Genomic DNA, 117,520 nt, shown 5'->3' with positions numbered 1-117,520 from the left:
TTACCAGGGCGTCTGGGTAACTTGACCATCTTAGTTTGCTTATACTGCATCTTTCTTGCAATGACTTGAAATGCCTCCCCAAACCTGCAATAGTACACTAACCAGCTCAACATATTGAACTGGAAATGTAGGGAAGGAATCATGCATTGATCTTTCCCAATAACCATTTCATCACAGTAGAGAACACGTGGACGAAAATCAAAGGAACATCAAAGTAAAAACAATAAGGTCACTTTTTCCATTTTCTTTTATTAAGGCTAATACAGCAGGCAATGCCTACAAATATAATGTTGCTGCATTGAATCTGTTACATTTTAAAAGTTATAGAAAACATATGGGTATGGTACAGTATATATTTCAGACTCTAGGCAGAAAAAAAGCAATGTTGTACTAAACATCATGGACACCTAACTAGTTATCAGATTAAGCATGAGACTTATCTTTTATCTATTGATCTATAATGCATCTCTCTGGATTTCAAATGAGTGCTCTATTAGAATAAGGCTTTACTTTCTAATTAAAAGTCACTCCTTTACAGCCTCCAGTCAGACAGTTACTGCAAAGCCTGTTATCCCTTCCATCCTATCTAACTGATGGATTAAAATACTTTGGCATAGCTTTGGCGTTCATGCAAGACAAGATGTAAAATTATATTCAAGCAATACTATTACAAGTTGTTGAACATCATCAATACATTCAGATTCTTGACTTTTAAACCGTGTATATGCCACTATAACTTATACTTTAATAACTTAATAATTATTGATTTGATTTGTTTTAAGGCTTCTTCTGTTGTCTAGTCCAATATCAGTGCTGAAACATGCTGAAATGTTTTTTCCGAGCCAAAAGCCACCAAAGAGATGGAAATATATGAAGTTTAAATGACGTTTAAATCCAGGACTATAGCAAAAATTAGAGTATTTTTTCTGGGAAGAATTTCCAATAGAATACAATCCAGACGGCCGTGGTGTGCATGAGGGATATTGACATGACTCCCATGATTCACTCTCTATGTTACCCCCGCTCCGCTTCCCAGCCACGCGAGCTCCTTCGAGGGAGGCCAGGAGTGGTTCACTTGGTCGTCATGGACACCCCTTTCCTGACCCACGCGCTGCTGTTGAGCAGCGAGAGCATGAATCGGGCGACGTCCGCCCGGGAGATGGAGGTTTCCAGTTTGCCCTCACTGGGGTACGGTACGAAGTATCCTTCGTGCGTCAGGAACTCCTTTTCTGGAAGGTCATAAGGGACGTGTCACAGTGAGCAAGCCACCAAAAATGTTTATAACCTGCAGGCCTTCACTAGTGGGTACCTCTTGTGCACTAAGGATGACTGATATTAACTGATATAAACTACAGAGAAGACTACAAGGGCAACCAAATCAAGCAGTCAATCCTTTTGGGCATTATAAAGCTACATTAATTAAAACAATTCCAAAGCATGCGTTTTGATTAACTCATACTTACCGTAACTCATATCTCTTTCAGCATAGGCGATTAATGCGCGAACATGAAAGCTCAGCTGTCTCACCTGTAGCTGGCTCATTCGTCAAGCCCGAAGGTCTCACCACAGTCCAGTTGATATCCTCCGTCTTGGACAGAACCGTTTCCATCTCGTACATATTGTTCATCAAGCTGCGGATCATCGGCAGGATAAGATAGCGCACCATGTAGCCTGCGTTTGTGCTAGAGTTAGCTACAACAAATAAAACAAATCCAGTGTAGAGTGAATACAGAGCCTTTAGCTGGACAACAGCGCAAAGTGGAATAAGTCTGGGTTTCTCATAACTAGGCTGGTTCGTAGCATACTCAACAAGGTCAAAACAGTAGATACTGCTGTTACAGGGACTGAGTGTCACAGATGCACTTACGCTCAGAGAACCAAGACGACATTGCAATTATTCGGTTAACTTTTGCCTGCTTCATGGCATTCACTATAGCTTTCATAGAATCCGAAAATCCAGAAACAGAAGAGAAGACTGAGAGACGAAAGCCAAGGCAGGAAATGACAGCATCCTGCCCCTTGAAGTGAGGAGAGAGACTGTCCTCTGAGAAGATATTTCCCTCGACGACCTGAAACAAAATAGACACATTGGAAACAGGGAAAAACTTGGGAGCGAGGAGAATGCCTCCACCAGATCGGAAACAACCGGGCTCTGTTTCTTAACACTGAGGCAAATTTTCATTGGTTCCAAAAGAAAATCTGTTTTGCAAAGTATAAGATGCGGTCCAATTAACAGAAATGCAATTAAAAAGACGCACTCTGTTGGCATGTCACAAGGTGTAAAGGGCTCTTTTCAGCAGGGAATAAACCTATTACTTGTTCCACTAAGACACTTCTTTGTGATTTAATTTCTACTGTATTTATCCACAAATGCTCAGACTCCTCAACAGCACTGTTTTGACCTTATCTTGTGCGAATCACTCACACATGCTTTAATATTCAGATCACAATGCAGACACAACAAACCACCCTATTAGCTTTAGCAATAAGGAACTGTTTAAAATACAAAGGTTCATAAGTATGTAAAACATTTCATATTTAAGGATGTGTTAGGCATACCGCCTGTCTTGCTAGATAATATCCTCAAGTGTACGAAATAACAAGATAGTTTCCGTGATCCAGCTATTTAACATACAGTATATAACATACTGTACGTTCGGACTCAAACTTCAGTACCGGCATTTTTAGTTTGAAACAATGCTTTTACTGATTCATATAGTGTAGCAAACCTTTAATTACATTCTACTCATCCTTACAAGGAAAAGTGCAGCAGTGCTTACAGGTGACACAACAGAATTCCGTTGTAGAGTTCTACTGTGGATGTAAGTACTGTATAGCTACCCGCTGTCCGATTAATTAGCTAACTGACTAATTAAGCGTTAATTCTCCTATGTCTTACTGGGTTACCTTCAGGTTCTGGTGTTCCACTGTGAGCTTGCTCGGTTTCCTGACAACAGCAGTGACTGTATGGCCCTGCTGCAGAGCCTGTTTCACCACCTGCTGCCCAGTTTGTCCTGTGGCGCCCAGAACAACCAACCTCATCTTTGATGTCCAAGCTGGAGAAAGTGAATAGTGATTTGTTTTTCAAGCAGTCTTAAACTCACTGGTTATCTTTTTTTTTAAAACAAAAAACATCTACAGCCCCTTCCTATTTCATTGTTGACTTTTGAATACATTCTCAGTAGATGCATCATAATGCCATGCTGCTCTCAAGCTGAAACAAATTTCATTTTAACCAGAGACAAAAACTCTTATTCAAACTACAGACTTCATACAACGCTAACCTAGGAAAAGATGCAGAGATAGAAGAAAGGGTACATATAGAATTTAGGGCACAAAGCATCTAAATACTTACGCCCGTTGGATGTTGAAACAGGTAGTGTTGATGTGTCCACCTTTTGTCAACACAACCAATTTTAAAGCGTGATTAAATACTTATATCACTTATTTAGAACATTAGCTGTCGTTCTTTTTGGAGTTTATCTAAAAAATGGATTAAATCTTTCTCTGCATAAATTTCTCATTACAAATGTCAGTAGTTATAGATTTAGAAGCTGGTGTTTGGTAACGAAAAAGACTTTCAGATCTCTTCACTTCCGTTTTCGTTTCAGCGATGTTTGCTTGCTGGTAAAGAGAGGTAGCTACAAATATTTCTGACTTGACAGCATCGTATTCATTTCAGTATCGCCCTCGTATTCCGTACCAACAACATTTTTTAAACGTTTTAGGTTTTGTATTTGATTAATTTACCCATTCACAAGAGAAGTGTCACTGCAACTGACAATGATAATGATGCAACTGAATACATGTCATATTGTAGATTCAAGCAATACAAAACAAAGGAGTGGCTTGGAAAAAATGTTTTAAATTTTAAGAGCTGAATCGACATTTCAAACATGATATTTAAACCATTTTTCACATATAGCTACAAGTAAGCAAATACACATGCGATCTTCTGACATGTCAATTGGCTTTATGTAACGTGGGTGAATAATGTAACTTTGCGTACAGTACGTCTCCCAGCTACTGTAGGTACAAAAATGCCCTCCGTATAAAACCGTAAACCGATTGCAAAAGCGAGGGGTACTTACAGTACTGTAAATTCTGCGATTGAAAAGAGCACCACAGCTGCTCAGCAACCTCAAGGACACAAATATGCAGCGCGTTGAAGAGCACTTATGAAAGGATGTTTGGAAGATGCGCTGTACAGCTTAAGTTCTCCAGACACTGCCCACTTCATTTGCCTAAGACATTTGCAAAATGAAAATCTATGTAATGTCTGAAAGCCCCTGGTCATGTTTTGTGTAACACGTTTATGAAAAGTACATAACTAGTAGCAAACAAATTGGGGTACACAGCGCTTCGATGAAAAATTACAAGTGTATTGCTACACGACAGAGGGCACCCCGAGAGAAATGATATTGTAACACTACAGGGTTCACATGGGCACCCTCACCTGCTGCCACATCAGATCAGCCCCCCAACCACCAGGGACTTGAACCCAGGCCTCTAGCATTACACAACAGGGACCCAGCCTCTTGAGCCAAAGGGAGATCTCTCTTTAGCTCAAGCGGCTGGGTCCCTGTTGAGGGGTCCCTGTTGAGGTCACTGCTGGGTCCCCCTGTCTAAATCTTCCCTGAATTTCCTTTGTTGTTTGTCCAGTGTTTACTATGCCACCTATGTTGGTATTACCTGCAAATGTGACTCACAACACTAGGGTCCAAAACATGGATATCTCAAAGGGCAGTGGTCCTAACAGAGATCTCTGTGGGAGCCTACTAATTATATCACCCCAGTTTGAGCCTTGGCCCTTTATCGGCTCTCTTTAATTTCTATTTTTAGAGAATTCCCAATTTCAATAATAATAATAATTCACTACACTTATATAGTGCTTTTCTGGACACTCCACCTAAAGCAGTTTACAGGTAATGGGGACTCACTTCCACCAATGTGCAGCCCCACCTGGATTATGCGATGGCAGCCATAGTGCACTCACCACATATCAGCTAACAGTGGGGAGGAGAACAGAGTGATGAAGCCAGTTCATGGATGGGTATTAGGAGGCCATGAGTGATAAAGGCCAGGGGGAAATGTGGCCAGGATGCTGGGGTAACACCCCTACTCTTTTCGAGAAACACCCTGGAACTTTTAATGACCACAGTCAGGACCTTGCAAAGGATGGCACCTTTTTTACAGTATAGTGTCCCCATCACTCCACTGGGACATGAGGACCCACACAAACAGCAGGGTGAGCGCCCCCTACTGGCCCCACTAACAGGTACTAATCCAGGTACTGCCCCGGCTCACACCTACTGAGCTTCACTGGGTTGCCAGTTGTGAGTTGCAAGGTGACATATTGTGGCTGGTGGCCATTTTCAATCCAAGCGCACATATTACTATGAATGCCTAAATCTTGCAAATAGAGAATTAATATTTGATGAGGAACTTTTATGAGGACCTACCTTTTCGAAGACCCTGGTCTTATTTCTATAAGGACGATCCTCTGGTGGGCCGCACAATGTGGCATCGCTTGGGCCCTGGGTTCAGTTCCTTTCTGCATGTTCTCCTTGTGCTTGTGTGGGTTTCCTCAGGTGCTCCATTTTCTCCCCACAGTCCAGAGACACACTGGTAGGCAAGTTGGCTTCTGGTAAAATGTGGCCTGCTGTGAGTGGGTGCCCCGTGATGGATAGGCTCTGGGAACCCCCCGTATTAGATAAAGCCGTCAGAAAAATGGATGGGTGATCCTCTAGTTTAGTTCCAATATTGTTTCCAAGACCTACAAAAGTAACAGGAATCAGACCTACAGGGCTGTAATTACTTGATTCTTTTTTCAGCTCTCTTGTGGATTAGTGCCAGTGCCTGTATCTCGAAGACGTATCGAAAGAGCTGGGTATATGGCCTGTGATTGTCACCTCTTGTTTCATTGGGTACAATTGGTAGAATACCACCAGCCCTTGGAGATGTACCTGTTGCATTTCTGCCTCTTCTGTGCTAATATAATTTAATAAAGAACTTTTGCCCTTTTACAGCCTGAAGCATGCTGTTCTAATTCTTTCTTACGGAAATATCCATCCATTTTCTAACCGCTTAATCTTAATCTCATAAACATTGCTCTTCATCCTTTGCTGTCCTTTTGATGCTGTAATGCTGTACCTCTTATTATTAATTTTATCATTCATTGCAGTATTGTTTGAAAACTCTCTATTGGCTTTTCTAATATCAAAATGGTATTATATTCCATTTTATCCCATTCATTTTTTTAACTGGGTTGTTAAATAGTTTTTATTTATTCGTGGTGATTAACACAAAGTGCCTGGGAAAAATGTAAATATTAAGTAATGTGTACAAACAAAAAGCATTGTATAATAATAAGCAACTCACAAAGTTATGAATGTGGTTTAAAAATTAAAGTATTACAGTACTGTATTATATAAATTATAAATATAAAAGGAAACAGATATGAACATAATAATACTCACAAGAGCAAGTTAATCAGTCACGGTAACTAGATATTTAATATATATTTCTGAGTTATCAGCATTAATATTTTAATTAATTCACGTTATTGGAAAACAGAATAATCATTTTTAGTGTTTCTATCGCTTATATTTTTATATCCGTAAAACCACGTTTTGCTCGTGTAAGCAAGGATGTTGTACTGTACCTCTCTTTGTAATTTTTAAACGCATTTGTCACCGTCCGTACTGTTCGGTACTCCTCTCTTCCCGTAGCACGGGATTAAACGTAGCAAAATGGCGAGTTACTTGTAAAGCACGTTGGAATAGTGAAAAAATAAACTTTCAAAAAACGTTTTCATTACAAGTAACAACTCAGTCGTAGTCATGTCGGGAAGGCATAACAACAAGTTGCCTACAAATCTTCCACAGTTGCAGAATTTAATCAAAAGAGATCCCCAGTCTTATACAGAAGAGGTAACATGTTTTCTTTTTTAATATATGACATCCTAAAGTTTATGCTTTCATCAACAAATCGGATTAGTCTCGGTATGCATTTAAACATAAGTTCATAATAAGTTAAATTAGACCTACGTTTAAAGCTTACTTTAAGGTTGTAGCTCAAGACTGTTTTTGCGTTCAATCTTCTAGTAGTGACCAGATGTTAAGGTACATATTCACTTACATGTTTTACTGGCTTACCTATTTTTCACCTGGACAACTGCTCTCCTATAGGGATTTAGACTTGGCTGTTCTGGTTCAAAGAATAACGTTCTTATTTATCTTGAAGAGTAATCATCGGTCGAGAAATAGTATTGATTCTTTTGGTTATGTCGAGACTGATAATTGTTACTGATTACATTATCTGTATTTTCTAATACACGTTTTTTGAATACTCGTTTAGAGACCTGTTTGTCTTTATGCTCCGTGTTTTAGAAGAAAATGTATATCTTTTATAGTATCACAGGTGCATAATTTCCTGTTTAAAACCTTATATCAAAAAAGGAAAAGAAGCATAGTTTTTTTCTGAAAATGTGTGCCTTTAAGGACGTTGCCTGTTATGTCTGAATTTGCAAATACGATATGTCAATATACTGACCAGATTTGATAGCTCAAATTAGCGATTAGCGATAATCTAATAGAAAACTGTCCAGCCCTTCAGTGAATGGCAGTTCATACGGAATCACGTGTTTGTTTTAAGTATACAGTATTTAGACACGTACGCGCATGAATTTGAAATTCGTTTCCTTTGGGCCTTTTCATTTCTTAGGAAAATTTAACCTTCTTACCTCCCTTCGGCACTGTTCCACGCCGCCACAAGTCATTTTACTCACTCATAATGAAATTTGTGCATTGGACCTTCAGTTGTAATTTGCAAACCAGTTACACATTCCTGAGTATGTCGCACCATTTAGCCTGAAGTATGATTTGCATTAAGTACTTGCAAGAGTAAGTGGAGTAAGATTGCAGAATTTCAAGATCTGTGCGCTCAGCCTTGTTCTTTAGATCCTGTTTGATATATCCTCATGGTTGTGCTCAGCTAACTAGTATAGAGTACTCTTTGGTTTGGAATTCTGCCTTGGATAGCAGCTGTTTTTTAGATCACCGTGAAGCCACAAAAAAAAAGAGGGAATTGTCATTTACACGTGACTTCCTTTGGTACATTTCTCAACATTGTTCCATAAGAATCCTAACAGTGCAAACTCAAGTATGGATGGGGGAATATATCCCATATTGTGACAGTTATTTGTCTTTGTTTAGAGAGCTAAAATAAGGTCACTTTATTAGCTATATACAATGTCTTGCATTAGAAATTCGTCTTTTCGCATACCCCAGCTTGCTCTCCATGAGACACTGGCACACAGACAGGGAGAGAAGCTTGGGGTCAGAGCGCAGGGTCAGCCATTGTACGGCGCCCCTGGAGCAGCTGGGGTTCAGGGCCTTGCTCAGGGGCCCAACAGAGTAGGATTCCTCTGCCGGCCGCAGGATTTAAACTGGCAACCTTCCAGCCACAGGCGCAGATCCTTAGCCACAGAGCCACCGCTCCACCCCAAGCATTTGTTTAATCACTACAATCACATATACATTTCTAGAAATCCAGTGCTGCCAGGTTAGTGTTTTTCTGTGATGTATAGAAGAAGGACAAAATAATATTAGAATTCTTTTCTTAAACATTCCGTGAACATCTAGATTCAGTTAATAACACAACTTTAGAAGAGTCTATGGCTCTTCTGGGGGTTTTATTCAGTCCAATATTGATATTATTAGAGGTCAGGTTGTGTTTTTTTTATACTTCTCTTGTTAACAGTGAAAGTACTCCTGAATTTCGCAGATCCTATTTCGTAGTGCTTAAGCTTTTTCCCACAACCAATTCAGAAATTGGTAATCAAAATGAAACATGTTACATGCTTGATAGTTCCTGTCCCCACTGCTTAGTCTAGTTAAAATCTTGTAGTTCTCTACCTGCCATAACTCACATGGTTAGTAATCAATGAGACCAAAGAGCTAGTACGTTGTCTGTATTTTTTTTCTCATCACCTCTAATGTTGACAGGTTTGTTTTAACAGTCGGTGACAGTGAAATGATCCTGGTGTCACCTCTGATCTTTACTGTGACCTTTGGTGTTCACAGTGCTGTGAAGATGTCTTGTTTCCCAGCTGTGTAGCTGATCATAGTTTATATAAAACATATCTTCATTTTAGGATGAGCCATTGACTGCATCTGTGACCTGTTGTCTCCTTAAACACCTCCAAGCTGTCGGAGTTCTCCAGATAAGGGATCCTGTACCCAATTCCTGTAGGGGCTGGTGTACTTTGTTTTTTTCCTTCCTCCCAGGCTGATTGACTAATTAGCTGCATAATAGCAGTACATCTAACCAGGCTGGTTTAGTCTGGTTAGATGTACTGCAAAACCAAGCTGTACACTGGCCCACGTCTTTAAACAATTCAGGGGACTGCATTCATTGTCGTTTAAACAAACAGACTTGCCTAAAAACACAGTATGACTGCTGACCTGGATTTCAGACTGAAAGGTGATGTCAGGATTGTTTTTTACGTTCAGCCAGTCTCGTTCTTTGTATCTTTCAGTTCCTGCAGCAGTATCGGCACTACCAGTCCAATGTTCAGATCTTCAAGCTTAAACCCAATAAGCCAAATAAGGAGTTGGCTGAACTGGTTATGTTCTTGGCCCAGGTAATGCATTTTAATATATCCTCCTAAAAGCTAAAGAGCCTTTAGTGACTGCCTTAAAGCCCACAGAAAGACCAGCTCCGGGGAATATGAGTACAGCCAATCGCTGTATTGAAATATTGATGACACTAACTGCTTCCATTTCTGCAAAGTTATCTTTTTATTTAATGATTGCAGTCCCACAGTCTGTAAGATTGTATGTGTTGCTTTGCATGACTGTGTAACTGAGAAGGCGTTGGATCCTTCTTCACGAATATTCCTCATATTTGTGGAGAAGGCTTCACAACAGAAATTGTGATTTTTTTTTCGTTCTTCCTACTGTGCAGTGTGGAATTAACCTTTACTCATTCCCTTGAAGCTCACATGTTAATGGGACTTCCTGCTCCAACCTCCTAAGTCTTAAGTGTTCAGTGTTCTCAGTGTAAAGCATGGTAGCTAATTGCTTGTTGTCAGGGGATATGGTTTAAGAAATTTAAACCGCTCATCCTTTGTTATGATTCCATTGTTTCTTCATGGCATAATTGAATATGCAGCGCAAATCTTTTTTTATCGGAAAGGAAAGCATTTGAAAGTCCAGATCTGTTAGGATGAAGCCGTCTGGAATACATTAAATTGGGTAATGTCTAGATTCTGTGCTCTTGTTTTACAGGTTGCACATTGCTATTCAGAGCAACTGGCCAATTTCCCCCAGGAATTAAAAGAACTGCTTCTGTGTCACCACACTGTCCTGGAGCATGACCTGAGAATGGTATGGAACCACAGGAGCCCTTGAGAGTTGAAAGAAATACCATCAATTGTATTTAAGTAATACTAAACTTTATTTTATATAGCACCTTTAAAGGTGGCTTCTCAAAGCGCTTTACAGAACGACAACAACAATAAAAAAAGATACATAAGACATACACAATGAGAGGAGACTGTAGATGGAGGTACTGAGTACAGCAGGAGCAGAGGGGTAAAGAACAGAGCCAGTTAAGTAAAGACTCTTCTAAGGAAGAACGTTTTGAGTTTTGAGGAGTTTAGAGAAGGTGACTCTCTGATATCCTTGGGGAAAGAGTTTCAGAGCTTTGGGGCATAACAGGAGAAGACCCTGTCACTCAGAGTGTAGACGGGCTTGGGGGACAGGTAGGAGACCACAATTAGAAGAGCGAAGGTTGTGAGGTGAGGAGTAGGGCTACAGTAGCTCCGACAGGTACTGAGGTGCCAAGCCATGCAGAGCCTTATTGGTGAGCATGAAGATTTTGAAGTCGACAGGAAGCCAGTGCAAGGACTCCAGGATTGGAGTAATGGGATCACTTGCGCTTGCAAGTAGGAGAATATCAGCTATAAGAGTTAGATTTTAGAAGAATGTCAGCTTTTTCTTTCAAAGCTTCTCAACATCATAATCAGGTCAGATGTTTTCAACTTATCATTTAAAGAAAAAAAAATTAAGCATGACCAATTTTAAAATTTGCAGGGAAAAAACACAGAAGCACTTAATGGGATGTGATGACAGTGTTAAAAACAAAATCAAGTGTTTTCTGGTTTCTGAAGTTTAAAAAAAGTCATGTTCTCTTTTATGCCACTGATTTTTTCAAGGCCAGTAGCTTGACATGTTGTGTGCTTGAATCCGTTTCTGTCTTCTTCCTTTTCTGCCTAGACCTTCTGCAAGGCCCTCATTCTACTGCGAAACAAAGACCTCATCAGCCCAACAGGTCTGCTTGAGCTCTTCTTTGAGCTTCTGCGATGCCACGACAAGCTCCTTCGCAAGGTGAGCTGAAGACCCCGTTCGCCCGCCAGCGACCTGGAGAGATGCCCCTGTAACCTCTCACCCCCGTTCTCCGCTTGTTCCTTGCAGACTCTGTACACCCACATTGTGACCGACATCAAGAATATCAACGCCAAGCATAAAAACAACAAAGTGAACACAGTGAGTGCCGTTCCGTATTTTTCCATGACTCTGCAGCATAGAAAGGGACCAAGGCCTGGATTAGCCTGCTGTAACCTTGAATTCTCTCTCCCAGACTTTGCAAAATTTCATGTACACGATGTTGAGAGACAGCAATGCTACAGCAGCCAAGATATCTCTGGATGTAATGATAGAGCTCTACAAGAGGAATATTTGGTAAGTCAGCCCCAGGGGTGTTCTTTACCATCTCAAAATATTTTCTTTTCAGTTGAAACACTGTACTGATAATTTACATGTTTTATAGCATTATTATAGTACGTATGTTGTGCATCATATATTTTAAGTGGTGTAAAATGGAATACAATAGATGACATTTGGCTGCCTTGATGTTGACAAATGTAGCAAGTCATAAAAATAAAACCCCAAAACGTGCCATACTGATTCGTACCTTCAGCTTTACACTGGAAATATAGTCTAAGGCAGAAAAAGGAATGAGTGCTGCCTACTGAGTGGCACTTTTACTGTGTACTTTTACACTGCTGGTTAAATGTGTGTCTACGTGATTGATTAATATGATTACAAATGGACTATGATAAAACTATAGAATGAGAAGCAGTGAGAGTTTTAAAAAAATCACAGTACTGTACATGAAACAAGAAAACATTATTTATGATCAGACACTTTTTTGGGGGGTAACTGACCTCTTAGAGCGGTGTTTGTTGAAATGCAACTGTATGTATATGATTATTTATCCATTATCCTGGAGTATACCTGGAGATAACCTCCGATTTGTTTTATTGCAGGAATGACGCTAAAACAGTCAATGTCATTACAACGGCATGCTTTTCCAAAGTGACAAAGGTGAGAACGTCTTGATTTCTTCCTGAGGTAGATGTAAAGCCTGCGACAGCTGGTGGGCTTTCTAATGCTGAATCTTTCCACCCATCAGTTTACTTTATTGAAGGCAAAACGACAGAAAAAGACAGAATGACAGAAAAGTCATTGTAGGACTTCACAAATACACAAGGAAATTACAGTATAGCTTGGATTACGCAGTGAGAGCTTTTTCTAAACTGTTTAATACCTTGCAGAGTTCTGAATTGTCTTAAAGGCCAAGTCTGATAAGCTAAAAGGAGTTAAGTTTTAGATGTAACTTGTAATGAACTTTGCTTTCCGTCTCCCTTTTTTCTTGTATAATATTTTAACATTGTTGTAAAATCCCGGTCAGAGTTTTGTTATTGTTTGTTCATATTAACATGGCAAAAAATCCACCGAGCCACATTTAATCCAATTTTTACATTTAATTCGCATTTAATCCAATTTGTGAGCCAGAAAATATCAGTTGTTTGAAAATGGCTGTATTATCTCCTTAGATTCTTGTGGCAGCTTTAAAATTCTTCTTGGGCAAAGATGAAGATGAGAAGAACAGTGATTCTGAGTCAGAGGCAAGTCTGAATTTCACATTTCACAGGAGAGGAATGTGGCGTTTTAGACCAAGTGTATGTACAGCTACAAAAATCAAATTACTTTTCTTTCTTTTCAGGATGATGGACCATCAGCAAAAGACCTCATTTTGAGGTACTCAACAGGAAAAAAGAGTTCAAAAAACAAGAAGAAAATGGAGAAGGCCTTGAACGTTCTCAAAGTAAGATTCTGATCAGTAAACCCGATTGTACATTTTGGAATGTTGGAATGTTGGAATGAAGCATTTGTGATCCAATTCGTCCCAAATGTAAAGTCCTGACCCACTTTGGGAGTATCGTTTCTAATGCTTAGCCTTTAAAATCTCTTGGACTGCAGGACTGATGGATCTTCAGTATGTGCTTTTATATTTTGTTTTCCAAGAATGTAATAAAAGTAAAATACTGTGACTTCAAAGATTGAAAGATTGTGCTACTCCGGTGTCTTAAGTTTTGCTTTTTATTTTACAGAAAAATAAGAAGAAAAAGCGTGCAGAAGTTTTCAATTTTTCTGCCATCCATCTGATTCACGATCCGCAGGGTAACATTTTAAATTAATAATCTGATCATTTAGTAGTGTTTGCAATCAGGCTGATTAATCTCATTTTGCTGTTCTGTTGAGTGGGAAGTGAGACTTCTCTCGCAGCCGTATTTTTCTTTAAACCAATTCATTTCAATGCAGTGTTAGTTACAATTCTTATTTTCAGTACCTTGTGAAAGGGTTTTGCTCGCTGCCAGTATTTTTTATTTAAAATAAATCATTTACATTTATTAGATTATTTTGAATATACTTGCCAAATCCACAACTAATTGAAATGAAAACACTGAAGTTAAGGATGCACTGTGGTTATACTCATACTAACATTTCTGCATTATTTCCAGATTTTGCTGAGAAACTTTTAAAACAGTTAGAAGATTCTAAAGAACGGTTTGAGGTGAAGATAATGATGATGGAGCTCATTTCAAGGCTAGTCGGAATTCATGAGGTAAATTATTTCATCACTAAGATATTGTTTTTGAGTTGAAATGTGCAGCCCTGGTGTGGGCATGTACCTTGAGTCTGGAGCTCTTACTTCTAGTTTCAGTTCAAGCTTTATTATCCTCTGCAGGAAATGTATTTCATGGTGCAGCCCAATACAACAAGGATAGCAAAATTTACCAACAGATGATTGTACAATAGCATTACTGTAGATGAGAGGGTTGCTTACCTTCAAGAAGACAATTTTCTTTTGAGTAAAATTGTATTTAAATGATAGTTTCTCTAAATGCATAGATTTGATGCTTCTTGGAACAGTATTGCTGCGACCGCTTTCTGGGTGTATTGTCTGTATGGGCACCTTTTTTGTAGTGAACGGAGAGTAACACCTGCTGAAACAGTTTCTGTTGATCAGAGAGTTTATTATAATGCTTTGGTTTATGTGATGCTTCCAGAAGTTGTCATGAATACTGAGAAATGTGTCTCTTCTGCAGCTTTTCCTTTTCAACTTCTATCCCTTTGTGCAACGTTTTCTACAACCGCACCAGAGAGGTAATATAGTCCTTTTCTGCAATCGGGTTCAAAGCATTAGAACAGTGAATAATTAAACAGTAGCTTGAGTGCTCCTAGTGTATATCCATCCTTACATCCTGCAAACACAAGTGTAGACCAAGACCAGTGTGCTGCTGACACAGTATGGGATTACCTATGTTATCTTGAATTGAAGTTTTAAAACGTCTGGATTGACTTGCACAGTAAACCAGTCTTCAGAAGGACCAACTGCATGCGCAGACACACTTATTGGCTGTTATTTGTCTACCCTTGCTTGAAAAAGAGAGAAATCATTGCATAAAGGCATTTCCATGAGTCAGTGGGGGTGGAATTCAACTTCCAGGTGCAACACTGCTGTTTTACCTTTAACTAAGGTGCTTTACTCGGCTTATTCCACTAAAACACCCTTCTGTATTAAAAAGTACACATGTAAGTTCCTTTGGATACAAGTGATGTCTTAATAAATTCATGATAATTATAGTCGTGTGTAATTGATTCCTGTGTCCTAAAAAGCATGCACACACTTGTACTGGATGTTGGTGATTGAACATTATTCCCCTCAGCAGCGAGGTAACTTTCAGATTAAGTTTTACAAAAAAGTTTTTTTTAAAGATGTCTTTTTTCTTTTTCCCCCCAAATATTTATTCACGCGCAGAGGTTACCAAGATTCTTCTGTGCGCTGCTCAAGCCTCTCATCAGCTGGTGCCTCCAGAGGTGGGTCAGCACGTCTTCTGATTCGGGATTGAACTACGAGGATGGAAGCAGCACATCTCTGCTGTTTCTGTGCCTCACAGCTTCGTTCGCATTTCAAGAGATGCCAGCTCATTGTACAAATTTTATTAATGAAACTGGGAAGCACAGTTTTTAATAATTACTTCAGTCCCTGGGCTATGCATTTTCCCCAAAATAAGGTATCAGATATAAACTGTCAGCTGTCATGTCCTGTCTTATTTACAGGAGTCTCTGTCTTGTATGGATGACACTCTCACTGCTACTTTCACTTTCACAGTTTTTATTATTTTTTTAAGGTTAAATAATATTGTAATAAGGTTCAGGAAGTTTGGCGGAAGACTTTGTTTTTCTGAAGTGCACATATCCCTTGTGCCTTTTGCAGACTATCCAGCCAGTGGTGATGACAATTGCAAACAACTTTGTCACAGACAGGAACTCGGGCGAAGTGATGACTGTGGGGTACGTGGAGATGCTTGCCGTTTCTTCTCTTTATCTAACCATTCCAGAGACACGAGGAAGAAAGACATCAAAATGTATGTGCTTATTATATGTACCATCCTGAGGTCTACAGATTTTTTTCCCCAGTCTTCCCACAGAATTATTGGTGTTCACTCATGATTCACATGATTTTAATCCATTCTGCATAGCAAACGTGTGACAGCTGAAGTGGTCATTTTATATTTAGCTGTGTTTACACTTTCATGCATAGACTAGAATTCCTTGGAACTGAGTTTTTAAAATTAGAATTCGTATTTAGTTCTGTGAAGTAATTGTTTTTGGAATGTTCTGGTCCGGTTTCGAGTTTCTCTGCTGTGTGCTGTAGATCACTTGTTTTTAAGTGATTTATTGGTGTTCCTCTGTGTTTCTTACTCAGTTCAGCGCCTAGGTTTTTGATCCTCTCTGTCAGGAATTTTTAATGACCATGGAGAATCAGGACCTCGTTTTCTGCCTCATCTGAAGCTGTGAGATGTCTGGCTAAGACACAATCCCGGTGTGACATGCAGTGGTTTTCCAGACAGAGCATTGTGAATCGGGGGGTGGGTGTGATAGAAGCTGGCTGTGGACACACTTAGTCTTGGGGGGCTGCTGTCTCTTCTGCTCTTCCTTCCACACGAGTACTTAACCCAGCGGCGCCAGTAATCTCCTAAAATGCTCAAAAGAGTTGGTTCCAGGTTTCAAGCGAGGAATGGTTTGCAGAGACTTAGGACACCCTCTAAGGCTGCTGCCCTCAGGCCCCGCGTGGCCAGCTAGGCCTGTAGACAATGCAGGAGCTGCAGTGTTGCCGTATCTTGAATACTGCTGTCGTTTTTCTACATCTCCTGGCAGCATCAATGCCATCAAAGAGGTGGTGGGCAGGTGCCCCCTTGCTATGACAGAGGACCTCCTCCAGGACCTTGCACAGTATAAAAGCCACAAAGACAAGAGTAAGTCCTTCCTCTGTGTCTGCTGCAGCAGAGCCTGTTCACTGCACTGCTGTTTTCTCTCAGTCAAACGTGTGCCGGTGCACCAGGTGATAGGAATACTGAACACGCACTTGTCCGATTTTCCGCAGTCAAATGCTGTGTTATTTAACGTTTCAGTCTTAAGGGGGGAGGTGGCTGTAGATATTTACTGGGAAGCAGGAGCATAGAGGAGCGGAGAGGGACAGTATTTTTACCTGTTGGAAGAATTTCAGTGCAGCCAGTCCCACAAAGTTAAAACCTCCGACTTGACCTGGGTGGGTTTAGACAATCGATTCGGCTCTGAGAAGGCGAGTCATGTCTCCAGCGTGTTATTGTGGTCTTTTCTATAAATTGAGTCTCCACCATTTTTCCTTTTCTTAGATGTCATGATGTCGGCAAGGGGGCTGATTCAACTTTTCAGGACTTTGAATCCCAACATGCTGCATAAACGGGACAGGGTGAGACCATGGATGGATTCCTGAATTACTGTATCAAATTCATTATCTTCGTTTTACCCATCACGTTTATGTATTGATTACAGATAAGAGTACAAGTAGTGTGAAAGCAGATTGTACGTACAGCCATTTTAATTATTTTCAGTGTCGTTCTGGGATAAAACCACGTTTTAGCCTTCTCTTTTTTTTTTAAGGCAAGTTCAGCGACTGAACGGTAGGATAACAACATGACGCGCCTTACCCTAAAAGTCCTTTATCTTAAAAACCATTGCCCCTGTTGCGTAAAATCTAGTCATTTGTTTTAAATTTGCATGACATTATAATTGCCTCCTTCGTGACCCTCTAGTAGTATTTTTCCTGGGAAATGAGTCATTCACAATGGGAAGTTAATAGATAGAAACAATACGAAAAGATGCAAACGAGTGGCGCCTTTTGGCCCAAATAGCTCATTTGGTAGGTTAATTTATTTTATCCAATCGGAGACCAGCTTTCCTTTGAGCTTGGGAATGTATGTGTGGTCACTCTCTTCTGGACTCTTTCTAAAGCTGCATCATCATTTTCTGTAACTTTGTGACCAAGATTGTCCCTGATATTCTAAACAAGGCCTTACTAGTGTACAGTACAATGTTATCCCTTGCTTGATTTGTGCCAGAACTCAGCTTGTACCTCTCAGTTAGAAACTAAACGTATTCCCCGGAACACTCAACACAGCTCTGGTTCAATATTTTACATGTCCATTTGCAATTTAAAGACGGTCACTCATTGACTGTTAAATTACATTTCTATGAAAAACACCTCTTTACCAACCCTGCTAACTGTTTCCCTGGTAAAACTAATCTGTGTCCTGACTGCTGAATGCTGTCTTCCTTCGGTGACAGGGCAAACCGACAGAGGCTTCTCTAAATGCCAAGATTCCTGAATACGGACAGCAGGAGGTGAAAGACCATATCCCTGGGGCAGAGGTCCTGGAAGAGGAGCAAGAAAAGGATGGTGATGAAGGTGAGGGATATAATTTTCTGACTCTTAAAAGGTCCAAGACCAGACAGATGTGCAGGCCAGAATTACCTCCAGCAGTGCTTAGATATTGCTTTGCAACAGATAATAATAATTCACTCATCACACACCAGGTATCAGTGGGGAGGAGAACAGAGTGATGAAGCTAGTTCATAGATGGGGATTATTTGGAGGCCATGATTGGTAAAAGCCAGGGGGAAATTTGGCCAGGACATCGGGGTAACACCTCTGCACTTTTCGAGAAACATCCTGGGATTTTTAATGACCACAGAGTTAGGACCTCAATTTTATGTCTCATCCGAAGGACGGTGCCTTTTTACAGTATAGTGTCCCCATTACTATACTGAGGCATAAGGACCCACACAGACTACAGGGTGAGCACCCCCTGGTTGGCCCACTAACACTTCTTCCAACAGCAACCTTAGTTTTTTCCCAGGAGGTCTCCCATCCAGGTACTCACACCTGCTGAGCTTCAGTGGGCTGCCACTGTGAGTTGCAGGGTGACATGGCTGCTGAGTAAGTGTTGATGAGCTCATCTGTATTTCCCACACAGAAGGATGGGAGAGCGCCAGCATTAGTGAAGAGGAAGATGAAGATGGAGAATGGATCGACGTACACCATTCATCTGATGAAGATCAGGAGGAAGTGGTTTGTGTCTGAATACATTTTGAAGGATTCAGTTTTTCTCATTTAATTTCTGGTGCTTTTAAAGCTGGTGCTGAATGAAATTTGATTAGAAATCACATACCCAAATATAAGGTTTTCCCTACTTAACAGCAATCTTTAACGGTAATCAGAATATAGCTAATTAAATATGGACTGCGATTGTAAGTATGCATTTTTTTTATTTTATTCATACCAAATTGGCATTGCAGAAAGTGTGCCTGCTATCATAGTGAGACATGAAGCAAAATTATTCAAACTACAGTTCTTTTACACTGAGCATTTAAATGCTAGATTTCACACTTGAACTACCAGCAGAACAGACTGTGGCATCTTTTGGTGTTTTGTGAAAAAATATATAAGTTGATAAAAAAAAGCACCTGTGACAAAAGGGTAAAATGCAACTGTAGGATTTAATGTAATGTTAGTTGTATTTCTGTATCCGATACAATTCACTCTTTCAAGTAAAGTTCTGTACACAACAGTAGTAATTAAAGGGGAACTGAATCGGCACTGATGAGCACATTTCAACCTGCAATGATAGCCAATAGCCAAACTTTCCAGGTATGTGCAGCGCAATATTCCGTGATTCAGAATGAGGTAACAAGACTTCTACCGATGTGAAGCGGCCTTATTACATCGTTAACAAGCAGGTTTGTGAATACACCTCTTTTAATCCAATAGAAATACTCGACTACGAAACGGTGTAGCAGACAAATGCAACTTATTTTTAACTCTGTATACAGATCTCATTGGAACATTCCTCCAGTGAAATGTCTGCGGTACAACCAGTACTTATTCACTCGTGCATTACATCAGTCATTACAGTGACTAGTGAGCAGGAAGGGCCGCCTCACGTCACAATCCTCTCAAACTCTCGCTCTCATCTTTGACGGGACCAGGGGTTTGCGACAACATGGCGACTGACAGTACTTTTACAAAGTTTACGATTTGGTGCTTGATTTGGAATTTGTCCAATTTTTGCGATAACGTCAATGAGTTTTAATTTGTTACTGAGATTTAACAACCGGTCTGAGAAATTGGGACTGCAGTTCCCCCTTGAAGATTGACTTTCCTTTAGTGTGAATGTTGTTCTCAGCTTGACGGCAGCGGTGGTAGCAATTCACAGTTCGGATTGTCAAGATTACAGCAGGCTTTGCCCTGAGATCATTTTACTGCCATTAATGTAACACATTGATGTTCCCCACCTGCACGTTTTTTCCCTGGTAAAGACTGAACATAAGAGACATTGCGGGTGAGCAAGCCAGTCCTCGTGTGCTTTCAGGCGGACAAGCTCCAGAGCATACCGGCCGAGGAGAGGAAGGCCAGGGCTGTGGCCATGAGCACGAGCCGCCTGCTGACTCAGGAGGACTTCCGGAAGATCCGCCTGGCCCAGCTGGCCAAGGAAGTCAGCTCCGCTCCCGGCAAGAATCAGAAGAGGAAGAGCGCGGACAGCGATGATGAAAGCAGGTGTGTTGTTTTTTTCAACGGCCTCAATCCCGTTTGAAACCTGGGTCTGAAACGCAGGGTGGGAGCGGTATTGGATACGTGCAAATTATTGGAGAAAACTTAATGTCCTCTCCTAACTTTGGAAGATTCATGCCATTCTCCTCTGTGCGTTGTTTTTTTTTACTACACATTGCTGTAAAGTACAAAGGTCTGCTTCTTCATCTAGAGGACAGGATGTGTAGGTTCAAATGTGTAGACGTAGCCTCGGCTTAGCCAAGCCGTTTATAAAGTCATGTATACAAAATTAACCGCACTCGCACTGAAATTAGAGAAAATCCCTAGCCTTTGCATGTGGTAACTGTTTATTTATATCGAAGTACAATAAACAGACAGACATCATTTTATTGTTTCAGAGGGGAGCTGCTTTCTTTGAGAAATATTGAACATCTGCATAAGAAACCGAAATCTGACAAGGAAACCCGGCTAGCAACAGCCATGGTAAGAAACGTATTCTTCAGCTTTGCAGTTTGCAGTAACATGTCAGTTACCCTCGTGCTGAGAAGATGTATTTAACACATCGGCATTATGACTGCTGGTGGTCTATTTCCCCGAACGTGGATCACTTTGTTTCTGCAGGAAAACGAAAGTAGTGCTTTTCGGCTATCCTTGCACCTGTAGCTTGCTGTTGCTGTTGCTGTTGCTGTTGTTGAAAGGCTCCCTATGCCAAATGGGCTGTTAAAGAACGGACTGAAAGACCGGTGTTTTTTCCCTAGGCTGGAAGAACTGACAGGAAAGAGTTTGTTAAAAAGAGAGCAAAGCTAAACCCGTTTGCCAGCACCACCAACAAAGAAAAGAAGAAGAAGAAGAACTTCATGATGATGAGATACAGCCAGAACATTCGGACGAAGGGCAAGCGCTCATTCAGGGAGAAGCAGGTAAACTTTTTTTAGGACCTAAAAGGCAGCATTTACTTGTCTGTTGGCCATCGTACCGCCTTTTCTGTTTTGTATGAAAGAATCTGGGGAAAACTGTTAATTAAGAGTCTGGAGGCGAAACACATCTCAGAGGACAAATTCGTTGGGTTTTTAATTCACTTTTTCCAAAGTATTCACAATCATTAAGAAATTCATTAACTGTAATCATAATTATTAGCCCAAACTTTGCAAATCATGTATTTTGGACATTTGTGTAAACTGGTGCTGGGTATGTGGTTATTAAGGATATATATTTGTAACAGTTTTGTAACGCTGTTATCTGACAGTACCACTGAACTTTGTTTTTCTGTAATTGAAAACACTTATAAGATCTGCTGGTCAATATACATCATTGGAATCCTCTCCCGACACACTGCTTCTTACAATGTCTGCTAACTCTTAGTAACTCTTTATTTTAAAAGCAAAACACTGAAGCCTGGTCTGTGAACAGGTGCTTAGAACACTTTTGCAATCATTAGCTGATAAGAAACCTACCAGGTACTAAAGAAACAGTTAATTGTACACTTTAAAGAAGTGAACCCCTTTGTCCTGGCTTATTCTTAGTTTAGGAAAAATCCTAGTTGTATCTTTTCCAAGTGTCTTTTTATGATTGTTTATATGGTTTTTGCATTTCTTTTTTTCAGATTGCTCTAAGGGAAGCCCTCTTAAAAAAGAAGAAACAGCACATGAAGTAGCTTCCACAACACCAGGCAACAGAACTGAAATAATCCTTCTGCACCACATGCAAATCTCGACGGACTGATGAAAACAGCCTGCACTCTGGAGTGTCTGTTCTTGTTTAAACTGTTTTTTTTTCTTTGTATTTCCATTATAAAATTAGCCAGTTTTGTACAAACCATTTTACAAGCAGGATTCTGTTATCTATTAAAAAAAAGTTGAATTTTTTTCTTGCGGTGCAAATGTATTTTATTTACCTGTACTTCAGGTAATCCTTTGGTAAAGAGGCTTGTAATTGTAAAACATGTCTTGGCTTTTAGTTCTGCACTTTCCCAGATGTACACCCCATACCTGCAGAAAAAAAAGGCGAATTACTTGGTCAGTATTGTAAAAAATGAGTGCAATGCTGTCTTTTTTCCAGAAGATATTTCATGGCTTGCATGCCTTGTTGGTGTTTTGTTAGCACATGTTTGTCATGGTATGATGAAAACCACAAGGAGGTGGAAGCAGAGCATTTCCAAGCTATACTGGTGAGCTAGCAAGTGACATTTCTAGTCCCTCTGGGAGAATCAGACAGGAAAAGAAACACTAGCTGTAATCATCGAGAAGGCTTTTATACCACACACCATGTACTTCTTTCTTCAGAAATGACAAATGCTGGGTCGCATCACACCAATCAGGATTACAGCTGAGAACTGTAAATAGCTAACAACCCAGGATGAACCTGGGTTCAATTCCTGGCATGCAATCTGAGTGGAGTTGGTATGTTCTCCCAGTGTTCACCTGGTTTCCTCTGGGTGCTCCAGATTCTTCCCACAGCCCAAAGATATAGTCGTAGGTTAATTGGCGTCTGGGAAAATTGGCACTCCTGTGAATGTGTGCATATCTATGTGTGTGCCCGTGTACTACTGGTGTCCCTTCCAGGGTGTGTCCTTCCTTTTGCCCGTTACTGTGAACCTGATTTGGAAGAAGCGGTTAGAAAATGGATGAATGGATGGATGGATGGATCGATCGATCACGAGTATATAGCCTCCTTTTCCCTCCAGGGGGCAGCAGCACATTTAATCACACGTGTGCGCTTATCTGTAGTCCTGGGTGTTTGTGTTGCTTCACTCTCCGACGCAGAATTTAAAGCTCGATTTCCACAGCCTGGAGGCGCACTGACGCCGGAGAGCTGCAGCTGGGCTTGAGGATGTTCGTAGCCTTGGTGGTCCTGCTCTGTCTAAGTGGGGTCTGTACAGGGGACGTTTCTGCTCCAGTCTTTAACCTGAGCTTGGATCTGCCGCCCGAGGAGAGATGGCTATCAATAGTCAATCATTATGATAAAGATTATTTCAGGAAAGCAGCAACGGCAATAATCGAGTAAGTTCGAATGACGGGTTAAGTTCATGTCATTATCAATAAAATCGCGAAGCTTGTTTTACTTTCACAGCACAACAACATATACTTTTTTCTTGACCCACTGTGCACTGTTATTGTTAGAATGTTCATTAATGTAGACTGAATCCTACTCATTGTGTTATGAATGGTATGGTATCTACTTCGCGTTACATTTTTGGGTTACATCTTGCAAAAATGTTAGTTTTATTTTAGAATGCGTTTCGACTTCTCTTAAAGCTGTCGCTTTCCTTTCAGGTATCTACGTTTACTTGCAGTTTAATACAAAACTTTTAGGGCTTACGATGTTAATTTAATAATCAACATCTTGACTTAACTCTAAATAGACTGTTTGGTAATCTAGTTTCTTCATCTCCCAGATTTACCCAGTTGGTTTGCCGGTAAATTCAGCTGCTGTTGCAATTCCTCTGTGCGGCTTTAGGATTTTACATGACAGTTAAGCGCTAGACTTCAGACCCCAGCCTTGTATAGATCTATGTAGTTAAAGTAGGGAGCTGAGGCAGCATGCGTAGGCCGCGAAGGAACAAAAGGCTTATTCCATGCCGAAAAGAGAAGAAAGGAAACGCAACGTTTCGGCTGTGGAGCCTTCTTCGGATGTGTGAAACGTTGTTTCCTTTCTTCTCTTTTCGGCATGGAATAAACCTTTTACTTGTTCCCTTATAGATTTATGGAGAACATGGTGTGTTTTATAGTTTTATTAACACTCGTTTGTCGCCTTATCAAAATTCGGGGGAAAAGTTTAAATTAAATTTTTTTATGTTAAACATTTTTATAATCCCGTACGGTGAAGCAGTTAGAAAAGAAATATCGTAATAAAGGGTTCGCATATATAATACATGCAGAAAGACGTATTAAAGGATTTGAAAACTGGCAGGATGGATATTTTATGTTGATCAGTTCACGCTGGCAGTGGCTTTGCGAATCGGATAAAAAGCTTTGCAAGGGACTGAAGGTGTTAAGAAGTTTGAGCTCCGGGAGGTGTCCGCAGGGAGTATTTGATGCTTGTCAATTGCAAACGAGCAAAAACAGGAGCTTCCTGCTTGTGCTAAGAAAATCCGCACAAAATAATTGGAATGAATAACCTCAGCATTTTCCCCTTGTGTTTCCCGAGGGAGAATATACCGTACACGAGGTAGCCACAGAGTCCTTGACATGAAACCGCTTCTGTCATTTACCTTGTTTTCTTTCAGGTCCACAGTTCCGAAATGGGTCCACCACGCTATAACTCCAGCAGTAGACGCTTTGGAGAAGTACATACCTCAGCCCTACGCGGGGGAGATTCGTGGGGTGTCCTCAGGCTTCGGGATGAGCCTGGCTGACGTCATCCTTCTGAACTTTGCCTACGAGATAACCGCGTACGTACTTTGCTAAGAAAATGAATGCTGATGTTTTTCATAGTGTTTATTGTTTAGGTTGAAGGGGACAGCTCCCGTTGTGTCATTAAGATGATTTTAAGGCGCCAACTAAAATGCGTTGATTTTTTTCGTAAGGTTCGTCTTTATCCATTCATGTTTAGCTGCTTTTTCCACAGTCTGTTCCCAGTCAGTTACCTTACCAGTATGTCTTTAGACTGGGTGAGAACATACAAACTCCAGGCCGATTGCATCTCAGATCTGGAACTGAACCCAGAGCCCGAGAGCCGTGAGGCAACGATGTTAGCCACTGTGCCATCCTATTCTTTTTCAGTATAAAAGAAACACGTTCTGTAATCAAGTGTTTCCTTATCCATCTTTTTTTATAGAGAAGATTTTGATTTTATAGAAAGAGAAAAACTTGTTCCTGCAACTTGTTTATTTTTACTTGATTGGAATGAACAAATGGTCTTTCTGCAGTTGTAATTTTCCAGTAAAAATACTTTGGGAAAGAGTGATTATGACCCTTTGATGTTGAATTGAACACACCTAGAGGTGCCGTTATTTGTCTCCTAGTACTTGTGCTTTTAATTGCATTTATTGGCTTATTTTGTATGTGAGATCTGGTTCTGGTTTGCAATATAAGTATTTTGTTTTTGTCTTAATTCATTGTAACAGTATATACAGCAACATATAAATATAAACTTTAGATATTTTTAAAAAACTCCTGTTGTTGCACAGCTCTGTTATTTTAAATATGATGTCAAAAATGTTCCATTTCCTGACATTGTAATAGCAGAGAATTAAAGGTCTGAAACTCTTAAATTAACCTTTGCAATAGGTAGCACAGTGCAGCACAGAAAGTCTAGTATTTTAATAAATGCCACTAACTGTACTTTACCATTGTACTCCAGATCTGTCTTCTTCAGTAAAAAGCTAAACCTAAAGTTTTCCTAAGGTGTAGATCTGAGATGAGCAAAATGCAGCCTTGAAAATCTTTTTCTGTTGTGTTTTTCCTAGGTTCTGCACCAGTGTTGTAGCTCAGGACACTAAAGGAAATATCTTCCATGGCAGGAATTTGGATTATCCATATGGGGACATTCTGAAGAATATTACAGTGGATATTCTCTATGTCAGGAATGAACAGGTATCCTGATTGATTTTGTCACCCACCCCTGTCTTCACCACGGGCGTGCACAGTATATTGTTGTTTTTGAAGGTGCGCATCATGTACAGTTGTTTCCTTCATCCAAGACTTTCAAAGCTGCTGCAGGTGTCGTAGTAAAAGACAGTGTGGGGATCCTGAGTGGCTCCTCCAGTACAGGTGCTTGTCTGGAGAGCAGGTTGGGTCCCGTGGTCCGGGCATGAACCTTTACTGCCATTTGGGTTCTGCAGTGGTGGGGTGGCTTGGGGTTCCTGTGTCACAGCCCAGCTGTGAGTCACCAGACTCGCCTGTGAGCTTGCAGTTTTTTCAGGAAGAGTGCATTCGCCCCTCCGGTGGGGAAAATGTGAAATGAGCATTTCTCAATCTGCACTTAGGTGGTGTACAGAGGAACCACCTTCACTGGTTATGTCGGCCTGTGGACGGGACAGAGTTCCAAAAAGTTCACTATATCCGGAGATAAACGCGGTAGGTTTTATCTGAGCCCCATTGTAAGATGCAGTTAAAACTCAGTCCTTACTGAGCCATTTCTTCACATTACATTAGAGCAGCTTGTTTCTGCAACACGTTGAGCAAACAGTCTCTGTGCGTTTATTCACAGCTCAGGGGTTTTGGTGGGAGAACTTCATCGCCGGATTCCTGATGAGATACTCTCCAGTCAGCTGGCTTGTGAGAAAAGTAGGTCAAATGGGATATTTTTGTCAAAAAGCACTCTTTCTTCATTTTTAACAGTATCCTGTTCTTTTTTTAAAAAAATCTGCTGTTTCTCCTACACACTGAGAAGAGTTTGATTCCCTGTAGACGCTTGAAGATGCTGAGGATTTTCAGGATGCGGTGCTCAGGCTGTCCAAGATCCCCATTATCGGCGACGTCTATTACATCGTGGCTGGGGTGCAGCCCGGAGAAGGGGTGGTTGTGACGAGGAACAGGAGGGGACCTGCAGACATCTGGCCTCTGGATCCCATCAATGGACAGTAAGCAAGAAAGGATTACAGTTAAAAAAATGATCCAACCTGCAGCAGAACTGTCCAACTGTCCCGAATAATAGTTCCCCCAAAGCAACCAAATTGATCTCGTCAGTCGTCATTAGTGGTGTTAGGACTGACGTCTAAAGGAAAACTGGCTGTAAAATAGTTGTTCCTGGTGTAACGTACAGAAGCATTCACCTTATTTTGTTTTCAGAAATGTAATGTCTCATACTTGGTACACAGTATGTTGGTTCTTTTCAATCCATCTGTAACTGTTTAGAGGAGGATATTTGTTTATTTAGCAGGATAAACTGTATGCATGGCACAATATTAATATTTACATGAAAATGTACTTCAAAATGGTTGTCATTTTACTAAGCAAGTCGCAGAGCAATGGGCAGGTGGGTAGCTGTGTTTTATCGTTCCGGACAGAAATGAAAGGGAAACTTCACTGTTAGAGAAGGGCAGGCAATCACAAGTGAAATATAAATAGCTGCATATTTGCCCTTTCTTGTACATTTAAAATCTGATCATTACCACCATTTTTCTTGAAAAAGGTAAGAAATAAGCTGTGCTTTTTTGCTATAGGTGGTACCGAGTGGAGACAAATTATGACCACTGGACCACTCCTCCTCCATCTGATGATCGAAGGTGTGTTTTCACCCTTTTCTACCTTTTTTCTAATCTAGCCTCACTCATAAAACTTTGAAAATATGTTGATCCACGAGTGCACAATTTGCTCCCCTTTTCCTCTCACACTATGGCCCATTGGAAATCCCACAGTTTTAAATGAAAGCCGTATAATTAATTTTTGTTTTTTGTTCTCCGCATCTTTTTTTTTGCCCTCGACTTCATGCGCATCTTCATACTTTTACAAAGACTTTCAGCAAATTAAGAGCAGACCCATCTCTGGAGTAAAAAAGGACTGAATGATGCCTTGGACCCGTATGCAGAGCTTTCATTGTTGACTTTGATGGGCGCAGGATTGATATTATTTTCTTCTAGAAATATAGCATGTCGGCTACTTCATGTAGAATATATGCAACAGCAATACAAGCCCTTGCAGATGAAGACCGTTCCCAACCCTGTCTGTCACAAATGTACTCAGTGTTTCTGAGCCCTGCCAACACACGGTTAGGAATCATCCTGTGACAGCACACTTTTGGGTATTTTGTGTTTGCTTTTAGTTGTGACTGGTGGGATTTTGCCTGAATCTTAACAACACCATCTCGGAGAGGATTCTTAAGTTACTATCTTGAGACGTGATGACATTTGTTCATGAGTCTAAGCGCATGCCAAGTAAAGTCTGTTACAAGGTCAGGTGGATGCCGAAATTCCTTCAGTAAGCACTTGCATGTGCTTATTTGCAGAACGTGTGCTTACAGAGTGAAGTAGGCTTGGATTACATTTTGCCAGAGCATAAACTGTCCCCCATCTTTCGGATTAGATATTAAACGGAGATCCTGACTCTCAGTGGTCATTAAAGATCCCCGGGCATTTCTCGATAAGAGTAGGGAGTTATCCTACTCCGGGCCAAATTTCCCACCTCGGCCTTTACTGTGGCCTCCAGATTGTCCCCATGTATGATTGGCTTGCACTTGCCCTGCGATGGACTGGCGTCCTGTCCAGGGTGTACCCTGCCTTGCTCTTGTTACTTGCCGGGTAGGCTCCGGCTTCCCACGACACCGTTTGGTATAAAGCGGTTTGGCAAAGGACAGGACATGACATAAACTGTCCCAGTGATCAGATGGTTTCTGTTATCTTAAAAACCTTTTCCTCTTTATTTCGTTCTTGGGGAAGCCCCCTTCTTTGATGTGTTTTGTATTTTGCTATTGTGGTCTTCTCTCAAAGTACGCCGTTGTCCCACAATGGTTTGGATACTGTTTGCAGAGCTCGTATGTTCTCCCCATGTTTACATGGGTTTCCTCCGGGTGCTCCAGTTACCTCCCACAGTTCAAAGACATGCCGGTTGATTAATTGGCTTCTGGGAAAACTGGCTGCAGTGTGTGTGTGTGTGTCCTGCCTTGCGCCTGTTGCTTGCTGGGATAGGCTCTGGATCCTCTTTGAAGCTGAATTGGATAAAACAGTTAGAAAATGTAGGTAGGTTAACCATATTTTAGTGCATGGTTTGTCTTTTTTTTTTTTCGGTCCACCTGAGCTCTGAAGGCTGATCTTTTAGCCTGCAGTGTAGCCAGTTTGAAATGGCCCACGGTAACTGACAGACTCACACATGGATCTTCTTTAAATTCCTCAGAACCCCAGCCATCGAAGCGCTGAATGCCACTGGACAAGCACATATAAATCTGGATACTCTTTATGAGGTAGGATAAAAAGTACATATTTTCATTAGTTTCAATCAGAATCCAATGATGTTTCTATGCAGAAGTAATTTTCTCGTGCTTGTCTTTTTCTATCTGTGCTCCAGTGAAGCAAGCCCATTATTCACAAATCGGACTTTTTTTGTTTTTCCTCCACCACACAGTTTCCCTTTATTGCCCAGGAGAAACCTTCAGAACCTCACACATTCAGTAAATCGTTCTGTCAATTGAATCAAGTGTCTTTTTGTTTTTTGCAGATTTTGTCACTAAAATCGATAAGCAGGTGAGTAAGCAGTTTCTGTAACCACTGGTTACCGGCAAATGTCAGTTGGTTGTTTTAAGTTATGTGCTGTATGGGTTATTGCAAAGTAAAGAGCCTAACTTAAATGTTGAGAAGGTATCTTATGTGCTAGAATACAATATAAAATATTTTAGCAGGATAAACTGTTTGTAGGGAGTAAATGATGAAGGAAGACATATTTTGTACTTCAGTACATATTTCTGCAGTATGACATTATCTTTAATTGAAAAAGAAACGCTGAGCTGATTAACATTTTTCCTCAGAAGAAACCTAAAGACCAATACTGCTGTATGACAAAAATAGAAATTACAACAAGCTTTAAGTAACGTTCTGAGTGGTTTTAAAGTTCTTGAGGTTTTCTGACCGAAATTAAATGGATAACTTCTGTGAAAGCATTCACCTGCTTTAGCTGCATCTACCATTTCAGGACATTAATGAAGAAGCACACAAATGAGTCTTGCACATATGCCTTGGTGGAAACACACACAGGTTTTAGGAGTTAGGGAGCCATAAATGGAAGCAGGTGTTTCTGTGAACTGTGAAATGTAAATCCTACATCTTAAGATCAGGCCAGGTATATTTCACGATAAAAAAGCCCAGTTCGTGAACAGTGCAAGCCAGACTCCCTGTTGTCAGCAGATCTGGTAAATGAGGATATGAGGATAAGACATCTCCCAACAAACATGAAATATACTGTATAACGGCATAACTTTTCCCAAAAATGCCATCCTTCGGATTTGTGTTCTCCATTGTCTCCTCAGGCTCCCTCCGCAAGGGCGTTTCTAAATACTGAAAAGGGCTCAGGCCTTCACCTGTACTTACTGCTTACATGGAAACATTTTATCAAATGATAACGTCATCGCAATAGCGTGATCAAATGATCATGGCTACAGGCTGGCAACTGATTTTGCGGTGTTTTACTACGAAACAGTATTCCAGTGTGGATTCCCATGTACATTTTGTTGGCGTTCACATATCCGTTTGGCCAGAGGATCCTTATGTATACAACTGCGAGAAACCATGTAAAATATGAACTCTCTTTGGATTTTCACAGAAAATATGGCAAGGCTCTGGTTTCGTGATGCAGGTGTTTCTGTGAACTGTGAAATGTAAATCCTACATCTTAAGATCAGGCCAGGTATATTTCACAATGGAAAAGCCCAGCTGATGACCTGAAAATCTCGTGCCTGTGCATCAAGTTTAAGTTGATTGTAAAAATGAAGTAATGGAGGTAAAATGTTGAAATTGATGTAGAGATTTGCAATTCCATGAATTAACTGATGGTTTTTTTTGTGCATGAATTTAAGAAGCCATCAAAACAAACTGTATATTTGTACCATCTCGGTTTTCGACAGAAAATCTCACACATTAAGGTCTTGAACCCTTGAGAGCTAGCTTAGTAATTGATGTCGAATTTTCCTCTCGGCTGGAACATTGTGTGGCAGACATACTGTAGAGTAGTTTTAATGAAAATACTATAGCAACTTGGTTTGCATGTCAATACAGCCATCTAGTCGGGCCTGGTGTTAACTTCCCTCACCCCCAAGGCTGTTTTTGTCTTGTGGAAAACGCTGTTTTATGAGAGCTGTGTGTAAGCTAATGGTATGACATTGGAAAAATAAAGCTCTTACCTTATTATTGCTTGTGGCATTGAGATGTTTCCTCTGTTTCTTTTCTAGGTTGACCATCTATACAACAGTGATGAGCGCAGCTTTTCCAGAAAAGTACCGAACAGTAGTCAGATAGGTACCACTGACAGTTCTTTTTTCCAGTTAATAAAAGAAGAGCACAGATATTTGTGAGAGGTCATTTTAGCTGTCTAGCTCATTGGGTGTTCAGTAGCTAATTGATCTGAGAATCTCTTATGTGTTTTGAAATGTTTTGCTTTCCACAACGTTTCGGTCTCTTTTGGCTGAAGTACAGGATCTTATGGTTGATTGTAAATACTCACCTTTCTCTTCAGAGTCAACAGTGAAACATGAACCAGAGGACACTAACGGAAGCTTCTAGTGCTTCTGATATGAACTGCACTGAAAACGGGAGGCTTTTCTTTACACAAGGGATTGTGGGAGTCTGGAACAAGCTACTCAGCCATGTTGTCAAAATCAACACCATTACTTCATTCACAAAATGGTTGGTTAAATTCCTCAGATAATGTAGCTGCTAACAACCTAATGAGCTAAATAGCCCCTCACATTTGCAGATTATATGTTCTTACGGTGACTGCAATGTTAAAGAAACTGCAGTCTTTGCTGAAATTCAGAAGTGGCCATCCCTGGTCATGATTCAACAGGCTTAATACAGCCATCTTAAATCAGCAGTGTGTAAAGAATTGGAGCATGTGACTTCTGGTGGATTAACATTAAGTCAATTACTCTGATTAAGTCATGAATGGCCAGCTGTCCTTAACAGCTACAGGTTGTTTTTTAATTGATTCCATAGAACAAATATTAAGTTTTTGTGGTTTGTTTTAAAATGTTCATTAATTGTACCAATACACAGTGCAGAAACAATATTATATACTCTTTATCCAATATCCAATATGATCAATCAGAATCTACTTTGTCTACAGTGAAAATTTTCCTTTGGCCTTAGATTTCAATAAAAATAGTCATTTCAGTTTAATTTATTGTAGTATCACAACATTTATAGAGTACCAACATTTTATTGACCAGAAAAACTTGCTTTTTGTCTTCCGTAGGTCTGCCTAGAAGCAAACAAACTCTGCAATGAGTAATCAAGTTCAGGTTCCTTTTGCAAACAGATCAGGACAGAATCTGTGGCTCTATCTACAGAAAAATAATGACTGCTTCTGTAAAAAAAATAAGATCTTGAAATGTTTTTAAATTATTTTGTTTTTAATTCAGATCTGTTTTTTGGTAGCAACAGTGCTGATAACTTCACTGACTTTTTGGTATGAAAGACTTAGAGTTTGATTTGTATGGTAAGATTATCCTTAAAAAACAGGTTGCGTTATGTGCCCTAGTTACAAAAGTCTAATGGACATGTATTGAAAAGCATGTGACAAAATTTACACACCACCTCTAATGTGTTTAAAATAGATACTTGTGTAATTGCACCTTTCACATCTTGTGCAAAGGTTAATTTGCACACTTTGGAACAGGGTTACATATTTATAAAGGATTGTCATCTTCTTCATCTATAAGGATCAATGTTATATGTGCTATATACTATATACAGTGCTTCAGTGTGACACCTGAAGAAGGCCGAAACGTTGTGTTCTCTTTCTTCTTTTTTTTCAGCATGGAATAAACCTATTACTTGTTCCTTATGGGGTAGGTGTCTACCAGCTTTGCACACTGATTAGGAGGAATTCTCGCCCATTCCTCTTGGCGGATTTGCTTCTAGGTTTCTGTGACAGTGCTTGTGGGCCGGAATTTTCAAACTGCCACAGATCCTCGACGGGGTTGAGGTCAGAACTTTGACCAGGACACTCAAGGACAAATTTAAATTTTTATTCTTGAGCCACCCCAGTGTTGCTTTGACCTTGTGGGAGGTTTTTAGTTCAAGTGTATTTGTCATTCCAGCCATATACAAGTATACAGAGAGGAGCGAGATATCGTTCTCCAGGTCTGCGGTGTGAATACAGACAAGACACTGACAAGACAATGCTATAGGCAATGTAGACATAGACATTTCTGACAGGGTACATAAAGGGCCATGTGCAATTTACTTTACAGGATTGTGCAAAGAATACATCAGACAGTATGACTGACATTTGGCAAAACAGAACTAGGTTTCCAGATTTGGAGTAGGTGCAGTAGGTACCCGGGTGTTGAGGAGCCAGAAAGCCTGTGGGGAAAAAGCTGTTACAGAGTCTGGTGGAGCTGGCCTGTGTACCACGATACCTTTTCCCAGCTGGTAGGAGGGCACAGAGGTTGCGGGAGGGGTGTGAGGGATTGTCCACAATACTGGAGGCTTTGTGTGTGCAGCGTGTGTGGTAGATGTCTGAATGGACGGACGGGAGGCTCCAATGGTTTTTCTGCTGTGTTGACAATAGACGAATGTAGGCTAAATTGTTCATGGTAGAATTAAACCAAAATGTCATGGCTTTTAAAGATTTTTTACGAAACCAATTACAAATGACTAGTGTGAAGTCCTTTCATCAAAAAAATGTATGACATTATAGTGTAGCAAGACGGGGTCGGTGAGGATGCAGATGGGAATTCAAGCTCTTTTTAAAAATCAAAATATACTTTATTTCCGCAACACCATGTCATGCACACTTTGCACGCAATAAAAACTTTCCAAACAGCAGTGACTGTCCATTATCAATCAGTGCAAGTGGACAATAGAGCCAGATTTGCACACTTAAAGAGTCCCTGCAAGCCCCTACCACTTGTTTTTGTCCATTAGTCCCTGTACAGGGCCCGAAGTCCAGCTCTGGAGACAAACAGGCTCTCCAGGCTATAACACACTAGGGTCAGTTGGGGTACAGGAACAAAGGTATAGAGTGGTTAAGTGGGTACAGGTATAAAAGGGTATAAACCTAGAATAACTCAACATAACAGCCCACAACAATGTCCAACCGCACCAGAAGGTCAAACCGCGCTGCCTAGTGGCCCTGTCCCCCCTGCGGCTCCTCCTCCCATCCTGACCCTCGCAGGGCGCTTTTCAGCCGCAACGCCAGGCGAGGGCGCCACAAGTTTAGCAATGCAAGAACCAAATGTCAGTTGTCTGAAAGGGTTGCTAAATACATGTTGAGCGTTGAAAGCTTTCAAGTATTAACAATGCAACATCTGAGTATAGTATGGGGATTCTAGAGGCATATCTCATTACGATAGTAAGTATATTAGCTTATTTATTACTATTTGCAATGTAGCTAAAGCGTAACGACTACATCTGTAGGTCCTGATATAGGTGTTTACCTCGTTACATTTCCATTACAGGACAGGTGATGGCTTTTTGCAATGTGCTTTCATTGACGTGTTACCCAAGCTGCGTCTGTACAATGTGCCAACTTTGGACGGATGCTGTCTGTCACCCAGTGGACAGATACTGTGGTCCTTCAAATTAGCGCCTCGTCTCCGCCTGAGTGTCAACACACGAAGCATGCGCCCTTGTTAAAAACTGACACCGCAATACTTAACGTAGTTCATCCTAATTTTGGATCCAACTCAGTGGTCTCTCAGAAAAAAACTGTTCGCGTTTTTATATAATTTCATATGGAGATGACTACATGAAAGTGGAAATGCGTAATTTAAGATAAGAAATGCATTATTTCTTTGTAGAAGCGAAGGGGAAGCCGACATGTTTGGTTCGTACAAGCAACTGTTGTTAAGTAGCAATAATTGTATCGGTGATTAATTTGCTGTGTTTTTTTTTTTGCTGGTATCTAGCAAACAGCGTTTGGCATTTTCGGAGTTAATTAAGTTCTGCTGGTGGACCCTATGGTATGTTAAAGTTAATGCGCTTTTTTTAAACAAAAATTGTAAATGGTGGCAAAGACCTACAAAAGGCTAATGAAAACTAACCTAGTGTTACACCTTGAATAAGATGTCCGTCCTGTACGAACTCGCGTACAAGAAGTGGAAGGAAAACAAAAGTGTATTGTGCGCATGAATGTTTTAAAGGTCAGATAAACAAATAAAACCTGAAACAGTTGAAAACTTTCAGTTTTTGTAGAAACGTTGTTCGAAATGCACAAAAAACGCACAGTATATTGTGCTGACACAGCCAATGTAGTAATTCAGTAAGCATTCATCTGTTGTGTTTCTGTACACCGAAATTTAAATTCGCTATTCCGATTATGAGAACGTTTCATAAACCAAACACGAGTAGATACCCTCTTCCTCCCTCCAGGGGGCAGCAGCACATTTAATCACACGTGTGCGCTTATCTGTAGTCCTGGGTGTTTGTGTTGCTTCACTCTCCGACGCAGAATTTAAAGCTCGATTTCCACAGCCTGGAGGCGCACTGACGCCGGAGAGCTGCAGCTGGGCTTGAGGATGTTTGTAGCCTTGGTAGTCCTGCTCTGTCTAAGTGGGGTCTGTACAGGGGATATTTCTGCTCCAGTCTTTAACCTGAGCTTGGATCTGCCGCCCGAGGAGAGATGGCTATCAATAGTCAATCATTATGATAAAGATTATTTCAGGAAAGCAGCAACGGCAATAATCGAGTAAGTACGAATGACGGGTTAAGTTCATGTCATTATCAATAAAATCGTGAAACTTTGTTCGTGAAACTTTCACAGCACAACTACATGTACTTTTTTTTAATCGCGCTGACACGGTGTACACGTTTTCTTAGAAGTACGTTTGAATCTTATTTTGCTTTATATTTCTATAAAACAATAAGAAGCCAACTTCAGCCTCGTGAAACAGTATTATTCGATAATGCTTTTGCTTAAACTACAAAATTCGTGGTTTCAGTGGTATGAAAATTAAAAAAACAACTATTAACGAATACCCAGCTCCTCATAAAGATGACTAATCATTTAGGGTTAGAATCCTCAAACATTTTATTTTTAGCTTTATTTTGGAAAACGTTTCGATTTCTCAAAAAAGCTTTCACTTTCTTTTTAGGTATCTACGTTTACCTACAATTTAAACCTTTGGGGCTCTAAGATCTTTCAATAAGTACGCGATATACTGTATTCACTATCCTATACTGAAATATCTAACTAGACGGGGTTTCCCTAACTTCGCTGATGCCTTCTCAGTAAACGCAGTTGCACGAAGTTGCTATGTACAGCTATAGAATAGGTTGTCACATGACGGGTTAAAGTGCTTCAGTATAGCGCTAGACTTCAAAACCTAGGTTTGGAGTCTGATTCATCGGGGACATGCTACGTTTTATAGTTTCATGAGCACTCTTTTGTCACGTCATCAAAACTCATGGGGGGGTGAAATGTTTTTTAACAGTTTTCCCATCCGGAATAGTGAAGCTCTTATGAAAGAAATATCTAATGAAGTACATCCATAATAAACACACGCAGGCCTCAAGCAATAAAACTGGCAGCCCATACTGAGTGTGGGTGAGCACAGTTGATGATGAAGACAGTCTCCTTAAAAATCCTTCTGCGTAGTAAGCAACTTGCCAACAAGTATTTTACACTAAAGTCTTAAAGTCATAAAGTCCCTTATTTTGGTTCCTTGTCGATGCTGGGGTATGTTTTGGATAAGGTTAGAGCATGGGGTTTAAACTGAGGGATGTACAACTTTAACATAACATAGTAGTAGTAAGGCCTTGTTTAAAATATTGTGAATCACTTTTGTCATTACATTACAGAAAAGATATTAATGATTTTGGAGTCCAGAGAAGAGGAACCAGATACATTGCAGGCCTTAGGAGATTTTATAACCTACACTGAAGGGCTGAAAGAACTAAATGTGTTTAGTCTTGAACAGAGGAGACTACAAGTATTCAAAACCTTCAGAGGCATTGGCAAGGTTAACCTGACAGACTTCTTAAGATTGCAAAGAGAAACACAAACCAGAGGATACAAGTGACGTTTGTGTGGCAGTTAATTAAAACGGAGAACAGGTAACACTTCTTTACCCAAAGAGAAGTGGGAGTGTGGTACAAACTTCCCAGCCTGTTGTTGAAGACGATACCCTGGTTTCTTTCATGAAATGGCCAGATGAGATCCGTGGATCAATGTGCTGCTAACTACCATACTGGCTAGATGGGCCAAATAGCCCTTTGTTATTCTTCTTATGATGTAAAGGAACAAGCAGAAGTTAGTTCCATAAAAGTATGAAATCCCCCCCTTTCACAATTGAGCGTGTTAAAAGTGAGGCAGGAGAAGTGAAAGAAAATGAAAGCATAGTACCTGGATTTATTTGCCCACTTGTTTCCATGTTTTGCTGCATACACCATGTCTTGCAAAGCCTGCAGAGTGTTGTGGATATTGTATGCCGATCTGTTTACACTGGCAGTGACCTTGTGAACTGGGTGAAAAACCGGAAAAAGGAGCTTGTGGCCACAAGGCAGTAAAGATGGAAGAGGTTCGAGCCCCGAGAGGATCCCCAGGGGGGATTTGAAGAGTAGCTTGACGATCGCAAACGAGCAAAATGGATGGTTTCGTGCCTGTGTTGAGAAAAAAATTTAAACCTCTGCATTTTCTCCCTGGGGGAAAAAAGAACTCGCGAGGTAACCACACAAACCTGTCTGACAAAATCCCATTTTGTATTTTTCTTTTCTTTCAGGTCCGTAATCCCGAAATGGGTCCACCACGCTATAACTCCAGCAGTAGACGCTTTGGAGAAGTATATACCTCAGCCCTTCGCGGGGGAGATTCGTGGGGTGTCCTCAGGCTTCGGGATCAGCCTGGCTGACGTTGTCCTTCTGAACTTTGCCTACGAGATAACCGCGTACGTATGTAGCAGAGGAAATAAACGCTGACCCTCCTAGAAGGTTTTTCAGTGTGAAGGAGGCTCCTGTTGTGTCATTCATTCTTGGGGTGAAGCAGGGGTGGTAAAGTGCAGAAGAGGAAGGCCCACGCGCTGGGAACTCGACTGGTCCTGATGGGCTGGCTGGCTTGGAAACGAATACCCCTGACTCACTGTGAGTCGCTGCCTCATGATTGGGAATAGGAAGAGGAAGACTCCCTTGTCTACCCTGTTCCTGATTTCCTCAAGGGAATGGAGAGAAAAGAGAAGAGACATAGACTCCCCTGACTCGCTTTGAATCGCTTTGAGTAGCACTGCCTCACGACTGCCCTGACTCTCTGAGAGGCACTGCCTCATGACGGGGCCAGGCCTTCAGGGGTAGAGACAGAAGAGAGAGGACTGCCCTGACTCTCTGAGAGGCACTGCCTCACGATGGGGCCAGGCCTTCAGGGGTAGAGACTGAAGAGAGAGGACTGCCCTGACTCTCTGAGAGGCACTGCCTCATGACAGGGCCAGGCCCTTATTGGTAGAGAATGAGAGAGAGGACTGCCCTGACTCTCTGAGAGGCACTGCCTCATGACTGCGCCAGGCCCTCAGGGGTAGAGAATGAGAGAGAGGACTGCCCTGACTCTCTGAGAGGCACTGCCTCACGATGGGGCCAGGCCCTCAGGGGTAGAGAATGAGAGAGAGGACTGCCCTGACTCTCTGAGAGGCACTGCCTCACGACTGCGCCAGGCCCTCAGGGGTAGAGACTGAAGAGAGAGGACTGCCCTGACTCTCTGAGAGGCACTGCCTCAAGATGGGGCCAGGCCTTCAGGGGTAGAGACTGAAGAGAGAGGACTGCCCTGACTCTCTGAGAGGCACTGCCTCAAGATGGGGCCAGGCCTTCAGGGGTAGAGACTGAAGAGAGAGGACTGCCCGGACTCCAGTGTTCCTTTAAGAGGCGCTGCCTCAGGACCTAGAACTGGGCCCTCAGGGGACAGAGAGGAGGAGAACAGTGTGGCTGGGGGTCCCCCCTGACTCCTGCTGTGCCAGCCTCCCCGTGGGCACTGCCAGCCTGAGGTCAAGGAAGTGAGCTTCGCTTTCCCCCAGAGGAAACTTGGACGCAAAGGCAACAGGAAAAAAGTGGAAGTGGAAAGAACACACACTTTAGATGTGAGTGTGTGTGGAGCTCCCACTTCTCACTTCTCTCCTCAGTCCCTCCCCCCAGATAGGATTCAGTGTGTGAGCCTGGATTGAGGTTTTCAAAACAAATGAGAACACCTTCCATATCAGAGTGACAAGTGACTTGTTTCAGCAGAGCTGCAGTAAAAGTGTGGTGACATCATCAGAATCACTTTAAATATCACAAGGAACTTGACTGTATGAGTAGGGTTTCATGTGAATTTTAAAGGTGATTAAATCTCTCCTTTTACTCTTGTTTGCCTGGGGTGAACAGACTTCATGGTTGTGTAATTCTAGTTTTCCAGTAAGACACACCATGGAGGAAGAACCGATTTGAACCCCTTGATGTTGTATTACACAGACCTAGAGGTCTCCTGATTTGCCCCAGAAGTACTTGCATTTTTCAAGCTATTTGCTTAGTTTTTTGCGAGAACTGATGAATGATTATTATGGTCTCAAAACATTAAAAGAGCAATTTAAAAATATACAGTGCCAATAGAAAGTGTACTCACCCTTTCCAAAGTAACACATTTTGTGGCCTAACAGTCTGAAATCAAGACACATTAAATTAAAATAAAGTTAAATCAAGAATTTTAATTTATTAAGACTTTGTACCACACAAATTTCTAGTGGAAAAACAAATGCGTAAACCTTCTGAAAAGACCTAGAAAAAACAGAAAGTTGGGTGTTTAGACTTTCTATAGGCTTTGTAATGTATAACAAGCTGTACCATCCAAAAACAATTAAGCCCTATTTATGGTCTGACAGTGAAGCAACAGTTAATTGAAATCAATAACCTTTGCATATTAATGGATTAAATCTATTAATTTGAAAAAGATATTGGTTATCCTTGTCACCACATTGGATCATCCCTATGTAAAGCTTTTGTACAAGGCAGACAAGCTTTTGCATAATGAGAATTTATTGTTCAATCTTTTACGGTAATTGTTTAAAAAAATATATGCTTTAGATTTCTTTTTCATATCACAAAGCTATCATTTTAAATGTGATTTGAAAAAATGTTCCATTGCTTAGCATTGTGATAGCAGAAAATCAGAGCTACAGTATGAAGCAAGCTGGAGTAAAGAAAGCCTAATATTGTAATTAAAACCAGAGATCATCCAAGATCTGTTTTGTGACAAAACTAAACATCTTGTTAGGGTGTGGATCTGAGCTGTACAAAGTGCAGCCTTGAAAATCTTTTTCTGTCGTGTTTTTCCTAGGTTCTGCACCAGTGTTGTAGCTCAGGACACTAAAGGAAACATCTTCCATGGCAGGAATTTGGATTACGCACATGGGGACATTCTGAAGAACATTACAGTGGATATTCTCTATGTCAGGAATGAACAGGTATCCTGATTGATTTTGTCACCCATCCCTGTCTTCACCACGGGCGTGCACAGTTGTTTCCTCTCTACAAGACCTTCAGAACTGCTGCAGGTGTCGTAGTAAAAGACAGTGTGGGGATCCTGAGTGGCTCCTCCAGTACAGGTGCTTGTCTGGAGAGCAGGTTGGGTCCTGTGGTCCGGGCATGAACCTTTACTGCCATTTGGGTTCTGCAGTGGTGGGGTGGCTTGGGGTTCCTGTGTCACAGCCCAGCTGTGAGTCACCAGACTCACCTGTGAGCTTGCAGTTTTTTCAGGAAGAGTGCATTCGACCCTCAGGCAGTGCTGACTCGGCTGTAAACGTTGTGGGGAAAATGTGAAATTAGCATTTCTCAATCTGCACTTAGGTGGTATACAGAGGAACCACCTTCACTGGTTATGTCGGCCTGTGGACAGGACAGAGTGCCAAAAAGTTCACTATTTCCGGAGATGAACGCGGTAGGTTTTATCTGAGCTCCATTGTAAGATGCAGTTAAAACTCAGTCCTTACTGAGCCATTTCTTCACATTATATTAGAGCAGCTTGTTTCTGCAACACGTTGAGCAAACAGTCTCTGTGCGTTTATTCACAGCTCAGGGGTTTTGGTGGGAGAACTTCATCGCCGCATTCCTGATGAGATACTCTCCAGTCAGCTGGCTCGTGAGAAAAGTAGGTCAAATGGGATGTTTTTGTCAAAAAGCACTCTTTCTTCATTTTTAACAGTATCCTGTTCTTTAAAAAAAAATCTGCTGTTTCTCCTACACACTGAGAAGACTTTGTTCCCCTGTAGACGCTTGAAGATGCTGAGGATTTCCAGGATGCGGTGATCAGGCTGTCCAAGATTCCCATTATCGGTGATGTCTATTACATCGTGGCTGGGGTGCAGCCCGGAGAAGGGGTGGTTGTGACGAGGAACAGGAGGGGACCTGCAGACATCTGGCCTCTGGATCCTATCAATGGACAGTAAGGGGCTAAGACCTAAAGTTAAAGTTAAAAAAAACATTTCAACCCTGCAGTAGAACTGTCCCATTGCAAATCTGGATAATAGCTCCTCTTATCGCAATACAGTTGATCTAGTTAATCATTAATAGTGGTTGGAAACTGTGTCTAGTACAGCCATTCTTCATTCTGTAAACAGAAGTGTCCACCTTTTTTATATTCAATAATGTAATTTCTCATAATTAGTACAATTCATGAGTTCTTTCCACTCCATCTGTAACTGCTTTCCATCTTGCAAACATTGATCTTTTTAGAAGAGGAGGGTATTTGTTTAATACATTAATCTTAAAATATGATTTACGTACAGTGAGTAAATTCAGATGTTACCGGATTGGATTAATGGGTTATAGTCAAGTAGAAAGCCTCAGGGTTAATGTTGAAAAGTTATCTAGCAGCTGTAAATAAAGAATCATAAAATCAATTTTGCAGTTTTAACTGTTTTCATGGCACAATATTAAATATGATATAAGTATAAAAACATAATTATGTTGTTTACAATTATTGTTTTACAAAGCTGCCAAATTTTTTTGTCTATGAATTTAAGACACAGGCAGGCAGGTAGGTGAGACTGTTTCGTCTTTATAGATGGCAATGAAAAAACTTCACTGTGAGAGAATCTTGTTAAGGACAGGCAGTATGAAATTATAGATTAATAGTAATGAAGAAATAGCATATTTGTTCATTTTCATATGCTTATGTAACCCTATCTTAAGGGGAGCCAGGTATAAAAAACTACTACTGCTCACACACATTTCGTTACCTAAGAACCTGTGCAAAGCACTATTCCCAACCCCTGTGCCCCAACCTCATCATCTGGTTACACATCTGGTTTTTTTCCTGTGGTAAGAAGAAAAAAAATGAACTGTTTTTCTGCTATAGGTGGTACCGAGTGGAGACAAATTATGACCATTGGACCACTCCTCCTCCGTTTGATGATCGAAGGTGTGATCTTACCTTTTCTACACTAATCTAGCCTCACTCATAAAACTTGTAAAGCATTTTGCTCTAAAGTTGCTCCCTTTCTCCTCTCTCACAATACGGTTCATTGTAAATCCTAAACTTATGTTTAAATGAAAACCTTATAATGTTTTTTTATTTTTTATTCTCCACAAGTTTTTTTTTGTGCTCGACTTGATGGGTATCTTCATACTTTTACAAGGATTTTCCACAAATTAAGAGCAGACCCATCTCTGGAGTGAAAAGGATTGAAAATGCCCTGGGCCTGTATATCTCTTCGACCCATTAACCACAGTGAAGGCAGGAAGAGGGGATCCCCAATGTGTTAAACAGGTTGAGGGCAGACTGTCCAGATTTCTGCTGGCTAAATCTCTTGGCAGCAGTACGGCTAAAGCACAACTATTAAGGGTTAACGTATCCTCAGTTAGTGAAAGTTCATAAGGAAACAAAACGGAAAGACTCAATGTATAAAGTCTGAGAACCTTATTCTTGCTGTATTGCCACGATTGTTTCTATATTGTACAGTTCAAAAAGGCTATAAAATAACTACAGCAACTGAGAGACTCACACATGGATTTTCTTTGAATTCCTCAGGACCCCAGCCATCAAAGCACTGAATGCCACTGGACAAGCACATATAAACCTGGATACTCTTTATGAGGTAGGATAAAATATATATACATTTCAGAATCCTATAACTTCTCTAGTGCAGAAGCAGCATTTGCTTTATTTTCTTGCTCATTATGTTCAGGAGGTCACAGGACTTTACAACGATCTTGGCATAGTCTGCCAGTTTCTTACTCCTAATTCCTGCACATTTGTACATTGGGGGGGAAAAAAGGCAACCAACAATGATACACAACTTCTCATCTTGAGGAGCTTCATTACAGGGAATTCACAAGCCCTGAAGAGCCTGAATTATATCCTGCAGATCCAGCTACAGGGTGCCCGTCACCACTCATGTGATCGTCTGCTTCTGTCTGAGCTCCAATGAAGCAAGCCGATTACCCACAAACTAGCCTCTTTTTGTATTTCCTCCACTACACACAGTGTGATGGAGCAAGCTCATGCTTCTCCTAGAGTGTAAATTGGACACCCCTGACCTGATTTGGGTCCTATGGGAGTGGAATTCCACAGGAGGGAAACACTCGTTTGGTTGGCCCCAGTGGTAATTGGACATTGCATTACAGGAGAAGCAATCAAGGTATATTAGAAACCAGGTGAACATGGGCAAGAGATCTGTTTCTAAGCTCCTGTAATTCAGGGAACGAGCAAGCAGCAGTAGTATGGCTATGGTGTTGATAATAGCGGGAAAGCCAGGTGTTAAGGGTTAAGCTGAGTAAGACGCACCAGAAGATCTCCGAGAAGACAAGGGACAAATTTCTTCCAGTTTAAGGGAAGACTGACTCTGGAAGAGTGGCCCTGGAGTGTGCCAGCGACTGCAGGGTTAAAAAGGACAAGTCTGTTTTAGGTAAAGAAGAGATCCAGTGTCCGTTTAGAGGAACACGGCACAGTGCCAAACCACCCAAACGCACATTTGCAATCCGGCAGTACGCTGACTCAGGGCCCCCTCACCACTCATGTGATCGTCTGCTTCTGTCTGCACTCCAGTGAAGCAAGCCGATTACCCACAAATGAGCCTTTTTTTTGTATTTCCTCCATCACAGTTTCCCTTTACTGCCCAAGAGAAGGCTTTGCAAACCTCACATATTCAATAAACCATTCTGTCATTTGAGTTCTGTCTCTTTTTTTGTGTGCAGGTTTTATCAGTAAAACCAGTATGCAACATGTAAGTAATCAGTTTCTGTAACCTTCTGTAGTCAGTTTGTTATTTTTATATCACTTTTAATGTTATGTACGGGTTATTCCACAATACATAGTAGAAAGCCTAATATTTAATGTTGAATAGGTATCCTAGGAATTGGAATACAAGAAAGTTGGATAAACTGTTCTCAAGGCATTAAATGCTTTTTGTGCTGTAATACATATTTTTGCAGTATGCCGTTATCAATTGAAAGAATTGTTATTTGATTGAAAAAGAAACACTGAGTTGATCAACATTATGCCGCAGAGGAAACGGAACATTAGCACTGTATGATACAACAGAGAAATTGCGACAGGCATTAAAACATTCTGAGTGGTGTAAGTTCTTGAGTTTCTCTCAGCCAGTTAAAGTAAATGAGTAACTCCGTGACTGTTCATCTATTTTAGCTGCATCTATCATTTCAGGACATTAATGAAGAAGCACACAAGTGAGTCTCACACATATGCCTTGGTGGAAACACACACAGGTTTTAGGAGTTAGGGAGCTATAAAAGGAAGCAGGTGTTTCTGTGAACTGTGAAATGTAAATCCTACATCTTAAGATCAGGCCAGATATATTTCACGATAAAAAAGCCCAGTTCGTGAACAGTGCAAGCCAGACTCCCTGTTGTCAGCAGATCTGGTAAATGAGGATATGAGGATAAGACATCTGCCAACAAACATGAAACATCACAGTATAATCTTTCCCAAAAATGCCATCCTTCGGATTTGTGTTCTCCGTTGTCTCCTCAAGCTCCCTCAGCAGGAGAGACGTAGTCTTTTGCGAGAGCTCCTAGTTTAAGCTAATCTTGCTGCACATGAAAAAATATTTTCTAACCTCAAAGTTTGTTGTGTTGTGATTTTCCCCTCATTTTCCTTTTTAGGTTGACCATCTATACAACAGTGATGAGTGCAGCCTTTCCAGAAAAGTACCGAACAGTCGTCAGACAGGTAACATTGATGACTGTTTTTCCCAGTAAATGAAAGAAGAGCACTGATATCTGTAAACGAGAGGTGGTCATTCATTTTTAGCATTTGATTGATCTTGGGGATCAGTTAATTTGATGAATCAAGGGTGACTACCTGGATTGCTGGCTGCTGCTGTATATTCCAGTTTCTGTTAGAGTGCAGTATGTCCAGTCCACCACAGGGTAGTGCCAAACTATTAATATAGTTGCTTGAAATAATAAATTACATTTGTTTTTTGTAATTGATTCAATTTCATGGAACAAATTAAAGGTTTGTGTTGTGATTCATTTTATGTTTTATGCTCAACAATTATATCAATACATGTGCAGACACGATATTAGATGCTCTTTATCCCATACAAAATTAAGAAATCAGAATCTACTTTATTAGCCACATACAGTTGAAATTTTCCTTTGACCTTAGATATCAATATAAAATAGCCTTTTCAATTCAACAGATTATTTTACTTTAGGATTGCAACCTTTATAGAGTACCAACATTTCTCCTTAACATTTTTAATAAATCTGTACAAAGACATTTTATTGACAAAATATCTTTTTGTCTTCCCTAGGTCTGCTCACAAGCAAACAATCAATGAGTAATCAAGTGCAAGTTCCTATTACAAACCGATCAGAACAGAATCTGTGGATTCTGCTTCTGTAAAAAATATTTTTTTAAAGAAAATGTTAGTGTTTTAACAAAATAAGTCTGTTTTTCATTCAGACCTGTATTGTTGGTTTTTTTACAAAATTGACCATTTCATTGACTTCTCAGTGTGAAAGACTATCTTTTAATCTGGTAAGAACATTTTGAAGAGACTAAGAAAGGAACATCACCTGAATTATTCTAGTAAGAAAGGGCAGCCTGAAAAATAGGTTGTACAATGCGTATACAGAAAGGAGTATGGTTTGTACAGTAAAATGATCCTTAAAAAAAGTGTCTTAAATACAAAATTCTAACAGGCATCTATTGCAAAGCGCATGAAGAAAATTAAACATCACCTCCATTAATGTGTTTAAATTTGTTAATAGATTTTTGCTTGATTGTGCCTTTCATATTTTGTGCGAAGAATATTCTACACTCTTAGGAACATATATATGTTCAAAGGTTTGTAAGCTTTTTCCATCTATGAATATCAGCTTTATGTGTACTATACATGTATATACATATACAGTATGGCTCATTGACATTTCACTTTATTGTTATTCTCATGTCTTCCTTCTGAATTTAGGAATGAAATTGGAATTATATAGAAATATGTTCTATCAAAGTAATTTTTTTAATGGAATTAATTGCAAATATGCCCTACAGTGAAGCTGCTAGATTTTTAACAAAGACTCTTACAAGCTTATTATTTTTGATCTTTAATAAACTCAAAATTTAAACCAATCCTTATCTGTATCTGTATCTATATTTAAATAGTCTGGTAGTTTTGCACATGCCGATCAGTATTTAATGTAGGCTAAACTGTACAAAGCAGAATGAAATCAAAATGTCATGATTTTTAAGGATCTCCATAACATAAATTGAATACCACATGACTGGTTTGAATACCTTTAAACGTTGTTAAAGGTATATTAAAACGTATGTCACGTCATAGTTTTGCAGTGCAAGACTTGAAGGTCAGTTGTCATGAAGGGTTGCTAAACAATGTGTCAAGCTATGAAGTGTTAAAAATGCAACATCAGAGTACAGTTTGAAGAATTCTAGAGGCATATATATATAATAGTACAATAGCTTATTGTACGACTATTTGCACATAACTGTTTAAAGTGCCTGAGACTATAACCGTAAATCAGCATTAAGGATTTTACCTCATTACATTCCACTACAGGATGACTGTTTTTTTCCCCAGTAAATGAAAGAAGAGCACAGATATCTGACATGGCAGTAGGCCGGTGTATTGTTTCTTTGTTAAAAGGTAGGGGCAGACCTCTTATGTTGCCCTGTCGGGGAAATTACTAATCAATTTCAATCTAAACTCCAACATAGATTGTTAATTTCAATCTAAACTCCAAGACGCAGTGATGGGCTCCCCGTCCACCCATAAAGTATGAGATAAACTATTTTAAGGCAGTTTCTTATTTGGACGTAAAGGGTTAAATAACAACAAGGCTTCAATGTTTAAATTTCAATCCCAATAAACGTTCATCTAGTTCAGTCTCCAGTGCCGCTGGCATTATTAACAGACTTTGCAGGAGAAAGAAATCCGTTCCAGGTGCCCCACGTTACGGCAACACTTCATTATTGCGCACCATACAGTAAATGATCAGCTCCGTGACGTTGGACCCCCTACAGACGGCACAAACGATGGAACCCACCTCATTAGTTAGTGCTACGTTTGTGCCGTTGAAAGTAGCGTTGGTGCTGCTTTCGTTCCCGAGATATAGCGCCTTGTTGTTCCGGTGATCAGGTGACCATGCAAGGTGACTTTGACCTCCAGTGACCCCGTCTGCCGAGCTCAAGAGTCTGTTACCGGTGCGAGAGGAACAGCTCTGCAATTGTGTTCCTCTGTTTGCCCGGGTGGGGGGGGGGAGGGGGTGTTGGTGGATTTTGCATTTAATATCAGTGTCTTCTGTGCGTTTGTGTGAGCAGGAAAATTAAATTTATCATGAATATCGCATACACTAATCAGAAGAGTTGCGGGTGTAGTCTCAAAAAGCGAACACTAGCAGCAAACAATTGCATGTTCTTACCAAGAGGCTTAAACGAGCACGTCTTAATACTTCGTAGCGGTGTGAGTTTTTTGAAATCCGAAGAAGTGATCAGTTTCTCACTGTCTCCTTCTTCAATAAACACGCGCACCGGGGGACGTGTGAAGATTCGACCCGTCAGTCGAGCCACGTGTTGAGAAAGGCTTGAACCTGCAACTTTACGAACAACAAGACAAGTATGGGAGCCTGTGTTAGATCCTCAGGTGAAGTCGAGTCTTCTGCAGTCCGCAATGTAATGACCCGGACGTGTCTGCTTGTCCTGCTCCATGAAGTTGCCCACCCGCCCATCGAACAGCACAAACGACGAAACTCATCGCAATCGTTTGTGCCGGTTTGTGCCACTGTAAGTAGCGTTTGTGCTGCTTTCGCTTCCGAGATATAGCGCCTTGTTTTTTCGGGTAATAACTACAAGGAAGTTTACAGGTACTAACAAACTCGGTACCTGAGCTCCTGATTGTGATAATAACAATGGGGGCAATTTGTTTTCCGAGTCCGTCTGGTGGGGTGGATGTTTCAATATATTTCAATATAGCGTCTTCTTTTCCTGGCTGTGACGTCACTCTGTGACGTACAAAACAGCAAAGGAACGACCACCAGATCTTTTGGTTGTGATTTTTTGATCAGTTCACCCTAGACTTTGCAGCCTTTAGGTGAATAAACACTTACATTTAGGGAGGAGTTACTATGTTAGTTCTTTGGGTTAGGTGTTTTCTTTTAATTTTTGACCATGTTCTCGAAAATGTATTGCTTGTGTACTCCTTTCATTGGTGAAGAAACACCAGTTTCCACATTACCGCTGGTACAACACGAGAACCCATATTCACATTTTTAGGTATTAGTTTCAAGATTTATATAATTTAACAATAAAAAAACAAAATTGAAAGCACGAGCATAATAATATAATGATCATAGACTTTACATGTATATTCATTTTTGAAGAACAAAGCAGAAGGTGTTTCCCCTACCTTAAATATACGATTGAAAGTGTTCAAATATTCATTACAGAAAACAGCGGAGGCAGTTATATTGCAAATAAAAAATGTATTTATTTCGAAGAGTATGGGACGTTGTAAATCAATAAAGACGTTAAAAAATAAGCCGATGTAGTTATTTTGCAAATAAGTAAAGCATTTTAAAACTAGATTCTCATTGACGGTAAACAAGCCGATCCCCCTGGCGCTGCTGGCTTGAACAGCTCTCAGACCCGTGATTGGCTAAACCCCCGAACAGCTCGGGCCACGATTGGGTGAAGAGTGAGAATCGACACTCTGATTGGGTAAAGCGCCACAGCGGAAGTTCCGAGAGCATGTAGATACACAGGTGATGGATGTTCTTCTTGCTCCAAATACTGTAGCCCCGGTTAACTGTGTGTGCTGTATGAGCACGCTGGATATACAGTAACACATCCATTGGTTTCCAATTACTAATCAATCTAAGAGAAGTCGCACTGAGGTCAAAACGGAATAGCAGACAAAGAATGTCATGGCATCCACAGCGCATTCACGACTCCGATAGCATGTCACAATAGGAGTGCGCGCATCACGATCACATCGCGATACCCATTGCCACGCATCACTGTCATGGCGCCAGTGTCGCGACTTTAAGTCCATATATCGTGATATGACATACCCCGACAAAAAAAGCCCACCCCCATGTCGCGACATGGAGTCCATATATCGTGACATAACAAAAATCTGTCATGCCTATGTCGCGACATGGAACCCACATATCGCGATATGGCATACCCCGGCAAAAAAAGCCCACCCCCATGTCGCGACATGGAGTCCATATATCGCGACATGACCAAATCTGTCACGCCTATGTCGCGACATGGAGCCTGCATATCGCGATATGGCATATCCCGGCAAAAATGCCCCGCCCCATATCGCGACATGAAAGTCCCTACATCGCGATATGACATGCGCAGCCAAAAACGCCCACCCCCCATTTCGCGACATGGTGTCCATATGTTGCAATAGGAACATATGTTCCTATTGTTGCAATAGGACATACCCTGACAGGATATGCTGACCCCATGTCGCAACACAAAGTCCATATATCTCGACACGTCCTGTCTGGGTATATCATTCTCATCCTCATCCGCCTCATCCAGATAACTTTCAAAGTCATGGGAGCGAAACAGCACCCCTCCCTGCAGACAATCTTTGAAAAAATCCCTAATCAAACAGGCAGGAAAAAATATATCAGATCCTTCCCACATCCTCAACTCTGAATATCAACTTCTTCCTTCTGGCGAACGTTTTAGGGTTCCAAAATGTAAGTCAGATACAAACATTCCTGTGTCCCACTATCCATTAGAGCTGTCAACGCAAATGTCAAGGATAAACACAATTTTGACTCTTACAACCCACTTGAGTGCAATGTTTTTGTGATGTGTTATAAATGTTACATGTTGTTATGTGTTATACTGTACATGTGTAATAGAATGATGTTCAAGGTTTTTCTTATTTTTTGTAATAGTAAAATGTGCAATGTTTTTTCTTATCTCTTTTTTTGCATTCTACTTATTTAAATGTACAAGAGTGCTGGGTGTCCATAAAACAAATTCCCTCAGGGGGCAATAAAATATCATGTCCTGATATGAGACCTTTGTTGCGACAGCGGTGCCAGGGTGGCACGGAAGCAAGGCGCCAGTCGTGATATACACTGCCGCGATATACAGTACATGCGATATACATGGGGTCCCTTATCATGACATGCTGCGGCGGTCTTGTCGCGATGGTATCCCACAGTTACGCGTTTGGTTATAGCGTGTCACGGTAGGGAAAGAAAAGGAAAACGTGCCTTAGAAAATAAAAACCACAGATCTTACAATCACGGTGATTTTACATACATTACAACCACAGGTTTATGTCATAGATGGTTAACTTGTTGGTATGCGTCATGTCTTAGTATTATTCACATCTAAGGAGGAACATATTTTCTATATGTTTATGGATATTGGTTGTCTTTAAAATGTTAAGGGTACGAGCTAAACTGTAACAGAGCGCTTGAACTCGGCAGACGGGGTCACTGGAGGTCAAAGGCACCGTGCATGGTCACCTGATCACCGGAACAACAAGGCGCTATATCTCGGGATCGAAAGCAGCACAAACGCTACTTTCGACGGCACAAACCGGCACAAACGCAGCACTAACGAATGGGACCGGTCCGGTTCCCCTACGACATTGTAGGGGGGCTGAGTGACGTCACGACTCCGAAAAAACAAGGCGCTATATCTCGGAAACGAAAGCAGCACAAACGTGAATTTCAACGGCACAAACCGGCACAAACGTAGCACTAACGAATGAGGTGGGTTTCATCTTTTGTGCCGTCTGTAGGGGGGGCAACTTCACGGAGCTTAAATGATCAACAGAACTGCCCATTCAGTGTTTCTCTGTCCTTTGTCATTGCGGTCAATATTGCTCATATAATGCTGCGTTAAGGGATTGTGGTCCATATTCACAAAATGTTCAGATTTAATTTCGCATATACAAATGAAAGTTCAAAGCGTATGCGGTCAATTTTAGAAATGCTGTGTATGTGTAAATCGTTCTTAAGACATACTATGAGTTTATGCGGACATATGTTTGAGAGAAATGCTTAAATTTAAGTAAACTCTAGGAACATCCCTTCTTTGTTCTCACAGAAAAAAAAAGGTTGGCGTCTTATAAATTTAAATCGAATTGAAATGCTTCAACAGGTCTCCTGGATAGATTATTTTGTGACAGTTTAGAACTCTGTAAAACTAATACTTTGTTATAGTTCTCTGTGAGTTTAAATACTCTTTAAGACCACCAGTCCTGTCAAATTGAGAACATTTAAGGCATTTTTGTACTCTAAGTTATGTCCTTAGCCTTTTAACAAGTTGTGTGTTCTGCACACAAAACCGTTTTTACTTTTCTGTTTGCGTATCACTGCCTTCTTAACAAAACGCGTTTGCCTTTCAATGACATAGTAACCATTTAATTTCGCCTTGGCACGGCGTACGTTTGGCATTTCTTGGGAGTGTAGTGAACTAACACTAACACCCATCTCAAACGTAGCTGAATCCATTATTAGCAATTTCAGCCTAATTTTTGACGTGGGATCTACGTATCTCTGGCGCAACCCTAAGTCCTTTAATGTCTTTCTTTAGCGTCTCTCAAGAGGACACCCAAGGTCAGTCCTTCCTGGGGTATTTGTGCTCTTACACTTACTCTGCAGTAGTCAATGAACACGTAAAAAACACTTTTTGTAAATAATGAAATGACAATTTCCACGGTACCCGATCGTGACTGTAAACGTGTATGTCGAATTGGTCGAGCTCAAATTTCAAAGTGAAATACTGTTTTGTGTGGGTTTTTTTAAATATAGATATCAGTCTATCTTTAGTTCATACAATTAATGTTTGACATAGAAGACTTTTCTAAATATGGCATCGTGGTGATTAAAATATCAGCTTCACCCAAAGAAAAACACGATGTACAAGCTGTGTTTCGATAGTTGATTGACTTGTTTCAGCGCTGGGGAAGCTGGAAAACCCCTCAGCTGCCGACCCTCCGCATGGAGCCTCAATTGAACAGTTTGCCAGTAAGAGTCTGGTCCGCAGTGACTTCGAGGCATTACAGAAGGTACAGTAGGTCTAGAAAGTTTAATTTTAAGTTTGTTTAATTGGGCTTTCAGGTGCCGAAATGATCTGAGATAAAGATCAGTTTATCTAGTGTACGAACAGTTATATGATAATGATCACATGTCACTGATGTTATTTCAGTTCTTCTATGGAGTAAAATTTTAAAAGTCCTGGTTCCCTCACTGCTCTAGCGCCAGGTGGAGTCCTGTTCCTTGAGTTACTGGTGGAGATTTATTCACAGAACTACGTCGGTGTTTATCATCACACAACAACCGTTAACAACTCAACAGCCGTATCATAAAATGTTGCTTCCATCGAATGTGTGATGCTAAACAATACGTTCAAAGAGCACATCCATTTTCAGCGTTGGAGGAAGTTTATTTTCAAAAGTAGCTTATCACATGTCTACGGAAGCGCCTTGCTGCCACCAAGGAAAAACAAAATTCGCCCCCCCCCCCCCATCTATTAATTACGAAATAGCAATAATTACTTCAGTGTATGTACATCCTGTTACGATGTGTATTGAACGCATGTTGAAGCTGGCGTGATCTTGGCTGGCACTTTCGGTTTAATGATCGTATCAATGCCCAGTTTGTACGGATTTACTTTCGACTGGGGATGCGTCGTAAGGAAATCTTGCAATTTTTAGCCAATATGAACAGAATCATTATAAGCACGAGGATCAGTTTTGTGGGATTTAGAGATCAAAGCAATGATGGTCCCGTTATGAACAGCTATACGTGCACACATCAGTTCCACTGCTTAAAACTAAGTCTGTATGTAGCGATATAATAGGTATTCAAAACAGTCGTGCGCCCCGGCTTCAGCTGCTGGACGGCAGCACAGACCAGGCTGCAGACGAGAGCCTTGGTTTCAAAAACAGGCGGTTCATTGCCGCCCTGTCGTTTACTAGTAACTACACCAAAAGCAGGAAACAACAAGACGTGGTGAAAGTGAAGAGGGGGGAACCCCCTTATATAGGGTAAAGCAGGAGGAGACTGACTAGTCAGGGTGTAAGTCGAGGAGGAAGTGGGACAGTCCGACACCACCCGGGTGGGGGAGGGTAACTCTACAGTATTATTTTACACGCATACTATACCGAGATTCGTAACTGATAGCTTTTAGAAGTTATTGCTTTTTTCAGACGTGTTGTGAAGTACTTCAATTGAAATTTTTGACATTTCAAAAAGTAATGTATCGGTCCACTTGACCCCCCCCCCCCCAGGACCTTGGATTATGCCGTTGCCCCCTGACCTTCTCCTTGGCAGCTTCCTTTCCCGCGCAGCCCTTGCTTTAAACCGCATGAGCTCCCCTCTTCTCTCTAACCCTGCGGTCTTGCATCCTCTGGTGATTAGCACGCTACTGTAATCCTAAGGGTAATAAACGGCCTGCCAAAAGAAGCTGCACGTCTTCGTCTTGCCTCGTCTGTGTCACGTTTGGAGCCGATTAGCTACAGTAACTTTCCCCATTGTAAATGAATTTGGGCTCGAAGATGATGGGCTGTTTTCCTTTACATGTGTTCACCGTAGGCACAATCCCTCTGAGCTCACCCAGTTCACACAATATTTCCTGACGAGGCTGAGGGCCAAGAACCACCGATCACCTGTCTTCCTAGAGCTGGATCTGTTCAATTCAGCCTCCCTGCAGCATGTAGACATCAAGGGTGCCTTCTCCATTCCCTCTTTAGAAGGTACTGTGAGTGACACGATGCATCTGAGCTGAAAACATCGACACTGCCTCAGAGATCCATCTTTGTGTGGTGATATTTGTGAAAAGGCAGGTGAACTGCCTTTTAACTAAGTATGGAAAGTGTAAATATTGTAACGCTTACGGCCGACAGGTACTGTGTAAGAGCCGGCGTACCAGAGCAGGTGACGTCACCGCCCTTCCCTGTGATAGCAGGACTACGGCTACTGGGCTGTAGAGAGATCTCTCTTTAGCTCACGGGGCTGGGTCGCTGCAGAGAGACGCGGAAGTCCCGGGTTCGAGCCACCTATACTTTGGGCTGACCTGATGCGGCAAGGGCGCCCGCCTGAGCCCCCGTTGCGTTACATTGGTGTCAGAAGCGGGATGGGATAGCCCTTCGCCGGGGACGGCGATTTAAGCGGGGGAGAGTGTAACGCTTACGGCCGACAGGTACTGTGTAAGAGCCGGCGTACCAGAGCAGGTGACGTCACCGCCCTTCCCTGTGATAGCAGGACTACGGCTACTGGGCTGGATAGAGAGATCTCTCTTTAGCTCACGGGGCTGGGTCGCTGCAGAGAGACGCGGAAGTCCCGGGTTCGAGCCACCTATACTTTGGGCCGACCTGATGCGGCAAGGGCGCCCGCCTGAGCCCCCGTTGCGTTACAATATTAACGTCAGAAACATGCCAAATGAAAATAATAACAATCACAGTAATAACAGAAGAAGGGATGGAAAACACCATAATTTAAAATCGAAAAATATGGATAATTGTTTGGTGCATGATTTAAAGAGCTCCGGACAGATTTCTTGTTGAATATCGAGGCTTTCTGACTGCAATTTGAAATTGCAGGCTGAAAATTCTCTACATTCAAAAAATAATAATTCATGTTTTTGTCCTGGTCTAGCTCTGAGGCAAGAGAAGCACAGAGAAGCAGTGAGACTGAAAAAACTGTCCGAAATTCCCAAATTCCATTTCGGATCACATCCAAAGGACAAAACCGGTTTCTCCAGGTTTCCAAGACTGGTCTCCGATGTACAAAAATAAAGATGATGCCTCTTGTGTGAATTACTACACGTGTTTAAGTATTTACTTTTTAAATATCTTATATAACATGAAAAGTCAAGACTTTAGACTTTCGATGAATTGAGAAAATCTGACTACATACAGTACATAGAACGAATAATTATCAGCTCTGTTCATTTTGTTTCTTACCATATTAGCAAAGTGCTCTTATGAAACCTTCATTACTAGATTTGTTCATAAACATTTAAACTTATAGGATACTTACTCATTAAGATGTGTGTTTTAGGTGTCATTCCATGTTAACTTTGCACTTAGTAATAAAGACTGTACTGAACGTGCCATTCAACTATGCAAAACAAAGCTCCATATTTAGCTGCCGAGTGTGCTAAACTAGTGCAAGACAGGCTGTAAATAATCATTAACGCAGCCTTACAAGATTCGTGTTAATGATTTTTAGCTTTTCGCAAATTAAAACAAGAATGAAGGTGTCAATGTTTTTCGGGTTATTGAGGTAGTGCTGTAAAGAAAAAAATCAAGACCCAGGACTTCCAAGCGCAAAAATGACAAACAAAAAGTTAGCTATGTGTCTTCTTTGGAGACTTTTGAAATATAATCCGTCTGATGTACAGCTCACCAGGTTATCTTTGGGCAACTGTTTTCACTGGGTCATAGCAACAAATATAATTATGAAAATATATTTTTAGATATGTTATATAAATATAATTTTTACAATTCGTATTTCTAAATCTGTTTAGAACAAAGGGAGAGTGAATCATTTAATGAAGGTACAACCAAAGCCTGAGGTTTAAACGATGTCTGAATATACAGCTGAACATCTTCATTCCACATGTGTATTCATATACTGTACCACCATATACTGTATGTTTACCCTATGATAGAAGCATAGAAACGTCTGCCTTATTTTTACTGAGGCTCTTTTTCAGACGACACGGTGGTGCAGCGGTTAGCATTGGTTCCTTGCTGGGCGGGGACCCCGAGTTCAGTTCCTGGGGTGCTCTCTGGGGGGAATGTGAATGTTCCCCCGAGCTCGCGTCAGTTTCCTCCGGGTGCTTTGCTTTTCTCCAGCAGTCCAAAGAAATACTTTGGTGGGCTAATTGGCTTGTGTTGAAATTGGCTCTGGCGTGAATGTTCGTGTGTGTGTGTGTCCGTCCTGTGATGGACTGGACTTGCGCCCTTGCTTGCCGGGAGAGGCTGTGGCTCCCCCGCGACCATGAACTCCAAGACGCGGTTAGAAGATGAATGAATGATATTTTATTTAATCAATGTGAATTGAATTGAACGGGTTATCCTGCCGTTTTTAATCCCGCGTGTAATCCTGCATTTGTAATTGCCTGCCTTCTAATACAGTATTAAAAAAGAGTTTACATTAGATACATTTCTTTAACCGAATTTAAAAACAAAACCCGTTGTTGATACTGCAGTACGAGTTGAGGTGATTTAAACTCCTGCATTCTTCTCGTTTCTTCCATAAACCAGAGAAAATAAGAAGATTACGCTTTGTGTTCAGTAGTAACAAGGAATTTCATTCACGAGCGCACGCCTTTTCTTGGTATTTAATCTGGGCTGTAAACGGTGCGGCCGGCGCAATCACACAGGGGACCCGTCTAAACACGGACCCTGACCTTGCGCTACTGCGCGTAATCCTCGCATGTTTCACCACATTTGCGTGGCGAAAAAGTTTTTTTTTTTTTGACAGTGGAATTCAATGAAAGCCAAAATCTAAAATTCTCAGTTGGGTGTACAGGTGTAAAATGTAATTAACATCTAAAAGTGTGGTGATCTAATTGACGAGACGTACAGTCCATGAAGGACCGCAGAGAAGCGTGTGGGCATTACTTACTGTATGTGGTATCTGCGGGATTGAAATACGCGAATCGTGCAATTCAGGTCTCTGTGGGGAAAAGGGTCAAGAAGGACAAAAACCTAAATCAGCGGCGTTTTTTTTTTTAAATCAGTTACGGGTCGTCGGCACAATACGCGCGTTCGTGCCACTTCACCTGTGCCACGGAAACACGCAGGTGGAGGCTCTCAGAAGGAAAATTAAAAGGGGGCAGTGTGAGAAGTCAAAATGACTAAAATAAAGACATTTCTTTTCTGCGTCGCAAAAGAATAGGAGGGCGACGCGCGAACCCTGGGTTAATTCGGGCACTTGACTTGCAAGCGCGGCGCTCCTGCGGAGGGACCGCAGCAACACTGAACAGTTCTGAGGAATTCGCCGCATCAGCGATCTCCTGAAGGGAGTCAGGTGGTATTTATGCGGCCAACTGAAGACTTGTAGTGGCAATTGTAACAGGTGGACAAGAAGAGGCAGTATTTCATATCAAAAGGCGCTCCGAAGGGGGTTGTGGACGACTTTGGCGGAGTTTAAAGTCAGGAGGACGAACTGCGAACGAGTGGGCCGGCAACTTTTATTTGACTAAAGTACATCACCCGAGTGTGCGACGTCCGGAGAGGGGGTGTGAGAGGGGGCCGACGATAAAATAATCAAATATCGGGATCCGGTTTCGCTGCTGGTTCAAGCCAAGGGGGAATACAGGCGCGTTTGCTTCTTCGGGCAGGTTTCCGAGCAGGATGCTGAACCACACGGGCTGCTCGGAGTGCGAGGGGAACCGCACGCACAACGGGACGAGCGCCCCGGACTACCCTGACGAAACTGTCACGCTGGCCTTCAGCGTCTTGCTGACTGTCCTGCTTGCCCTGGTGGTCTTCTCCTTGGGGTGTACCGTTGAGTTGGGCAAACTGTGGTTCCACCTCCGGCGCCCCTGGGGTATTTTGGTGGGGCTCGTTTGCCAGTTTGGTCTGATGCCCCTCACTGCGTACGCCCTCGCTGTTGGCTTCGCCGTGAAGCCAGTTCAGGCTGTCGCCATCCTCATCATGGGCTGCTGTCCGGGGGGGACGATCTCCAACATTATCGCCTACTGGGTTGATGGAGACATGGACCTCAGGTGAGACGTAGCTTTTGTGAATTCTTCATTTGTACAGCTTTATCTAGTTAAAAAGGATTAAATAAAAAGCCTCGTCTATTTCTATGGAATATTTCTGTATATACACCTAGGCGTACAAAGCTGGGGTCATAAATGCTGTACAGTACATTGGTGGCTTCCTTTTAACTCGTTTTATATTGTTCTGTTCAAGCGAACAAAATATTTCTAAATTCTGTGATCTATACCTTTTGCATTGATTATTAGGAAAGATACCCGCCCCCATCACCTCCGCTTATATTAATTCCCGCTGGATCAAACTTTCTTCAATTTAAGGAAAACGCAGCATTTCATAAACCAGTATTTGGCTCTGTGGGAGATCAGGATTGTCAGGATATCATCTTATTTATCTTTTCGGGTTAAATGTGATGGAAAACAGTAGTTCATCCACAGAGTGATTATATTCTCTATTTTGAAAAAGGAAACCTGAACTTTTTAAACTATTTTAGTTGTGCATCCCATATAGTTTCTGTGTTAAGCAGGTGGTATGTTTGGTGGAGGTGGGGGGACAACTGTGTATATCTGTAATAAATTCTTCTTCTAAATTCTATATCTAAATAAAGTCTTCTTTTTGACAACTGAAGAAGGCTCTACAGCCGAAACGTTGTGTCCCCTTTCTGTTCTTTTCACGTGGAAGAAAACTTCACCCGTTCCTTATCTGTAATAAATGTCGTCTTCCCGGGATTTGCTCTTGTTAATGTGTTGCGGTGCTCTTTTACGCACAACACAACTAAAACCAAAAGGGCTATAAAGAGAAAACGTGAGTTTGAAGGGTGGCATATTGGCGCGGTGATAAGCACTGCTTCCTCGCAGCGCTGGGGCTCTGGGTTCTGTTTTTGGACGTGGGGTGCTATCTGTGTGGAGTCTGTATGTTTCCTCCGCGGTTTTTGTGAGTTTTCTTCGGGTGCTCCTGTTTCGTTCCCAAATCCAAACGCCCGCCCTGTGGCTCGCAGTGTAGGCTGCAGTGGACAGAAGATTACAATGCGGATGCAGCCAATAAAACGGCTACAATCTATCCTTACAACATTGAGCGTGAGAATGTAAATACTTAATGGAAACATTCATAGAAGACCACGGTGGCGGAAAATGCCGATTCTTTTAATACAGTTTTGATTCAGTATAGGAGGCTACCACATCCCAGAGTGCCGTGTACAAATTTAAATGATTTTACGATTTAAATGACATTTTTCTCGTAGTCGGTAATAAGTCACCTGAAGAAGGCTCCACGGCCGAAACGTTGTGTTTTTTTTCTTCTTTTTTTCAGCATGGAATAAACCTATTACTTGTTCCTCTGCAGCCTACGCATGCTGACGCAGCCACCCACCTGAACTACTATGTTTTAAGTAATACATATTTACCCGTTTATTTCAGCATTACCATGACCTGCTGCTCGACAGTTCTGGCTATGGGAATGATGCCTCTCTGTCTGTTCATCTACACACGCTCCTGGGTTGGCGAAGGCAACATTAAAATCCCCTTCTTTAACATAGGTGACGACTATTCATTTACCTCATGTCTCCAGCCCAGCTCTCTGCCTCGTTGAATGGAAATAGTAGAGATGTCAGTATGTCTCTGGGACAGTGGTAGTGTGTGTGTGTGTGGTGGGGGGGGGGGTTAATTTCCTGTAACAACGAAAAATTGGAACAGTAAATTTCGGGAGTTCTTGACGGCTGTTGGGAATCAATCAAAATAAAATAATCCACAGTTTCACAAACCGATTCCAAATATACTGTATAATTCACAAAGTATTGGTCGTATGTCATTAGAGTGTTTCGGAATGGAGACAGCTGTATGACGCCCTGATCTGTGGGTCTTGGAAAATGTCTCTTATAATTAGCCCTCCTAGATTATTACAGTCAGTTCTAAGCGTTGTAGATACATAAGACTTCATTGATCCCGAAGAGAAATTGATGTGTTACAGCAGTCTAGCCCAAAACAAGCAAAAAAACAGACATCAGAATAGACAAAAAAATTAAAATACATACGGTATTAAAAAATAAATATAAAATATTAAATAAAAAGAAATACATAGGTGTGTGCAAAACATGCTCCTAGTCACTGTAAAAACAGTAAAATATGTGCAAAATGTGCATAGGTATATACAAGTAATATGTTTATTCCATGCTGAAAAAAAGAAGAAAGAGAACACCTTTCTTATATACAGATTGAGTGTCCATGAAAAAAAGTACAATGGAGCAACATGCTGTCCATAGACGAGCAAATGAAGGGCTAACAGTCCTAGCCTAGGGCAGCGTTATACACCCTGACAGCTGGAAAGACAGGAAAGACCTGCGGAAACGTTCCCTTGAACACCGTAGCTGGAGCAGTCTGTTGCTAAAAGTGCTCCGCTGCCCAGTAACAGTCCCATGAAGCAGATGAGAGGTGTTGTTCATGATGGCTGTGAGCTTGATCAGCATTCTCCTCTCAGCCACCACCTCCATGGGGTCAAGGCTCATCCCCAACACAGAGCCAGCCTTCTTGATGAGCTTATTGAGCATATTTGCATCTCTTGTCATGATGCTGCTGCCCCAGCACACGACAGCGTAGAAGATGGCTGCTGCCACCACTGATGCATAAAAATGTGTAGCAGTGTTCCACACACACCAAAGGACCTGAGCCTCCTAAGAAAATAGAGTTGGCTTACAATATGACTTGCCGCTACAAATGTTCAATAAAACATGCCCAAAGATATGGAATTAGTGTTGAACTTTAACTTTAACTCAAGTCCCTAGAGTTGTGAGTAGACAATTGCTAACCAGCTGAACCTTTAGGAAGTTGCTGACTGTAGCTAGAAAAGCAGGATTTTGTATTATCAGGATTCTGTACCCTCAATACAGAGAATGCGAATTTTTCATTTAGCCAGCAGTAACTTTATCCAAAATTAAAATTACACATCCACCATGACATGATGATATTAGGCAGACCAAGCAATGCAAAGGAAAGTATACAGTACAGTTCCATATTTATTTTAAATACATTATGAAAAATCTTCAATCATCAGCTATTTTAATTTCTTAGCTGCAAATATGTCAGTATGTTGAACAGACATATGTATGTATACTCACACTGGAAGTAGGCGGGTCCCAGGAACAGAGACATATTAACACAGCTGTAAAGGTAAAACAGTGCTCTTCATCTATAGTGTTAGGCAAACAAAACCAACGCTTGTCTTGGAGCTTCTAATTATACTTCTTCATTGATAGTTCCTCTCTGTATAGAGTACAAACATGCAGCTAAGCTGCTTATATGCCTCACAACGTTTCCCTCTAAACCTCCTTCAGAGCTTACAAAGCTTACGAAAAAGCTCTTCTAGAACAAAGTTTCCACAACACAAATGCAAGTTCCAGCCTCCGTGGTCGTTCGGTCACTACTTCCTTCTCCCTTCTCCACCCGATGCAGCACATTTTAGAGACTCTGCTCTCCGTTCCAGACAGCTGTTGGAAGCCCCTGCTTCCTAGTTTTCTAAATGCCACCTGACAATTGGTCAGGAAGCCAAGGTTGGTAGCTCATTCCCCACGGCCTTCTGGAGAAGTTTAGTGCAGACAAGAGCTGCCATCTTGTCTAAGTCTGCCATCCTATCAATATACACTGCCCTCCGAACCCTAGGCCATCACATTACCTCCAGTTGTGTGGACAGAGGAGACCTAGATAAACCTTTATTCAGCTGATGGAGGTGCTAGAGTGTGAAAAGAAGTGAAGATGCAGCAAGACAGTGGCCAAGACAGAGTTAATCTGCAGAAAACGTGGGAAATCTAAGACTAGCCAAGTCAATTAGATCTAAGCAACTGACCATGCTTTCTACAAGCTGAAAACAACTGAAATCAGAACACCCCAGAGATGGAAAAGAACTCAAAGTGAGTGAGATTTGTGTTTGTGAGATTAATGGGTGATGGATATCACACAGATATTGCCTCATACAGATATGCAACCAAATACTGACCTTTACATTCAGAAATGTACAAAAAGTGAATATGCCCTAATAATTATAGTCTCCTGAAATCGATAGGTTGAAGACAAAGAATGTATTTGTTCTAATGTGATCAAATTAATGCATTCATTTTCCTCCAAAACATATTTGGCACTGGAGTGAGTGTTCACCAATACAGTCTGCTTGAATATGAGGCAAGAATAACAGTTTTGACTATGCTGATCAATATGTTTAGAGGACATTGTAAACAAATGGTGTGACTCCCTATAGAGGTCTTTTTAACTAGTTCCTGAGCCAGTCTGTGTTTTTTCTCCCCCCGTCTCAGGAATTACTCTTGTTACCTTGATTGTTCCCGTGTGCTGTGGAGTCTTTGTCAATTATAAGTGGCCAAAGAAAGCACAGATCATCTTGAAGGTACTGTTCATTCCTTCTAGTAGTCACGCTAGATTGAAGCAGTCAATATGATTTGATTTCATTCATACAGTTTAACATATAAGAACACACAAAAAACACTGCTACAAAATGTAGCTTCAGTAATTTCCCATTAGAATCTTTCACAACATCATCAAAAAATGAATAAAACGAGGGTTTGTAATCAGATATATTTGCATTGATTTGTTGTTTAGTTTTACAGCCTGGTCTTTTATTGCTTTTCATTTTTTGTGTGGTTTTAAATTCTTTGGGATTATTCTCTTAACACCTATCTGACATTAAGAATATAAGAGGCATATTTTAATATTCTTAATTTGAAAACTGACAATAATCTTGCTTCCTATATGACAAAAAGATGGGTTTGTAGCCCATACGTTTTAAAGGTTAAGCACAAAGGCCTACAAGGCTATTTGGTAAAGTTAGAAATTAAGACTTTAGCACTTATGAGTCCAAACACAGTATTTCTATCCATATCCAGAACTGATCTGGATTCATGAGAGTTTATAATGATTAAGGACTCTTACAAGTGTGAATAATAAAGTCTGTCTACATTCAGCCTTAGTGCTGTACATTCCTTAGAGATAAGAGAGATAAGCTCACTTTATTAGCCATGTACAATTTCTTGTATTAAGAATTTGTCTTTTCACATACCCCAGCTTGCTCTCCATGAGACACACAGGCACACTGATAGGGAGAGAGAAGCTTGGGGTCAGAGTGCAGGGTCAGACATTTATACGTCACCCCTGGAGCAGATGGGGTTAAGGGCCTTGCTCAGGGGTCCAATGGAGTAGGATTCCTCTGCTGGCTATGAACCAGCAATCTTCCAACCATATGAGCAGATCCTTAGCCACAGAGCCACCGCACCGCCCTTAGACAGCCTTCTTTCTCACAATGAGCAGCAGCTCATGTGTTTTACTTTATCATGGTTTAGGCTCATCATCTCACACTACATGCAATATAGAAAACGTAAACAAATAGCATGGCATGTTAACTTTATTAACTCTATTAAACAGTCTTTAATAAAAAACACAGTGAATATAATTCAAACAGACAGAGGGGATGAGTAACCAATATGCTGTACAAGCAGTGAAATGTACGTTAGACTTCACAGTAGAGGCAACTGCACAGCTTCTTCTTCATTTGTGGAGGTGCAGGCTACCCAAGAGCTTCAAGTTCAGCCAAAAAAGTAATTCAAACTCCCAAGAGCCCTTTTCACCAACGACATTTTCTGTGGAACCTTGGGGCTCCCTGACATTCCCTGTTTCCTCTTCAGGTGGGCACTGTCATGGGTGGCATACTCATCCTGGTGATCGGAATCGCCTCTGCTGTTCTGTATAAAGGCTCATGGGACACAGACACCTCCATGTTGGTTATTGGGATTATTTACCCCATGATTGGGTACGCTGCTGGGTTCATCACTGCTGCTGTTGTGAGGCAACCCTGGAAAAGGTAAGGAACTGGTGTGTTTGTATTAGCTGACACGGGCAACTTGTCGCTTTGGTGTTCTGTCCTGATATGTATTATTATTCACTACGTGTGTTAGGATGTTAAGCTGGCTGAAGGGAGATGGCGTGAGGCAACTCAAAAGTTAAATACCAGTGTGGGAACAATCTGTTTACAGACCTTTACATCCAACGAAGCAAACATAGCTAGATGTACTATATATCCATCTTCCATTCTGTTTCTTTGCTGGATTAGTTTTTCACACAGCATTCCTGTAGTACCTGTAAGAAATATCTCACAAGAGTTCATAAAAAACCTATAGTAATGTTTTCAATATCAGCAACTGAGATGACTTTATTACTGCTGATGTTGTGAGTGTGGTAGGCATTGCCTGAGACCATTTTCTGAAAGGTAAGAAAGAGAAGACTCACTAAGGGGTCCAGAATTGCTGATCTCTGCAGAAACATAGCTTTGGGAATGTATACAGTACTTTTTCCATGTTTATTGATTTGCATTCCTCAGCTACCTCTGTTCCTGCCCTTATAGCTCCCCCCTGGCTAATCTCTCACAGAGTCTGCAGGTATGTGTTTCTCTTGACCAGACTGGTATTCAATCATCAACGCCAGCCTGTACTACAGGAATGTGTACAGTACATGCTAATCCTCACAAAACCCCTACACACTACCAAGTGCGTGCTAGATGAGTCATTTATTAAATTACAGGAATACAGTCAGAACAAACTGTATTAACAGTTTAAATAACTGTAAACAGTAAGTGAAGACTTCCAATAAGTGTGTAATCTAGTTTACAGCAAGATGATAAAAGTTGAGAATAATTATGAACACCCCTGAATCACAAAAACTTTTACCTAAATGGAGGGAATCAGTAGACTTGAGTTTTGGCCTCTCATGGCCAGCTTTTTCTAGCAACGAGTAGAAGGTAACCATTCTGCTCCACAGGAATTAAACACAAAAGTCCTGCTGAAAAAAGGCTGAACCATGGGCATGGGGGGCAAGAGGATGACAGTAGCTGGTAGATTGTTTGCTTCAGGCAATTCTGGTCTAACTCAGAACTGCTTTTATCATCAGTAGGTATCCTTATTTTCAAGTCCCACTTCAGAAGCATGCACATGCGGTAGATGTGACTGCTCATTCTTTTTCGGCTCTGGAAAGGTGTTGTTACGGGAGCCGATTCTGACTCCCGCGAAGTGTGTTATAAAGACCCTATGCGCGATGGAATAATCCGGAAGAGTCTGGAGACAGACATCAGGGGAAACACGCCAGGGTTTATTCGGGGAACACACACAGTGGGGGGCAAAAACAGTGATCTAGTACACAGGGGAAAACTCAAAAGGCGACAAGGTCCAAAAAGGGGTTATCAGGGTGCAGTCCGTGACCCGAGAACCGGGAGATCCGTCCAAGACATAGACACAGGTAACATCCTCGGGACAGGAACACGAATAGTAAAACCTTAACAGGACCAGGCTCCCCGAGCCCCAGGCCCAGAGGTCAGGACGTCGGGGTGAAGGCCTATGCCCTCAGGCTCACTCCAGGCCCGATGGTAGGCGGGCCGTCGGACGTCCATCTCCCAAACCCGAGCCCAGAACAGCGGAGACGCCCGGCTTAAATAACACAAAAGAGACAAGACACAGCTGGGGATAATGAAACCAAAATCAATACCAAAGAAGGCGGGAGCGCCCTCTCGAGGAGGGAAGACGACCGTAACAGGCGTGTAAGACTGACGCAGGGGCTCATTCCCTTGTTGCAGGTGCAGGACGATCGCCTTGGAGACAGGAGCCCAGAATGTCCAGGTCTGCTCAACCATGCTTCAGCTGTCCTTCCCCACAGAGCAGCTGGTTCTCATGTTCACCTTCCCTCTCATTTACGGCTCCTTCCAGCTTTTGAACGGACTGCTTATCGTGACAGGTGGGTGGCTGGGTGCTGCTTCGGGCCCTCTCACTTTTCTCTTAGAGCTGTACTAGAGACGATGGCCACACCTGAGCTGTTCAAGGGCTGATGCCCAGAAAACATGGAGGCATTGTTTTTTTTTCCACAGGGCTTCAGTGACTGTGTTCTCAGTTTTCTGCACAAGGTAAATACTATGAGACTCGAATTGTGTTCGTGACCGTCAATGTTGTGCTTAAAGTTGTGTCCCATTGACTTAATCTGTGCCATGCTATATGGCAGGGCAGGAAATGCTATTGAAAATGGAATGTTGAAATTGAAAATTAAATGCAAACAGATAAAAATGAATTACAACACGCAGTCCAGGTATGTGAGACTACTGGTACTGGATGTTGAGCTTGATTAGAGCAATGACGTTACAACGGAGAGGAGGCCTTTCAGACCATCTGTTCTGGGAAGCTGTGAGTGGTTAATTCATCCAAGAGTCCCACCCTGCCATTTCTAGGAAGAAGTATCAGCACCGTCATGGCTGGATATCTTGTTCTACACTCCCACACCCATTGTGTACGTGCCTCCTGTTCCTGGTATTCAATGCACTTCACATCGTTTCCATTTGTGTCCACTGGTTTGGATTTTACAGTTCAGTGGTCTTCCATGTTCTGGCATTGTTCAGGATTCTGATTTGTTTGTTCATTTAGCATTATAGCTCTCCAAAAAAAAAAACACAGGTCTTTGGTGCTCAGAAAATTCAACAATGTTTGTTAAACTATGAAGCTCAAAAATAGGTAATAATTTGAGGCAAGCAGGCATGATTCATCTGTTCTTTTTTTTCTTTACTGAAAACTGCAAAGGTCTGCATTTACAGATTTTAGTAAAGAGGCTGTAGCCTGACCTTCCAGATATGAGAAGTTAAGCAAGGCTGAGCCTGGTCATTAATTCAGGAAAGCCAGCTTGCTGCTGTAAATCATGCTGGTAGACCAAGTACTGTAGATGGTGCTCTTCCCTCTGAAAACCAGAATTCCCAAACCAGCATTTGAAACATGCTAAACACAGGTTCTGACTGCTTAGGCAAAACTAGAAAAAATTAGCGCAATACAGTGAAAGAGGTACTGGAGGATTTAGCTGAGAGCGGAGGGATCGCACATGCAAAGGAACAGAAGAGTCCTGATGGGCAAGGAGAGGGAACGAGCACTTCTATAGCAGACTCCAGAGCAGGCTTTAGCAGTGAGAGAACGGAGAGGGGGTACAGGAGGCGGAGGAAGAGGAGGAGTCCAGAGGTTTGGTGGGAGGGAAAGTGAGAGATTAAAGACAGGGAGGAGAAGAGGGATCGAAACATTGGTAGGCAAGGTCTAGGGATTTGCATCAATGGGCGGTGCAGAGGGTCTGTGGTTAAAGATCTGCGCCTGTGGCTGGAAGGTTGCCGGTTCGTACCCCACGGCCGTCAGAGGAATCCAACTCAGTTGGGCCCTTGAGCAAGGCCTTTCACCCCAACTGCTCCAGGGGGGCCATTTAAATGGCTGATCCTGCGCTGTGACCCCCAGCTTCTCTCCCTGTCTGTGTGTCTCATGGAAAGCAAGCTGGGGTATGTGAAAAGACAAAGAGCTGGCAGGAAGGCCGGCCGAGAGGAAGTTACAATAGTCTGGGCAGGAGAGTACCAGGGCCTGGAATAGGAGCATGGGAGAGGCGTTGGACAGTTGGGAAGGAAGGGGCTGGTTGTGTAAATGTTGCTCGGAGCCTAACCAGAGAAAAAAACAGGAAGTGGGAGAGAGAGGGGGGGTTTAGAGAGCGACTCTGAGGATCTTGACAGAGACGGGAGTCTTATGGGATGGTGCTGCTGGAGTCCAGAGGAAAAGAGGTAGATTTGGTAGAAGAGGAAAGGACAAAATGAGATGTACAGAGTTACCCATCTGGGGTCACATTCCCTGTCTTTTTCAAACAGAGAGGTGGATGAAGTAGGTCTCTGCTAGTGTTTTAAAGGACTTTTGGATCCCACAGTGCTATACAGATGTAAGAAAACATATTCATTGGCCAGTAATGAATTACTGTCCAGTTAAGAAAAACAAAGTTTGTGGTAAAACTGTCACGACCACTAACCGGCCCAGACCAGCTCCTAAGAGGACTAATCAGTTCCAGCAGCAGGGTGATAATTACAAACGCCGCCGCACGTGTTAATTTCTCATCAGACGCCTTACCGTGCGGCAGGCTGCATTATTTAAGCCTCCCTTACCCGCCTATCGCTGCTCGGTATTGAGTTCACTTCGTGTTGCTCTACCTAGCGTGTCTTTTCCTTTTGCCTTACTGGATTTTCTGACTTCACCTTTTGCCTTCGGACTTCTCGTTCTCGTCTCGTCCCTTGGATTGTTTGCTACCTGTGGCTATTTTCGGAATTGACCCTGCCGCTCTTGTTTCGACCACGAACCTGTCTCACGTTCTGGATTGTTCGCCACCAGTGCCTTTACCGGATCTTGACCTACCTTACGCCTTCGGACTACGACTCAGCTCCTGGTTTTGCTCTGTTCGCTTACTCACCTCCCAAGGTCTCCTGCATCTGCATCGGATCCTTTTCACCACAACCTAGCCGTGTTACAAAAACACGTTTTCTTGTTCCTCACGTTTACTGTAAAATATCTTAAGAAGCTGATTGCATAACCTGCAGATTCCGTTTCTTATTTAATTCATAACATACTTTTATTTTGAAGTAATAGTTTAGAACATCACAATTTTTGGTAAATACATAATGTAACAATTTAGAAGTCAAAATAATGGCCACATCTTATTCTGATACCTGTAATCTGTTTTCTCTGCAGTTTATCAGATTTACAAAAAAGTGACATCAGACAAGCCCGACGACAAGCCACTTGCAGGACCCGGTGTGATTAATAATTGGAGCTTGAAAACTCCACAAGGGGAGGTCAACATGGCTTTTGAAAATGAGAAAGCCTTTTGTGAAGTTAATAAACAGAGCCTGGAACTGGTAAAAGCAGAAGAAAGTCAAATGATGGAGTGTACCAAACTTTAAAATGCCCACATGCACTGTTTATAATGAGTTTAGGGAATTCTGTTTTGTTTCTCACTTGTATTCTACATTACAAGTTTTATTGTTTTATTAAAGGGGAAAGATATCATATAGAATGCTTCTATGCTCCAGTGTAGAACTTATATAAATGTCATATACTACATTGTTTACCACTTCTATATGTGAGATAACAGTTTCCATGTCTAAGATTAATAGCAGATCTCCACATGTAATGCATTTATCATAACATGAGTTGGAATGAAAACCTGCAGAAACACTGGACCTGAAAGACCTGGACTGCCCACCACTGGGCCAGTGGCTACAGACAAGCCCACTGCACAGCACTACACTGACCAAGACCTGAAAGACCTGGACTGCCCACCCCTGGGCCAGTGACTACAGACAAGCCCACTGCACAGCACTACACTGACCAAGACCTGAAAGACCTGGACTGCCCACCCCTGGGCCAGTGGCTACAGACAAGCCCACTGCACAGCACTACACTGACCAAGACCTGAAAGACCTGGACTGCCCACCCCTGGGCCAGTGGCTACAGACAAGCCCACTGCTTAGCACTACACTGACCAAGACCTGAAAGACCTGGACTGCCCACCCCTGGGCCAGTGGCTACAGACAAGCCCAATGCACAGCACTACACTGACCAAGACCTGAAAGACCTGGACTGCCCACCCCTGGGCCAGTGGCTACAGACAAGCCAACTGCACAGCACTACACTGACCAAGACCTGGGACCGTCTCACTGGCCTTCCTGCTGGCTCATTGAGGTGTGACCACGTTACAACAGCACAACCTTTGTCCTCGTGCTGCCTGTGTAGCAACAGCTTCCTTACAAGGTGAGAATGTGGCTATTAGCTGTGAAAGCACTTATTGCCAGACTTGAGCCCCACCTGGATATGGGTGAGATGAGCTGGAATGATGTGTGGCATCTAGAGCTCAGAGACCCGTGAACAGGCACGCGCTTGTCCAGGATCTGAGAGAAATGAGGCTGAGTCCCTCAACACAGCATCTGCAAACTGGGGCCACATATGTGCTTTGTACAGCTTGGATCGTATCCAACGGTGGCCACACCCATTATTAGACCTTAACTTTTAAATTAAAAAAAATGTTGAAGACAAATGTTAGTCAACATAATGAATTTACCTACAGTATAACATGCCTGTTCATTCCAGAGTGTTCCAAAGACACTGTCAACCTCCCCACTGTCATTGTAAAATGCTAAGAACTAATTAATATTTCTTCCCAGAATTCACAGTGGCTGTGTGCTCTTAAGATTTCATTGGACTCCCAGCGGTCTGGAGTACTGTATCTCTGACAAAGAGAAAACGTGGTTAGACTGACCTCTTCTGGAGATAGGTGGTGATGCAATAAAGAGAAAAGTTCGACTACTCTTCAATGCACATAGACCTTTTTTTGAGGCCAAGCTGTGGCTGTCTGGAACCAAGTGCAAATTCCCATGTCCGGACTCCTTTGGTTCTGGAAATCACTTGGATAGATACTAGTAGCTCTTAGGATATCATAGCATGCCATCGTGATCTGGCCCTGCCCGCCAGCTTGGAGTTAAATGCAATTGCTAAAAAATGTCAGGTCCTTCAGTCTGGGGAGGCTTCAATGACCTCATCCCTTTACCGATACTCATGTGGACTCATGTGGATGTCACAAGCAGGGTCAGCTGTCCTGCAGGATAGCCATGGCAGTGGGTGAACTGTTTTTCATAATTCTCAGAACTGTGCTCATGACATTGATTCACCCTAGAGGCGTTTACATTTTTCCACACCCAGATCTGAGAATCTGCCAAAGGTGTTGAAAGCAATTCAGCTTTCACTTCTTTATGTGGAAGTGTTATGCTTTGTTTAAATACAGTAATCATTTCAAAACATATACCATAATGTATACTCCATTGCCTGCAGCTTTGGCACTTTTTTGAGAGTGCGCGTCTTAAATCCAGAATATTTTTACTGTTGGTCGCAACATTGACATTTTTCATTTTCTGGGCAGTGTCTTTAAACTCTGTTAAAGACTCCTCTGTTCACATTCTGCCTTTTCTTGTTGGGACTGCAATAATGCAATAAGAACAGAAGAGGGCTGTTTATACACAAGATTTCTGAGTTCTTCAATTTGTAATTTCTAAACTCTGTATGATACTGACAATTTGCATTCAAAATGATAGGAAATAAAAAACCTAACTAATTCTGATTTGACTTGTTATTCTCAGAGAAATTGAGAAGCCGGTTACTGAGCTCAATAATGTTCTCAATTATATCACAGCTTCTTTCAAGATATGCCTGGATTAATGATCTATTAGCAATAAAACTAGATAAGAGGGCTAAATACCCTCCACTGGTTTGTAACTTTTCCTATGCTTTCAGGACACCAAGGACCTAAAATGTTTTGAAATTTTAAAAGAACGACTAAATAGAAATATTGCAACGCAAGAACAAAAAATGCACTCAATTGAGCAACCTTTTAATATGAAAATACTGAGAAGCTTTTACAAAGAAATGTTCGGAGCATTTCACAAAGATATTCAATAGACCTATCTTCAATTCTAAAAACTCAAGCTACTTTTCTCTTTAAAATTACAACAGCTCAGTCAGGTTTTAAAACCCTTTTCCTTAAGAAACCTTCAGACTAATCTGTAGTCCTAATTCCCGTTCTGGAATTCAGTCATTAGACCAGTTCTCCTCAGTGGGTGGGTCAGTGTTGCAAGTAGCTGGCGAGTTCCTCTGAGCTAGTCTCCTCCTAGCTTGCAGAGTTGCTATACAGCTGTATCATGCATTAGTGTTTCCTCTGATTCCCAAAAAGCGAAAAGTAAAAAGCTTGACTTAAAGGTGACTTGTCTTAAACAGTTTTGAAAGACTCTTATCCTCGTAAGCAATTCCAAGCATGGAGCTACTGCTATCATCATGGCCTCCTAATAATCCCCATCTATGAATTGGCTTCATTACTTTGCTCTCCTCCCCACTGATCTGGCGCACTATGGCTGCCGTCGCATCATCCAGGTGGATGCTGCACATTGGTGGTGGTGGAGGGGAGTCCCCATTACCTGTAAAGCGCTTTGAGTGGAGTGTCCAGAAAAGCGCTATATACGTGTAAGCAATTATTAATTATTATTATCCATCTTGTACTGGAATGAAGTAGGTAGATGGGTAATAAACCTCTGTTTAACTCTGAAAGCATGGGACATCAATCCAATATTCTGGTCTTTTTTGCAAAAACAAAACAGCTTATTCTTAAGTGTTTATTAGTAATGATAGCAGGTTAATGACATGATTACTGAAACCCCAGACTGACAATTCCAAAAACTATAATCACCCCAATATTTTAATTCTAGCATTAAAACAATTCTTTCATTTTTTGGCATGTATCCTTATAAAAGTGAGTTTACAAAAAAATTTCCCTCTTGATAATTTTTAAAACCAGCCTTTCTGAATTTGAAAGAAATTTAAAAGTTAAAATGGACAACTGCTTCAACATGTAGATTCTGCCAAGTAAGAGATATTTGTTTTTTTGCCTGTTACTTTTTTCATGTCCTCCTAATGGTGAACATAATACACAGGGCTTATAAATAACCAGGAGTCTTTGTGGCCTGAGTGTCTCTCCATTAATCTTTTCCAGGTTCTTCAGAGGTGGGGAATACTGTCTCTTTGTCATGTTAGATTAAGTTAATGAATTTCTTCCAGAGCACATACACATGGGAATCACTCATCTCTGTCAGGCCAGTCCAAGACTGTTAAAAACAAGCTTCAAAAGTTATCATGCTTTTCTGCAGTTTTCTATATTTATGAGTCTTTCAGATGAGAGCTTCTCCTTCCTTCTGGTTTTCCACTGGTTCTGTCTGTGTCTGAATCTCACTCTTCATATCTGTCCCAGTATGAGTCACAGGGGCATCAGTCGGCTCTTTCTCAGATGGCAGTGCCAAAGCGGCGGAGAAGTTTTTCTGGACACCTATTTTCTCTGTCTGTGTTTCTGACTGGACGCCTGTTTTCTCTCTCTGCATTTCTGTCTGGACGCCTGTTTTCTCTGTCTGTGTTTCTGTCTGGACGCCTGTTTTCTCTCGTGATGTTTCTGTCTGGATGCCTGTTTTGTCTCTCGGTGTTTCTGACTGTGTCTGTGTTTCTGTCTGGATGCCTGTCTTCTCTCTTTGTGTTTCTGTCTGGACGCCTGTTTTCTCTCTGTGTGTTTCTGTCTGGACGCCTGTTTTCTCTCTCTGTGTTTCTATCTGGACGCCTGTTTTCTCTCTCTGTGTTTCTGTCTGGACGCCGGTTTTCTCTCTCAGTGTTTCCTTGCTAACATAGGAGTGCTGTCGTGTCCGGCAGCTCTTACATGTGGCAGCTGGGTGCAGGGTCCCAGGGTCCGAGCTGCGGCGGTCAGCGCTGCCCTCTCGCCTGCAGCTGCTACTTCCTGCAGGACATGCGTCTGTCATTTGACGGAGGCGGCGTTCCAGCTCTTCAGAGTTGCGAGCCAACATATAGCTGACCTTCCTCTGGTGGGCCAAGGCCTCCTCTTTGTCGTTGAGCTGCAGTGAGTACAACACAATATTAAACCACTCAAGGAAAAGCCCCCTCTGGGTTTACATTTTCAGTTTGGGAAAACAGAGGGGGAACAACACTACAGAAAACACCTGTCAGTTAGAGATTAGCTGCTGATATCAACTGAGGCCTGCAAGGCATTATTAACACAGACAGAGTTGCACATGGACAAGTGACAGGACAGCAATATCTTCCTGTGTGACTGTGCTTTCCCATCAGATTCTGTACCTTTTATTCATCTGTTAATAATCTGTTAAGTTTTGACCCAGTAAATTTTATTACAGTTACTAACTGCACACCTGTGTGTAACAGGCATTAAAAGCAACATAATTACAAACATCTTCAACTGACATAATAGGTCTGCTGAGTCTAAATCGGTAATCAATACTACCAACACCTTAATCGCAAAAAGATTCAATACTGCAAAGCACCCTGAATCTTTTTTGCGGGACCACAAGGAAAGATCATACAAGAAACAGAAGTATATACTGAGCACAGCTGCATGTGTGCAAGGACTGAGACACAGACCAGATCGACGAGCATCTGTAGCGTCTCCGCTGGGTCGTCCTGGATCTCCAGCTTCCTGCCCTCAGCCGTGGACAGCAGCAGCCCCTTCAGCCTCTGGGCCACGCTGAGAGAGCCGCTCTTCACCAGACTCCCACCTGGGGACGCAGGAACAGACACTCACGATTCCAGAGTTATTTACATAGGGGAGGGGACCCACTTCATTTGCCACTGAAGCGCAGACACATGGTGACCATGAAGCAGGTTGTGTGGAGGAGCGAGAAACAGCCAATCACCAGCTGAATTGTGGGGGGAATGGTAGGTAGATAAAATTGTTCAAGCCCATGTGGGCACTGGATTAACACCCTGACACTTATGAGCAGTCCCATGGGATATGTAATAACATGGCAGTCTGGAACTTGGTTTAACATCTCTTTGAAATGATGGCACCTCCTAAATCAGTGTCTCCAGTCACCATGCTGGGGATAGGACTGGATACTGTAAGGGCACCAGCTACTGATCCACCAGCATCACTTAGAAAGATCTGGCAAGATCAAGCTAGGTTAACACATGGCTGTCAAGGCGGTTTTTGCTCCAGCTGAAAATTAGCTCTACTATTCTAATTATTCAAGAGCCATAGCTCGTTTCCTAAAATCAGGTAAAATAAATAAAACATACAAAGCAATTCATTTCATTTTCTTAATTTTGCTCTGGAGCTGGAGGTCTGAAAATGAAATTGCCAGCCTACAACATCTTTTCAAGAACTGCGTTGTAACGTGAAATGCTTACAGTGCAGTTGAAAATGTTTTAACAAATGAAAATCTAATCTTTTGACTGGTTCAGCAGTTCTTTTGGAAGTGGCTATTGAGATGTCATGTTTTTCTTTCTGCCGGTGAGGATAAAGACCTCTAAGATGCCTTGTTTGCAAATAGAGAATAATGTTCATGTTGTGTTGTTAAGTGTGTGTCACTGTCATTGTTAGTAAATATTTGTTTATCCTAGTTTGCAAAACATTTATTCATCCTTTGCCAAAGCTGTGCCAGAGAACAAAGGTGCCTCTAATTGTACCAAGAGCTCTGGTATACTCTTCGCATATCTTTACAGTTTTGAATTTGGGAGTTATGATTATTAATTCTAATTATTGATTATCCCACTAGGTTCTTTCTGTAATTCTCTATTTTCTGAACTCCCCCACTTATAATGATTTCTTTGCTCATAATGCCAGTCAGAACTTAATTTAAGGAATTAAGAATTATAAGAAAATGATTGATTGTGTAATGCACTTTTTCAAACTGATTTTATTTTGTTTATACTTAACTGCGGAGGGCAAAGTAAGGTTTACACTTATTTCCGTGCAGCATGCAGGAAAGAAACAGAGCTAAAGAGTGAACTAGTGTACAACCCTCTGTGACCCTGGCTTGATCCACAGGCATCTCCACAGCCACCCTGGTCTCCCCCGAGGACCCCCGCGGACTATAAAACTCACAACAGCAGTCCGTGACGTGCGCAGCGCAGATCCCAGCCTGCGGTCTGGGGTCTGTCGCACTATACCTGCACTCTCCTTCCGAGTAAACAATAACACCTTGTTTGGAAGAAACCGTACCTTCCTCCTTCCTGGCTCTGGGGACGTCTTTGCGCAGGTATCCCTCTGTCTCTGTCAGACGAAAGGTCTGGTCGCTCCTCCTCTTCAGCTGCTGCTCAAAGGCGATGCGGAAGGCATCTGCCGTCACATACGCCTCCTCTTTTCTCTTCTTTTGGACATCCAGCTACAGCAAAACATTGCCCGCGGAGCAGAGGCCAATCCAGAACACTTTTTACCGCTCCTTATCCCAGACACTTACTGTACATAAATACCTTGCTGACTTGAATGTGCTGGATCTTGAAAATGACTGTCGCCACTTTTATGAGAAATTAAAACTTGAATTAAAGCCTGTTTTCCACCTGCAGTGTCAAAGTGAGATGTACAATTCTCTGGAATCCTGCATGATTAAGGAAACGTGCTGCAGCAGAGCAGTTTCCCTCTTCGTAGTTGTGGGACAAATGTGAATCGGACCCGGCGGCGTCATGTAATACTTTCTCCTTACTGTTGTTAAAAAACCCCAAAGGATTTTACTCATGGTAGAGGCCAGAAAATGGCCAAAAAAGTCTTTAAAGTGAAAGTCTGAAATCTTTAATGATGTAAACATGCACTGAACAAGGTGAAAAACACAGATACCGTATGTAGAAACTAGTGTAGAATGGAGGCACAATGAAGACGCCATGCTAGATGAGGATAATAATGCAAGCTGACGGAAGCAGGGGGCCTCTTGTGGTAAGAAGCTGCCAGCTGGGTGTTCAACGCAGTGGGTGTGTATAAATCTCCGGTAAACGGTACCTCTTGCCTGAGCTGCAGAACCTGCTTCCGGCTGGCAGCTGCGGACTGGGCGCAGGGGCAGGGCTCCTCCTCACTGGTGCTGCAGTTACAGGCGCCCAGCACGGCCAGCTGGGAAAGACACGGCACTGCGCTTCAGGGATCAGGGAACAAACCCCACACAGGACAGGACATAGCTCCTACACGCTTCAGGGTTCGAGAAACAAACCCCACACAGGACAGGACACAGCTCCTACACGCTTCAGGGATCAGGACACAAACCCCACACAGGACAGGACCCAGCTCCTACACGCTTCAGGGATCAGGAAACAAACCCCACACAGGACAGGACCCAGCTCCTACACGCTTCAGGGATCAGGAAACAAATACTAATAATCCTAACACATATTACACATAACACTTATTAGGAGGCCATGCTTGTTAAAGGCCAGTGGGAAATTTGTCCAGGATACTGGGGTTTGGAGAAATTCCAAGAGTTTTTTAATGACCACAGAGATGGTTTTACATTTCATCCCTAAGGACAACACCATTTATTTTTACAGTATAGTGTCCCCTTCACTATACTGGGGCATCAGGACCCACAAAACCCCCAGGGTGAGCGCCCCCTACTGGCCCCACTAATACCTCTTCCAGCAACAGCCTTAGTTTTTCCCAGGAGATCTCTCATCCAGGTACTGGCCAGGCTCACACCTGCTGCGCTTCAGTGGGCTGCCAGTTGTCACGAATCTCACCTAGTCCCTTCCTGATTTTAGCACTCCTAAAAGCACTTATTTATAAGTTCCACATGTCCTAGTATTGGTCTTAAAGTAGTTCTCTGAATTGACTTTTGTTAACACCTTTCAGGATTTCGAACACTTCTGTAATACTTCTGTGAATATTTTTCAGAGGAAAGCTGTGGGTACTTTTAAGAAATGGCTGGATTAAATTGGAGTTTCAATTAGCTACTAAACAATCAAGCAAAGAAGAGCTTTTCATATATTACAAAACATCTTCACCCTTTTTCTTGGCCTTTAAGGAATTTATTAACAGTACACTTGGGTATAGCAACAATACCGCATGAGCTGTATGTTTTACTCATTGTTCTTGATAATGTGCTCCACTTACGCTGCTCTGAAAACAGCAACGCAAACATTAAGAAACTCACTATTACGAAAGCAATTCAAATATTAAGAAACTCCGACCAGCTCAATTATGTCAATCGTTCATTGTACAATAAATCATATTTGTAGCTTCGCATTCCCATAGCAGTTCGAGTTGCCCTGGAGTAGATAAACAATCTGGTCTCTGTTGCCCATTTGCGTGGTTAGAAAGGAATGATAGCCAGTCAAAGCAGCATCTGAAAGGCTTTCACCATCTGTCTGTTGGTTTTTTTTCCACTTGGTCTATAGGAACCTCTCATTATGACTGTTTTTACATCTCCACTACCCAGTCTGAGGAGGACTGTCTAACCATTACAGCCCTAGTGCCGGCACCCCAGAGGTAGAGTCCTTCAAGATGTGCCCTTGAAGGCAAAGGAGTTTAGACCAGGCTGCACAGAGACAGCAGAGATAGCAGAGGGGAGCTGATTGGCTTTATTGTGCTGCTGGGAGACCACTCTATCACATTATGCTGCGTTCTCAGCCAGACAAAGAGTTGCAAAGCTTTATAGGGACACCCACACAAAACATGCTGTTCGTTCTGATCCTCACAAACCTTCACCCCGTTGAGAAATTCTGCCTGATATCGCTCTTCAAGCTCCACGGCACAGGTAGCACAAAAAGCAGTTTTCACTAATGTCACAGCAAACCCATGCTCCTCAGCAAGACGAAGACAGCTCAGTCACTACCCAGAGCAGCTTCCTGGCTCTTCCCTCGCCTGCGCCCCTTGGCTCTCTCACCTCCAGGGCAGTGCCCTCTCTGACCATGCTGCTCCGCGCTGGGAGAGACCCCTGGAACATCTTCTGCTCTTTCACGTTGAGCATAGCAAGGAGCTCCAGGCACTGCTGGCTCAAGTCTGCAATTCACGGAAACCAAACCTCTGAATAACAAACCCGCCCTGATGGTGTTAAAAACAATGATCGATCACCGCCTCCCCTCATTTACTCAGAAAGAGAGAAACAGATAATGAAGCAAACCCAACAAAAGCAGGTTCACGATACAAGTAACACTACTGCAGTCTATCCAACCCCCTTCAGTAAAGAATGATTTGTCCATTTCTTTTCCTTCTGTCAGTACATGTGTACAAACAGGGTGGAGCGCACAGATTACGCATCTGAAAAATCGTAGCCGAGGTTGTGCATGAATGCAGACTGTGACCTTGCGACTCACAGGCGTTCTCTGATTTCACCTGCCGGAGCTCACCGGCCTTGTCCTCCAAGCCGTCTCCCAGTGATTTGTTGTCACTGCACACCCTGCACAAAACATAGACACCCCCACTCAAGCCCGGAATATATTTACGTGAGGAAACGTTGCACTTTCCAAAGCCATATAAAACGAATCTCTCCAACAACAGGCTCAAGGAACTTCCGGACACTCCAAAACACGGAAAATGAAGACATTCTTCTTTTTATATAACTTTTCAAATAAAAGTTTCCTAAAAGGCAGCAGATTCCACAGAAATATTCCACAGAAACTATTCTACCACAAAGTATACTGCAAAAAAATTAAACAAGGGATTTACTACATTTCTATGATAAATGATTACAATTCTTATTGTTGAACGCCTGTCGGAACACAAAATAACGAAATCGGGCAAATTCTGTGGCCTTTTTTCAAGGATTACGGTAACACCTTCAGTGCGTATTGCAAGGAGACATTTTTTGCCTGTCGACAAGTAAGACTGTGAAGAGTAAGAGAGACGAGTTAGAAAGTAAGAGAAACAACAAAAACATATATTCAGTACAATTTGTTGTTGTTCCTCATGCCCTGAAGGAGCAGTGCGATGCCTTTTCCTTTTTAATTTTCTTGTGTAAGAAAACGCACCTGTCGTACTTGTCCTTCCAGGACTGCTCAACGTTTCGGAACTGCACCTGGTTGAAGGTGATCTCCCACTGCAGGGCATTGACCTCCTGCAACACAAGAGCCACATCCGCCCGCTGAGCAGGGTGCATTTCAGAACTACGACTAAACTGAATCGGCTTCATCACTCTGCTCTCCTCCCCACTGATAGCTGATGTGTGGTGAGCGCTCTGGCGGACTATGGCTGTCATCACATCATCCAGGTGAGGCTGCACACTGGTGGTGGTGGAGAGGAGTCCCCCTTACCTGTAAAGTGCTTTGAGTGGAGTGTCCAGAAAAGTGCTATGTAAGTATAAGGAGTTATTATTAAACAAACACAGAGCAACTGGGCAACCATTTCTGTTCACTCATACTTTCTTTATTTCCCCCTTTAGTTCATGAAAGCAACTGAAAATTATAAAAGCACATGGAATGATGATAATTGGAAAAGCTTTAATACTCCATCCATTTATTTTCTAACCAATTGTATACAGTAAGGCACTGCAGGGGATCTGGGGCCCATTCTGGAAGCTAAGACACACTCTGGACAGGATGCCAGTCCATCGCAGGGCACACAGAGACACAAACACTCACACACTCACACCGGGGCTTTGGACTGTGGGAGGAAACAGGAGCACCTGGAGGAATCCAAAAATATGGGGAAAATACACAAACTCCATGCAGACAGCACCCCATGAACTGAACCCAGAGCTCCAGCATTGCACGCCTGTAGGTCTAACCATTGTGCCACCATGCCTCCCCATTTTCATTTGTGCTCTTTAGAAACTTTAAAAAATATATAAATGCACTGTTATTGTGTCTTTTTGACCTTTCTTATATTATTGCAAATGTATTTGGCTATATACAGTAGATGTGACCTACTTCAGTACACATTTGCAAAACTGAGCATAACTGAAGTAGTCTGAATGAAGTCCTTAAAGTTGCAACAGCTGTGCCCCCCCTGGGATTTGAACCCACAACCTCCTTAAAGTCCTTAAGTCCAAAGTGATAACCACAGCTCCTGACTTTTGTGGAGTTCATCCTCAGTGTAAAAAAAAGCAGGACTTCGGAGATGAAAGGACAGAGAGAAAAAACAAGCTGTTGCTAAGACCTTCACTGAATTATATTGCACATTTTGAATGAGAGTAGCTGAAGGTATACAGTATGAGCCTGTGGCTCCAAGACACACCTTCTCCAAGACCTTGTTCCTCTCCTCGCTCTTCTGGAGTAACGTCTTGGTGTGCGTGGTAGCTTTGTCAAACACAGCCTGTAGGGAAGTAAATTAACAAATACATATATTAAAAAACATTCAAAAACTCTTAGTTCCACTTTTGCAACCTCTCACTGATTCAGCATCACGCTGACTTCAAGACGAGCACAATAAAACAAACCCCCCATGTTTCTACTTCAATGTCATTGAATACATTTGTGTTTTTCTTTACCAAACTTTGTTTGATTACACAAATAAATGTGTCAGATAGAAATGAGACACCCAGTACAATTTTGGGTTTGGAGCTGTGCTCCCACCTCCGGCAGGAAGAATCCGAGACTGAGATGCACTGTCTGCTTCACTGTGAGAAACACTCCGGGATCAGACAAAGACATTCTTCCCTGAAATAACAAACCTAATCCCAGAATTTCCACACCTGCCAGAATCAGAAAAGCTTTAGATCCTACTGGAAGAGGGAGGGGGGACCTCAACAGAGCTTCAGCCCAGTTTGTGATCCCCTGTCACAGCTTGAAGAACAGACAGAGAGCCTGCCTCACATAACGTTTTGCCTGGTCTGTGAATGTTCAGTAATGTGTTTGTTCTGTAAATGTCTGTAAATGTGGAGTTAATGGTTTCTGCTTTGGCAACACCAGCTCATCAGTCATGCCCGTAAAGATCTTGGAATTTCCCCCATTTTTCAGCCTACTAGTGCGGTAGAGAGCACGGATGTGTTTTCGAGAGTGGACGCAGACTGGGGGCTCGTACCCGACTCTGCAGGATCTTCAGTGCTTCCTGCTTCCCCTCCAGCTGCCGCTGGGCCACCTCCAGTTCGCTGCGCAGCACCTCCACCTCCTGGGGGGACACAGACCTCAGGGTCAATCCACCAGTCGACCCAGAGGTCTTCACCTCCGGGCTTCGGCAAGGCCCTGGGCCCGGGTCGGCACAGCTCGGCTGACCTGACCTCCGTCCGGTCCCGAACAGGTTCTCTGTAGGGACCGGACACAGCGAACTCATGACAGCTGGTCTGCCACTTTACGCACAGATACCTGGCTCTGACAGCAAATAGCACAGTCCTCCTCACAGCATTAAACCACTGAGCATCGCCGGCCATCCCTCCAGTCTGCTGAGGAAGAGGAGGGAGCAGCTGCTAAGAAGAACAGATGTCGCTCTGCTTTGCATGATTCTTTTTCATCCACTTTCTGTGATGTTTTGACCCAGCCTGGTTACTTTGCGTTTCCCTCCCTGATCCAGATTTTAACCAAAGAGAACTGTCTAAATGTGTGATGCTATGTTAATACTCGGTTCCAGCTTTTAAAGATTTTACTTAAAATAAATGATGCTTTAGAAACCCAACAATTCAGTGTTTCCCAGATGTGAATCCTCACAGGATCCTGTATCTTCTGTCATTTGTTGCAGATGAGGTCAGAATTAGGCTTCTTGATTCCCAATTTGTATTTTTTTACCTTTTTTCTGCACTCAGGTCGTGGGGTCAGGAAGACAGGTGGGAGTAAAATCACGTTCCGATCAGACCTCTTCAATCTTCCTCAGCTAGTTTGACACAATGTGTCCCTCTATATATGACATTCTAAACAACTCTTAACATGTTACCAATTAATTGTGTGTATATTGGTTTACAGACACAGTAAAGGACAACACTGTATCAAAAACTCCCTTCACAAACATTTCTAGTTTTGAATGTACTGTACCTAAAGGTTTAAATTCCTGGGCAGCTAGTCATACCGCCAGTGCTTTACAGCTTTACATGGTGTTAAATCTAGTTTGTTCCACCAAACAAAACAAATGTTTGAAAAAGATCCAACTGTTCAAAACAGTTTGATCTGACAAAGTGATGAAAAGCTCAGTTAGACCTACTGTACAAGCAGGTAACAGCACTTCATTAGGTCTCTAATATAAAAAGAAAACACAACCCTTCCCATCTATAAAAATAAATTCAAATCCATTAGCTATTTAAGTCCAGCTCTTGTGGGCTTACAGTACAATGCCCACATATCCCACAGGCATTCCAAGCAGCTGGAATTGGGGCCTGTTCCAGACTGAGGGCCAGCTCGCACGTGGCTCCAGTACAATGCCCATATATCCCACAAAGCAGGTGGAATCAGGGCCTGTTCCTGACTGAGGGCAGCTGGCACGTGGCCCCAGCAGAGCAGAGCTGCACTGTCTCTGCTCCCCTGGCCTCTGGGCTACACTCACGATCCACGTGGACACTTACTTACATCAGACTTAAACACACAGGGAAACACCTATCTAGTTTAACAGAGAATAATAAGGCAGTGTTCATTAAAAAATCATAAAAAAATAATATAATAATTGCTTACACTTATATAGCGCTTTTCTGGACACTCCACTCAAAGCACTTTACAGGTAATGGGGTCTCCCCTCCACCACCACCAGTGTGCAGCCCCACCTGGTTCTGCAATGGCAGCCATAGTGCGCCACACATCAGCTATCAGTGGGGAGGAGAGCAGAGTAATGACGCCAATTCATAGATGGGGATTATTAGGAAGCCATGATTGATAAGGGCCAATGGGAAATTTGGCCAGGACGCCGGGGTTACACCCCTACTCTTTTCAAGAAACACCCTGGGATTTTTAATGACCACAGAGAGTCAGGACCTCGGTTTTACGTCTCATCCGAACGACATCGCCTTTTTACAGTATAGTGTCCCCGTCACTATACTGGGGCATTAGGACCCACACAGACCCCAGGGCAAGCGCCCCCTGCTGACCCCACTAACACCTCTTATTAAATGACAAATTTTATCCTTCAAAAGACAATGAGGTGCTGCCAGGACCACTTATAAAAGGTGGAGTAGATGTGCTGAAGTATCTTAGCTTTATTCTAACTTCTCATATGTGTGAATCGTCAGGTACATGAATCACCTCTGTCAGCTCCTGCAGTCTTTGCTTCAGCGCATCCTTAGACAGATCCCCAAGAGAATCTGTAAAAACAATAAAACAGAATTCAGAATACACCTGCAAGACAAAAAGAGCTTATAAACCCAGCAAGGATTATTGTTAATACATTTAATTGTATCATTAATGCATTTTAAAGTCGCTAATTTAAAAAGTTCTCATTTTTGCTTTGCTATGTTTTTGACCTTTGATCAGTTTTATCTTGTTTATTGAACCGTTTTATGCTGAAAACCACCTGAAATGTAGATTAATTACTTTAATAGTGTTTGTAGACATTAAGACAGCCTATATATGATACAGGACGTCGGTGTTAGCTTGGGCTTTGGTACATAATTGATTTGAACATTTTCGTGAAAGGTTATCCAGTTCAGCCATTAATGGGAAGAGACTGCAGAGACCTCAGGCGACCAACATAAATTTTCAATATTAAAAATGAAACTTTTCAAAAGTCTAGAAATTGCTTATTAAAAGGGTCTAGTTAAGCAAATTAGTTGATTAATTTGATTAAAACTTCAGTAATTTGAGCTCAGCTGGAATGAAACGGCTGTAATGTTAATACCAAAAACCGTCAAATAAGGGGAAACAGGGACTGAGATAATTACTTTTAACTATTTTTTTTCCTCTGGTTACTCATGAAAATGTTAACTGTTAACTGGAAGATCAGGTGTAAAAATTTGCAAAATACTGCTTAATCCCATTTAACTCCAGGGTATTTTAGATTTACCCTCCAATAGAGAAACAACATTGTAGAAAAACAGCATTATGAGGAAAGCTTTTCAAAACATGACAACTGAAGACTTAGAAGACTGAGATCAGAACTCCATCCGGAGCCCTGTCAGAGGAATAGGGATAACTTCTGAACACTTGAAATAACTGGATCAATGGGGAACTGTTCTGTTTGAGAGCGAAGATTTTCATCAAGGATGAAAAATTGTGTGTTGGAACCTAACGTCAATCTGACTTGTCACTTTACAATACATCATCTTTCGAGACAACAAATCTTCAAGATGGTCTCAAGAGTCTTAGACATGGTTGAACGGAGTTCAATGAAGAAGTGACAATATAAAGGCAACACAAAGAACTGGATAAATCTGTCAGTGGAATGGGAAAGCAGGAAACAGGTCCCTGTTTTTTAAGTGTGTGTCTGTAAAATAAAAAAAAATTAAAAAGATGCTAGATGTTTCTAATCCAGCAGCCATATCACCCTGCAACTCACAACTGGCAACCCACTGAAGCTAACCAGGTATGAGCCTGGTCAGTACCTGGATGGGAGACCTCCTGGGAAAAACTAAGGTTGCTGCTGGAAGAGGTGTTAGTGGGGCCAGCAGGGGGCGCTCACCCTGCGGTCCATGTGGGTCCTAATGCCCCAGTATAGCGATGGGGACACTATACTGTAAACAGGCGCCATCCTTCGGATGAGACGTAAAACCGAGGTCCTGACTCTCTGTGGTCATTAAAAATCCCAGGGCGTTTCTCGAAAAGAGTAGGGGTGTAACCCCGGTGTCCTGGCCAAATTTCCCATTGGCCCTTACCAATCATGGCCTCCTAATAATCCCCCTCTATGAATTGGCTTCATTACTCTGTTCTCCTCCCCAGTGATAGCTGGTGTGTGGTGAGTGTTCTGGCACACTATGGCTGCCGTTGCATCATCCAGGTGGGGGCAACACATTGGTGGTGGTGGAGGGGAGTCCCCATTACCTGTAAAGGGCTTTGACTGGAGTGTCCAGAAAAGCGCTATTTAAGTGTAAGCAATTATTATTATTATTATTATTAATCCTGTAGGACCCAAGACATAAATCTGAGGTTTGCTTTGGATGGTGGAGTGAAAATCTTTCGGGGTGAGTACTCAGCGCCAGCTCTCTTGAGCTCAGAGGTGGCGATATACAGTGTAGGTCCAGCCTTCGCATGTTGTACGATTATTGTGTGGCAGGGAATGCAGCTGCTGTTCTTTCGTGACAGCTGCCCCAGTCCCTGTGGCCTACCTTTCCTGTCCAGAGCCCAGCGCGGAGGAGGCCGACTGAGGTCCAGGCCCTGTCTGAACACGGTGTAGAGGGTGTTGTAGGAGGTCCACTGGAAGGCTATGCCGCTGTGGTCAGCGCTCCTCTTCGGGGCCCCTTCCTGGACAAGCCCCAGGCTTCCTGTGCGGCTGCTGGTCGAGGCAGCTCGTGACCGCACGCCTTGCTCGTAGATGCCCCCCGGCTTTCTGCCCAGTCCGTCCCCCAGGTCGCCCTCGGTCATGTCATCGTCGGCGGCCCCGGTCTCCGCGTCCCGCCCCCCGCTGTCCTGCATGGCCACAGCGGCGCCACCTGGAGGGGACGGCCAGCCACAATCCGTAAACATCGCGGCGCTCGCTCACACACCGCCTGGCGTCTGCAGGGCCCCACGGCGCCGAACCCCGGCCAGCAGGCCTGCAGGAGTTTGAAACGAGCCGCGGGAGATGCGTTCCGAATCGTCACGCCGGTCCGCGCGCGGATCGTCTCGCCCTGAACGCGGAGACAAATTTGTTCCTCGCGTTGAGAATGTCAACACACAGTTGGCTGGACGAAATGCAGTTATCATTACTGTATGAAACAAAAGCTGATGTATTATTATTATTATTATTATATTATTATTATTATTCCTCCACAGTGTTTCCATGATCAGTCCACCACACAAATGCAGGGGAGATATAGCTCTGTGAAGTTGCCCCCCCTACAGATAGCACAAACGACAAAACCCACCTCATTCATTAGTGCTATGTTTGAGCCATTGAAAGTAGCGTTTGTGCTGCTTTTGTTTCCGAGATGAACAAGGCGCTGTATCTTGGAAACGAAAGCAGCACAAACGCTACTTTCAACGGTACAAATGTAGCACTAAGAAATGAGGTGGGTTTCGCCATTTGTGATGTCCGTAGGGGGGCCAACTTCACGGAGCTGGGAGATATTTCTAGAGATACCCTCTACTGTATCAGGGCTGCCCTTCCCTGCTCCCTGCAGCTGTGTCAATGGGTGGAGAACAAGAGAGCAGGACAGCAGGCCCCACGAGAGGGGGGGCCAACAAGGCCATTTGGCCCAGGCCTCACCTCACAGGGGGGGCCTCACCTCAGCCCAGGGTGCATGGTCCTCCACTTGAACCCTTTGGCTGTATTTTTCGACTTGAGTCGCATTTGGAACTTTTATCATATACTGTGATTCTCGACTCAAGTCCTGTGGAAAAAACATCCCCCCTTTCAGTGCTTAATCTACCCTTCTTTAGGAGTTTAATTTCAACATTTCAAAGCACTTTCCTAACAGCGCAAAAGCAGGGGCCAACGCAGAAGGACGGGAATAAAGACGCGTTTCGCCCTTACTTCACCGCCCCACCAGGGCGGGGACTGGTCCTGCTCCGCTCCACCAACAGCCAATCTGTCACACGCTCATATCCGGGCTCCGGTCAGTCACACCTATGTAATTAATGGCCATTTTTGTTAAACGTTTTGAAAACGCTATTGCTACCGCCACCAGCTGGCTCGGGGGAGCAGGGTCCTACCCGCTGATGAGCAGCACGGACAAACTGAGCTTTTGACAACCTGGGGGAACCTCCAGTTTTCTGCAGGTTGTCACTTTTTTTCGTGCGTACCACACACCAAACGAAGTTCTGTAATTTGATATCTTCTTTCTGTTTACTGCGGTAACTCGGTAAGATGTTGAAGTAGTTTTCCCATTAATTTACCGCGCTTCATCGATGGGTCCCGCCATGATTTCACTGGAACTGTTAAAAACTTTTTTTTTTTTACCGTGGTACGCGGTTAATAGTTACTTTTAACTTGCAGTTGATTTTTTTTCGGACGCAGATTGTGTACATCTAAAATCTAATCTAAAACCAATGTAAGCGTTTAGTTATCCAGCTTGTCGTGAGAATACAGAATCGATTTTAAATACCTGTTTGAAGAGGAATAGACGACTGACTTCCCTGTGCAATAGAGAACTGATATTTTTTTAAAGTTTATGCCTCGTGTAAGCGCACAAATACCCTACACACCCCAAAAAACAAATCGCTCAACACAGGGGTAATTTGTCTGCTATTTGCCTACATGCAGGTAGCACCTGCCCCGACTGTACTTGTCCAACAGGTGAGATCATTCGCTTACCTGGCGCCTCTGTAACGTTAAGAAAAACGAGCTCTTGAAGGATCCCTCGCCATCTGCCCACCGCGGTAAAACGCTGCTGTTTCCAATAGCCAGGTGTGAGAAAACGGCTTCAAAACGGAAAATCTTGACATGCAAGTTTAAAAAACGGACGGGGAGCTTTTCCAGCTTTTGTTACTCTGTTATTCAGAATAACCGGACGTGGCACCACCTATCCCGTTGTGCTGAAAAATAAAGTATCCTGGGAACAGTAGTTTCCAGCAACAGGCAGGTGTCTGGTCGCCTGCTGCTCTCTCGTCTTTCCCATCACCTTTTCCCGACCAACACTGACCTAAATTAACTCGATTCCGTTCGGTCTTGTCGATTTTATATGATACGAGATGAGTCCTTGACCTGCATCGTTACTGCACTCGTGTGAGAGAGAGAAAGAGAAACGTAGATTTTTAAGAAGCAGTTTAGGGTTGGAGTTTAGGAACTGCGATCAAACGTTGGGATCCCTCCGGGCAGTTATCAAAAGGTTTCAGATTAATCCGTTTTCCATGCTTCTCAGTCTCTATTCATAATTTCTGATTCGTTATATCATCGTTGCTCCCAATACCTTCACACCCCGACGTCAGGCAGGATGTAAAGGGGCTATATATACTGTAGCTGCATTTACCTTTGCCACTAGGGGCAGCACACTCTGCAATAAACAATGATAAATATTTAAAAATATAACAAGATTCGTGAACGTGCAATTTGAGGATATAATATAACAATTCCTACTTCATTCTGCTCTGTTTAAGAAGAGTTCCACAAAGGCTGCACAACAGCTTTGTGATTGCATACATTTACTGTGGTGTATAGAACAGGCTATCGCAATAGTTTGAATAGCTTAAATCAACATCTCACACCAGTAATTACTGAAGACCACATATTAAAAGCAACTTTTCTAAAACACCGTTAAAATCATATTGAAACTTTCTCTGACCCTTTTTAAATCCTGTTTTATGATTAACTCAGGATCGTTTTTAAGGTTGTTTGCAACTCACAAATGATGAAATTAGTGCACGTTTTCTTCATAACAAACAGGGAAACACAAACCAGGGGTCATAGGTGGAAACAAGAAAGTGCATTTAAAAATTGTAATGCAGACACCTCTTTACGCAAAGCGTTGTAGGAGTATGGAACAAGTTACTCAGCCATGTTGTGGAAACTGATACATAAGCATCGTTCAAGAAACAGCTGGATAAGATTCTTGGATCAATTATCTGCTATCTATCCAACCCGCTATATGGGCCAAATTACCTCCTGTTGTTTATAACTGTTTCTGAATGAAAACTTCATACAAGGCTCATATATAATGGTGCAGTTTAACTGTACATTCCTTTGAATTAAAACAGTAGAAATATTAACAAATCTGTATGAAAAAAATCATTTGGATTTAGCTTTAAAAGAGTAAAACTGATTGAAGATTGCAGTTTTCAGGTGAATGTAACACCACATTATTACCATTATAGAATCAAGGTAGCATAGCAATTTTAACAGTTCATCCACTTAATAAAGATGACAAATATAAATTGAAAACCTTATGAAAAATCCTTCTCACAAATCAGTTTTTTTCAATTCATCTCGCCAATTGATAAAACAATTATGTTGGTGGGTTGGAGAACAGTAATTATGTAAATATAATTTCTAGCAACTACTCTTAATGTTTATCTTAACAGCCATGGTCTAACAGTAAAAAAATCCAAATTGTCAAATTTTTGTTTCAGGCATCCCAAAAACAAAATTGGTATATCCCGCTTAGAAGATTCACTATATGGTTCGCTAAACCTTATTGAATAATCGATCTTTGTGGAATTTGTCATTTTTATGGTCATTACCACATTTCATCACCATCTCATTATTAAAGTTAAGAAAGTATCTCCCATCTGCTGCTGGCTATTAGCGTGAACATATGCCTCATCATTTCAAGTACAGAATAGCACTGATGTCCCTTTATCTCACGGAACAGATGCAGATTCAGTTCATTTGCTGCTGTGTATGGAGATTGTATGGAACTGCCTTTAAGTTACTTGTCCAACAGTAGAACTGCTGATTCTCAGAGATGTTATACAGACCTTTGATTACAGGATCACTTTCTTAAATTCCACCAACTGCTCCAGTTTAAGACATATTCATTCCATTTAAGATTTTATCATTTGACATGGATTTTCTAACAATTACAGCTGAGATCAAATCATTCACTTCCATGACTGCACTAGAAAACATCACCCAGATCCTCAATGTTTGACAGGTCAGAAAGAAAAGAGTTAATGTCCCACTACAACATGTCTTTTAAGAACATTTTAGTTAGTTAGGATTAACTAACACAAAAAAGCACTTAAAGCACAATGTGAGATATGTAGCAGAGAGTATTCAGATTCAATTCAGTCCTTGTCTCATAGAGCACAGTAGCAATACAATACAGTGTGCAGCACGTTCTCACCAAGGTGACAAGTAGGACTACTGGCAAAGACAAAGCAATTCAGATAAAAATACCCAGTTGTTTAAAATACAAAAAATAATAATTACCCTCAGAACAATAGAACAACAGTGATACAATGGACAAACTCAAAACAAACTCAAGAAGACATGACACTCTGGCCACACACTAGTGCTATGAGTGTCTGTACCAGCACGGGAACCATTTGTAACACCTCCTCTCATCAAGCATTTATACACCAAGCCAAGTAAATAATTCACATTTACTGTAGAAGATGATTACTTACACACTGTTCATGAAAATTAGGTGGCTTTCCCTGTATAAAAGAAAATCTCAATCATTTTCAGGAAGACTGGCAAATTTAATTCATACTTGAATTCAGCAGTCTATCGTGCAACTTGATTTCTCATGGAAACAAGAAAACCAGTAGTACACACATAAAGCAAGGCAACTTGTACAAGTAAGGCAGAATGACTACGTTTTCATCTGTAGTGAGAGGCAAAACCCACCACAGTGGGTTATCCTTAACTGTTTCATTTTTAACCAGCTCATGGGATGCTTTTAACTGAATGACCTGGAAAATGTCAATATTTAAAGAGTAAGAAAATTGGCTAATAAAAAGCTGCACTGCGGCACAGGGAAAAAAGGTTATTTTCTTTACTGTCAACATATTTTTTTACAGAATATCAGTTTAGTTCTTTCGAAAGTACTGAACATTGGCTTGTTACAGTGTGACTGCTCAAAATCTATACATTTCTACAACAAAGAAAAGCAGATACAACATCTGGCAAAAAGTGCTCAGAAAACATAAAAAACTCCCACAAATATAAATATCTGTCCTCACAAGTCTCAGAATTTAAAGAATGTAAGAGTCTGTGTTTCAGGACTCTGAAAGAAGTGTCTTCAAGGCATTCTGTACAAGTTCTCCTGTGTGCATTTTCCTCCAAAATTCAAGTTAGCCACAGGAGCTGAAGACAAAATCAAACGTCAGAAAAAGAGCATCTTTAACAGGTGAAACTGTGAAGTAAAATATCTTTGTGCGCGGCGCAGGGTTCAGTCACTGTCATACTCTTCTATCACCAACTCCTCCTCCTTCTCGAGGGGGTCTTGTGCAGTGATGGGCTCGGGCTGGCTGCCCATCAGGTCACTCCAGCCCGGACTGAGAGCCGGGCCATCCTCGGGAGGTTCACAGGCAGAGGAGGAAGCAGCTGTAGGCTCCTCTTCCTCACTGTCCAGGTCTAGGATCCCTGGGTCTTTATCAGTCAGAGCTTCGAGTCTTAACCTGCATGACCCCACACAAGCACAACAGTGACAAAGTGCACCTGCTTCAATGAACAACACAAGAACTCAGCAAACTATATTCTACCAATGTGCTATGTACAGCTGTGAGTACTGCAGACAGAACCAGCAAAAAAGAGAAACTATGTTATACCCAAGGTTTCAATGCTGCAAATCTTGTTAAGCACTTATACCTTGTGTATAATGAAAATCTTCTTTTCAATAATTTGTAGACTGCAGTTGAAAAAAAAAACTTATAACTTGTAAACTTGTAAGCTTAGTAATGACTCAACAACGAACCCCTTTCATAAAGCGTTACATATAAAACATGAATAATGAGTGACATGGTGGCTAGGACAGCCGGAATGTCTGTATCGTCCCTGTGTGCCTGTGCGTTCAGGGATGGTCTGGACCGTCCAGGGTGTAGTGTCTCCTTGCGCCCCAGGTTTGTCGGCTGGGCTACAGGTTTGTCTCTCTTCCCAACAATAGGCCATGCTCCGACAGTGAGTGGACTGGTGATGTGTTTTATAGCACATACAAAGTAATGTACAGACCTAAAGGCAGAAGATATAGCTTAAATCCATACAGGACAAGCTATAGTTTGTTAACACCCCTTTTGACAAGCATCACACTTCAATCATCTATTGAAAAGCACAATGGGATCAGTAATAACCAAGTAATCAGGACCTCAGCATAACTCAGTATGATACAAGTATAATTATCCTACAGCATATAGTCCCTTTTCACCACACTGGGGCATTGCTAATGGGAAATATTGGTCCAGTAGGAAACGAGCCACCTACTGGTCCACCAATACCACTTGTAGTAGCCATGTGACTTTACACAAAAGTACACAAAACTTCAGAGAGGTGCCATATTATCCTTCCAGAGCTACAGTACCCGTTAGCTTAGGACCCAAAGTGCAGTCATCCCTTTTCCCATTGCATCTTTCAAATAAAACCGCTATTGTGGTTACTTTATAGCCAATACAAATGCTGCACATACCTTCCAGGATACTTCTTCAGAGGAAGTTTCCCCACATCCTGGATGAAGGCAATCTGAGCTGTTCAAAGAGGAAGAACACCATTTGTGTCCCTGTTAGCATTGGAGCTCATACCAATAAAAGAGGGAACCAGGTTCAAACTCTTTCCAGCAGGTGTCAGGAAAGAGCTATTATGCTTCCGTCCGTGTTACTGTGAGTCAGGGGCCAGCAGAAGCACAAAGTGTAATGACAGGGGACAGGCAGCTGAAACAGCAATGTGCCAATGTGACATTTGATCAAATCAAAAGATTTACACCAGATAAATACCTTGGCTCAACATTTCTGCCAAGGAGGCCCAGTTATTATGTATTTAGTTTTGGCTTCGACTGCAGGATAGTCATCAAGGCTGCAGCAGCAGCACTCTAAGAATTCGTAAGAGTTTGTTCAACCACAACACCCTGCAACATACTGCAGCCTGCCGTACCTGAGCCCGAGTTCATTTTCCCACAGCATTCTTTTCTGTGGAATACCTCCCATAAAGCCTTGAGCTCCAAAGTATTTTCATTGATGCATCAGTTTTGAAATATTAGAAAGTATTTTCATATATGCAAATATCCTATGTTATTTCTTTCCGAATATACCATTCAAGCCTTTATAACGTATTTGAAAGCCAATAAGATCTTTTTTAAATATTCAGAATATGTATGGTAAGAGTCCTGAAAAATAAACTTTTATTTCTTATTATTTTGTGAATTTATGTCTTGCTTTACATTTTATTCTACATGTTAGTATTCGAAGGGATTATAACAAGAGTTGCTCCCTGACACACCTTACGTGTACAACATCTCTCCTAGCCGGTGTCAGAATATGTAGTTCATCCATTCCAACTGGTAACTTGTCCTTTACTATTACGATTTTCACATACCAGTACTATGCAAATTTAAAAATGTTGTTACATCTCTGACTCAGAGATGCAGCCGATAATGACCTTATTTCCATGAGATTTTCATGTGGTACTGCTTTTTCCTCAAAAATAGATGCCGAACTGGGTGTGACGTAATAACAGAAAAGCGCAACCAAAAATCATCAAAACTTTGTTATACAGCAAAACACGAGTTGCAAAAAATACAAGAAGGAAACAATATACTGTACGTGTAATCCAACATCACACAGCTTTTTTTTTTAATTCACCAGAAATGCTTCTCAAAGCCTGATGTATGCCAGTTTTCTCACCCTGTTGTGAAGCTCACTGTAACGAAAAGCACACTAACAGTCATACCTTGGTTTCGCATAGGATTGGTCAGCTGAGCAAGATAAGGCAGGAGCTCGGTCTGAAGGCTCACTGGGGTCAGGCAGAAACTCACAAAGAGGGCCTGAGCTGCCTGGCAGTTCTCACGGTACTGAAATACAAGAAGGGACACCTAATAACTCCTGATGAAGCCTTTTGCACAAGAAGAACTAAACAAAAAGCAAGCGTACATATATTGAAAACGCATACAGTGCCGTGAAAAAGTATTTGCTTCCTGTCCGATTGTCTGCATATCTGCACATTTCTCACAGCAAAATTGGTCAGATCTTTCTGTGAGTTGTAGTAGTATATAGAGGAGAGTCTGAGAGAACCACATTTTGGTGCTTCTTTCATTTAGTGTGCAAGGTAATCAAACATGCAATCTTCAGGTGTGAAAGAGTTATTGCACCTCTTAGTGAACTCAACCCAAGTAAAGGGATAATTAGGGTCAGCTGTTTGAATACTTTGGTTAACAATCAAGCCCGATTTAGGCCAGCCCTGTCCAATATAAATCTGACTTAGTTTAGCCCCTACCATCAGAATTAAATTGTCAGCACACAGAGGTTCTCGAGGCACATCATAAAGACATTTCTGAAAACCAAACGTTGTTGATGTCCATCTGCATGCAAGTCTGCTTACCTCATCTTCAATACATTTTTGTTCCATTTTTAATTCTACATTTAACTACCCTCATGGTATATAGCATTTTGCAACATTTAGCATAGGGAACTCAACAAACCTCTCACTCGCTGGCAGTGCGGTGCAGGGGACAGACTGTACCGTACCTTTTTACTGATGAGCAGCCAGTGTGGCTTGTGCAGTGGCTTGAAGCCCACTCCTGTCTGAGAGCTGGCGAACGCTCTGGATCTGTTCGAGTGGATCATCCCTCTGGTGGCCACGGAAGAGCCATACTCCCTCATGGTGGACTGAGACTAGAAACCAAACGGCGTGGAGATGGTTAGCACACCAACACGCTCTCTTCTTACAGCACTTTGATCTTTAGCATTAGCTGTTTGAAACATCCATTTTTAATTAATTTATCATGCTATGATGAACAAAGCAATTGTGTCTAATTTTTAAAATATTTTCTGAATATTTCCCCAAGTAAAAATGACAAGTTTGTATTTTACCCATCCCTGCCCCATGATTTGGGCTCTATTGTTAATTCAATTTCAGTCATCTACCCCCTGTGCTACACAGTAACCCTGGCCAATCAAAGGATGTGGTATGATCTATCTGTAGACAATATGGCCTCACGGGCGCAGGCACAAAGAGGGCTCTTTACACTCCACTCTGCTGAGAGGAAGTCAGCATCTGAGAGGTATTCACTGGCTCGAGCCACGTCTTCAATCTCGGTGAAAAACTCCACGTAGTTCTGCTGCAAATACAGGTTGAAAAGCTCCCCGGACATGTGTGACTTCTCCACCACCATCTGCAGGGGGGAAAAAAAAGCCTGAAGTAAAACTCAGCGATTTGTCTTTATTTCAGTCTCACCGAGAGCCATCACAAACCCAGTCTCCCAGGAGATCTCTCCTGGGCGAGGGGAAGGAGCTGGGAATGTGTGAGGGTTATCCTGCTCCGAGCCGACAGTACCTCACCGTGTAATACTCAGCTGTTCACTCAAGACCATCCAAGCCAAACATCAGAAACCTTACAAACGAGAGGAGGCCATGCAGCCATCTCACCGGCTGGTTGCTAGTATCTTAATAATCTCAGAATTCCAGCCTTGGCTTTCTTTCATAATGGACACCACAAAGCCGTCTGCAACCCCTGACTTAAAGAGTTGTTTCCAGACTCACAAAATCCTCTGCGTATTTACGACGTCGAAGCATCTCATCTTTGGTCATAAATGGCCACATCCATGGCCAATTTTATCTCAGGCTCCCAGCGTTACTGCTGGCCTTGCAAAAACATGGGGATGCCTTGGGCTACTTGGACATGCCCTTCAGGACGACGCCCACCTGGATTCAACCCCCACATAATCTTCTCTGTTCCAGGTTGAATTATATTATGAAATGAATTGACACATTTTTTAAAATTTAATATTATACACTGAATAAAAGTCAGACTGCCCATTTATTGTATCAATTAAAACCGACAAATCTGATTTTAAAACAACTGATGAGATGTGGAGCAGAGGAATGGGGCCACGGTCTAGAACACAAGGAAACGACAATATTGTCCTGCAGGCTCCTGGCTGTCCATACGCAGTGGCTCCTACCTCTGGATCCACGAGCAGCGCGTCTCTTTGGTGTTCCGTCAGGTGGGCTGGCAGGCCTGGCACCTCGGGCTCCACGTGGGGCTCGCCTGGCAATCACGCACACCGTCGCTGTTAGCACACGCTCAAACCACAGTGCAGGCAGACCTGCTGCTCCCAGCAAACCACTTCCCACCGTGGGATTTGGAAGGGAATCGTGGCGGAAACGTCATGATTTTCACTGTGTGACTCCGCGTTCCCTGAATGTATAAATATTTCGCGCTTCAGCAGCAGCTTCACCAGAAACCGCGTGCAGCTCCAGGACTCTTCCAGTGGAGTGTGTTCACACATTCTTACATCTTCTCTCCCCATCAGCCATGCTGTACTCTGTGTTATGTGGACATGTATGGTTACAGTGAAAAAAAGAAGAAAGAGAACACAACGTTTCGGCCGTGGACACACCTGAAGAAGGCTCCACGGCCGAAACGTTGTGTTCTCTTTCTTCTTTTTTTCAGCATGGAATAAACCTATTACTTGTTCCTTTGCAGCCTACGCATGCTGACGCAGCTACCCACATATATGGTTATGCCAGTGCCATCAAAAATATTTCACACTGTACAGGTTGCTTTTGGAGCTGCTGAGCGAAACTCAGGCTGCAAGACTGGCGTAAGTCGTAGGTCATACACCGACATTTAAAAAGCACTTTCTTTACTTGTAGCCTTAATTCATTAGAACTTGAATTGCCAAGCCAGGCTGTTATAAAGAGGTGCTCAGTATCAAACCTTATTCAAATCCGTCTATGTGGGCAGGTCTTTACTTACGTTTACAATGCAGTATCTTCCCCAGGGCTCGGAAGAGGAAAAGGGATGCGTCTTTGCCACCGACAGCCTGTTCCGCGTCCTGTTTTCCGGGCAGTTTGGAGGACTTGCCCTTGCTTCTCCCCTTGGAGCCACCCCTGTTTGCTAACTTTGAAGACTTGCCTTTCTTCAAAGGCCAAAGGCTGCTTTCCAGCGTGCTGTCTAGAAACAAAATTCACTCCATGCTATTTCCTTCGATATCCCATAGAATTCAGAGATTCTATTTTTACAACATTCTAAAAGAGCAAAATGTTCAAAACGTAAAGAAATGATTCAATTTTATGTGCAATGTCTTACAAAACATTGCTTAAGTGCTTTAATAAAAAAAGTTTTAAAAAAGGTGAAACTGCAGTCTCTTCTTTTTCTACCCAGCCAATTTTGAAGAGGCTGTTGGTTATTAACCTGGCTTACTGAGCCACCCCTGTGGGCACAGTACTCTGACATGGTGACCTATTAGAGCCATTCATCAGAAGACACAATGCCAGCATCACATAGAGCATAGTACACCTCTACTGCTGTCATCCCAGAGCAACCCAAACACACCCTGGCTGATTGCAGCTCACTCACCCTCAGAGGTGTAAGCCCCATTTGGGGAGCCCTGGCTACAGTCACATAATACAACAATAATAATAATAATAACAACCGTTATTTTATATAGCACCTTTAAAGGTGGCTTCTTAAAGCGTTTTACAAATGCTGTAAACACAGCCTTTTTGGAGGATGCACAATCATGTCCAGCAATAAAAAACACTGGAACTCCTAAATAAAAAGGAAATGTGCGCATGGGCTTGCCGACAGTGTACTCTTTATATCAAACTGAGAGTGCTAGTCATTATCAAAGTGAAAATGAAATCTGGCATTTGAACACTGCAACATCTCCGATATCTCTGGCAGATATTTATGTCATAATAAGAGCCTGACCCTCTAATGAAATATAAAACTGTTTGCGATATACAGTATATTTGTGGTTATGAGAATGGTTTTCCCAGTAGGAGAGTGGAACGGCTGCTCTCAGCTCAGGGAACTCACCTGCGAGGCTGGAGAACTGCAGGCTGTTGATGGCACTCCTGATGTCCCCGGAGCTCCCTGAGCACAGCAGCTCCAGGCACGCCTTATCCGGAACTCGGATCTTCCCACCACTCTGGAATCACACAGCAGCTACTGCTCCGTTCAGGAAGCACGGCCCTCCCTTCCCTCTCACTCACACCAGTGACGTATTGTTTAGATTATGGAAATTTAACTAATGAAGCAATTGCATGAACAAAAAACAAATGGAATCCCTAAATGCAATTTATGAGGCTGTATAGTCAGCTTACGTGTTCGCTCTTCCCAATCCAAATGAAAACAATATAACTGGAAAAATTAAGATACATTAAATAAACGCTCCTGTTCAGATCACATGCAAATAAATTCATTTAACTGAAGTAACAGCATCCCATGACGATTTTTTGTTTTCAGGGGTCTAGTTATAATTATTCCACAACTGTGGTCTGTCTGTCTGAAATTCCAAGTCTTTAAGAAGTGAGAACTTACCCTGCTTGCTTCCTGGGACACTATTCGACTCAGCACCTTCAGCAGACTGGTGGGAGCCACAGGGTTAAAACTAAAATTTCAACAAATAAAAGAAAATTCATTTCAATGGGATCACAAAGTAAGAACATACCTGTTGTTTTATAACACTGAGTACTCGATGCTGCAATGTCACCTCGGCAGCATACTGCTGGAAATAAATCATATTTCATGCTATTCAAAACATAATCTGTGATTGGAAAACCCTGTGTATATATACATACATATATTTTATAGCAAGCATCTAAAGAAACTTATTTTTAGAATAAGTATATAGACTTTATGACATGGGTTTTGGCATAATTTTGATTACACTACAATTATTAAAGATCAGTTAATCGACTGACTGCACCGTAACTCGCAATTTGGGGTGATCACACCCTGCAATTTCTCACCTGGCGAGACATTATAGCCTCACACAGTCCATTCAAGGAGGCCACAATCTGGGAGGCCACATGTCACTACGCATCACCCTGATTGATGGGGGTGTGACCATATGACCAGGCGTGTTTAGTTGCTACCGAAATCCATTTTAAGTCATCGGTGCTGATCTGACTGAATGATGCTGCATTGATCAACTCCTGGGACCTTACTTGCTCTCCCTATCAACATCCCAGCAGGACAACAGACATCGTCATGCTGCGTAGAATACAATGGCTTTCTTGCACTATGTGAATGGGACTTTTGTGCCTACTTGCCAGGCTTGGGCTGCACTGAATATTTTAAGAATGACCATGGCCAATGCGTGGCATCTAAGGCTCAGAGACCGGTGATCGCACACACGTTTGTCTAGGATCCACAAGACCACATCAGCAATTTGGTATAAAGTATAAAGTGCAAGTTTCAGATGTACAGTATGCCCTCTGTTGATCAATCCTATTGCTGACAAATGTTCATCAGCACAATAAATCAACATATATTATCAACAATAATAATAAACTGAATTGTATATAGCACCTTTAATGTGGTTTCCCAAAGCAGTTTACAGTAAGAAAAAAGCACACAATGAGAGGTGACAACAAAACTACAAATTGTCAATAAGGGTTAGGAATATAGTAAAGAGGTAGACACAGAACCAGTTAAATAAAAGCCCTTCTAAAGAAGGTTTTGAGTCTTCATTTGAAAGTGCTCAGGGAAGGTGACTCTCCAATATCCTTGGGGATAGAATTCCAGAGCTTTGGGGCACAGCAGGAGAAGGCCTTATCGCCCATAGAGTGAAGATGGGCTTGGAGGACAGACAGACATAACAAACATGTGTTATGTTTTTTTTCAATTAAATACACTTGCTACAAATAAGTCTGTCACTTTCATCATAATCTTTTTGGTGCGGTTGAGAGAATGTCTTGCTTAGTACACAAAACTATGTCAAATGACAGACTGCTTAACATCAAAGCATTAGTTTAAAGATTTGTACAATATTACAGACATTGGAAAAAAAGCAGCTGCTGTTCTACATGCAATATCATCTGCTACTAAAATAAATGTTTTTGTCACATCCATGTATAAATATGGCATACCACCGAGACCTGATTCCAGAGATTGCTCAAGAAAGGCAGCACACTCACAAAGCAGATGTTTAATGTTGCCGTGCTGTAATTTTTACCTAATATTGCATATGTTAAGTTCATCCTGGATGTCCTTTGGAAAGAGCAGTCGTGCGTTGCCATCTCCACTCAGACTGTCTGAGATTATGAAGATCAGAGGACACCTGCCCGTCCTGACAAACCTCCTGATCACACAAACAGACATGTCCAGTCACAACCACGTTCGCTAAAGCGAATCATTGCCTCAGAAAAGGTTCAGATTACTTCAAGACAAAGGGAAAACAACAGTTGAGCCTGATAAGACAGAAATTAAGTGGAAATGTGATGAATTAACATCCTAAATCATTTATACTAACTTATAACATCACTTAAAATAAATGCACTAATACTAAAAATCTCTCTAAATCAAAACTTCTCTGTATCTGGATACAGGAGGAACTTATTTAATTTGTAAGATTAAATTTTAAATGTATAAAACAATGTAAAATAACTATTAACAGCCAAAAATCATCAGCATAATATAGTGTATGCATACAATGTTGTGGCGACTATAAAACTAGCTAAACAGTTCCTGTCTAGGCTGTGTTTGAATCATCTTAAGCATTTTCATCTTACCTCAAGATATCATGTAGTAGAGATGGCTGCCTATAAAACTGATTAGGCAGGTCCTGTTTAGGAGAGAGAAAAGGTCTTGCTGAAAGGAACTTCTTTTTCTTCTATAACCCCAGGTTTTAGTTGGTTTTACACTCACGTTTCACTACTTTGGAGGAAAACTCACTCAGGAGAGTGAGGATACCAACTGCCTTGTTAGTATGCTTATTTTGCACAAAGCAAACCACAGCTGGGCACAAGTTCATGCATTTTAATATACAGGGAGTTCTCAATTTACAAAGTATATGTAATGTACTGTATGCATTCCTGAAACATGTCAAGTGAAATCAATAACACGTAAGTTAAAAAAGAATTCCCCGCAAGAGCTTAGATACACAGGGGTGAAGCATTCTGGATACTCTCCCAAGCAGAGGGCTGAAGTCCCAAATGAAAAGAACCACATGCATTTATGTAAAATGTATATAGTGGCAGCACAGTGGCGCATTGCTGCGTCACAGCGCTGGGGCCCTGGATTGAATTCCAGATCTGGGGTGCTATCTGTGTGGAGCTTGCATGTTCTTCCCATGTTCTCATGGGTTGCCTCCCACAGTCCAAAGACATACTGGTAGGATAATTGGCTTCTAGGAAACTTCGTCCTGGTGTGAGTGTATTTGTGGCTGTGTGCTCTCCTATGAACTAGTGTCCCATTCGGGGAGTACCCTGCCTGGCATCCGCTGCTTGCCAGGATAGGCTCCAGCTCCCCCAGGACCCTGATGTTTATATAGTTGCATATTTTTTTCATTTTAAACTAAATGTTTGGTAATGCTTATCAATGTCATGTAAAATCTGAAGGGAAGATCATTATTGGGATTATTAGTGGTAGGTGGTGAACAGTGTGGAAAGTGCAAGAGTTCTGTTGCTAGGAATGCAACTTGCTTTCACAAACATCTTCAGTTTCTCATCTGAACACAATCTTCTTACCACCTCACTAGTAAAAAGTGGTCACAGACCACCGAAAAATAGAGTTAAGGGTCACCATTATAAACCGGCAGCATGCAAGGTACCCCTTCTTTGGCGATTATTGTTTTTACTTACCTCTACAAGGATAACTTTCTTTCCTGCATCTGTATCATCTCCAACCATCTGCAGGCAGTTGTATTTGTTCGCTCTCAAGAGGAACTCCTGGAACACCGCAGACTGAGAGCCGCTGTAGAAACTATTGAAACTCGACTCTGTGAACACAAACAAAAACAGTATAATAGAAAAACAAATACTTGCATTACAAAAGATAACTGACACAATTAAATGCAGACTAGCAGCTGTTCTGGAGGATGCCTGAATGTGTATTTCTGTGTTCTCTTCTAAAGATGGCATACCACAAGAAATCTGGTAACTAGAATTCTGCAGATTGCACAGTTGGGCAGGTCCTGAAAAAGCACACCCTGAGTCTCATGTAGGCATCATGTTTGCCATTCATTGATGCATTAATACTAGATCTTACATTACATAAAGCTGAAATAACTCATCCCTCTATCAAATTATGAAACAGCATTAGTTGTGTTGGTTGCTTGGACATAATGTAAGTAAAGAAAAAGAGATGCTGGAACCAAACTGATTAATTGCACAAAAATATTACATTGAGTGCTTGAACTTACGGCAAGCTATTTTTGTATTGTTTCCCCCTCCTTTAATATAAAACAAATCAAATAAATAATATCTTATGTTTTCCAGCAGTTTTTAAAGTACTTTAAAGCTTCTCTGGTCACACTCACTAGGGTCAAAGGCCTGTTTGAAGTCCTCTGTTCCATACTGAGAGCTGGTAGTGGGGTTGATCCACTCCTGAACTTGAATGCCGTGCTCCTTTGCTAACACCTGGATGGTGGCAGTCTTCCCACAGCCTGAAGGCCCAGTCATCAGCAGTATAGAGCCACCCTGTACAGACAGAAAACAGAAATCCATAGAGTAAAAACATCTATCAATAAGAGACAGCATGATGAGTAAAGTTTTTCAGAAGGAAAGAATTTCAAAACTGTTCAGGCTGGAGTCTGTTCAACTCTATTCCCACCATGGTCCTGTATTATTATTAATGTATAGCACCTTTCATAAAACATCATTTCAATGACCTTTAAAAATGAATAGGAACTTACAGATGAGTATTATATGCTAAAGCATGAAAATGAGTTTTAAGACAGGAATTTAAAGAGCTAAATGACTTTCAAGATCTGATACGGGCTAAAAGACCATTCCACAGACTTGGAGTAACAGTACACAACACACAGTGTCCCAGAGTTCAGAGCCTCACTTTAGAAACTAGAGCACGAAACTCTTGGAACACAAAGCTTATAAGCTCAACCCTTACTTCAGCTTCATTTTTTATATCCTGCAAATTATGTAATCTACATGCTCTCTGCAGTGCAGGTAAAATATTAGAAAGCATTGTAACAGATACTTTGCTATACCTCCTTTAAATGCTTGTGGCCAACATGTGATTTTAACCAGTTTTCAACTTCTTCAGTCTTCTTCTTGTGAACGGCAAGTTCACCCTAGAATGATAACAAAACAAGGCAAAATATATAAACTATCTTAGCGTGTTTTTACGCTCTCTGAAATTCCTAAAACAAGGAAAAGGTATCTGACACAGTACTGGTAGGGTGACAAATTATTTCTCTGACAGACAAAAACTAAGAAGAGAATACATTATACACAGAACTGAAAACTAAGAACACAATACAGCAGGAACAGCTGAGCATAACAGTGAAAGAGAGCTGTGCTTCAAAAGAAATAAAAAGAACAGCTCCTTTAAGGCAGCAGACATTGAATTTCTACAAGAGGCTTTAAGACCACAATCAGACTTGGAAAAGGTGACAGGCTGACATCACCGTGTACTTTCCAGAGCACTGCTGACGGTTCAGGTGTGTCCAGTACCTGAGTCCGGGGCGAGTGCCGGTCCACCCAGGGGTCATGCTGGTTCTGGCTGAGGGGGTCTCTGCCCAGCTGCTCGGGAATGGGAGCTGCTGCCCTCTTCTTTGATGTCCGTTTGCTGCTGGTGTCTCCAGCGAATGACTGGGCCCTGCTGTTCTGATTTCCAGGGTTCACTTGCTTGTTTGAGGGAACTGCAGTTACACTCGCTCCTCCAAATAGGTCACCGAAGGATGGCTGCACCCAGCTTGTTATCTACATGAGACAGTATGAACAGATGAGCTTTACACAGCTACCCAGCAAATCTCACAGGAAAACGCGGCATGGATAAAGAACAAAATATACGAAGAAAATCAATTAATATGTTATTTAGAGATATGATGTTAGAGGTTGCTTTTAAAATGGCAGGAAACTCACCTTGGGATCAGATGCCTTTCCGCCGAGAGAAAGTTTTGACATTATCAGCTTTGGTAATTCCCATTCGTACACAGAGCTCTATCACAATGCAAAAAGAACCTGTAAAAGAGTCACATTATTTAAAAAATCAAAAAGCTTTATTCGTTAATACAGATACTGTAAGATAACATGCGTCATAAACCAATTAGTAAACAGAAAATTATATTTTCTCGTACGTCATGACAGAGCGTTTGTTTAAATGGCAATGGACGAATAATTAAAGAAACTCCATTATAAACCCATGCAGAAATCAAAAAGTTCTTAAATTTAGCGTCGATGGGCTGCTTACTAATGATTAGTTTCGTACATCTATCTTTGGAGCTCGTCTTCACATGTTCAAGTCTCATATTACACAAAGAAGGTAACAACATCACGCATATTATAAGGTTTGCAGATTGGATATTACTTTGACATATTTCAGGGTTTACAAGCTGGCAAGTTTTGAAGAAAATGCAAGTGGTTTTTATTTTTTAACAGAACTAATAATGGAGATTGAATGATATTCAGGATCACTAACGAACAGAGACGCATTTCCTGTACTGGCAACTCTAAACTACCCTTATTCAAGCTAAGCATGAATAAGACAAGAAACTAACCAGTTTCATCATGATCTCGAAACAGATGGGCAGATAGCAGATATTTTTTTAATCAAAAACTACTAAGAAAAAAACAATTATCTACTATCTCTTTAAGAGAATACAGTAACCTCACCGAATCACTTAAATGTTCATCATTCATATTCAAAGACTTGAAATATTTCATCATGAAATTCAAATTTTCAGCCCAGAGGAAAATCAATTTCAACAGATGCGAAAGCTTCAGACCGTACAAAGAACGTACCTTAGCGATATCCGGAAGAGCACTCGTTAAATTTGCATAGTTCTTTTCCCCTGTATTTGACTTTCTCATTTAATGTTACTATTTAAAACAAATGAGGTGATGGGCAACTTAACGTTCATGTTTGAAAACTCTTTCCCTTTAACAGATATTGGCTAACAACAAGGTCCTCCGTGATAGGGGGCACACCGTGATGACGTCATATGACGCCCTTAGTACTGCCTATTCCTCGATAAAAATCCGCCGCTGAGATCTAAATATACTGTATAACTATTCTTATTATAAGCGTGAAGCTTTCAATTTCTTTCTTACTTTCTGAAGTATTTTTAGGGATATGTACATCAGTACTTTTGTAAAGATCAGGGTGACGTTGTAAGCTATAAAGTTGTTCCAACACGTTTCAAAGTCCCTCCACGCTGTGTGGCAGTCACGTGTAGAGAGAACTGCTACTGTACCTGAAAACGATGAAGAGACCGAATATCCTTCTGACAGGTGAGTCTGGGGCAATTCTATACCACAACAGCCATATGTCTTTTCTATGTGTTCTTTTTCGACTTCTTTATGAAGCAAACGAGGGAAATGTTCCGCTGTTGACGTAAGCTTAAGTTAATCAAACAGATCCCTTACATCATAGTGATCAGCTTCTTTTTAATAACAAAATAAGAATCAAGGCAGATTTTAGTTAACACTTCGCACTTCGAATTGCTAGTAAAGGGTTATATTTGAAAGAAACTGGACACATTTTGCCATTTTATATTAGTGTTCTTACAAATGTCGTGCAAGTAGCCTATATCACCTGAATGGGGTTGTTCGTATTTGTTTCTAATCATCTAATATCGTATTGAATTGGATGTTGTACTACATTCTAATCTTTTGTTTGTGTTTACTAGATATTCTCACAGAAAAGGAAAAAATACAATGGAAACGTATTTTTTCAGAAGTTTTGAATGCTGTGATACATTAAATTGAGTTTGATTAATTTTAATTTGTAAAGTATATTCCGAATATATACATTCAACACGTGATGAAGGCTTCAGCCGAAACGTTGTGTCTCTTTTCTCTTCCTTTCAGCACGGAATAAACCTTTACCTGTTACTTTGCAGCGTTACTTTGTAACGTTTATTCTACGAACGAGGCACGATTCTTTTGTTTTGGCAGATTATGACACACTAAATATCTTAGCCGAAGTCATCTTAGTCATTCTTACATTTTGTCTTGGTACAATTCAAAGAACTAATATTTGTAAAATGATACTGGAGGAAAGTGATAGAGTTATGTTCAGATTTTTTTTTTGCAGTCGTGGGACTATGTTCCTGTCGACATATTAAGAAAAGTGTTCCCTCCATCGTGGAGATGAAAAGGGGGATTTCTGTAAAGATGAGCACATAGCTGAAACCCATTGGGGCAAATTATAATATTTTTACTTTGTAATTGTTATCCTGGTGTAAGTCCAAGAAACAGCTGTGCAAATGCTACACTGATTTATCCTTGTACTTGGATGTAAATGTTCTGTTTTGTAAACTCAGATGGATTAGGACATTTGCCAGAAATCATAATAATCCAACAATCCTAATAGAGATGAAGACCCGGTGGGTGTTGACGGCTGCTGACTGTTGTGTTTCTGTTTCCCACACAGGGACCCCAGGTGTTGGGAAGACCACTCTGGGCAAGGAGCTGGCACAGAGGACAGGGCTCACTTACATCAATGTGGGAGATCTGGCAAAAGAAGGTAATTGACTGTAGAGCCCAGGAAGGCAGGACCTGTAGGCCGTGAAACAGTTTCCCCAATTTTAATCTGACGTCCTGAGTCCTCTCAGCTCTCACCCCAGTTTCCAGACCTGTACGGGTTAGTGTGGTGTAATGAGCAGGACTGGGACTAGAGTACTGCCCTCCTCAGCCTACAAGAGGTCTGTAGTGGTCCTCAGATAAGGCGTTTTCACTAACGTGTGCTGGATGCCAGACTGTCTTGAACTAGGAAGATCGACTGCTGTGCTTTATAGATGCTTGCGGTATTGCCATTCACAATGTATTTGGTCGGAAAATGAGTTATAATAATGATGCCATGCTAAATATGACAGAACTTTGCACACCAATTGATGTCTATTAACGATCTGTGGACAGTTTTTGATTATGTGTACTAAGTGTAAGCTGGTATTAACGGTAATGTGCCTGTTATCCACCTAGGGGAGCTGTATGATGGGTTTGATGAAGAATATAATTGTCCTGTGCTGGATGAAGACAGAGTGAGTGCCATTTATAATTCGTATTACGGTCATATCTTCTATCATGCTATTTATTTATTAGTTGTGGACTTAATCATAATATAGGACATAACATTGTTGCAAAGGCTATGTTGAACTCTGGGTCAGTTGTTTTTTTAGAATTACACAGTACTATATATTTTGGGTCAGTATATTGCTGTTGTTTTTGAGATTTTGAGCTTGAGTTTCTTTGCTGGGGAGCGTACTGTGTAGATATTATATTTTGTAGGCTTTCGTGATGCTGTGTATAAGAAGAAATAAAATGAATCTCTTTGAGAAGAGTTGTATTTAGAAGATCCTGCTGTTTAAACCAGCATAGACCTCCACTATTGTTACAGGCTGAACCAGACCACTAGATTTGCACAGAATAAGTGAGCCTTTATCTTAGAGACTCCAGTCATGGCCTATATTTGTTCTTCTATTTAGGTGTATTTACTGGGCCCGTCCCATGCAATAGGGTGAACTGTTATTAGTCAGATCTACAGGGGAAGATAGTTGAGCAGGTCTGTGAGGGCTGTAGTCACGCAGTCAGTCTGAGGTGAATGAACTCGCAGGTTGTCGATGAGCTGGAGGAGCACATGGGAGAAGGTGGCGTGATTGTGGATTATCACGGCTGTGACTTCTTCCCCGAGCGCTGGTTCCACATCGTGTTCGTCCTGCGCACGGACAACTCCTACCTGTACGATCGACTGCAGAGCAGGTCAGTGCTGTCGCCCCTTCGACTTCTCTTTTATTCTCAGTTGACTGGCCTGGTTAAATAAGGGCTGTGATTGCATTTCAGTAGGCTGACACCTGTCCATGAAACACATTTCGCAAACATGGCTATTTCTTTTATCCATGATCAAAGATGCGTGTTCTGCAGCAGGGTCTGTTGCAGACTCCTTGCTATCCAAGTGAGCTTTCTTTGAAAAGCTTTTTTTGTGGAACAAAAGTGTTTGTACTTTTCTTTTACATCTAACTTTTACATATAGCCATTTTAACCTCTTAATGGAGGTGAGAAACTCTGACTAAAAAGAATAGGGGAATAAAGACATTAGAGGAATTAAATGTCCATGAACCTTTAGCAAGATCTCAAGCATCAAAAATACCTCTCTTGGTGATGAACAGATTGTGGAATTTTTACTTTTTTCAGGGGATACGTGGGGAAGAAGCTTCAGGACAATATTCAGTGTGAGATCTTCCAAACCATTTATGAGGAGGCCATGGAATCCTATAAGAAGGAGATTGTCCACCAGTTGCCTAGTAACGAGCCTGAGGACCTGGAGAGGAACCTGGAGCAGATTCTGCAGTGGATAGGACAGTGGCTGAAGGACAATAACTGAGTGCTGCCAAACCTAGCCACTGCACCTGACACCAAGCTCAGGCCCACAGGTGTCTAAACAGCTGCCGGTCTCCATATAAGATATTTACTCTAGATACGACAATGTGAAGTTAGTAGTTTGGTTTCTTCATGATGATTGATACCCAAGGGAAAATCAGTTTTTGAGAGAATATAATTCGTTTCTTTTTTGAGAGTTTTTGTTTACTTTGACATAGGCCAGAAGGAAAGAAATGGTTAAAAAATCACCTTTGAAAATCAGCCCCTCAAGGCAAGAGTGCTATGACAAGGGATTCGTACTGTACCAGTGCTCTCAATACCCTGATTTAGCACATTCCTGCTATTTTTACGAAATCTTGAGACGCTGCTTTTTAAAACTCCATTTGCATCATCGTAAGCTGTTCTGCATCACCCCAGTAATATGCTCTAGTACGTATAGAACCTAAAATGCACACAGGCTATAAGAAGACTGCCCATTTTTCCAGGTACTAGTAAGCTCATTGCTTTTCTGAGACTAGTGGTATCATTGTGTCATTTCATGTTCAGATTGTAGACGCCCTGTTCAGAATTCCAGCACGTCATCACCAGTCCACACAGCCTGGATTGGAGTCTTCATTTTTTTTATCCTGCATTGCTGAACTGCCTTCTTAAATTGCACTGCTATAGGAAGATGCCACTGAGGAAAGGAGAGCTACTTCAACAAACTGCATTTCTTTGGAAACGTTTTTGATGCAGCGTATCGGCATATTTGATGAAAACGTCATTTTCCCCCAAGTATTTTTAAACAGACCAGTCACCTCCAGGATGGACTACAGCAGAAACTGGGAGAAACACAGATTAAAAAGTAAACCAAGGGAGCAGCTTTGAAAAGTGGAATAGGGGAGGCCTTTCCTGGAGCACGTTCTGTTTGTTTGTGTGTTAACGGACACGTTTGTCGCATTCGCAGTGCAGTTGAGCTCAACACCAGGTGGTATGGCAGTGTGGTGGTGGGTTCCGGGTTCGACTCCATACTGGGGCACCTCCTGTGCACTGTTTGCATGTTCTCCTCATTTTAGTGGAGGTCTTGTGTGGGAGCTCCAGCTTCCTCCCTTCATCCTAAGACATGCCGACTAGGTAAGTCGGTGCCTCTTACATCGTCTCCATGCGGGGTGCCTGCCCTGGACTGGCGTCTTTTCCCAAGTGTCATCGCTCCTGGAGCTCCATGCCTCCGGAATTGGCTTTGGATTGCTGCAAGACCCAGCAGGAATCCGTGGATTTCTGATGATGAATGGATGAGTTTGACAAAACGAAATGAGCATAACAATGCGGACTTTCTAAAGGGGTTTTAGGTGGAAATCTAACAATTCAATAGTTGCCCAGTGTTACTGGAGTGTATTTCTGTCTTTGTTGGATAAAAACGATCCTGTGACTTGTGCTTTGACATTTAAAATAATATTTAAAGAAATACAATATGGCTGGTTTCTTAGATCATGACTGGATGTAGTCCTAGACCACCTTGCATAAGTTAACATTTGGTCCAAGAATAGTAATAAGTCTGCAAAAGTTCTGGACAATTTAAAGTCATGTAGAAAAATTGTATTATTTTTTGCTGATATCCATTGAGGAAAAATTGTTAAGTTTTTTTTTGGCAAATTGTTTTACAGAATATAAGAATTATTCAAGGTCAATACTGTAAATTCTGCATGGTTATTTATATTGTTTAGCGACAAACTGGATAAAACATGACTTGAACGTGTGAACCTTTTGTCTGCCATTTAATTTCTAATTCTAATCTTGGATGACTACTGATAGAATGTTTCCTGCTGTTAACTCCCAGCTTGTCGATACATGATTTTTCCTATACCGACATTCTTTAATTTATTAATATAATCTGTGTCATGGAAACTTTGTAAGGTGAAAATTTGTAAATCGAAAATTAATTCCCATCAGATTATATGGGAATATATATTCCCATATATATATTTTCACACCTGAAGAAGGCTCCACGGCCGAAACGTTGTGTTTTCTTTCTTCTTTTTTCAGCATGGAATAAACCTGTTACTTGTCCCTTTGCAGCCTATGCATGCTGATGCAGCTACCCGCTTGAACTACATATGGGAATACTGTATATATACCTCCAATTCGTTCCCAATCACAGAAAAATTACACAATAATTTTCTAACTTGCTTTTGTGTTGTACAAAAGCATTACAGTGACAACAGTATTACTTTATTTCCTGACTGTTAAAGCCTAGTTAACCTAAGAAATCATGTTCCATTTGCTAAGCAGTTTATATTGTACAGCAGTTATAATATTTAAAGTAGTAAATAAAACCTACTAAACAAGCAATGCATATAATAGCTTTCTTTAGTAAAACTTTTATTATTAATGTAAAAAAATTAAAATCAATTAATACAGAAGAGAAAACTTGAGTTTTTCAAAAAATGTCTATATATTTGCTACTCTTTGCTGTAACAAAAACTCATAAATCAATTGTGCGTAAATTGGGAAATTGCCGTATTTAGAACAGCTCTCAATTAATATTTATAATAATAATTGTCCAAAAGCATATACAGGTAGCTTAATTGACTTCTGGGAAAGCTGGCATGTGTGCGAGTCTGTTTGTATCTGTGTGTGCCCTACGATGGACTGGATCCTGTCCAGGGTGTATTCTCCCTTGTGCCCATTTCTTGCCAGGATAGGCTCTGGCTCTCCTGCAGCCCTCTATGGGATAAAGGAAAGAGGATCGATTAATTGTTCTGTGGATTATTGTGTTGAGGTCTTGTGATGGATTTGCTTTTAGAATAAAAAAAGGCGTTGTCAAAGATTGAGGCGTTTGGCAGGAGCTTCAGTGACCAAGCCAGCTCACGTTGCTGATGTCTCACGAGCAACAGTGTCTGAGGGGCTGTGTCATGTGGCAGGGAATTGTGAGAGAAAGACGTCATCAGCAAAGGGCATCAGCACGTACTCCAGGATTGAGATATCGGCACATTAAATCGAAGCGTAACGCAAAACAGACGCACAACTGAAGATCAAGTGACTGTACATTTTAACCTGCGGTGCTAGCGGCGCGATTAATTAAAAATGGTCGTCCAAGAACTCCACAGAGCAGGATAAAATAGTCAGATTTCAGTGGACAAACTGCTCATCTCACCTGGCAGGGCAGAGAGAGGAGGCACTGGACTGCCGAGCAGCGGACGAATGGGATATGGCCAGATCGTCTTCACCAGCATGTATGGGATATTTGGGATCAATGCTTGAATGCCCGAGATGGAATTTCCCTCCTCCAGTAAGAACTGTAGGTGTGAGCTGACTGACTTTCTCCTGGACGATCGGTGCTGTATCCCTCCTGAAAAATTCTAGACACTGGTATACTCTAAGCACGCAGTTCGTACTGGCGCAAATCTTTGCGTAACAATGTAAATGAGATCTTAGTGATCGTTATTGGAAATGTAAAATTTGCTTCTCCCAGTTTAAGTGTACACTTCTCACTTTATGCCCGAGCATTGTATTGGCATTTGTCGTCACTTCCCTCCATTGTCCTGATGAGTACAATGATAAAACAAATTGCATGAATCCTCTGCATACACTGTACCTTTGTTTCAAGTTCAGTACTACCCAGTTTATACGTCTTGTTTCCTGTACAATAAATGTTTGATTTGCAGAGTGTCTACCCAGTCCTGAAAAGCTGAGTGTATTTTTTTCTATAATGTTGTGAACTTGTGACAATTAGGAAGATACAATATATCTATCTCCAAATACATTAAAAAATCAATACAAATAGATACAAAATTGAATTCTACATTTAAACATGACAATTTTTTCGGGATCTGCTTTTTCTAAATCCATGCAACGTATCCCTTATATCCCTGTTACCATATAACCTTAACTTTTAAAGTCAAGAGAAGCATTCATTGCTTTACATGTGAGGACAGTAAGGCTGATGGCTCTTCAGATATCCTCTCCAGTTTTGCTTCTCCCTCCTTCCCGCTTGTGGATGGATTCAATCTTTGTAGTTGTCCTTTGTGTTGTTACCACCCCCATCATGATTCTCTGTTCAACAGTCCTTGTTAATGGCATTTGAATGACTTCCTTGGCCTGTGGTGGCCAGTTCTAGTGGATTTATGAGCATTGACCACTTTACAAAAAATGTTAATTTTGCCAGATCTCAATGAAATGTCAAAGTACAAAATCTAGTTCGCTTCTTTTACCTTTGTCTTCTAGCTTTCTTTTTTGGAATGTTGCTGAGAACAGGAAATGTGTCTCCCGACAATGAAAGAACAAAACCTGTAAGCACTTGGAACCCTTAAAGGGACCTGGAACAGTGTACCAATACCATGAAATCCCACCCTTGTGTTTGGTCATTCTCTGTTAAAGCTCACTATCTGTTGCTCTTTTATGCATTTGAATAAAAAGGTAAAGGTACAGGCAGTCATACTCCAAATCTACATCTCTATAAAACCCATTTAGTGCTTTTAAGGCAATTGCAAATTGAGGGAGTGTGTATGTACAGAACAAAGTCTGCCTATTAATATTGCATGTCCTGAAAGCAGATATGCCTCGGAGAATGGATACAGTCAAAGTCATTCATACCTCCGGCCTCTATCTTTTTAAAAAAAACTCAGTTCAATAGGGAGCCTTTGTTTAAGGGAAATGATTGTATATTATTTTACTATCATTTAACCTAAATTCTGTATCAGTGCGTGCACGTAAGCATGTCACCGAACAAGAACTTTTTTAGCTTACTTTGCCATTTCTCATGATAGGAACAATTAGTGAAAATACTGTACTTCCCAAAGCTGAATGGGAGGAAACAGCACGAGGAGCTGGTTCGGTCCTGCAAGTTAACAAGCGGTGGAAACTGCACTTGAACTCTTCAGCACGCGTAGGCTGCAAAGGAACGGGTAAAGGTTTATTCCCTGCTGAGAGGAGAAGAAAAGAGATGAAACGTTTCGGCTGCGGTGCCTTCTTCAGCGGTGGAGCCTTGACACCTGAAGAAGTCTCCACAGCCAAAACGTTGTGTCTCTTTTCTTTTCCTTTCTGAGTGGAATCAACGTTTACCTGTCCCTCTGTTCTAGTAGTGTCATTTTACATACTGAGCATCAAAAGACACTTAACATTTACAGCTGTAACACATTCACAGATTTATTATCCGGAAAATGACAAGCTTTTGGGCAGCATGTGCACTGGGACTCTATTGAACAGATAAATTCATTATGCAGACTGACATTTGTCATCAACAAGGCTCATCAGCCAGGGTCCGCTGTGAAAGTCACAGTACAATTCATACATCTGTGACTCGTGCTTTGCAACATGTTGTTGGTGCTGTCTTGTGGGGTTCTGTCCCGTTCTGCTTAGAGATCCTGGATGAGCATGCAGCTGTTCAGTGCTCCCTGGGCCCTAGATGCTACACTCTGATCCTGCTCATTCATCAATGATGATTGTTCCCCACATATTCAATGCGGCTCAAGTCTGATGAGTAGGGTGCTGTAACTGGCGCATTCTCACCCCAGAAGACAGCCATTGTTACACATACGGAGGTGAGTAGGATAAGCACACAGGATGGGCAGTGAATGAAATCCAAGAACTTATCAATGGAGCACCTTGCAGTCAGGTTGCATTTAATCACTACAAAGGGAGTCCTGTAGCAACTAGACCAGGGCTGGGCACTCCTGGTCCTGGAAGGCTGATGTGTCAGCAGCAGTGTGTCTAAGTCTCTTCGAAACAGCTGCACCTGAAGAGCTGGGAGAAGCTGTTAAATTGGTCCCATTAAGCCTATAATGAGTTGATTGAGCTCGTTAAGAGCTGGAATCAAAACACACAGACACATGGGATGTCAAGGATTGCCCACCCCTGGATTAGACACCCCTGCTCAGACCAACACACTTAACCCCCCCCATTGATCTTGGCAAGGTTCTGTGACTGGTGATCTCCGAGATCGTTGCCCCCTGATTGGTATACTGTGATTGATTGGAATATGGCTCCAGGTTACAATTACTGGCTGTGTGTACCCCAGATGATGAGTGATAGTTTACAAAGAGTCAAAATTTCTGGGTACTGAAAGCAGTACTTTCCAAATGTAACATGTTTACCATGTTTACATGGTAGAGCCTCTTTCATAAACTAATTGACATGGGTGTAAATCAACCATTGTGTTTCCTGATTTTATATCTGGCAGGAGGCAGGTGGTCAAAGTGAACCAGAATCTCTCACAGCCACTGGTTTCAAATGCAGGTGCCCCACAAGGCTGCTGTCTGTTACCACTTCTGTACTCCTTGTATACTAACAGCTGTGTATCTACTTCTGAAACTGTGAAATTAATCAAGTTTGCAGATGATACTATGGCAGAGCTAATATCAAAAACAATGAGTCTCTGTACAGGAAGGAGGTCAATGCTCTGGTGAGCTGGTGCAGTCAAAACAATTTCCAGCTTCATGTTAGTAATACCAAAGAAATAATCTTTGATTTCAGAGGTGACAAGAATGAACTTCAACCTTCAAGCCATGATCCATTTTTACAGGGCAACAACTGAGAGTGTGTTAACGTTTTCTGTGGAGGTCTGGTTTGGGAGCTCAGCCACCCAGGAGAGGAAACAGCTGGAGAGATTGGTCCAGACTGCTTCTAAAACAACTGGCTGTGACTGGCCTGTCGGTTGACGCCACCATATACGCAACACTTTTAAATCGAAAAACTCTGAAGATTATCTGTGACCACTCCCACCCAGCGTTTCCCCTGTTTGAGCTCCTTCCCTCAGGAAGAAGGCTAGGATGCACCAGATCCTGAACAGAGCAGTTCCAGAAAGCACCTACCCTGAGGCGGTTCGGTCTCGTAAATAAAAGTAAATAAAAGCAGTGTAATAAAAGTATGTATGATATTGTTTATCAATAAATTTTTGCATTCTATCTTCACTGTAATGTAACATTATTTTTTGTTTTTTATATGATGTGTGTTATTTAGGATTTTTCTTTTATCTTACTTTTTTACATCTTGTTATTTCAAGCACACCACAAGCAATCCCCAACAACCTAAAGGTGTGGCAAGTAAGTTGTCTTTGACTTTGATTTTAAGATCACTTTATGAGCCATCTACAATTTCTTGTATTAGAAATTTGTCTTTTCACATACCCCAGCTTGCTCTCCATGAGACACACAGACAGGGAGAGAGAAGCCTGGGGTCAGAGCACAGGGTCAGCCATTTATATGTTGGGGTTAAGGGCCTTGCTCAGGGGCCCAACATAGTTGGATTTCTCTGCTGGCCACAGGATTTGAACTGGCAACCTTCCACAGGCGCAGATCCTTAGCCACAGTGCCACCGCTCCGCCCTTTGTCACCCCTTCACAAAGTTAGGGATGAACCTCACGTGTAATAATAGGGAGATCCTGGACCACAGGGTGGGCTGTTCTATTTTGATGGCAGGGTGACCTTCTGGTGGCAGATACCTGGAGCACATTAAGTGACTTCCCTCCCACCTGGGAAAGATTTTGGAATCCCTTGAGATACCACAGGCTATAGCACCGCTTTCTTGGGGAGGAGCAGACAGTTTTATTTGTCAGCAGGCCTGTCTTGCACCCCCACTCTTTCGTCACCCCTTCACAAAGTTAGGGATGAACCTCGCGTGTAATAATAGGGAGATCCTGGACTGCTGGGTGGGCTGTTCTGTTACACGACAGCGGACTGCCGCACAAGGAGAGGGCCACAGAGCGATGCGTTGATTGGTTAGGAAGGGTCACTCCACCCATCACACACAGCCCAGCTCTCGCACACGTTTGATCCAGTGAACGCAGCTCTCCGTGGTGATGACCACGAGGGCCGGGTGCAGACACAGGAGGGACTCGGGGACAAACCCCCCTGCATCGTTTTGTTTCAAGAGCGTCTGGCCACAATCTGGCGACGCTGTGTAATAATAAGCCGAGGATCCGAGCTGAAACGTCTTCGCCACCTGTGGAGTATGTCTGAATAACTCACCACAGTTTGTGACTTACTAACACACATCTATTGTCTATTATTTTCTATTGTGAATTGCTAAAACAAACATTTAAATTCCCTGCATTAACTCATTTACTTGCTACTTAAATTCGTTTTTGGTTTGGATACCGCTATGTCATACAGTATCTGGATTTCCAGACTAACAGGTCTTTCATCTTCAGTGATACCGGCTTGTATCTGTATCCAAAACTGTGTTTCAGTGCACTGCCATCAGCAGAAATATTGCTCCAAGACATGGGAAAAAGACCTTTCCAAAACATGCTGTGACTTACCTGTTCAAACACTATGTTTTGTATTAAATCACTCAGTCTGCCTGGTCACGCCTGCACACATACTGAGACAGACTTTTTGCACAGCTGAGAGTTGTAACAGCTGAGAGTTTGGTTATGGCTGTGCTCTTGACTTGCATTATTTACTCTTTAAATGTATTGGGTCTCAACATATTTAACAGCTCTTAATTATTAGCAGCTCATAATTTAGACCTGGTGACAGAGGGGTATCAAGCCACTGAACGTGTATATCTCCCAAAGAGATATTAGGAAAGTAAGATTAATTTTAAAATAAAGTATCATTTTGTTTCAGTTTACTCATTTCTTTTGTTAACGTTCCCCTTTCAGCAGTGAAATATGACAACACTAAAATTATATCTGACAGGATTCCAATAAATGACAACATTTCACAAGAAAAAAAAACACAAAGGGAGCTCCTTTTTGATCTCGGGAAAAAGAAAGCTTCTTGTGGCACGGAAACAAGGCGAAAAGCGATTACAATGGTAACCAGGGAAACAGGAAATATAAAGGAAATCAGGAACATTTATTGAGAGAATAGAATTATGACCCTTTGCAAAACAGATCAACATTACGAAGGAATTCACTGTAAAGTAAATTGCACTATGCACATTGCACTTTATGTCCCCTGTAACCTGTCAGAAATGTCTGTTTACATTGTCTATCTATAGCATTGTCTTGTCAGTGCCTCGTCGTATTCACACCGCAGACCTGCTGAACGATATCTCGCTCCTCTCTGTATACTTGTATATGGCTGGGATGACAAATACACTTGAACTTGATGAACTTGTTGAAACAAAAGAGGTCGGTCTGAATTTGCTTCAGAACAGTCTCCTATAAAATTTTAACAAATCATGTTAAATATATACACCATATGTGTACAAACTTCGTAGATCAACACAAAGTCCTTAATTTGCTAAGGAAATATCGAAGGTCAATTCAATAATTTTAATAATACTATATTCGTTTAGGCTGCTCAACATAGTTTCGAAACGATTTAAAACCTTACGACTGGGGAAAAAAAACAGCCAACCACTTTTCCAGACTCAAAACCCTCTTCTTCAGACTCAAAACCCTCTTCTTCAGAAGAGCCTTTACTGAACTGGTTCCGTTCTTCACCCCTCTGCTTTTCTTACTACCACCATCCAGGGTCTCCTCTGTGTATTGTCATTGTGTTTTATCTTGTGTATTCTTCTTATTTATTGTTGTTGTCATCCTGTAAAGCGCTTTGAGAAGCCACCTTTAAAGGCGCTATGTAAAAT

General features: G+C 41.8%; 8 protein-coding genes across 11 annotated transcripts; 5 read left to right on the top strand and 3 right to left on the bottom strand.

Annotated features, from left to right (window-relative positions):
• Nucleotides 1–229: 229 nt before the first annotated feature.
• Nucleotides 230–3,050, bottom strand: LOC148837366 (flavin reductase (NADPH)-like). The gene is made up of 4 exons (XM_088911915.1): nt 2,908–3,050; nt 1,868–2,069; nt 1,528–1,692; nt 230–1,229 (listed from the first exon to the last, which is right to left on the bottom strand). The coding sequence occupies exons 1-4, from the start codon at nt 3,040–3,042 to the stop codon at nt 1,072–1,074; spliced, it is 660 nt and encodes a 219-aa protein (XP_088768041.1). The 5' UTR covers nt 3,043–3,050; the 3' UTR covers nt 230–1,071.
• A 3,688-nt stretch (nt 3,051–6,738) lies between these two features.
• On the top strand, nt 6,739–22,153 carry sdad1 (SDA1 domain containing 1). The gene is made up of 22 exons (XM_088911786.1): nt 6,739–6,932; nt 9,542–9,646; nt 10,293–10,391; nt 11,283–11,393; nt 11,481–11,552; nt 11,647–11,747; nt 12,335–12,392; nt 12,905–12,976; nt 13,075–13,176; nt 13,463–13,532; nt 13,874–13,977; nt 14,462–14,519; nt 15,175–15,233; nt 15,634–15,710; nt 16,578–16,675; nt 17,075–17,151; nt 18,027–18,147; nt 18,716–18,810; nt 20,111–20,295; nt 20,688–20,772; nt 21,048–21,209; nt 21,893–22,153. The coding sequence occupies exons 1-22, from the start codon at nt 6,843–6,845 to the stop codon at nt 21,941–21,943; spliced, it is 2,052 nt and encodes a 683-aa protein (XP_088767912.1). The 5' UTR covers nt 6,739–6,842; the 3' UTR covers nt 21,944–22,153.
• A 965-nt stretch (nt 22,154–23,118) lies between these two features.
• On the top strand, nt 23,119–31,171 carry LOC148837364 (N-acylethanolamine-hydrolyzing acid amidase-like). Its single transcript, XM_088911621.1, has 10 exons — nt 23,119–23,288; nt 24,515–24,679; nt 25,697–25,823; nt 26,216–26,306; nt 26,440–26,516; nt 26,640–26,812; nt 27,395–27,457; nt 29,061–29,127; nt 29,382–29,407; nt 31,105–31,171. The coding sequence occupies exons 1-10, from the start codon at nt 23,119–23,121 to the stop codon at nt 31,169–31,171; spliced, it is 1,026 nt and encodes a 341-aa protein (XP_088767747.1).
• A 4,175-nt stretch (nt 31,172–35,346) lies between these two features.
• LOC148837363 (N-acylethanolamine-hydrolyzing acid amidase-like) lies at nt 35,347–55,037 on the top strand. Of its 3 annotated transcripts, XR_016090862.1 has the most exons (12): nt 35,347–35,564; nt 37,597–37,761; nt 40,167–40,293; nt 40,676–40,766; nt 40,900–40,976; nt 41,098–41,270; nt 42,186–42,248; nt 42,858–42,924; nt 44,024–44,052; nt 44,951–45,017; nt 53,891–54,051; nt 54,953–55,037. XR_016090862.1 is itself a non-coding variant. In XM_088911825.1 (11 exons), exons 1-11 carry the CDS (start codon nt 35,395–35,397, stop codon nt 47,884–47,886), a joined length of 1,059 nt encoding a protein of 352 aa, XP_088767951.1. In that variant the 5' UTR covers nt 35,347–35,394; the 3' UTR covers nt 47,887–47,918. The 3 variants fall into 3 exon arrangements, 2 of the variants coding, with proteins under 2 accessions (XP_088767951.1, XP_088767952.1); XM_088911825.1 differs by lacking the exons at nt 53,891–54,051; nt 54,953–55,037 and adding an exon at nt 47,857–47,918; XM_088911826.1 differs by lacking the exons at nt 53,891–54,051; nt 54,953–55,037 and adding an exon at nt 45,607–46,424.
• Nucleotides 55,038–57,631: 2,594 nt separating this feature from the next.
• Nucleotides 57,632–69,065, top strand: LOC148837362 (ileal sodium/bile acid cotransporter-like). Its single transcript, XM_088910796.1, has 6 exons — nt 57,632–58,037; nt 59,445–59,563; nt 62,327–62,415; nt 63,707–63,882; nt 65,644–65,801; nt 68,588–69,065. Exons 1-6 carry the CDS (start codon nt 57,664–57,666, stop codon nt 68,797–68,799), a joined length of 1,128 nt encoding a protein of 375 aa, XP_088766922.1. The 5' UTR covers nt 57,632–57,663; the 3' UTR covers nt 68,800–69,065.
• Nucleotides 69,066–71,258: 2,193 nt separating this feature from the next.
• On the bottom strand, nt 71,259–87,679 carry ccdc125 (coiled-coil domain containing 125). Its single transcript, XM_088910795.1, has 12 exons — nt 87,447–87,679; nt 85,321–85,644; nt 83,306–83,364; nt 81,171–81,257; nt 80,385–80,462; nt 79,181–79,266; nt 78,527–78,609; nt 78,097–78,212; nt 76,224–76,331; nt 75,453–75,615; nt 73,874–74,007; nt 71,259–73,332 (listed from the first exon to the last, which is right to left on the bottom strand). Exons 2-12 carry the CDS (start codon nt 85,625–85,627, stop codon nt 72,607–72,609), a joined length of 1,947 nt encoding a protein of 648 aa, XP_088766921.1. The 5' UTR covers nt 85,628–85,644; nt 87,447–87,679; the 3' UTR covers nt 71,259–72,606.
• A 2,877-nt stretch (nt 87,680–90,556) lies between these two features.
• Nucleotides 90,557–104,571, bottom strand: rad17 (RAD17 checkpoint clamp loader component). 2 transcript variants are annotated; one of them, XM_088910815.1, is made up of 17 exons: nt 104,432–104,571; nt 103,553–103,651; nt 103,142–103,390; nt 102,676–102,759; nt 101,989–102,148; nt 101,312–101,448; nt 100,241–100,293; nt 99,685–99,810; nt 98,046–98,115; nt 97,542–97,653; nt 96,477–96,674; nt 95,680–95,765; nt 94,744–94,890; nt 94,244–94,390; nt 93,450–93,570; nt 92,194–92,251; nt 90,557–91,192 (listed from the first exon to the last, which is right to left on the bottom strand). In XM_088910815.1, exons 2-17 carry the CDS (start codon nt 103,592–103,594, stop codon nt 90,964–90,966), a joined length of 2,019 nt encoding a protein of 672 aa, XP_088766941.1. In that variant the 5' UTR covers nt 103,595–103,651; nt 104,432–104,571; the 3' UTR covers nt 90,557–90,963. The 2 variants fall into 2 exon arrangements, with proteins under 2 accessions (XP_088766941.1, XP_088766942.1); XM_088910816.1 differs by having other exon boundaries at nt 91,050–91,192; nt 92,194–92,246.
• A 118-nt stretch (nt 104,572–104,689) lies between these two features.
• On the top strand, nt 104,690–110,333 carry ak6 (adenylate kinase 6). Its single transcript, XM_088910817.1, has 5 exons — nt 104,690–104,920; nt 106,065–106,157; nt 106,613–106,671; nt 107,244–107,389; nt 107,822–110,333. The coding sequence occupies exons 1-5, from the start codon at nt 104,893–104,895 to the stop codon at nt 108,009–108,011; spliced, it is 516 nt and encodes a 171-aa protein (XP_088766943.1). The 5' UTR covers nt 104,690–104,892; the 3' UTR covers nt 108,012–110,333.
• Nucleotides 110,334–117,520: the final 7,187 nt, after the last annotated feature.

The sequence above is a fragment of the Atractosteus spatula genome, chromosome 3, assembly GCF_055471065.1.
Source record: "Atractosteus spatula isolate fAtrSpa1 chromosome 3, fAtrSpa1.hap1, whole genome shotgun sequence".
Taxonomy (NCBI): Eukaryota; Metazoa; Chordata; class Actinopteri; order Semionotiformes; family Lepisosteidae; genus Atractosteus; species Atractosteus spatula.
Note: the sequence above shows the minus strand (reverse complement) of the source record. Positions and strands in the feature narration are given on the sequence as shown.

Coding starts and splice junctions, on each gene's coding strand:
- ak6 (XM_088910817.1), top strand. CDS start 104,893: ATGAAGAGACCGAATATCCTTCTGACAG. Junction 104,921..106,064: donor ACCGAATATCCTTCTGACAG/GTGAGTCTGGGG, acceptor TTTCCCACACAG/GGACCCCAGGTGTTGGGAAG. Junction 107,390..107,821: donor TACGATCGACTGCAGAGCAG/GTCAGTGCTGTC, acceptor TACTTTTTTCAG/GGGATACGTGGGGAAGAAGC.
- LOC148837364 (XM_088911621.1), top strand. CDS start 23,119: ATGTTCGTAGCCTTGGTGGTCCTGCTCTGTCTAAGTGGGGTCTGTACA. Junction 24,680..25,696: donor TTTGCCTACGAGATAACCGC/GTACGTACTTTG, acceptor TGTTTTTCCTAG/GTTCTGCACCAGTGTTGTAG. Junction 25,824..26,215: donor TCTATGTCAGGAATGAACAG/GTATCCTGATTG, acceptor ATCTGCACTTAG/GTGGTGTACAGAGGAACCAC.
- LOC148837366 (XM_088911915.1), bottom strand. CDS start 3,042: ATGAGGTTGGTTGTTCTGGGCGCCACAGGACAAACTGGGCAGCAGGTG. Junction 1,693..1,867: donor GTCGTCTTGGTTCTCTGAGC/GTAAGTGCATCT, acceptor TATTTGTTGTAG/CTAACTCTAGCACAAACGCA. Junction 1,230..1,527: donor GACGAATGAGCCAGCTACAG/GTGAGACAGCTG, acceptor ATGACCTTCCAG/AAAAGGAGTTCCTGACGCAC.
- sdad1 (XM_088911786.1), top strand. CDS start 6,843: ATGTCGGGAAGGCATAACAACAAGTTGCCTACAAATCTTCCACAGTTG. Junction 11,394..11,480: donor ACGACAAGCTCCTTCGCAAG/GTGAGCTGAAGA, acceptor TGTTCCTTGCAG/ACTCTGTACACCCACATTGT. Junction 15,711..16,577: donor GGCGAAGTGATGACTGTGGG/GTACGTGGAGAT, acceptor ATCTCCTGGCAG/CATCAATGCCATCAAAGAGG.
- rad17 (XM_088910815.1), bottom strand. CDS start 103,594: ATGTCAAAACTTTCTCTCGGCGGAAAGGCATCTGATCCCAAG. Junction 100,294..101,311: donor AGAAAGTTATCCTTGTAGAG/GTAAGTAAAAAC, acceptor TCTCCTAAACAG/GACCTGCCTAATCAGTTTTA. Junction 96,675..97,541: donor GCAGTTCTCCAGCCTCGCAG/GTGAGTTCCCTG, acceptor TTTTGTTTCTAG/ACAGCACGCTGGAAAGCAGC.
- LOC148837363 (XM_088911825.1), top strand. CDS start 35,395: ATGTTTGTAGCCTTGGTAGTCCTGCTCTGTCTAAGTGGGGTCTGTACA. Junction 40,977..41,097: donor TCAGCTGGCTCGTGAGAAAA/GTAGGTCAAATG, acceptor GTTCCCCTGTAG/ACGCTTGAAGATGCTGAGGA. Junction 44,053..44,950: donor GTAAAACCAGTATGCAACAT/GTAAGTAATCAG, acceptor TTTCCTTTTTAG/GTTGACCATCTATACAACAG.
- LOC148837362 (XM_088910796.1), top strand. CDS start 57,664: ATGCTGAACCACACGGGCTGCTCGGAGTGCGAGGGGAACCGCACGCAC. Junction 58,038..59,444: donor GATGGAGACATGGACCTCAG/GTGAGACGTAGC, acceptor CGTTTATTTCAG/CATTACCATGACCTGCTGCT. Junction 59,564..62,326: donor AATCCCCTTCTTTAACATAG/GTGACGACTATT, acceptor CCCCCGTCTCAG/GAATTACTCTTGTTACCTTG.
- ccdc125 (XM_088910795.1), bottom strand. CDS start 85,627: ATGCAGGACAGCGGGGGGCGGGACGCGGAGACCGGGGCCGCCGACGAT. Junction 76,332..78,096: donor GAGAGGGCACTGCCCTGGAG/GTGAGAGAGCCA, acceptor TGTCTTTCCCAG/CTGGCCGTGCTGGGCGCCTG. Junction 74,008..75,452: donor CAGAGCCAGGAAGGAGGAAG/GTACGGTTTCTT, acceptor CTGCGTCCCCAG/GTGGGAGTCTGGTGAAGAGC.